The sequence below is a fragment of the Orbicella franksi genome, chromosome 9, assembly GCF_964199315.1.
Source record: "Orbicella franksi chromosome 9, jaOrbFran1.1, whole genome shotgun sequence".
NCBI lineage: Eukaryota > Metazoa > Cnidaria > Anthozoa > Scleractinia > Merulinidae > Orbicella > Orbicella franksi.
This window is the reverse complement of record NC_138153.1, coordinates 23,413,065-23,535,564: the sequence shown is the minus strand read 5'-3', so window position 1 is coordinate 23,535,564 and position 122,500 is coordinate 23,413,065. Positions and strand designations below refer to the sequence as shown.

The following is a 122,500-nucleotide window of genomic DNA, read 5'->3' as shown; positions in this document are numbered from 1 at the left end:
GGATTTGCAGTTAGGGTATGTACAATAGTTGTAGAGGCACACTGTTGTACAACATTGGAACTCTTAGTTGGTTATTTCTGCCATTCGCCGTAAAAGAGATGCTAGAGTTCTCTCATACCGCCAAATGCTGTATAACACAGAAACCATTACGCGTCGGTGGCGTGGGATACCCGCGGTTCTTGTGCGACTTTTCCTTTTAAGTTACATCGATTATACTCTCCAGCACTCCATCTGAGTCAAAACCACCTGTTCTGATGTCGAATATAAGCTATTTGTTTTCGATTTCTATTTCACATTAATCATAGGCTAATTTTCAAGTGGCTGTCTCTAACCGCAGTTTTGTTCAAGTTTTTCCTTTTTCAGTTGAGATTTTTGAGTAATGAACATTCTGAATACACCATTTTGCTAATTTAGTTTTAGTGTTAGTTTACAAAAGCTTTTGCAACACTGTATGTATTTATGGTCATGCAAATAAAGCTAGTTCTTTTTGCTAATGCTAGCTCCAGTCCCTTGTGGGGGCAAAATTTGATCTATTTAATGAATTAATGAGGCCATTTTTGGCCGAGTGATCACTTCTTGCCCCCACAAGGGAATGGAACTAGGAAATATTTGCATTACCACAATGGTCTATTAGAGAGAAATTGGTATATCTGCGAAACGGGACGAGGAGGGACTGGGTAAAACTGTTAACCGGTGTATTATGGGTATCATGCTCCTTATAAAGTTATATTTCATCACGTGGTAAGCCATTCTAGGCCTGCATCAGTTATCATACATACGAGTCTGAAGTTCGTGAAAATTTATCTCTCGTTTTTTTTTTGCAATTTTCGCAAGCATTTTAGCTTTATTTTCTAAGGACGACACCATCTGTAAATTGTCTACCGTAAACAGCTGCTTTTGCTCCTAACATGTTTTCACAAATTGTCTCGTGCCCTGTAGAAATACATGGGCTCTTTTTAAGTTTCCTGTGTACAATCCGGCTTCTAGATTTACAAGGGCTATGTGGATGATCAAAGAAACACAGACGATGCCTGGGTGGAGACAGTGATGTGGCATTTCCATGATGAGACGGGAGAAACCCTCGGTGATTTCGAGTTTGAGGTGGGTTCTGATATCACGCTTTGTCTTGCTACAGATTTCGATGAAGGCTCGCAAATATTTTTAACGTGTAGAGAAAGCGAGGCATTGCCAAAGTCCAAAGGCATCATTAGAGGTCATAAGGAGTGTGGGATTATTATACGTGGATGAAAAGGGCTCATGGAATTGCTACAAAAGCGAGTGTGAAAGGTCTGGCTAATTCTGAGTCCAAAGCGCACTTTATTTCAAACCATCTAGGATAATTTCTCCATGTGTCTGTCTGTCTATTTGAGACCGGCAGTCACAGACTGAGTCCGAAACATTTGCCTCTGTCGTGTGCATCCCAAAAACTACGTACCACCACGAGGGCGGGTGGAGGTTGGGATCGTAGAGGGCGGGGACGAACCGTAATGTTTACCACTTGAGTTGCGTTAATTTTAACGGTCTCATACATCTCATCAAAATATAAAACACGAATACTGAAGGGAAATCCTGTAGTTGAGTGTTTTACCATTGCGGAGTGAGTTTCGAAAATTTTGTTTCAGGGATTCTTTGACCATTCAACCAAAAACAGGAAGCTGGTAAAGCAATGAGATACATGATCCAACATTCATCAACCAAACTTACTTATAAACTGTTTATAACTTTCCTTGCACCCTTAGGTCAATGAGGCTGCGTGCAACGTCAAATGGCAAGAGGTTAGCGGCCAAATCAGTCTTCAAGCCAACCATTCATTTATCTTGCACAAGGTGGCCAAGTCACGAAACGCATACTTTTGAAAAAGCCTAATGTTAGTTCTTCTTTGTCAGAGCAAGAGGCGCACTGGCACTACCCTCCAGGATCCTTTTTACATCAAGTGGGCCAGAGTTTCGTTCAGGAAAATGGCGTTTATTTTCTTTATCTTGACAAATTTCGTTACAGGCTGAACTTCAAGATTCTTATAATTACTGACGGGCTAATTTTTCACATACGACTTGCAAGCAATAATACTTGGACAACTCGTTAATTTAGTTACATCTTAACAACCTAAAGTTGATTCCACATTCCAAAGGTGTGGTTCTAAAGGGAGGTGAAAAAAAAAAGAAAAAGACCAGAATGATTCGCTTTATGATCACAATGATTGCGATTCTTGCTAACTTTACATCAAACTAGTTGTCCTGAAAAAAATGTCTCGTAACACCTTTAAACTTATGTGCATGTCACTAGTATAAACTCGTTCTAATTCTCTTTTTTAATTGTTTTAACGGAGAGTGTTTTATTTTTTGTTTTGTTTTGTTTGTTTGTTTCTTTCGTTGTTGATTAACATATTGGCTGAAATAACGCCAACCTCGTCTGATCACCTGAAGGACATTAGGCGTGTGTGTTGACATAACGAGGCGTGACGTAACATGACATAACTCATATAATATCAGATTTGTTTACATTGATAACTCAACAATTCGATCTGTTTTCAGTGGACGAATAGCCTCTTTGTGGAGTTGCCACTTATTTATGGCGTTTATTTATTTATTCATTTAATAATTTTTGCGCGGGTCGTAACGGAGAAACGTGGATGGTAAAAAACGGACTTGAAATAGTAACAAAAAGAGAGAGAGACCTGCACTTTTCAAGGTGTTTACTTTTTATACTTAGTCACGTGTGCTTTGGAAAACTGAATAGGAGGGTAATGAGACATACCGGCCCATTTCTGGTTAGGTGTTATATTGAAGGGTGATAGCCTCACTTATTTCTACTGAACCGGAACAGGAATCACTAGAATAATCCCAAAAGCGTGTTTAGAGACATTTTCAGGTAGTGGTATTTGACAACCAGAAGGTTGAAACAGCAACGGTGAATGAATTTGTCGTGTTCTATAAAACTGACTCTTTTTCAATAGAAAACATGCCGCTGTCGTCAGCCAAAACTTAGGTTTCATACACTTATTTTGTTGCCTTGTTACCGTTCCCTAAGAAAATTTGTTTGCAGTTTTTTTAAGTGGTCGTCCACGCTTGGACTTTGACAGATATACGCACATATCTCATTTTCTAACTATTTAGAGCTCTAAGAGTTTTCGCCAGCAGTTTTGTTCTGAGATTATTAGTTAGCAGTTTTACATTTAATCTGTGTGACGCGTTGGTTTGCTTTTTGAGTGTGGTGTTTCATTTACTATCTTTCATGCGGCTGGAAAATACCAGCCGTTTGTTTATCTGAATAATCCTGTGTTTGCAAAATAAAGATTTGAATTGAATTTTGCCTTTCTGCGTGCCTGTGTTTGAATCATGACTTGAGGAACGGTTGTCACTCACAATTTGGAAAAAGTTCTCAGGTTCTAATCTAAATGGAAGTAGGCCAGTTTTTAAACGAAAGCAACTACTAGAGCCTCGCCATAAGGTAGCTTTTCCTTTTTCCGTTTTCGTCTAAACTGGTGCACACACATTGAAGCTATAGGCAGACAAGTGTTTTGGTCTGCTCCTAGACTTTTTTCATCGCACTAGGACTTCGAACACGCAGGCGAAATAACTTCTAACCCGTAGAATTTCATTTGGGCGAACGTTAAGGGGCTGGGAGAGCCTTCGGTGTTACACTACAAACATTACGAGAAGTCTCCGGCGGCAGTAGCTTCGGGAGAAGTGTTTTCTGCAATCTTTTAGGGGGACAGTACAGAGACAACATAAGCTTTAAATAAAAGAGAGAAAAAGCTACGGCGATTTTGACTCTGTTTAAGGGCTTTAGCTGCGATGAAAAAAGAATTGGGGGAGGGGGGAAGTCAGAGCAAATAAATTAGGGAGGGGGTAGGGGGGCTTGGGCAATAGAAGGGGGAAAGGAGAGTGTAGCGTCCTAGCTAGGCGTGAGTGATCAGTGACTTTTAAGGTGCACGAGATCTTTTACCCAATCGGCTGCTGCCAAAGACGGAATTAAATGCCAAACACAAACGGATGCTCACTTCTAGTCAAACCTACACTACATCCCTCAAATTGGATCCCAATTGAATATGTCCAGAATCAATCTGATCAAGGATTATTACCTATAGGATTCCTAACACTTGCTATGGGTTGACTCGCGTTCGCCCGGCTCAAACCGGAGGCCACTTCAAGTGATGGGGCTTATTGACCAAAACGTCCGATTCAATGCAAAATTTTCATTACCCCAAGATGAATCAAATTCAAACAGCGGAACACACGAAAAGGCTCTTTTCAAGTACTTTTATTTGCATCAAGGCTAAATGAGCCACTATCTACCACTTTGTGGCAACATAGGAACGCAGCGTTCGTACCGTTTGCTAATTCTAGTCAGGGAAAGGACTGTTAACCTATTATCTAGCAATTCACGTCCTAAGTATTCATTTTGACTGGGTTCCTAGGCAACTGCAGATAGGAAATATCCATTGAAAACGACGGCACCGCAATCAGCCTGAGGGATGACGCTCTATCCTCGGGGACGGTGCCTGCTATTACTACTGCGCATATATTCTGCGCATCTTAGGATTGCCCAAGAAACTCGAGTTCCTATAGGAATCTAGCCTGCGTGGTAGGCTCTTGGAGACCAAGTAAAGGTATTTTTGGGAGGGTTAACTAGGAATATGCAGAAAAAGCACTTCTAAGCAAGTACTACTGGAATCCCCAAAGAAAATTTGGGATAAGTCAGTGCGCATTTAATTAAGATTCAATTCGGGAAAAAAAAGGCCATACCTCGTTCCGTGCGATAAAGCTTTCAGTCTAGAATTATTGTTCCTTAAGAATTACCGGAAGTACATGCGCGGTTACCCCTCAGTGATTCTCTATATTGATTCCCGTAGGACTTTCTAAGATCTGCTTTTCCTGCACAGTCATAAACCGCACTGGCAAAAATGTCTCTGTATTTAAGTTCTTAACTCTCCCCTTCCAGCCTGTTGAAAAACGCGTCAAACGTATGGAAACAATACTTTGAAGCTTCTGATATTTGCAGGATTAAGGTCGCATTGCATATAATTAACCCACCATTTTGATACTGATCATCTTGTATACTCCGTTTATTACGAAAATAATTAGCGGTTGGTACATTATAGGTCGATTTACTTTAATCATTTTGCCGTTTTTTATTTATTTTTATGGTTATCTATAACGCGCAATCGTTCACCATATTTTATAAAGCAATCTTTTAAAGATTGTTTATCAAGAGAGGTCAAGAAATGTTACCAAACTTGCCGGAAAACCCATGCCAGGTCAATGAAATTACACTGAAGTCAGCTTTGTCTTATAAGTACTAGTCTCGTACTGTATGCGGCGGGCACTTAAACATGTATAACAATGTGTTTTATTCAAGATTATGAAAACAAAATACAAGAAAAAGCACATCTTGAAAAGGAAAACTAGAGGTCGACCCTATGCCGTTTCCCTAAATAAAAGTATAAAACAGATATAAACTATGTACAATGAAAATCTATAAAATAGAATATTAAATAGCTATTTACAAAATATGAGTCAGGTCACTGACAAACAATTTTAAATGTATATTTAAGAAGAGCTTAAGCGCACTCTTAGCCTCAACAATAGACCCTGGTAGACTATTCCAGTCCCGCACAATTCAGATAGGAAAAGAATGTTTATATGGATTACACTTTGCTGGCTTAGCATACAGCAAATACAGGTGGTTAGTGCGGGTTGCACTTGGTAAATTTAAAGAGATCGTCAAAGTTTAGTTTGTGTATACCAAAAACGATATTGTAGAATTCAACGTGTTTCGAGTGTAGGCCACATTAGCTTCCTTAAACGATCAGATTCGTATTCCATCTCTCCACGTTTTTGCTCGAGAGCAAGCCGAGAGGCTCTTGGCTGAACTTTTTCAAGGAACTTTTTCCTTCCTGTTTTATTACACTGAACTCAGCCTTGTCTTATAAGTACTAGTCTCGCACTCCATTACGCAAGCACTAAAACATATGTTTCTATTAAATTACTCTGTAGACTCTCTGTAGTCTCACCTGGTGGTACTGTTTAGGCTTTTGTACATTATGCTTATATTTCCCCACTAAAATGCTCCACCTTAATCCTCTATTTTTCCCACCAAAATGCTCGGTCTCTCTCCAAAAAGTCACTAAAATGCTCGGTTAATGCTCATACATAGGGGTTTGTTAATTTTAAAAATTTTAACGTTGCAACACAGCTCAGGATGCTCAAAAAACGTATACGTAGTATAACTCAACGTATAAAATAGTTTTAATAACGATCTATTAATTAATTTGATTTGACTACCACTGACCTCTCCTCGGTCTCCACTCTTCTGTATTAGGGTTGAATTTAGGCTGCCGGGGTTGTAGTTGGGTTGTATTAGGCTGCCGCACACTGGCCAAATTTTTTGTCGTAGAACTGCAGATTTTTTGTCGGGGTCAAATCGGGTTATATTTTATCGGGCCATCAGCTTGTCGCACACTAGCCGATTTTTTGACGCCGCTAACCGTGTTGAGGCTTGGGGCCGAATCTGGCGCCTATTCCACTGACGTGACTCTCACGACATTTCCTAATTGGTTGAGGCGCGCGCGAGCCCGTCTTGGTCCACCGCACACTAGCCGACAAGGCCTGACAAGACGTTGTGAGATCTAGCACTGTCAGATAGCCCCGATCTTGTCGTAGACTTGTCTGAATAGCCGACAAGTGAAGATTTTTTGTCAGCCGACAAAAAAATCGGCTAGTGTGCGGTGGCCTTAAGGCGAGGTTTTACCTGAATTTAACTGAAATTTTAGGAAGTTTAAAGAGGAATTAAAAGAAAAAAAATGTTATGGAGCACCACCAGACAGTTGAACGCCCCCGAAAAACTATTTACCTACAAATATACCTAAAAATCACCAAAAAATTTACAAATCAATTAATTAATTGATAACCTTTATTTACCCTCGGCAGTGTTTAGAGGGTAGTGGGGCAGAGCAAATAACTGAAACAAATAATTCAAATTGAACATAACATTATTAAGAATCCCGACTGGCCGGAGGCAAACCAGTTGGCTATTTACAGGCGTGGCCAAGGATTTGAACTCGGGGCTACCGTGAAACAAATCCAGGTCAGTAGTGGCCAGAGCGGGACTCGAGCCCAGGACCGTTGTATTACGAGTCCGACGCGCTGACCACTCGGCCACGCTGCCCCCAAGCAGCCTAAGACATAGATATGTGAGATGAGCAGAGAGATTCTTGGCTGCTTGAAGCGTAAACGAGATATTTGCATTAAAACCATAATGCCCAGCCAAAATACGGCCTTCATGTAGACTCCCGCCTTAAGTCTTCATTTTCTCGTAAAAAATAATTTTTATTTCTATTTTTTGTAGGTGAAAAAAAAAAATTTTCCGGGAAAATGCCACTAAAATGCTCGATTAATGCTCACTAAAATGCTTGAGAAAAATGCTAGCATAATGTATGCAATGTAATGTAATCACCGGGAAACGGTTGTTTCCCGGTGATTCTGAACAAGATAATACACCTTCCGTACATCATTTAGCGAAATGTTTTGTTTCTTACATTAAATAACGGGTTCAGCTGAAGCATTAACGATTTCGTTCTTTAATGTAAGAATGTAAGATGACGTATTTAAATATAGGTGAATTGCGTTATAACATTTTTGGAGTACATGAAACCCTACAACCAGTCAATGTGACCCTGGAATGTCTTGCTGACACTTGATGCCACGTGCTCTTGCATAACAACATAATTTATGCGTCGTACTCTTCTCGGCATGGTACTCTATTCGGCATTGCATTTTACAGCTCCCCTTACACGATTTTTTTTTCAGCAGTTTTTGCTCTGCAGGAATTTTGCTCACCCCCCCCGCCCCCTTCCCCTTAAAAAAAAAAAAATGGTCCCTCCCTTATGTCTTTTGGACCAGGGGCGGGGCAGAAGACTCCTGAAATTTTCGTATAGGCATCATCCAACAAAAAATGACGTCACATCCGGTTTAAACTGCGCTTCGCGGTTCGCTTCACAAAGCGAGAAAATGGTGTTTCGATTACTCGTGATTTCCCTCTATTTGTAAACCATCAGTTTCGTTTCATTTTATATTGAGTATGGAAGGATGTTGCAGACACATTACTTCGACTTCTGAAGCAAAAATTTCGGGAAAAGAGAAAAGTTTATAATTGTTTTGAAGCAAAATAACGGAGAGCCTTCCGTCATCGTCGGGCGAATTTTACACATTTGCAAAACTGGTGTTGTTCCGACTTTTGGTTCTTGTTGTTCGTGATTTAGTGATAACAATAAGTGCAATAGCCTATAATGTTAACAACAACCTGGATGAAGTATTGCTGGCCATAGTTTGCACTGTGTACTACGGGAACATAATTAACAGAAGCCGTTTAGCTCCGAAAGTCGCTGTCACCAGAGCTTTTGTTGCTCTTGGCTGACGTGTATTGGTAGAAGAGACAAGCTGGATCGCATGCTGAAGGTCAGTATCCCACATTCCTACATCTCTCGTTGAAGGTTGTTGTTTTCAGTAAGATACAGTACATATGTATCGGTAGTTTGGGGTCATCAGTCTCTTTCTCTTTGGTGAGTGCTTTTAAAACGCCCAGTAAAAACTTGATTCACGACATGGAAACTTATGCCTCGCTGGATCGAAATTCGAGCAAGATTTTTAAGTTCTAGTCCTCTTTAAAAGTAATTAAATCAATTATTCAAATCCAAGTCATCAGAGGGAATCTGCCATTGAAGCTGCCCTAAGTTAAGGTCCTGTTTATGGACCTTCCCCTTTGAAAATCGTGGGGGTGTTCTTTGAGGCAACACAGGTCCCATTTGTATGGTCTCGGGTACCCGGGATAACCCTCCCCCTGAGGCAACTTTATCAAGTGCTTGTATGAGAAAATGTAGCCCATGTAGGCCGAGTAAAAGTTGACCCCGCATGATTATTCGTAACTCTTATTGAATAATCAAATGTGCAACTATCCCTCTTTGTTTAAGTTTCCCTCACTCATTTGATCAGAGTGGGTTTTGCTGAGTTAATTTTCTCTTCTTTGATACAAATTGCTGCTTTAAATCTTAAATCTAGGCATTACGTGACACTCGCCATACCGAGAGTTGTTCCAGTTACGCGAGCCAAAGTGTTTATGTATACTCAAAGAAAAGTTGTTGGTTACTTTAGCTGCCAAGGCGAGTCAACTTGCCCACCTGAATTGCCTCACCCCCAAGTCTGGTTCGTCATCCTCGTGTAAACGGTTGGTTGAATTTTGCAAAGAAATAAGTGAAAAGTTAGCTCCGCCAGGGTAACTCGGGGAAAGGGTTGTCTCTGGTACACAAGAGCCATTCTATTTTATTTCCATTTTCCCTCTTCCTCTTCCAACTGATTATGCGAAATATGCTGTCCGAACTCTTTATGGGTACTGGTGTTTGAGAGTCAGTCATCTTTATCACTACTGTGGAATGTACCTCACCATACAGCCACCCCCGTTAACACAGCCACCTAGTTATTATGGCCACTCTATTCTGGCTCAAACAAAAGCTCAGTCGGTCATTTTCTTTTTTATTAATTATACAGTCAGATTTTTGTGACCTGTTGGTGACCAGATTAACAGAATTCTGGCACATTGTAGGAGTAATTTATATACAATTTACAGCAAGCAACAGGCATCATTTTGTTAGTGAAGTCCCATGCATATATGTAACTCTTGATTATTTTGAGATTTTATCTTTATTATGTTATCAAGGCAATTTTGATTCCTACTCCAACGGTAGTGGGGGGGAACTCTCCTCTATGTGCTATATACAGCTGGGCAGCCCCAAAGGGTATGGTTACTCAGCCGTTTTGGTCATAAATACTCTAGGGTAAGGCTTTTGCCCTCTAGTCTTTAATTTGTTATGTTTTTTAGAATAAGCTACCTCAATTTTCATCATTATTGATAAGACCATCAACAAAAGTCCTTCAAAACTTATGTTTAGGGCAACTGTAGCAGTCGCAACAGTCATAAATGGGGTAGGGAAAATCACAGATTATGGTCATGGGATGTACAAAACACATTTTCTAAGATCAGGTGTACAAAAATTATCTGATGTGAAGACTGTGCAATATATCCTGGTCAATTTCAAGTACCAAATTAAAGAAGATCAGCATGTTAGATGGGAGAGGGGAATTTTTCAAAATATCATAAACCAAAAATATATATATTTTCCAAACTCAATCATGTTAGTAGTGTTAGTGTCTATTTATTTATTTATTTATTTATTTATTTATTAATGAATACCTGTGAAGAGATAGTCATACATTCTTGCAAATATTCTGGGAGTCTCCCACATACCATTTAGATCATCCAGTCCCCCAGGAAAGTTGTGAAATTTATTGTCCAAGTAAACTACTGAACCTTGGGTTCCAGTGGGGACAGTGCTATTACGATGCAATTTGCAGATGTGCTACATAATATGAGCTTAACAGTTTTGTTACCATGGCAACAGACTGCATTTCAGACCTTCCCTGATATTCTAGGCTTTTCTGGCCACCTCATGGCCTTGATTAATGTTTTTCAAGCTGAAAATCACTGCATTATTGAAATTGGGTTAGAGGGGACTGGAAAAGATTGAGTTGCCAATTGGGAGATGAATCTAGGTCAGACCAAAATTACTAGAAAAAAAATTATTGATTTATTGGAGGGTTGAAATAGGATCCTGGCTATGGGAGAGTAGGAATTGGGGCTGAGGGGGGTGGGTGGTGGTGTGCTTGTGAATTTAAGAACCTCTCTGAAAGTGAAAACAAACTGTAGGTTTGAAAAGTTTAAAGCAGAGTTAAAAATTATACTTTGATATATCTTGTTTATTAAGGTGGTAATGAGCATAATACCCACTTAGGGTGAGTCATTGAAACAATGACATAATTTATGTTTGTCTTTTCTTAGGTGGTTACCTCCTGGCATATACACCCCACACAGGCATACAATGTTATGATTAGATGATGCAACCTGCTTTCCCATGTTTAACATACACATATGAGTATTGATCAGTGGACCAGTGTACAAGTGTGATTTCTCTACTGATAATGAGAATTATAATAAAGATACAAAGCCACTCTGGTGTGATTTATTTAATTATTCCTTAACGGTAAAGTGAACCAGTTAAACCAAAGGTTGCACTCTGTAAGATCAGGTGTACAAAAATTAAATAGAAAATTTCACTACATCAATTTTATAAATTAAGTATACTTCTTTGCAAAATATAGTTGGTATTTTGTTGTACTGGTAAGAATATAATTTGGAAATTTTTTATGGGAAATGTTTCCATTTAAAAATGTAGCTCAGATGCCACAACTATAGTTCTCCTTTCTGTGGTGTTTTCTTTTGTGGTAAATTGCGAAAACAAATTATGTTGACCTACATGTAAGTTAAGAAAATATACAAGTATTAGCTCTTCTGAAAAAAAAAGTTAATTTGTTGTTGTTTCTTCCAGTTCATTTTTTCCTTGAACATTTTTATTTTCCTAATAAGTAGTTTAGCTAGCCATAAAAATGTTTTGTTGTCTCTGAGACCATTTTCAAGATAAAAAAGTGATTTGTATATAAAATTTGAATTTTTTGGGGGGGGGGGTGGGGGGGGACCTTTTCAAAATTTCCCTACAAAGATCACAAGGTACAAGGGAAGAAGCAAAAATAGAATTTTAAGTGTTAAAACATATGTTTTCATCATCAGTTTGGGCCTCTCTGTGAAGCTGCATAGTATACTTGAGGATCATGTTATACCCATTTTAATTCAGAATACAAATGGAAACTTGCATTGACAATCACTTAATCTCTTGGCACTGTTTTGTTTTTTAATAATTGCCTTTTTTCACAAAACAATAATTTGAACATCTTTGTTCCACAAGCTGGGAGGGGGGGGAGGGGTATTCTACAAAGTTTTAAATGGAAAGGCCTTATCTCAAGGTCCATTACCCCTTACCCTTTTGTATACATTTGTACCATTTTGATAGAAATGGCACCTCTTTTGTCGACCTTACATTGCAAAAGGGTAAATGTACCCCTTTAACAAACCTATTTAAGAATACTGCATCCCTTTTCTATTCCCTTGGAAAGAAGTTAATAAATAATATTATAGAATCTCTTCATTCTGGCTGAGGAGAGTAAATGAGAGCTTTTCAACAACATTTTAGAACCAGAAGAATGGAATCCCTAAATGACAGATTTTCCTACCCTTTCATACACCTCAACTTGTGAAATCCCTATCATTAAGTTTATACCTGAAGCCTGAAAAAGGTACTCATCGTGAGCTGAGCCTCCCCATATAGGTCATTACAGAGAGCCTTCCCACATACACAAGTCAGGAACTCTTGACAAGTACTGTAAGTAGATGCTGGCTTTAAGACTGGTCTGAGCCAGCTTCTTCAGTTTTTTAGCACAAACTTGTTGCTCTCTGTCAATTTCTAGCACAAATCCTTTTCTTTGCTGATCTGGTCCAAGTTCACAGACACTAGCATCACTCTCACGACACTGACTCTATCAGTGTCACTCACAGTCTGATTCTTCCGTTTCACTGCACCATGCTTCATCATCACCCATCATTGTCAGACATGAGTTCATTAGCTCGTAAAATTCACCAGCCTGGCAGTGTCACTGTTGCTATTGCCTGTTCCCAGACTTCCTTTTATGGCTAGGTGTAGGGGCATGAAATTTCACTACTGTTTACGAACAATTTGTTTAGATGGCATATTGACAGTGATGAATTACTGAAAATTGTCAGTATTGCTAGTGTTCTCTCGTTTCCTTAGGGATTGAAATATCTTGATGTAAGATTACAAAGAGAAAGCTCACTGAAATAGAATGCACAATTTTTTAGTAACCTTTCAAAATGGGTTGCCAATATGACAGGGATTAATAGATGAGGAACTTGGTCTGCAAACAGGGCAAATGAGAGGGTTTGAAGAAATTAAAGGTGCTGCTTGACCTCAGTTAGGGGGGGGGGTATTGGAACTTAGCGCTGCTGACGTCGAACACTGTTGAAACGGAAAAATAAATTTGATTATAAATGAGAAAAAACCACGACATGTCCAAATTACTTAATCGCCGTTAAAACTAATCCTCTTGCTTTTTTTTTAAGGGGTTCACGGCCTGCCTGTAACGAAGCGTTTATCAATTAAGGGATTGCTTAGGGAAAACATATCTTGTTTAAGATTCTTAACCAATCGTAACATATTTTATGGCATCAGTTTGAGTCATGAGCAAACACACGAGTTTGTGTTAGTGTCGATCGGCAAGAAAGTTCTGCAAAGCGCGTTATGTGTGTGGGTCTATTCTTGCAGTGATACGATTAACAGCACTCAAGTACTCTCGAGTGTTTGGCAACAGTAAATTTTAAAAAAGGCGCTTCTGTTAATAAGGTTCCCCCATGTCTAGAAACCTGTCATTGTGCATTTTTCTAGTGTAATGCCTACCTAAGAGAATAGGATATTTGAATTGAGTGCAACTTACCTAGAATTCATTATTTCCACACAAACGATGACTCCTGTGGAATTCAGCGAGGAAGAAATGGCGACATTTCGTAAAAAACACGCCTTCAAAACAGCGTGTTTTTGAATAAATAGTTACCCTGTCCTTCAAACAAACTGATATGACGATGAAGAAGACAAAATTTTGTTTATCGTGGCCAAATAAAACGTTAAAAATATCCGGCCGATTGCAAAATATTGCCATTTTACTTACTGAGAGAACGATTATGCCATGTTCAAATTTGATTTTGCCGCTCAGCGCTCTTTTTTACCGGATGTGACGTCATTTTTTGTTGGATGATTCAGATACACAAAAAGTGCCAGGCGTCGAAGAGTGTTCTCCCCCGCCCCTGCTTTTGGACCCAGTTTCCGAACTTCCAGTCACGCTGTAACGCAATCTAACGATTCTAAAAGTTGAGAGGTCGGGCCATGTCAGAAGGAAGCGAAGGAGACAAGATTCTGCGAGATGCAGTACGTCAAAACCTAGACAAATGGCTCCAGAAATTAGATTGTTCTGGGGATGTTGAGAAAAAGCTGGCATTCAAAATGAGGTTTGTCGAGAAACTTCGTGAATCGCCTGTTGCAGTGGAGACTGTAAGAGCGAACGAACAACATTACGAAGTACCCACGGACTTCTTTAGGACGGTAAGCTTTTTTTGGATTTTTATCCTTTAGTTTATGTTTAGGCGTGCTAAGAGGATGTAATCGTTATACACGTGAGGAAGTACAATAGTAGAGAGCGAAAACTGGCTTCAAGGTCGCAGTCGATTGTAACCAATGTCATTCGATTCTAAATGATGCGGCCGAATACCCGGGGGGGGGGGGTGTACTCCCTTCATTGGCCTATATAGGTATGTGCGGCCCCAAACGGTATGGTTTTTCAGCCGTTTTGGTCATAAATAAGGTATTGATTTTAGCTGATTTTGGCCATTTTGGTCATAAATAGGGTATGGTTTTTGCACTCCAGCCTTGATGTGGGTATGTTTTTAAGAAGAAGCCACTTGTTCATCATTATCGAAAAGAAAACCAACAAAAGCCCTTCACAAATTATGTTTAAGGTAATTTAACATTGGTCCGAGCCAGGGTACTAATTATAATGCAGGTCTGAAATAGGGTTTTGATTTAAGGGTCAGGTCATAAATGGGGTTTCGAGTTTTTGGTCAGGTCATAAAGAGGGTAGGGAATATCTTAGACTTTGGTCATAAATGGGGTAAGGGTTTTGGGAAGCAGGCCGCACATCCCCACCCAACTTTTCTGGGAGTACCCCGGGCCGAATATTAGGGACAAATTGCCTTAAAATTCTGTTTATAATTTCCCCTATTTATATAATCTCCTCCACTATTGGGACCATCTACCGTGATGTAAAAAACAAAACTGTTTAGCTAAGCCCTCTTCTACTTTTTCTTTAGACTATGAGTAGTCCCTTTTTTGCTTAGTCCAGCAAGTGAGACCACAAGGAAAAAATGGCTGTGTGAAATCCTGGGGGCGAGACGCGTACAAAAAGGGGCTCCTTTTGCATGCTTCTCACGGTTTTCTTTCTCGTCACGCATGTCGGACTAAGCAAAAGAGGGACTACTTGTAGTCTACTTTTTCTTATTCATCAATGTCATTACTCTCCCAGTGCAGAGTGTGGAACAGTAGTTTTTTCTAAATTTTTCATATGGCTTAGAACCCCCTGTTTATAACTCCTCCCCTCACCTCCCCCCATTTATAAGCCCACCCATAACCCCATATGAAGTTTCATAAGTCCAGGCTTTATGTTCCGAATTTGTGTTATATCTGTCTGAGTATATTTATTTGTTTGAGATGGATAAATTGTCTCCCAATATAAATTCACCATCTGATGATTAATCTCTGGCCTAGATTTAGTGCATGCAATGTTGATTTCCACCAGTAACCTATGTACACTGACCATGAATAAACAAATTAATATATACTTTAATACATGTAGGTGCTTGGAAAGAGACTCAAGTATAGCAGCTGCTACTGGCCACAAAATATCACAACACTGGAGGCAGGTAAGTGAAGTCACTACTGTTTTACTCAAATGTAGAACTTAAGACCTGTAGGGGGAACCTCCATGTGCAAAGGTCAGGGATGCGTGCTGTCTCACTGAGGGGTGTAATCACGCATTGTGGTTTTACTTAGGGTGTTCAGGACTGAACGCCACCTTTTTTAGCTGTTAAGGTATCTTTTAGGGGTACACTGAAAGGAATAAACCCTGTCATGTGATGTTGATTTTAAAGTGGGTCCAAAAAATTCTGGCTAATAAATTATAAATAGACTGCTGGCAGCGCGTTTCTCCTGTTTTCTTTGGTAAACTAGACATAAGCTCACATAGTGCATTCCATCTACAAAGAGAAATGCTCTTGTGGTTCTAGCTACATCAGCTAGAGACAATCATTGTAGAACTATTCAAATCCTTTTCATGACTCAGAACCTGCCTGCCATGTCATGACATCAACTTTGAAGGAGGCACTCTTTCCTACACATTATCTTGATGATCCAGCAATTACATCTTATATGTTACACCGTTCCTGTTGGGAATTACTTAGCGACTTGTAGTAAGACATTGTGCTGAGGATTCATTTGCATTTTTTTAAATATTTTTTCAGTCTTGTAAATGTCCAGCTCATCTTTGATGAGGTAGATAAGTTAATCTTCTAAACAAAACTCATCTTGCTTCTCTTTGATTGATAGCGGAAGACTCCATGCTCAAGCTGGTTTGTCAAAGGGCTCAAGTAAAAGATGGACATTCAATCATGGTATGGACTGTTCTACATGATATATAAACAATAGCCTCCATTTGGCGCGAAAATATGATTGGATATTTGTCCACAGACATTTTCTGCTTCAAGAAGCAAACAGTTTTCCAAGAGTGTAGCTCAAGGAAAACTGTGTGCATCAAGGAACAGATAACGTCCATGGCCAAATATCCAAGCATATTTTTGCACCAAATGGAGGGTTTGTGTTTAGTATCCTTCAAATATTTTTCGCAATACGCAAGGTTTTGAAAACTAGGGAATATCTCTCATTTAGACCTATCGTGCGTGAGTGAAAATATTTGATGGATTATAAAGCGTAATATCAGTCATTGTGTAATGCATCTCATTACATCTCATTGCTCAAATAGGCCAACAATCTATGTACGTTGTATTCATGTTTTTGAGACCAGCTTGTTATAGAGCCTAATGTAAAGCTTGTTTTAGTCCAGTCCCAGAAATGCAAAATCCCGTTTGGGTTCCTATGGATTATTTTGTTTAGAGTCTAGTAACTCTAGAGTGCAAGGAGAATGGTGCAAGGCTCTAATCGGTGGAACATCCTTCCACTGACATATGTCTTAAATGTATTATACAAAATTTATGATCTACAGAGAGCTTTTTACAAGCTGCCAATGTTCTGAACAGAAATTCTTATAATTTTTTGTTGTTACTCAGGACCTGGGATGTGGTTGGGGGAGTCTAGCACTTTGGCTGTGTGAACATTACCCTAACTGTACAGTGACCACGGTATCTAACTCCAACACACAACGTGAGTGGATTGAATCAGAAGCTGGAAAGAAAGGTTTCAGCAGCAGAATGACATGCGTAACATCAGATGCTAATGTATTCAATACTTCCTTGAGATTTGACCGAATCATTTCCATTGAAATGTTTGAGGTAAGGATTATGGGTTGATTAATTCCTATCGTTTAGATCAAACCAGAAAGTATGGAGACAAATATTCTCCAGTTATATGGTGCCAGAGCTAACCCTCTCTTCTTGAGTGACCATATAGACAAGTTAACTTTCACTGTTCCGTTGAAAAAGTCAAAGTGTTGTTTGTAGGTATTTATATGAATCGTGTGCCCAACTCCATGTTTGTTCTGTGTTGTTTGCCTTGAATAGAAGCTTTTTGTTTCATCTGGTTATTTTCTTGCAGCACATGAAGAACTATGAAGAGCTCATGTGTCGCGTGGCCAGTTGGTTGAAACCGTCAGGCTACCTGTTTGTGCAGATTTTATGTCACCGAGAGTTCGCTTATAACTTCAGTACTAAGAAGAGCTCAGACACGGAGTGGATGGCACGGAACTTTTTCAGTGGAGGCACAATGCCCTCTTCTGATCTACTTCTGTATTTTCAGAAGGATTTGTGTATTAAGCAGCACTGGCAGATCAGTGGAAATCATTACGCTCGTACGTTAGAAGCCTGGCTTGTCAAGTTGGACCAGCAAGAAGCCACTGTACGAGATATCTTCCTGCAAACCTATGGCAGCGATCAAGTGGATCAGCAAGTTTTTAACTGGCGCATGTTTTTTATTTACTGTGCTGAAGTGTTTTCCTTTAGGGGTGGTAATGAGTGGATTGTAGCCCAGTATCTTTTCCAAAAAAACCGCATGCCTAGTAGCTTGTAGACAGATGTAAGTGGGACTGGCTTCGGAACGACGGAGATGAATAACGCTAAAAGTTGTTAACGTGCAGTAAACCGAGAGGTTTTCCACAATAAATGTAACGTTACCTTGGTACATTAGGGGTATGCGTCTGTTATGGACATCTTCAGAGTCTCTGCGTGTTTGAATGCGCGGTCTTTTGAATTAATCTCTGTTCAGGGGATGCCTGGGAAGGGAGGGAGCTAGTGCGACATGAGCTCGCCAACGAGTTTTGACGCTCATTGTCACTGCTTCTTTCGGGAATTGTCTAAGCTTACGGGAACGGAACCAATGTTCCTTGGCATAGCGAGTGACAAAAAATTGACATTCTGTGCTTCAAGTTTCATTTAATAACAGTCTCAAATACGTAACATTTCATGCTATTTTTTATGCGTTGATCGCAATAAAATATCGTGAGTTTTTCGAGATGGGCTTTTGGTTCCCCCTATGGCGTTGGCTCGAAGTTGTTTAACCGATGTATTGTAGAAAGTAGCGTGTTTAGATTCCGAGTTTGCCTTATGACCGCCGACCTTAGCAGTTCGCGGAAGAAGGGCTGAAGAGGATTTGTACCGTGTAGTGTGATTCCACAACACTGCTGGTGTCTTCGGCTCCTCAATTGGTTGAAGTTCTTGGAAATTCAGAGACGAATAAACAATCATTTGGTCTTGATTAAATTTCAGTTTTGGTAGTGGTGGAAAGATTCTATGCCTGGTCTTTGGCTTATAAAACTTTCCTAGGACTTTGTCGAGAGATCGGTTTATAGAAGTTCCCCATTCTTTTTCCAAATCTGCGGCGTCGGAGTCTTGTGAGAGCTGTTGAGTTCCTCGCCGAGTCAGGGTCGTAATACGCATTATATGCTTTGCTAATCTAGCGTAACAAGGAAATAGAAGCATTAATAACCTGGCATTGTATAAAACGCGGGTTCAACAAAGAAAAAGCGGGCGTGAACGATGAGAAGCGATCAGGGACACGGGAAAACAGACTGCTTTCCTCTGTGTGACATGCCGTCGTCTACCGTTCGTTTAATCTTTTATATTTTCGATCCTCTCTCAAGTTACCGCGTGAATAGGATATATCGCATGCAAGAAGTTACAGTAAAATTGTCCTGAAAAAGCTTTTTGTTTGGGGAGCTAACTATACAGAAATGGTCGCCTCTGGAAAGCGCTCTCGAATTAATATATCAAACACGAGAGGTAGAGTTTCATCAGGATATCCAACACCGAGAAGAGAGTTGAAAATACGACGCGCAACGGAATATATTTGACGAAATTCGAGGTGTTTTGGGATAGCCGATGAAACACTGTCTCGAGTGTTTGATATATCTTCTCAATCGAAACAAAAAGTAAGGAGTAAACAGAGAAGTAAAATCGTCAAAATCTATGCTAATTAAGACCGGGTATCCAAACCTCCATCACGGTTGTGATTCTCTTAGTTTTAACTGGATTAGGCCCAGCTCAGACGTCGTGCTTCTGCCGTGCCGAACTAAATTCAGGAATTAAGTTCGACAAAAGCACGGCAGAAGCACGGCGTCTGAATCAAACTTTTGAATTAAGTTCGGCAAGCAATTAAGTTCGACAAGCTCTGCCGTGCTACACGTCGTTCTTCTGCCGCGCTAAACAAAATTCATAACTTATATTAATGTATTTTGGCGAGATTGCGTTCCCACTGGGAGTTAAGAAAAGAATTGTTACGAGGCATCAGTAAACCCTGAATTTGGTTCGATTCTGGCACGACGTCTGAATCAGAGTTGTTTCTCAGCCGTGCTACAGTCAAACCTAATTGCACTTTAGTTCGGCACGACAGAAGCACGACGTCTGAACTGGGCCTTAGTTATTAATTAGCTTGAGAAGGAAGTCCAAAAAGACAGCAGATTTGTTTATTTTATGATCCCTGCATTTCTTTGCAGCCCAAACGTCACACCCAATCCACACACCACGGACATAACCTACAGAACAGCAACAGCCATAATGCTTTCCAATACAAACCGATTATTACTTATGAGTGGAAAAAAAACTTATGATGGGTAATCCAAACATACCTCCACTTTGGTCCAGGAGAACTTTGCAAACTTCTCAAAGTTTCAGCTGAAGCGATGCGTTGGATATCAGGCGGAAGTTTTCGCTGTCCTTTGACAATTTTTTCTAAATCCCATAATGTTCGCTGGCCAAACGTACCTGTACGAATAATGCGTCACTGTTAGAGTTGAAATTTGTCAATACAATCTGGGTTCTATCCGGCTGTGATTGGCTGAAATGCTAAGTTTAATCCGATCAGAGTTAAATCTATGGCCCCGTCAGCACTATGCCGGAGAAGTTTGAAAACGCAGCTATATTTCTACGGTTAGGCTTGCCGTCCGCACTTATCCGGAAGGAAAATGGAGCTTAATTTTCGAAAACGCTTTTCAAATCGGAGGAATTTGAAACGCCTGCTTTGCGTTTTAGTGTGGATGAAAAATATTTTGGAAACGGTGGTTTTCGAGAACGATGACGTGTTGATAATCACGTGATTAACCCTCCAGGGTGCAGCCAAGCTTTTCTGAAGCAGGGGATTGTTGCGTTTTCAAGTTTCTCTTTCTTAATATTCTTTTTCATGGAGATCTTTTGATCCTGTAATTTGCGACAATCCAGGTTTCATCAATATATGGGATTATTGATGGCAACTTGCACGCTGGACGATTTTAAAACAGATCATTGCAATACATGTACTATTTTTTAACGCCACATAAAAGGCAATACTCGTGTCGTGCTGTTGCTGCAACAGCTCTGCGTTTAAAGTTGCCAAGGATTAAAAATCGTCGTTGAAGCATCGTTTCGTGAAGTGTCATCTTTAGGAAATGAATTGCAAAGGCTAAGATACGAACCGCAGTTTCGGTTTTACCGCAAAAGCAACACATTGGTTCCTAGAAAAGAAACAAATCGATCACGCTTTTCATTTGTGAAAAGAAAACAAGACAAATAAATTTCTTCCTTCAGGCAACATGGAACCCTCTTCTTTTATAGCGTTAAGGTGGAAAGCCTTGTCGTAAGTATTTAAAAAAAAAAACAGAGTGCTGACGTTCTGTTGGTTGGGCGCGCGGCGTATGTTTTGTTACCTATATATCTCCCTGTCTGCGTCCAAAGTCGCACTGACGCGTCTGTGGAAGCCGTGATGATGAACTGGCGACTATCAACAAAGTCCAGACTGACAATTGGCTTGAGATGAGCTCGAAATGTCAGAACCAGTGGAGGAGGCCTGCTATCGATTGATCCTTTTCTGTGGCTATTTCTCCTGTTCACTGATAATAGTTTCCTTGGCAATGCTGTCGCTACCTTCTGATCGCTTGCGTTTATACAGTAACAAGAGATATCCCAAACCTGACAAACAAAATAAGCAAAATCGGAGAGCTTTTATAACTTAACGTTTGAAGTAAGAAAACACAAGCACTCATTTTAAACTGCAAAGGTGAAGCTGAAGTCATTGCCTTGACAAATCCTGCGGTGTCGCCAGTAACAAGAATGGTATTAGCGTAGTCAGTTGTCATGGAGATCACAGATTCATGGACACCCTGAGCAGCGGGAAAATAACCCAGCAGTCCGCCGCCGTACACGCTCCATGCCCTGACCGAGCCGTCTGAACCTGTTGTCATCAACGTAGCTGTGGATAAGCTGTTTTCACGCCTCTCTAGGAAAAGAACCTGCACGGAGAAAAACATTTACACTAAATACATTCATAAAGCAGAGTCGACGTTCATTTATCAGCTGACTTTATGTTATGAAAACAGAGTGGAGCAAGTGTATAAATGAGTACCGCTGAATTTAATTCTTTGGGGTAACCCTGCCATGGACTTGAATCCCATCCAGTGGGGAGTAGATTTACTCCTAGTCGCTTAACGCTACGGAAAGCGGGAAACGGTCCGGCTGTATGGACCACTGGCCTGACGCAGACTTTCACTACATTTTCATAATAACATATTTGTCAGCTATTTCTGTACCTTGTCCACGGAGGAATCGTGATAACTTTCTTGAAACTCCAGTGGCAAAAAATCTTGATAGAAAAATTTCTTCTTTTGAGATCCTTCCGGGACAAAAACTTCTTTCTGCATCATTGAGTCGCGCTTTGGCCGCCATATTGAAGGTAGAAATGGTGAGCGGCGATGTTTCTTACTTGATCCAACCTCAGAGCTCCTTCGGTTGCCTTCTCGAAATTTATTCTCTGCGTCGATCACTTGAGAAAGTAAGGCATAATAACAAAAATGTATTGGTGAACAATTAAGACAATATAGCGTTTATGTCTTGGGCCTTTTGGCTGATAGTAGCCCTTGGAATTTTAATACATCTAATATTTGTTTTAAGAACATAAAATTTCCACAGGAAATTATCAGCCCATAGGCCCTCTACGGAAACGCTCTATTGTTTATTAGGTGTGAAATGCCACATAATGGCGGGGTTTTCGCATTGGTCAGTTACTCGTTGCCATCTCTCGCTGCGGTTGACAGTGCTTTTAGGCACTAAATTCAGCAGAACATTGTTTGCTCCTTGTATTTTTGCAGTTAACAGTGCTTTTTGGCGCTAATTTCAGTTATACACCGCGGCACGGTGCAGTTTGCATGATCAAAAAATGCCCCGTGCCTCTCGACGGTTGGAGGCGACTTTGTCACGTTGGCGAGGTCGTTAAGCTAGAAATTCAAATCCTGTGGCCAAGATAATCGGTTACGGATCGAAATGGAGCCGAAATGGAAAGCAAGAGCTGGAAAACCAGCGATTCTCGGGCGGTTAAAATAAACTTTGAAACCTTGGGAGAAAGCGAATGGGAAGAAGAGTTATCGACGGCTGCCATGAGGCAATTTTGACGAGATTAGACCATTTTTGTGGAATTTACGGAGCTTTGAGTGCGGGCCTTCAGGCCAGTGGGTCGCTCGCCTTTCGTTTCTCTTTAGGGGAAGCAAACCGCCAGAAAGTAAAACTCGCCTAAATGGCTCTAAACCATCTCCAGGAACCCAGAGACATCAAAACAACGCAATGCAAACATAAGGTAAGCCATTTTATTCAAATTATTTTCTAAACGTAGCATTTAGAGTAATTTTCGAAGCATTCTCATACATTGTCTTCTAAACGGCCACAATTGTCACGCAATCGCCAACAGCATAATGTCACGTATTAATCGCATACAACGTCTGGGTTGCCTGTGGTTTCTCCGATATTTTGGAGGAAGATTTAGAAACATTACTGGATTTCCACAAAGATTAAAAAACAAGAAATTGCGCAAGGTCTAACACGTGGGCAGTGAGAGGTGTGGGGTGCGCGGTGAGGGGTGAGGAGTGAGGGTGAGGGGTAAGGGTTAAGGGATAAGGGGTAAGGGGTGAGGGGTGAGGAATGAGGGGTGAGGGGTGAGTAGTGAGGGGTGAGGGGTGAGGGGTGAGGGGTGAGGGATGAGGGGTGAGGGGTGAGGAGTGAGGGGTGAGGGGTGAGGGGTGATGCTAACCTGAGCGTTATTCAGGCTAACCGGAGAGCTTTTGAGGCTAATCAGAGTGCTTCAGGCTCACCCTCACTTCCATTCCCGTTCTCGACCTGCCTTAGAAACTCGGTCAAGCCTTCAATTATTATAATAGCACTAATCTAATTACAACCATACAATATTACATTAATTAAAAACTATTATTTTTAAAAACTAGCGTTGGATAATGCAATTCGAGAGTTTCATTGGCTCAGCCGTTATGGTATGTGAGTAATTATGCCACGGTCAGCAAGTATGGTAAACGAGCGAATAATTTTTTGGGGCGTTTTTTATTTTAATTTAATTTAATTTTACTTTAATATTCTTTATTTTGGGGGCGTTTTTAATAAAACAATTATTCCGCTTATGGATTGCTGGATATGAGATGATTATCATCTCAAATCCAACGCACGCTCGTGGAATAATTGTTAAAATATACTGTTTTACAAGATTGCCGAGTGAGAACACGCGGTGGATTTACTTGTTGGATTCCCTAAACTCTGTTAAGGGATTTTTACATCAGTGACTGACCAGCGCTGAGTTGTTGTTTTTTTCTCCTTGGTATTCTGTAACGTTTGTTACTAATCTACTGACCTGCATTACTAGTTGACACTTGTCTCTTAATATCTGTTGGAATAACAGATTGAGTGGTCTCTAAACCATAGTCATTAGCATTCAGTTTGCAGTTAACGTGTCCACTCTCAATGTTCCACACTTTGACCACACCATCATAGGCAGAGGTTGCCACTAAGCCAGTAGGGTACATTGCAGCCGATAAAATGTCGTCCTCGTGAAAATTGGACCACACTCGAGGCTCAGCTTCCTCCTCTTCTCTGCAATCTCTGAGCAAGATAAATGAAGTGAACGGCAACAGGTAAATGGCTGCTGCTGTGAGTGACACAACTTGAGTAACTTAGTAACTAGGAAGGAAGGACTGGCAGGGAGAAAGAACGACTACTTTCAGTCCAGTTTTCAGACTAACATCCTCTGAAAGTCTTCAGCTACACTGTTGCCCCTCTGTTCGAGCAGATTCAAAGAAGTAGCACGGCAAGGTAACATTTATCAACTTTGATAAAAGGGTGACGTAGAAGCCTGCGAAGTAACGTGTTGTGCTCTGCGTCGACTGCACTCTGCGCTCAATGCATGACCAGATTTGATCTCAACTTACTTGTAGATGGTAACCTTTCTATTCCATCCAACTGTAATAATCTTCTGTTTAAAACACAGTATACCTGTAATCTGCAAGATTTAACAAGAATATACGCCATAACAATCGCAAGCTGTTATATTACAACTGGGTCTGTGTTCAAATATGTTTTTGTTCAAAAAGCATGCAAGATCGGCCACGCTACCTGGTCAGGAGGCAGCGTGGCCGAGTGGTTTAGGGCGCTGGTGTTGTAATCCAGAGGTCCCGAGTTCAAGGCCACCACCCTGCCACTAGCTGGATTTGTTTCTTGATAGTCCCGAGTTCAAATCCTCCGTCACGCTTTGTAAATAGCCAACCGGTCTGCCTTCTGCCAGTTGGGATTTTTAATTATGTTACGTTTATTTAAATATTTGTTTCCTTTGTTTCAGTGGCATGCCTGTAAACTAGCTAAGCTTAGCGCTTGTATATAGCCAAGCGCATGACCACTTTAAATAAGATTTACATTTACATTACATCAAACAGACCAGGCGAAAGGGTCAGTACAAGGCAGAATTGAGCCTTTTTTTCTAGTTTGTATGTTAAACGATGATAACAGCTGTAACGGCTATCGGTTGCTTTCTGTAATTTTGGTGTTAGATTCTGGGGACGAGAATACGAGAATGCTTCTCCCCCACCTCTCTCCACCCGTCCGCAGAAAAAAAAAACCTGAACGTGAATTTTGTTGTTCCCCAGATTTTGCGTTTAGTTCTTTTTGTAGCCAGCTTTGAACATTAATAGTAAAAATAAATGAAAAGGCTACCCGCAGGGTACTATTTGTGAAAGCTGCAAAGCATTGACGAGGTGGTATTGCTTCGCGCGAATTATAGTGCAGTACACATGCATGGTATACAATAAACGAACATGTAAGTAAATTGTAAGTTCTACAGAGAATCTTAATATACCTCTTGATTATCTACAGCTTGTAATTCGCTCAAACAGCAGCCATTATTAAAATTCCATATCTTGACTGTTCCATCCCGAGCCCCTGTGATGAGTCTCCTCTTGGAAGGGTCAAACCTCATAGCTGTGATTTCAGAGTTATCGTGAGCATTTGAAAACTGAATGATTTTCTCGCCTGTCTGCAGACTCCAAACACAAACCACAGAATCGTGACACGCACTCACAACCTATAAAAAATGAAATAATGAATTAGGTAATGTGAATCTGGCAGCCCTTCATGGAAAAATGGACGCGTGGGCCGGGCGTGCGAAAACTAGCGGAGAGACGCGTGTCCTGATCGCGCCGTTTTTTTTTACTTTACAACCCGACTAAAAAGAATGTTTGCTCGCTTTCTGCAGGAAGACCTAGCAAATCAGCCTGGCTACTATATCAAAAGTTCATCATAAAGTATATTCGTTTTTATCGCGCTCTTTTTTCATCGAAGTCAAAGGAGATTTGGAGCTGTCTAATGGCCTGGTCTCCAATAACAATGCTTTTTTGCCAGTTGACTTGTGCTACATATTCCTTTATTCCCAAAACATCTCACACGCTCTATCATGTCAACATGTTTCGAACACTTTGTCTAACTGATTTCTTTCTCGAATGACTCAAATCTTGTTACAGATATGAAAAAATGTTAGTTTGATGTGCTTCAAATTGTTCGTTGTTGTTGTTTGCAATAATATACCTGGCAGAGTTTTCGTGCGCTCATTGGTCAAGAGTTATATATATGGTGAATGAGAGTGTGGACCATTGGAAAATGTGGCCAAGTTGTTAATTGTTGGTCTACCAGATAAGTCGTCTGTTCTGCTTTTTTTCACTGAGATTAAATTGGGTTCAACATTGTACATCCTGCAGTAGAGTGTAAAGAAACATGTTCAAATAAAAATGGTGTACATCGATAGCAGCCCAACAGTGCAATCAGTGCCCGGGTTCTAAAATTCAGACTCGATGATTCTGACTTGCTCCAGATCTTTTCAACACACTGAATTAACAACCAGAATGATAGAAGGAAAGAATCAGATACGACGAATATATTGCGTCTTCAGCAAATCGATAAAAACATACGTCGATATAGACTTTTTAAACGACCTTTCCAATAATTCTTCCCTGGCCTGTCGGTTTCGGCGCTGGGTCGCTTGCGCTCGCGACTTCATCGCTCAAAGATGCCCTCTCGCTTCACTCGAGGGAGAAGAAAACGTGAAGGATTAAGCAAAGGTCGACCTGGGGCAAGTCTAACGTCGATACTGCATACTAAAACGTGGAATCTTGGGAGAGACTTCCATGTCTAATCAGACAGACACACAAACAAGAGCTATCGTTACATTAATGACGATTAAGTCGTGGAATCCTTTTCATCTAGAAAGACATTTTGAAAATTTCAGTCATGCCTGGTCTTGCTTCGTGTCCAACTTTGAAAGTTACCTTGTTTGGTAAATGCATTTGGTGTTCTGTGCCAAACACGCTAACTGATACCAAAGTCTGCAATTTGCGCCCCTAAGCAAATGATTGCGCATCGTCATCCCTCTTATATGGGAGTCCCTTGGACGTGGAATTTAACATTGTAATTACCTGATCAAAGAGATCGTTGTAAATAGCCGCACATATTGGTTTAAAATGACTTGTAATGTCATGTTCCTCTGAGGGCTCTTCTCTTTTACCCTCGATCACTGACAACTGACAAAGAACAAACACAAGTCAAATATCCTCGCACAATAAAAAAAATTTAACAGCCAAGTGATGTTTTTGCTATATTTCTACTATTAACCTGTTCAGGGGAAGAAAAAGAAACGGCTTGATCTGACACGCCTATACCTAAAAATGTATGTTCCTTATGTAAAAGCTCTCTTGAAAAAAAGTGCAGTGGAGCAGACAACATGAAACCTGCCGGAAATCATAATTTAGATTTCCAGAGCTAAAAACCTACGTTTAAAAAGGACCGGAATTTTACATAGCACTCGTTGGTAAGAATATTAAGATTTGATTGATGGGGACGGACAGATTGAATTGTCACCTGGTTTGTTCCCACAAAAATGCAGTGAGATTTGGAGTTGAAGTAGAGGCTTGAGATCAGGTGGGGGCCTGGTAACAACGAGCGAGCAGGAATGGTTTGAACACAACACAGGTCGCGCATATCCCAAATCTTGATCACCTGCCAGATTCAAATAAGGTGAGATGTAGAATTGTTTTAATATCGATTGTAGGAATGATTATTGGACAGCAATGAAACTAGCACTATGTAAATAAAAAACTTATTATTATTAGATCTTAGTTAAATTAGAGAAGATTTCCAGTCCGTACTGCGCAGTCTCAGCACCCTAATGTTTATAAACATTATAGCGGCTCACTCGATGGAATGCGAATCGATGTTATTCGTTATGAACCACATACCTTATCTTTGAGGCCTTTCAAATTCTTTTTCCAACAGCTTTATTGATTTTTACAGCTGCGAAGTTGTTTCATCAAGTGATATAAGAAAGAACAAAGCACAAGGCTTCTACCGCTTCGCATCCATAATGGCGGTTGTTTTAAAAGTTTGAATTTACATCACGTAAGTAGCTGCGAAATGTCTACATTTTCTGATGTCTGACATGAATCAAAACAAAAAACGCAAACAAACTCTCGAGATTGCGTAGTACTGACTGGAAATCATCTTTAATATGCTTCACTGTTAGTTACTAGACACCCGAAGCATTTTTTTTTACTCCGCGAATACTCTTGAAATGGAGTTGAAAGTGAAGATCTTATGATATCCAACAGAAGCATATCAGGAATTGCTGATCATGAGTGTTGACGAAATGTAAGATTAATGATAAATATGAATAATAATAACCTTATCTTGAGCAGCGCTTATTATTTCTCCCTTGTCACTGTTCACTATAATGTGAGTAACTGCTGAACTATGACCCTTCATCACCTGAAAACGATTAGCATCGAAAATATTAACATGGTTCTTTAAGACATAACAACCTAACGCTTGTGTTGAGCCATTGAAGTCATGTCATGTGCATAACTTGCAGTTCCCAATTGAGTGCAAGCCTGGAATGCGGTGCAAATTCAAGCGCCGCGTGTTTGGATCATTTAACAAAGAATGCTGTAAAATGCTTGTTTTGAAAGGCGTGCTACAAAAGTGAACCAGTCACCATTTTCAATCCTCTTCCATGATCCCCACCATGGAGGGCGTCATTGAGGATACCCGTTTTTAATTTAAACACGATGGAACGGGGTACATGGCAGAAACACCGCACCACAGACTAAATTACTACATCTTAGTTTGTGCGTTAGCCGACCAGCTTCCATATGCGTGTTAGAGACGTCTTGATATGTAATCAAATTCATAAATGCTCTTTGGACTATACGGAAAATTGCACGAGACATATATATACACATGTATAGTTTAAATATACTTCAGACTAGAGGGGTAAAGCTTTATACAGAAATCGAGAAATTGGCAAACAGCAAATGAAACCCAAGAAAGGTGACAAAATACGTTTGGACTGCAAGACCTTTGTAACGTAAAAACCAAACAAATATTTTGAAGCCAAATTTATGAATAACTTAATACCGCCAGCACTGGACAACTCAGGACTTATGCAATTTTCTTTGGCTATCCGAAAAGCGGACGGAAAATTTGAAACAGGTACAGGTACCTAACCAGTAATTTTCGCAGTTTCCTTGAATTTCCTATGAGAGATTTCTCTTTTGCCGCACCCAAATTTGCTATATTAGCCAAAAAGAAGCCTTGCCTACTTGTACTGTCCTGATATCCTGCAGTAGTGTGCCGACGCAGTTCACATTATGCCACTCGAAACCACTGAACTAGGATACAACTCACTCAGTTAAACTGAAACTTACCGATGTGGCTTTAGCTGTAACATAAGGATTCCACATACGTACATAATGATCAAGACCACCAGTTACTAAAAAAAGTCAACACACCATGTTAACACAATTATTACATGTAAAAGTTAACAACTAGTAATCAGTAACCGGTGTACCTTGGAAAGTTCATTGGATTTTGATTATGACGTGAATATGTGAGGAATGAAGATATGATCCAAATTAAAGACCGCTAAGATACATCACTTGTACATGTGCCCATTGACATCAACTGCAGAATGGTCAGAAGAGTTACAATCTCAAGATACCAAGTAGGGTAGCCGCCACTCTGAGAGAGAACGTGATGTAGCGAACCACCTGGACCGTCTGAGAATCAGGCTAGGTAGCCGGCTGATACAACATTTTCGTTTGACAAAAGGATCCCGGACGAATGTTTTTTAATAGATTCAAATTCGGAGTTTCATTCACGTTTTAAAGCGTTGTGCAAATTTTAGTATATTTGCCGGCAATTCGATGTTATTCAGATCGTGGTTTACTCACCTATGACGTTCCATTCCTTACAGTAGTCAAATGATGTGATACCCTTACGGATGCGGAACACGGAGCTCCTGTCAAAGGAGACAGTATTACTTGGAAAGAAATATTGAAAAAGTCAGGTGAAAACGTGTGATGCGAGATATAACGGCATCGGATCTCTACTAATTGGTTCACTCTAAGTAAAAATTAGGAGAATATGAACATAAAAAATTGGGTCGCAAGAAGGTTGATGAAGCAGTTATCTGCTAAAGTGATTGGGGATTTGAACTTACGTCTTTTTCCTGTCTATGTCTCCGAGATACATTGAAGTGTTGCTTGCCGTAGCGCAAGAGATGAAGCATTGTAAGGAAGGGTAATATTTCACTTTACGAATCCAGTCCTCGTGGAGATTCTAAAATACAAGATAACAATAAATTATGCTAATATAATTGATTTTACACCCGGAGGGGGGAGGGGACGTCTTAACGGGTCCCAGAGGGTTTGTGTTGCCTTGTGCTCATCACAGCCTTACCGATTATCAAGTTAGCCTGTGCGATAGGTAAGACACCTTTCAATACTGTAGATGTTATTTAGTGATAGTTAGTGTCTGTAGACTGAGCAACACCACAGGTAGCTTGCCGTCAGCAAATTCTTTTAAATTATCAGCAGGGGAGAGTCTCTTGTTCTGTAAGCTGCAGATTTATCTCACACAGAATTCTAACGAAGACCTATCATGCACAAAGTGGTACGGCAATCAGGTTGCCATCAAAGTTTCCGTAGGTTTGTTATTTCAGAAACAGCACATTTTGTTAAAGATTACAGAAGCGAGTGACAATAGACCCCCAGAGTTTCATCCGTTGGGTTGTACAAACTCCAGGAATATTAAAATATCAGAATGGAATATTATGGGCCTGGAATTCAAAGACGGCTTGAAATTTTAGAAGAAATAATCAACGGATTACGTCGCTCGCTTAAGATTCTCGTTAACACATTATGTTAAGAAGAATATTGAGATTTGTGGCAAAAATTAATAACCTGAGGAGGGCTGTAATTTCAGCTAAGTACTTACGTTAAATTGGAAAAGTTTTATATTAGAATGTTTTCCTTGCTGAAGTTCCGACAGGGAAAATCGTCTAAAGGATACTGAAAACAGAAAAAAAATGGAGTAAGTAAGAACTAAGGTCATAAGTAGTTTCCGTATCAAGTCTTAGTGTCTCCACGCAGAACAATTTGAAAAATTCTTCCAATACCATACGACACTCAGCTTTCTCCAAACCATGGAATTAGAACAAAATCGAAAAATACAACCTTCGCACTTTTTCTAAAGAAACTGAAGATAGTGGGTACAGCTGAGTACTATCTCATGAGGAGCTTAGTTTCGTGCAAACTCTCTACAAACTAACTCGACCCAGATTTGGTTTTCAATGCTAGTCTAGCGTAAACAAAGTGTACCAGATGGAATCTGTTGTCCAAGGTTTAAGTCAAACAGGCATCCTGTGACTGCAGAGAACTTTAAACAAAACACAGAGCCTCCAGCGTCACCACACACCAAAATACCCTCATTTAATTTGGCTGTGCTGTACCTGAAAAATATCGGCAAAATATCATACCTTAGATGAGATTTCGCACGATGGAAGCTATCACATAACATGTGAACAGTATGCCTAACGTTAAGGACATCTGAAACGCTTTTTCCTAAAAAAAAGGCACTCTTTAGACTAACTTTGAATGCTTTATATCTGTAGAAAGGCAAAATGGGTTTAGATTACCACTTTAACATATAAATAAACATAAAACGAATTTCAGGTATTTTAAGACTGATTTTAGTTGTGGTAGTCTTAAAATCAGAAACAAAACACCCTTTTTCAGCTAGAAACCAAACAAGGAGCAGGTAACAAAGCAGAAATTTGCGAGTATTTAAACGTTTCAACATTGCTAACTCCAACGAGAAAATTTTAGTTTTCGCTGCTTAGAACTTGTCACTGTGACGGACGCCATTTTGTTCCTGATACAGCTTCTTACCAGTAATCCATGGTGAGTACACAGTAATCCAGACTACAGATCACAAACTGCTTATCAAAACTGTTGGCAGAACAGTCATAGAATGCTAAAGAGGAAAAAAAAAAGTACAAATGCCGTTGCTATAATACGATGTATTGCATTGTAAAAGTACACAACTTGTAAGAAATATATATAGCGTTTAAATTTTCCACTTTATTTTCCAAATGAGAGCTTTCGGCAGATAGTAATGGAAGCAACTGCATGCACCTATTTCTTGCAGGCAACCGTTGTAGATAGCGTCTTTTCTTATTTAGCTTTACCCGAGTCCGAAAGCCTAAAAGAATCTACTGCGAGTGGTAAGCATTCAAGTAATCAAATTACATCCACTTAAGAATTAAGAATTTCCTTAAAATAATAAAACTCTTGCTAGAGAAAATAACTGGTACCGTAAGTGTGGTGTTACAGACCTATCTCTCGGTCAGCAGTTGACAGGGCAAGCCTCTTGGCGTTTGGTAACACCACACAGTCTGTAATCCACACATTCTTACTGGCTTTACCCTCATGCCCTAACTGAAAAATAAAAGGGATGCCATCAACATTCTGACCTGTTCAGTAACGTCAATAGCATGTATATATTCTTTAGCTGTCAAAAAGAAAGCAGTAATCATATAAGCGCTGGCGTGTCCTCCCTTAAATGGGTGGAGATCGTGATGTTTTCAAATACGTCGCTAATTCTTTTAAAGCTCAAGGTTTCTCTTGAACAGGGTAAAAATTCCCGCTCATATCTGCTCACTTACTGACAGAGTTCTTTGAGGGTGCATCAGGTCCATGCTCCAGAAGTGCACAGTTCCTTCCTTGCTGACAGACACATATCTTCCTCCATTGCTGTCAGTCGGATCATCGGTGCCATGCGACAGTTTAGGAAGATAAGTTATCCGAGTGATGTTGTCGCGATGGCAACTAAAATCCAAACCAAACACAATCTAACTGTTCAGTACCAACTACTGTAACTTTGAGTTTAAAATTTGTCATACGTTCTATACGAGCCAGTCAAATGCATAGCAAAAATGCGATTTTTTTCGACAAATCAGAATCAAACTCAAGACTAACTGTTCCTCGGCTGATGCAGCTTTTCCCACCCTTGACACAGGTCGCTTTTCAAACTTTTCAGTTTGATTGGTTCAATGGTTCATTAATAGTGTTTGTTGTTATTTATGCTTTGGGTTTGGTTTTTTTGGCAGCCATTACGGAAATCAGGGGTGGATCCAGCAATTTGTGTGACTAGTTTCTACCAAAATAAATTTTTACCATAAGATTTAAAATCGAAGGGCGTAGCCCCGAGCTTGCTAGGGGGGTCCAGGGGCATTCTCCCCTGGAAAAGTTTTGAAACTTGGATGCTCTGTAATGCAATCTAGTGCATATTTGGAAGTATATTTAAGATCAAAACAAGTGTGAAAATAAAGGAATAAAGGAAATGTGCAAGTCTAAAGCTACAGTGCTATTTCTCGTTCTGTCTGGTAGGACATTTCATAATAAAGAAGAACAGGAGCCATAATCGTGGACGTCCCCGATTATGGCTCCTGAGAAGAGCTAATACTTCTCCATCACTAAAAAAATTGCCTACACTTTATACCTGAGGCAATTTTCCGCTTAGGTTAAACCGGCCGCTTAACAATAAAGTCTAAGTGAAAACGTGTCGTGCCAATTAGGGTTGAAAAACAATTTTCTTTGCAGACCTCCCTGGTATTTATTTGTAAGACAATGGAGTGTTGATTGTCCAAACTTTGGTCAAACCACCGACGCCCTCGTGTTCTTGTTTCACCATACTTAAGATTTAAAAATGAGCGGAATTCTAAATGGATTTGTAATGGTGCAGGAAGCTTTAACTCGCTCATGTGCTGGGATCCTTTGTGTCGGCAGGAGGACGCCGCCACAAGTGGCAAAGTTGACCGAAACAGGAGACCGCGCATAAAAACCGTCTAGCACCAAGGCTTAGTCCGGAGTCTATATTTTTGAAGCGAAGGAGAGGTGCCTTATTTTTTACTCATATGTTATAATAAGTACCTAGGGATTTCCTTAGCTGGATGCGGAAATTCCATCTGTAGGAATAAAAGTGACAGATTACCTAGTTAATTAGTTGTCTAAGACATAACTCTCCTAATTTTAATCGGTGGAAAAACTCTCGATGCATTCAATAAAAACAAGAAGCTCACAGAGTTTATGCCCGGGCCTGGTGAAACACTTGTAACATTTGTACAACTCGGCGAGGAAAGCGGAAAAAACAACAACAATGCTCTGAATAATTTGGCTGCCTTCATATAGTTTGTTAAAACAATAAGGGCGCAAAATTCGTCTGCCGATCTATTCTTTAAAAATGCCACCGCTTTAATTTGGTTTTGCGTCTGAGATAGTCACTTGCAGAAGCTAAGTCAAGTGGGGGAACTACTGATTCGTCAATTAACCGGGATCATCTCACCTCTCTGTCTTCACTTGTCATGACATCCTTTAGTTGAGTCTCCAGCAACATGTAGGAACAGAACTCCTCCTAAATTGACAACAAAAGATGCTCGTGAAGTGGTTTGATTCATAACATAATGCTTTACAAACACAAATGTTTTCTTACCCAGTCTACCGTTCCATCGCAATTCGCGTCAACTTTCATAAATATGATGGCAAGTTGATTATTATCAGGCTACGAAAAGAAAAAAGTTCCAAGTTGTAAAATGGTTATGGTTATGAAAAACATGACAAGCGCGGAGCAAAAAGAGAAAGAAGAAGAATTAAGACGCCGGCAGAAGGAGAAGGAGAAATCGCTACCTGGACAGATCTTTCAAAACCTTAACAACAAAAACAACAACAACAACAACCTGAGCAATTCCACTAGGTACCACTTCACGTATTGACAACAGCACATACAAGAAGATAGAATACTATTACACAATTTGTGGCTTACCACTTCACCTTTACCAGCCATGGTTTTGATCATTGCCTGACGGAACTCGTCCATATCCAGTCCTCCTCCGCCATCTTCATCTGCTTCCTACAAATCGGTAATGTCAAGTAGCCTCAGACAAGTTTTGATACCATTCATCTTTCTGATTTGGTATTGTTTCCTTAAGTGACCAGCAATACGTGGGATTCACATTTTAAGATGCCCGAAACGAATTCCGGGAGAAAATGGAAAGGTCCTGAAACTTAGCCTGCGAAAACAGCCGTCCTTCTTCGCTCCCTGCCCGAGTGGCCGGGAGCGAAGAAGGATGGCTATTTTCGCAGGCTCCTGAGACTATGCAGAATAAAAACAGGAAAGAAACAAACCTCGAATATGTGCTGCAGCATTTCCAAATTTTCGTTATTCATCTGGTCTTCTAGCCTAACCATGGTCTGTTTAGGTGGTTCATCTCCTGTCTGTTAAATTAACAAGATCTTCTGCTTTAATTAATGGAGGTTACGTTCAGTGTAAAATATGAACAATGCTTGTATATGTTTACGGCGCTAATCCAAGAACAGTCTTGCCCTGCTTTCGTGTCAGTACCATTAACTCGATATTCTCTATCCCGCTAAAACCTTGAGTAGTGAGTCTGATTTGGCTGTATTGGTAAAAAAAAAAAATACATTGCCGGTGCTAAAGCAACCGTATTTGGGAGTCAATTGTTTGAGTACCCAAAAGCTTAACTTCACATAGAAGGATATCTCAATGCAAAATTCAGAAGCTCAACGATTCGTAAAATGGAACAATTTTCAGTGCTAGATCAACGCCTCTTTCAGTTTTTACAAAGCCGTAAGAAAATTCGGCAGTGAACTATCAAGACTTGCAAAATCAGAACTTAATTTAATTCACGGCTTTTTGAATAAGCCTAAATGGAAGGGCATGCATTGAAGATGGCTGAAAAATTGCCAGTTAGTTTAAAAACTAAAACTAAAACTGTCAGTTAAAAACTCAAAACTTTCTGTCGTACCGTAAAAGGAAATTACCTACTCTAAATGACTTATATAGGCCGGGTATTCTGTGTTTCGGATATGCCATAGTTCGTTTATGTTCCAGGTAAGATGCCTACTTGTTGCACTAGGGATCATTTGCTTGGAACAGGAAAGTTCTACCTTGCTAGTGGTCCTCGAAACTTTTAATCCATTTTGCTCGGCTGCCGTGTTGGGCCACTCTTCACTCTCCGAACCAGTACTAGAGCTGTCTTGCTCGTCGTCTTCCGAAAATTCTTCTTCTACTTCTTCTTCAACAGGCGTGAAAGGGTCTCTGTCATTGCCTTGCTCTTCCTCCATTTTGGATCAGTTCACTGCGTTCAGCGCTTGACTTCCACTGATGTCACAAGAGAAGAAAAACGCAAGTTTTTTTGCAGTTGAGCGCGCGCTGGAAGGCGCGGGTGAAAGCATATATAAAATCAGGCCTAAGCTCCGATTATGAATCCTGGTAAAATACTAAAAGTTATTTTACTCCATGCATTTAATAACTTTCTTTTAGGGTCTTCAGCTGTGAAAAAATTCCCTTTCTTAAATTAATTTAAAAAATGGAAATAATATTCTGACGGGATGCGGGATTAGAGTGAGAAATGGAGGCGGGATTCAGGATGACAGAAATTTTAATGGAGGGACGCAGGATAGCAAAAACTTTGGCAGCGGTGTGAGTTGCCCTTTTGACAAGCGGAAAGCGGGATAGTTTTAAAATTGACGGCGGAATTCGGGATTAAAAACAGAAAATCGCAGGTTACGGACATTTAGCGGAGAGTTGGAACTCGAACCAGGCGGGATTGGGATAAACACTCTGAATGGGGCGGGATGGCGATTAGTGGCAAAACGCGGGATCGAGAATGCCTATTAGACCTTCTATTCGGGCAGGAAGTAGCATTTATGTGTTTCATTGTGAATGACGTCGCTGAAAATTCTCTCCGTATCCATGTCTCCTTTTTAAACTTTATTGTTTGCAGTGTGATCAAATGGCTTTTGGTAAAGGTCAACTAGTGATATTTTCGTGAAAGAAACCAACGTAGACCCTATTTATATGGTCTCGGGTACTGAGACAACCCTCCCCGTTAGGCAATTTTATCGAGCGTTTATAGGTGAAAACGCTGCCCTGTAGGCCGAGTCAAAGTTGACCCTACATGATTATTCATAGCCCTTATTGAATAATCAAATGTGCAAATATCCCTCTTTCTTTGAGCTTCGCTCGATCGTCATTCGATCACAGTGGATTTTTCCGAGTTAATCTTTGATATAAATTCATGCTTTAAATCCTTAAACCTTTGAATACCAAACTTTCGCCAAAAAATACCGTTTTTAACCGTTTAGTCAGGTTTTTTGGCTGGCATGACGCTAAATAAGCTTGTACGGCCCCGCAAATGATCCCGGGACCGGAACTGATTCCACCACAAAAAGTTAGGAATGGCGTGGACTCCATGAAAAGTCCATGGATGGATGCATATTTTCTTAATCATCCTAGGTGAAGAAAAGACAAGTACCTCAGGCATAAAAGCAGCGATAAAAAACGTTTCTCATACTGCGCAAAATACTAAATTGACATGTGTCGACTGCATAAAATTTTTCGTTTAGGAAACGCACTGCAAAAAGAAACATGAATCTTCGAAGATGCCTGTGCCATCTAATTAACCGCTTAGAACTTTTCCCTGTACACTTCTTATACTTGCGTCCTAGATAGCCACGGGCTCCCACGGAAGTCTCTAAGATTCCTTCGTGCTAGTTACCGTAGTAAAAATGTTGTCAATCCACTTGGGAATTCTCAGTTGGCCCCACATTTGAGGATATAGTGAACGTCCTGTGTTATCATACATGTCAGGCCCGGACCCAATAAAGTCATTCAGGGAAGGATTCAACTAAACTACAAACTTCAAACACAGGATTTTGTAACGTTGGATATCATTTTTAAAGTTGTGAAATTTGCATTCAAATCGTTCATACTGCACATTTTCTTGCGTTTCATATAGCAACCGCTGTATCAAAATATTGTATTATTAATGTGAAACTCAGAAAGCTTCAGAAAACCGTAAATACCAGAAATATTTAAGGATTATTATTGTGTAGCAGGGAAAAAGCCAATTACGCGTGAGAAAACTAAACCGCAAACACCAGCGGTAGTAGGCCACGTTCGATATATCAATGTCCTAACAAGGCTCCGAGGCTTTCAGGACAAACCTCTATGTTTGGTGGTGTTTTCTTTGTATCCAAGTCTCTTTTGGGAATTGAAAGACAAGGGAAACTTTAAAATTTTGCAATTTTGACCCGAAAGCCACGGATCAATGTTAGAATATTGATATATCGAACGTGCCCTATTGGTTGTGGTTTTGAGGTTTTCTCGCGTGTCCTGAACTTTATAGTGATTGGTTCAGTGCCAAATTAACCTTTTGGAATCAAATCCAAATGTTCACGGTTTTCTGAGTTTCACAGTCACAAAAAAAGCGATTGTGTAAAATTAAAATCCACTGTCCAAATTCTTGAGTCCTCACATTTCCAAATTTTATGGCGAGGCGACCATTTCCGGTTCGGGATCATTTATGGTACAATCTGGGGATCCTTTCCGGTCCTGGGATCATTTGCGGTACAATTTGGGGATCATTTGAGGTACGGGGATCATTTGCGGGGCCGTACAAGCCTAAGTTTTGCCAAGAAAGCTTTTTTTTTACCAAAAGGAGAAATTTTTCGAGGATTAGGTACAAAATTGAGCAATATTTCAATTCCGGGCATGCGCATAAGCCAAAATTTGGACTTTTCTTTTCTTTTTTTTTTGGCATTAACCATTCTCAATTTTGTTTGTTGCCCCTTTCCTTTCTTTTTTTCTCGGCCCTTTTACTCTGGCCACCTTTTGCGTTGCATGTTCTTTCTGGCTATCGTGAAAAGTTGGATGGCAATTACGGGCGAAGCCTAGAAATGGACCTTGATCAATCATAGGCGTAGTGGATCATTTTACCACCGTTTTTGCACCAAAACTGATAACGTTGTTTTCCCATTTGCGACGTGGGAATGTCGTCAATATCTAAACCTGACTATTGCACGGAAAGGACTAGCCTAGTACTACTATCTGCTTATCAAGAATATCTGATGACATTTAAATTGATGACGTCACAAGTGGTACAACGAGCACGACCATTAATTACGCATATATGCGTAATTGGGGCTAAAAGGGTTAATCTAGGCACTGCATGACACTCGCCACCCTAAGAGTTGTCCCTGTTAGCCGAGCCAAAGTGTTTAGATGAAGAAAAGTTGTCTCGCCTGCCAGGGTTACCCCACCTGCCGAGGAGAGACAACTCGTCCACCCAAGTTGTCTCGACCCCTTAGAGTGCTTTCCATTATGCCAAAGATTCCGGAAATTTCGGTCTGAAGTGAAAAGGAGAGGTCCATTTCGGTATATACCGGGATATTCGGGACCATCTCTGGAGGTGGTCCATTTTGACCGGTCGGATCGGTCCGACCGAAATTTGCCGTTCCATTTTGACAAGCCGGTTCATTGCCCTACTTCTCTTTACGTATGTAGGGACTCAGAAAGGAATAAAAAATGGTAAGAGCCATTCCTCTTGATTGGTCCGGTTTGATCGGAAAATGTCGTTCCATTTTCCTCGGGTATTCCCACCGGTCTGGCTCACCGGTCTCCGACCAGTGCCTTTCCTGGTGCCAAGGCCCCGTCGGCTAGAAGAGACAGGTGGCTCTCGGGAAGAGAATGAAATGGTGGGCTGAAGAAGTAATGAACATTATATCCCTCGGAGGACCTTTGAAGTGATTCTGGTACTTGCGATTGAACGTCAACCATTAGTTTATCGGGTAGCAAGGACTTGCTAAAATATTTAACACCCAATTGATATACAATAACTTACCGCAGCTGAAATACAGCATGTACGGTCATATTCCTCCAAACGCCTTGCAACCTCCGCCGCCGATGGTAAGTGAAATTATACCATTAACGGTTGATTAATTAATCAGTTATTGCTAGCCCTGAAAGGGAACGATAAACTTATTATTAAGTCCGTATAAAAGGAGGAAAGACTATTGCCATTCTACGTTCAGTTTGTCGCGCTCAAACGAGTCAGGTAGCAAAGTTATGCCCTAAGTTGGACTACAGGTTTGAGCATTATAATGCAACACGTTTGTTCCATATTTCATTTCAGGGAAATGAACAGGTTGTATTTTTTACACCTGGGCTAGCACCTGCCCAAAATGTTTATGCAGCACAGAGTCCAATGGCTCCCTCACCAATGCAGTTTTCAACTCAGAGTGCACCGCAGGTCACTGGCATGTCTGTAAGTATTAATAAAAAATCCTAAACAATTGGAAATACTTGTTGTTTCGAAAAAAGAAAATGATATTTTTGCCTCATAACTGAGACGCTGCATAACTATGCCTTTTGAGATTGGTTAAAAGCTTTGGAAACAATGGGGTATTCAACATTTGATGCTCCAAAAAGTAGGATTTCTACATTTCGTACCTACCCTGGAGATAAAGATTCCCTCCCTTCTTTTTCTCACCAACGAGAAAGAGTAGGAAATCTCTGTCTCACAGGGTATTTGGTACATGCCTTGATGAAAAAAATATGTTCTTTTGGAGGAAAAATAGCAGACATTTTGATGGCAGCAAGATTGTATGAAGTTTGTCCATTTCTAACACAGCCCCAGGGGATGGTGCTTGAGATTTCAAGTGACAGGGATGATCAACTGGGGACAAAAATCTAAACCCAAAAAGCATAGGGTTTCTATAGGAAACCAAACAAAACATTCCTAGACCAGACATTAACCCCAAGAAAATCCCATGCCGAAATAGATGCATTGCAGTGCGACACCATTGTGAAATATTAAAACAACCATAAAACAAGTTTGGTTGTACTTTATTGCAGAACTACATGGCTGGGGCACTGCCACAAATCTTCAAATTGTATTGAATACACCAAACAGTTCCTACTTAAATCAAGGTATACTCCCAAATAATACTTGTCAAATTTTCCTGCCCGAAAAAACCTTTTGATCATCCCAGTCTCTTGAAATCTGGAGCAACCCCCTGGGAAAACAGCACTCCCTATATGGACTAAATTATTACAGAAGTGACCTGTTAAAATTTCCATTAATTGGTTTAGTGAGTAGGGGGTTGTAGCCAGCATAAGACAAACTGACTTAACTTGCCTCAGTCGTTTTAGACATTTTTGTTGGTTTTCTTGTTGAAGAGAGAAAGTAGAACATTGCTAAATACCTAGGAAGAGAATTTAATCATGGACATTGCCTCAATAATAATATTATTTGGGACTACAGCACTGGAGTACTTAGTTTGGTCGTTGACTTTCTTGCTGGAACCTTTGACCTCTTTTTTATATTTATGAAGATACGACAAGGGTTAAAAGGATTATGCTTGCAAAACTGAGCATTATAATTTTTGGGTGTCAACCTGGAAATGGAGAATTATGCTAAAATTAGTGCACCCCTGACTGAGTTCCAGCTGGGCCTACTGAATATGCATGGGCCTTGAGAGGCTGGTACAGTGAGGTGACCAGGCCTAAACTATATACAGCTGTACTGGAAACAAGTCTAGATTATAAACAGAGTTTCTAGTTTGCCCGATGCTGCTGATGTGAAGCATAATTTCTGCTCAAAATTATGCTGGCATGATAGGTCTAACCCTAGATATGAATTCTCTCACATCATTAAACTACTAGTTTGTTTTTTTGATTAAGTAGAATGTTTTTGTTCTAACGCACAAAGAGACTAGTCTTTGACTATTTTTTACTGTCAATGACAGCACTGCAGATATAGTTCCTCCTTATAAACACTTGATCTGTCACTGATTCAAAATACAGTCGTTATTAGTCCCAAAGCACATGATCAATGCTCACATTTACAGGATCCTCTCTTTTCCTGCAAATACAAAGGGAAGGGCAGTTTTTTTTTTGTATTTTATTAGGGAAGGGCAGTTTCCTGTAGTCAGCGTTCTGGACTCTGAATTGAGTTGAATGCCTCTTAGTTCCCTAGTTCAGATCAATGTTAAATTGCTGCAAACATAATTTGTGAAGGGCCTTTGTTCATGGTCTTATCAATAATGATGAAAAAGTAGCTTCTTCTTAAAAACATACCCATATCAAGGCTGGAGTGCAAAAACCATACCCTATTTATGACCAGAGAGGCCAAAATTGATACTCTATTTCTGACCAAAATGACTGAAGAACCATACCCTTTGGGGTACCTATATAGCCTAAACCAACATAATATATACCTATATATAAGGGAGTAGTAGCAGTTTAAGTGTACTTGTTTTAGGGTTGACCTTTCATGTATCTTTCTACAAGGGTAAAGGATTGTCACAGCATAACACAAAGTTTCTCTCTTCAGCCACCAGCTGCATATGGGTGTGGACCAGTTATAGGACTTCAAGTACCTATGTGGGCACATGTTGCACAGACACCACCCCCAGTCATGGGTAGTATGATGCCAAGCTATGCAACACAGCCATTACAGTACCAACCGTGCTTCATACCTCCATTACATCATTCTAACCAGGGGATGTACTTTAACAGTCAAGTGCAGTCTTACAGTGTAGTACCACAACAGTACATCCCTATGGCTAACCAAGGGTACAGACAGCATTTCATGATGAGACAACCATCAAATGTACCTTACATAATGCATCATGATTATGTGCCTGTTGCTAACTCTGGATTTTCGCACACTATGGGAGGTGCACCATCTCTCCAGCCTCAGTTTGTACCAAATGACTTCTACACAAGAGAGGCTGTGTATGAAATGCCCTCTGTCCAACATGCTCAATATGTACCTCAGCAACCCAGGCCAATTCAACAAATGTCCACATTTGGTCAAAGAAGAGTAGGGCTCAGTTTTAATCAGCAGCCACTAATTGCTAGGGAGGAAAGAGAGGTAGCAAAAATCTTTCCAAATTTGGAGGATCAGGGTGGAATAGATGTTGCTCATTCATTAGAGGAAGAACAATCTAGTGAGTTACAAACAGCGGTGGATTGCCCAAGGAGTAGCACTGATACAGTATCTACCATGCATGAACAAGCTCCAACTCCTCTAGATCAGCAGTTGTCAGATGATGTAGAACCAGTTCAAGCTGATGTTTTACACTCACCAAGTGAAACAACTTTGGTAGGAAGTCCTTTATCATCAGATGGTGTACAAACAGTGTGTAACAGCCCATTTGGCTCAGACCATTCAGACACTGAGGAAGATGAGTTGACAGCCACAGAAGATGATCAGATTCCAACTAAGGACACAAGTGATGAAGTAACAATTCCCCAGTCCTCAGAGCCATGCTACCTTGATAATGTTGAAAGGTTGGAACCAGAACAGCCATATGACAATGTTACACTCAAACTGCCCGGTCAGGAAGAACAGTACAACTCCTATGGTAAAGCCAAACCTTCATTGAAAGAAGAGCTGTGTAGTGTTCAAAATGTTGCCGTTAACTCATCTGCCTTGGTAGCTGAAGTCACACGACAGCATTCTTCTAGTAATGACTCTGCTGAAGCTTGTATTACAAGTGAAAGTAACACCAGTTCTAATCAAAACCAAGACCGTCACCACCAACAGTCAATAAGGTCCCTCATTGATACACCAGTCTATAACACTGCTCACAGTAGAGTCCTCAGTCAACTCACACAGCCAAATAATTCAATGGTGCGACCACACAAAGGAGTCATGCAGCGTCCATTAACAACCCATTTTAGGCAGCTGTTTGAAAAGATAGACAAACGAACTTGAAAACATATGTACATCATATAACACAAGGCGATGTTGTGCCATATTCATATCTATACTGTTTTACCAGATATAATGTTTGTCTGGTTTGTGAAGGTATTTCGACCCTTAACTTATAGTTTGCATAAGGGTTGGCACAATCAGATTGATTCTCTTTTAAATTAATATTTAAATTAATCAATTCAATGCATTTTGTCCCCCTGTTTACTGTGAAATAATCTGCTCCAGCAGACCCTAGATTTAATTACATCCTGGCTATAGCCTTGTGCTATGCATGCACAAGTGATTGTTTTGTATTATACAGTCAAGTTCTCAATTTGAGGATTTTAACTAACTTTGCTAGCCTGCAGCTAAATGCTCAGGCTAAAAAAGCCAAAACTGTTGTTGCTCTTGCTGCAAAACAACGGTGTAAGTAAAGCCTTTCTTTGGCTCTTGGAACAAACTGAGATTATAACAATGGCATAATATTAAAAAATTGATAACATTAGGCCTTTCCACAAATATCCAGGTATTTTTAGGGATATTAGAAGTTTCTGAGATATTTAGAGAATATTAAGATATTTAGAAAATTTAGGGATATTTAGAAGTATTCATAGCTTGTTTTGGCCTAGCCATGAGTTTTCCTCGATATTCCCTTGAAACAATACTCAGTCTTATGCCAGAAACAATCCAGTTCAGTGATTTTCCACTCAAAAATGTATTCCAGCGCTGAAAGAGCAATTTTAGAAAATGGTGGATGCTGGTGACATCAAATCGCCTCAATCTTCTTCCTCAATGCCCACTACTGTGAGGCAATTTTCAAAATTCAAAATTGGTGTATTGTTGCCACAAAAATGAGAGATATTTAAAGGACTTTTGAGATATTTAGAACATTTTTTGTGATATTTAGGCAATTTTTTGAGAATTTCAGGTAAGATATTTATGCGATTTTATGTGATATTTGTGGAAAGGCCTACATAAGATACATGTGCACTGCTGTCATCCGTTCCCTAAACAAGGAGGCAAGTCTATATGTGGGTCCCTATCTTATTGATATGAAACAAAATGTTGGCAATCAAAGTAGTCCAGTACCACAACCAATGCAAAACAAGCCCAGCGTGGGTACTCCTCACAGTTTTTGGTTGTGCAGCACATGTCATTCTTTGATTACAGATCAAAAAATGGAAGTTTTCCACATGCTATTTTGATTCCCAGATCTCTAAAATTACCTTGTGTTTGAGGGGCATGGCATGCATTTCATGATTACACTCCAAAGAGGTAGTTTATTGAGTCTTTATTGAGCAGTGAGAACACAAGCCACTACGGGGGTTAAGGGGCATGCCCTCCCAGGAATTTTAATTTTTAGGGGCTTGGAAAAGCCACATTTTCCATGGGACAGTTTCAAAAGTCACAACTTTATAAATAGAGTTAAGAATTTGACCACTTTGGTTTGAAATAGGCCATTAGGAATTTGAAGCTTTTCTTAAATGTTGTGCAATAGCAAGCCTTTCCAGGTCAGTTGAGGTCATGTATCAGGGACACAGGTGTAGCAACAATGCACACCCTTAAGCACATAATTTTGTTTGTGTTAGGTTTAAATATATCTTAGTATAACTGTTTGTACTACCCATGTTACACCTCATTAGAAACTTCTCAAATGTTCTGCTAGGAAAATGTTTACTGCTTTTAGCGACTTGGATCCTTAGATTTTCATAATTGATTTGTGTGTATCCTTAATGCCACTGTAAATATTATCATTCAATGCTGGCACTCATATTCAACACAGAACTATGGGGCAAACCTTCACATCGAAGCAAATGAACTATTTATCACCTCATCTTCAACAAACTTATGACACAATATCATCTGCAGAAGCAAGAAACTGGTCTTTTTACAATGGTCATTGATTTTTAAGCTCAATGCCTGAACCATTTTTACTGCAGGAAGGAACAAAATTTAATGAAATGTTTTATTCCAGGTAGAAGGTATTTCATGTTTATCTTTAAGGAATTGCTTAGTTTAAAATGAATGCGTAGTTTTAACATTGTGTCCTGATTCAGAGTCAGACAGTTGAAAATCATTGCAGTATAATGTATGTCTAGATGTTGTTCCAGTTTGTTTCTAATATTTAGTTAAAATGAGAACACATGTAACGAGAAAAAGAAAATATTTATTAAAAAGTTTATTGTTCATATCATGGATTAAGTCAGTATAGATAGAGAATAGAAAGTGAAACAAACAAAAAGTATATGAATGAATGTGAGCACAACTTAATTGATGTGTTTCCTTCATTCATTTCATCACTGGAGAAAGGAAAGTAATTATATCTTTTTTTGGACTGTGGTTAAAAGTAGTTTTCTTGTGTGAACTAAATTCTTCCTATCAAATCCCTTCAAACTATTTAAACCAAAACATTTGTGAAGCACCCGTGATATTAAACCCCTCATACCCCCAAAAAGGTGTTAACGAAATAAAAAAGTCAAATTAAAAGAAAAACGGTTTTTTGAACAATACAAAGCAAGGCCTTATTATCTGAAAAGTCGAGAGAGCGCTTGTGAACTAGATTTAATGCCAAGCTCTCAACCCAACTTCTCAAGCTCATTAATAATCCATCAAGTTTAAACCAAGGAAATCATGACCGTGACGTGTTTGGATATCTGATCTTAATTAGCAAAGATTTTTATGATTTTATTTCTCCGTTTTATCCTTAGTTTTAGTTTTGATTGAGAAGATATATCAAATACTCAAGACAGTGTTTGACCACATTTCCAAACACCTCGATGTTCGTTAAAAATACTCCGCTACACATCACATTTTCAACTCTCTTCTAGGCGTTTGGAAATGTGGTCAAACACTGTCTTTTGTGTTTGATATATTACTTCCCATATGAATTCACAAATCAGTGGTCACAGACTTGTTCAATTATTATTCACTGAGTACAAGGTAACAACCACAGCTTGTACAATCAATGTTTATTCAGCTCACATACATTTAAACTATTAAAAAGTAAAGTACAACACTATTAAGGTGAGTTACAGATATACAAAATGTTGAATATTGTACCAGCAAAATTAAGTATTCACTGACTGTCTTTCAGTAATGACTGCTTAGATTGTTCATACTGCAGTCTCGAGAAACATATTTCTTTTAGTTAAATGCCACTAAAGGTAGGCTAACTTTAGTACCATCCAAATTGTTATGGCCAATTCCACTGATCTGCTGGTGGAGGATTTTGCAGGGGTTCCCATGGTTGCCACTCTTGCATTTTCTTGGCTAAAGAGAACTCATCTTCAGCCTTCAAATGGAAGAAAAGTCTGATTATTATTATGTGGAACAAAGTCCTGAAATGTACAGCTTGGAAAAAAGTAACCACCAAGTAAGGTTAGAGGAAGTAACTACATGTATAGTAATTTTATTATTATAACCATCATCAGAAATAATGTGATTTTGAGAGTCGGAGAGGTCAGCACAAAATATCGAATTTTTAAACATATACATGTAAGATCAGTCCTCAGACTTTCATTGAATTTCAATTCATTTTGTTGGAATTGCATTGCTCATCAGTTTAACAGTTATAATAATAATAATAATAATAATAATAATAATAATAATAATAATATTAAATAATTATATTTTAATATTATTTGTCACCTGTTTAATAACTTCTTCAATTTGTCCAGCTCCAAGTTTCTTCTCCAGTGTTGGTATGTCATTCTCCTTAACAAAATCCATACAATTTTTTTATTTCTAAAGGCCACTAAATGATACTTAGTTCAAACTAAGGCAGTGAGAGGGGTGGGGGGAGGAGGGGTCATTTCTGAGCTGGTTTTTTCAGGGTCCTACTGTACACATGCCAAGATTTCAATACACCTTTTTTTTGTCATATTGGCAACCTGTCAATCTACATTGCATTACACCACAAACAAATTTAACAAAATCCCATACTATTGAAGATAATACTGAATAACATAACTGTGCAACTAAATGACCAATTCACCTCTTTGAGAGAGAATTATGGCCTCAGTGGACTTCAATCAGCAGCAAAAGACGTTTTGCATTTGCTCCATAGTCACAACAGCCCATTGTTTGGATTAGGAGCATTTGAAATTGTGACAGGATTCTAACCAACCAGCAGTCTAAACTGACCGTACCTGCTCTACAAGACTTAGTCTTTGTTTGGTGATCTGTTCTGTATGTACTCTGTACTGAGCACTTTTTGGCATGCTTCCCAACACCTGTAGTGTCTCTTTATATAGTTTTGTAAGGGCCTGTCAAGAAAGAAAGTAAAATCATAATGTGTTCCTTGCGCACTCAATTGCTTAATTTCATCAACAATTATTGCAGACAATTGTCAGCAACTGGTTTGGCATCAGGAGCTCTCTATACTGTAGCAGACCACATCTAAACAGATTACTGGCCCTTCAGGCCAGTGCTTGTCTTCAGATTCAATGAAATGAAGCAACTAATAGTATTTCTATGTCCCCTTGGAATGGAATGCTAGTCCATCTCGGGGTTATCTGCAGCCCCAGGGTGGGGACTCCTATATAAAAGAACAGGGGTGCTCGTTGTACCCATCAGGGGTTAAGAAATTTCAAAATTTCTGACGACCACCCCTGTCCTTTTTATACGCCTCCCCCAGCCCCCAACATTAGCTTTGCTGATACCCATATATACACCTGGGTGGAGCAAGGCACTTTGAAAGTAAAGTCTCTTGCTCAAGAACACAATCACCCCAAAAAGGACTTGATTGCAGAACGCTCTGCCAAAGTCCAGCGCACTACCCATTACACACTGTGTTTCCCACCATCTAAACAAAAGTTTTTCAAAATGAAAACTATCAGGAATCATTCAAGATGGCTTTTAGTTCAGATTAATGATTAACCTCAACTGTGGGTGGACGTGAGGAAAGCAACACCAAAACTTATCTTACCTCTCTTGGCGCTTTGGAAACTGCCAAACCAACCAATGCCGTTGACTACAAATTAAATCAAAGGTCATTACAGTCATGTTTTCAAATGGGGGCAAGCTGGGGGGGGGGGGGAGGGGGGGTACTTTAGGAATTTCTGGGTGGGGATGTGCCACTGGGACCCTGGAACCCTTAGCCTATACTAGAGCTAGTCCAGCTGCATTTTGCTACCCTATACTAGAGTAACCAGTATTAAAACCACCGATTGCTGTCTGAATCCCGATTTTTGGCAGTCAATGATATACAGTAGTGTTTTATGATAGTCATCTATAGACGATGTTGAGGCTGAGTTAAATAAATAAATAAATTTAAACTTGCTGATTTAATTTTTTTATATTTTGAGTGGCAATGCCTGGTTTCCTTAGTTTTGATAAAATCTTCAACCAACTGGTCAGTTTCGTGAAAAATGATACCTTATTTTAGACCCAAATGCTCTGATTTATATACCCTATCCTAGAGTAAACTGCTTGAAAACCATACCCTTCACAGCGGCACATACCTGTATAGCCCATATATGGCAGCCCCCCCCCCCCCCTCTGGGGGGGCAACTACACAACACAGGGCCGCTTTTGCACATCAACTTATTGGATGAAGGAACGAGGAATAATCTATATGCGCGTTAAGTCTTACGTCTATGTATTTAGTAGCTCTTTTGGCTCGGCAGCGCTTACAAAGGAGCAAACGAGCCGGTTAGTCCGGTGGATGGTTAAATTAAAGCGGCCCTGTATTCTGGTGTACGAAGTTTAGCCGATTTCTCACTTCAATAACTTTAGCCTCTAAAGAAGACTTGCATATCCATTTATTTACATGCATGCCACTCCATAATTATGCAGTCTCATGCTGGAAAGAAATCCAGTTTTACATGTTGAAAGCTAAATCGTTTCTGTTTAGAAGATCACTTACCTTTTTCACGTAAGTGGACGCCATTTTGTTTTGGATCGTCGCAGCCGGGAAAAGGCTTCTGGGAAATATTGCGTCACCTGTGCATCCCGGGATAGGGTGAGTCTTTCGCTTCCATGTGGAAGTACCTTTCGGGAACTTTTTTGTTGAAACCTCGTCGATTTATCAGCCCTAAATTATCATCGTTTCGATTTTTTTGCTCTTTTGGACACGACGACTCGTTCTCTATGGCCGCTGGAGCTGCTGAGAACCACGATTTTCCTAAAGAGGAAGAGAATATATTGAAACTTTGGGAAGAGTTGGACGCTTTCCAGTCGTGTTTGCGCCAGTCAACGGACAAACCAAGGTTTGAAAAATTCATTTTCACTTTTTTTCAAAAGGCCTGAACTCTCTTTTGGAAAATTCTGCCAAATATGTTTCATCAACATTTAAGTTTATATTAATTGGTGACAATTTTTGCCGACCCTTGTTGACTTGGAAAAGAGAGGGGACTGGGACTTGCAAAAATAAATTGGAAAATTCTGGTTGGACTGTTAAAGGATAAGCTAGTTACCAAAATAGAGGTACATGTAATTTAAAGATTTCATGTGAATTTTCTTTGTATACACATGAGCCTTTAGGCTAGTGTGTAAACCAAGAAAATACAAGTGACTAGTAGGATATTCCATGGTATATACCACAAGAGAGCACTGCATATCTATTTTATACCATGCCATAGAAAATACAGTGGCCAACACAATTGATGAGACATATGCACGGTGCATGATGGGAAGGTTGGAAATACTGTTGAATATACAATGGTTTTCCTGTATTCTGATATTTGGCTATATTTTCTATGGCATGGTATAAATCCTGACACTCATTGTTAACTGGAAACAATTCAGCAGACTATTATTATTTTGTATGGTAGGTGGATTAATTAGGGATTATTATATTTATGATTTAGCTTTACTGTGATAACAATCCAACAATCCAGAGGTCATAAATACTACGTGTGAATTTATGTCCAGATTGATACATCAAAAATGCACCAGTAACAGAGTCTGTTACTAGGCGGTTTCAGAAAATATCCATACCCATACCACGAGTGTTATCTCGGAATTCTGAAGGTGGGGGTAGGGGAGGCGGGGACGGGGGCATAGACTGGAATATTTTCAGGGTCACAGGGGATTTATCAGACTGGTATTCTGGTATTTTGAAAATCATAACAGTGTGTTACTCATAAAACAGTGCACATTCTAGTCATGAATATATATTCATATATCGAGTTTTGTTAATGTGGATCAGAAATTCTTCTGACTTTTGTTTTTTGGTCCTCGTGATGCTCAATAATTTCAGGATGTAAAGAGATCATTCAGGGGCATTTGTCATTTTTCTACTATGATTTTTGCAGAGTGTAATAACCTGTGTTTTGGGTAATAATTTACTTAGGTACAGTTTCTATGATGGACCTCCATTTGCCACTGGCTTGCCTCATTATGGACACATTCTTGCTGGTACTATAAAGGTATGTTCAGCTTTTCACTTACTCATTTAGTGTACAAACAGTACTAAAAGGCACCTTCTCTACCAGAGGCCTTTCCTTTTAGAAATGGTAACTCATGTAAATGGTTGCATATTTAATGATTGCAGGGGTTTTCATCAAAACTTTTTTTGTCTCTTACATGTATCTGGAGAATTGTTAAGGAAAAAAAATACCGATATGGATAAAATTCACAATGTATAATCTTTGATGAAGTACAGAGCAATGATTTGTGGGAGAGCAACGGTCCCTGGTCTCCTGTCCCTATTCCTAGCGGGAGAATCTTGGTTTTGACTACTGGCACTTCTAAGTTGTGTTACTCTTATGACAAATTACCAGGATGTAGTGGCTGTTGTTATTGTTTTGTTGTAACAATAACTGAAAAACGTCCATGTTAAAGATGCACCTTTGCTAAAGATTTGGGTTCAAAGTTGGTGTTGGAGGTTATCTATGGCATGATGTAATAAATAAAACTTTAAAGTCAATTGTTAAAGTGCAGTTAATGGAGCGTGACGCTATTTACGTACAGTCACTAGCTTACTATTAAACGTAACGCAATAGAACTGTTACGTGTTAGAATATTATAGAAGTCTTTGTTGTCTAGTTTAAACAATATTCACAATAGCCTTTCACGCATGCATGTTGCAACAACATCCGGGTTAACTATATCATGCATTTTGTATGGCTAGTCTTTTAAATAGCCCTATTCTTGTTTCGTTCAAGGCCACATGGGCTCTGTACTTTTCATGGTACACAATTTTATATTGGTTTAAACCCAGACATCAGTCTACCTATAAAAGAGTCTTAGCTTGGACTTTAGCATCATTCACTCGTTATATCACTGCTGTAACTTTTAGTTAGCTCTTGAAATTGTAACTCCCACCCTTCCCTCCCTTTGGAGGTTTATTGTTGTTGTTCATTAATATAAATAATAAACTGGGGTTCACCTCTCGTGACACGCTATCAGTTAAGTCTTGCAGCGACTTCCCCAAGCTTTGTTTTCGTTAATTTAGTGGCGCTATTCAACGCTCTTTTATACCTCTTCTCGTCTGATCCAGCACATGCTGGCGGAGTTGGCTCGTAGTGTTGGGGAGATAAGTAAGGCTTGAGAACTGTCTTCACTTTAGCATGATGCTGACCGGAGGTCAGCTCGTAGTGCCGTTTAGAGTTACGCTTCTAGGACGCGCAAGCTTTTGGCCTCACCAACTTGTCCGATCCAGTGCAGAATTAACCACTGGGGAGATAAGTTTGGCATTTGGTCACGCAATGGAAGTTCATCTGTCACGCGGATTGCGGAGCAGTGTTCCCCCCTTTACACCATAGAATGCATGTTTATTGCTTGTGTTTATCAGGGTATTTAAAGCATTACTCCCTAGGAACTGCAACATTAACATGTAATAAGCTGAAAGTGCCACAGTACTGAGCATTTTAAAAGGATCCTTGTCTGTTTCCAACTGGTACATGTTTTTATCATCAGTACTTGAACTTGTAAATGGTATTTAGGTTTCAAACTTGCAGGTGTAGCTTATCTACAGTTATGGCTCACTTGTGGGTTTTACGGTAATTTCTCCAGATTCAAAAGTCATCCATCAGTTTAATTGTTATTAAAAATGCCAAGATTTCTAGTTTGTGCCAGCTGGTTGTATATGTTTGTCCAGTATGGTAATTGTGGCTTTTACATGTATACGTTCACAGGACACAGTCACCAGATTTGCGCATCAGTCTGGTTATCATGTTGAGAGGCGTTTTGGATGGGACTGTCATGGTCTTCCAGTGGTATGATTCAATAATTTATTGTACAAAAATATATTTTATATCTATATAAAACACAAGAATTAAATAGTGTTGTCTTGCCAAAACATTATGGTATATAATAAGAAACAAGATAAATAAAAATAAAAATAAAAATAGGACAAATCCAATTCAGTGGCACGGAATTTCCAAGGTCTCACAAATTCTCCTTCTGAAGTTGGATTTGAACTTCCAGCCCCACATGAGGATGTTTTGGCACCTGACGTGGTCCAGCCATTAGCTCACAGGACAAATAGATTCCTGTCACATTCACTTACATGTACATGTAAGAAAGATGCTCTGACAGCATTGAAAGCTTTTGATCGCTAAAACATTGACTCTGCTTCAGTGTCTCATTTCTTATTATGTCTACTTCAGAAGTTTTTGTAAGTCTGCTACATAGTTGGTAATCAATATTTTTACTCAACTAGAGGAATACTGTTGGTAACTTAAATTAATAAAAATTATGTACACGTAGGTAATGGCAAAACAAGCACACAATACATACATGTACTACAGATTCGTTTTTGTATTCTAAAATATATTGTAGCATATACATACATGTAAATGTATACAATATATTTTGCCTTCTAGGAATATGAAATTGACCAGAAGTTGGGTATCAAGGTAAGATTAGTGTACATGTAGCTTTCTTTTAATCACCACTGAACAAGAAAATTGTTAAAGGTCATAAAATGAATGTTAATTGAACGTTTGTCAAAGATTACTTGTGAATCATTTCCCTGTGAAGGAGAGATCCCTTCTCATTCTGCTCATTGAGAAATGGCAACTCCTCTTGACCTCTATCTGCAGTTAAAGACAAATAAATTATTACCCTATTGGTTCTTGACAAGTTTCAACTGGTTTAATTAATGCATGAGAGATAAGATTCAAAGCACTATCAATTGATAGGGCTGCTGAAAATATCTGCTGCCCTTTGATGGGTTACAAAATTGCAGTTGGCCCCTTTTACAGTGACATGGGTTGACCGTTCGTTTGGTCAATGTAATTAACTGTATCCATGGCAGTCTTTGATCTCTTGATCTTTGCAAAGTTCCAATAACTATTGCTGTATATCAATTACCTTTACAAGCTACTCAATGTCAAACAAAACAGCTTGATGCGAGTGTTGACTGACAGGTTAAAAAAAGGTTTTGATTATTTTGAAATCAAACAGTTTGTTTGAATACGACAGCCATTCAATGAGATGGCTTGAAAAGCCATTTTTAAAAATATTTAGTGGAAGTTTTGTGGTCCAGCTTTATAATTGACATCACTTTTCAGAGCCTCTCAAAATTCTCAAATTGGTGAAATGTGTAAAGTAGAACTACTGGTTGGGAACAGAAATGACTGTTATTGTGGAGTATAAGTGGGAGTAACCAAAGTCCTGTTTTTTCAGAAACAGACTACTGCCATTACCTGAATTGAGGACAGTGCTTGTCATCTCTTGGCACAATAAGTTTTCCTAATTTTCTAAGACAAAATTGCAAATGAATGAACTGATCTTATTCTGATTACAGACAATGGATATATTTAGGCACTAAATTTGAGGTTTATTTTCTTACAATATAAAGTTGTTGTGCTTCATTTGAAGAGTCCAGATGATGTTATGAAAATGGGAATAGCTAACTACAACCAAGAGTGTCGGCAGATTGTGATGCGCTATTCTAATGAATGGGAGGTGAGTTTCCAGATAAATTGTCCAAGAAACACTCAGTGATCATAGTCTGGAAATTAAAAAAAGAAGTATTTGCATAATTTTTTTCATTTAAATGTATGAAATAATATTTACTGGATAGTAATATCATTTGATAGATAAATATAATAGATGCTTTCAATGTGTATGGTTGCTACCTGTAAGGCCTGGTATTTATGAAAGCAAATCATCGACGTCATGTAAGCAAGTGGAATAGTACCAGTTTGGGGGGAGGGGGTGACTCCCCAATGAAAAAGTCGGGAATGCTCATTGTATTGCTTAGGGGCAGGCTTTTAGCCAGATGGGTGTCCAGGCAGCCTGTGGATGGCCACTTTTTAAACAAAATTGTTTCATTTTTCAGATGTTGCCTTATAAATTGTTCATTTTAGCAGGCCCTGTAGTGCATTTTGGATGCCCACTTTTCAAATCCTGGCTTAAAACTTGCTTAGGGGTATAAATCATAGACAAGAATCTTGGTCTCACTTATGGTGTTCATGACAGAACAGCACTATTTTTAGCTGTCAAAGTATCTTTTAGAGTGCACTTGAAAAAATAATAGTGAAAAAAACACCTCTTATTTCCCTCCACTGGGGGCAGTTATAATTATGCTATAGCGGGTATAGTGAACTTTATTAACATATCCAAGTCTCCCATGATTTCATCCTCAAATGGGCTTATCTTGGTTTGGTTTGCAGAATTAAAATGTGATTTGGGTAAAAAAGCAGGCTGGGCGGTAATAGTGTTGTGGATGATTTCTCTATTCAAATTAACAGACCATGTCAACAAACTGGTCAAAGGCTGCATAGTAGCTTGGACTTGAATAGGTTGCATGTGCTGTAGCTTCTTCAAGATGATAGATATATTAATAAGGGTTTTAAAAGGAACTGGACTGTTAGTTTTATGATATAGTAAATGGTATATCAATTGATTACTTGTAAATCAATTAAAGATGGGGGTGTTGTTGGGTTGATGTTTGCTGACCACTTACCCTGTAATCTTTCAGTTTATTGTCAAGAGGATGGGACGATGGATTGATTTTGACAATGACTATAAGACACTTTATCCCTGGTTTATGGAGTCTGTTTGGTATGTTAGATTAATACAGTAATCCTTCATCTAAGACATGTATGTCGCAAAAAGGAATTATAATTCAATGTTTAAATAATGTCTCCAAAACACTTTGTTTTGAACAGGTGGACATTCAAACAACTGTTTGAGAAAGGGATGGTCTATAGAGGATTCAAGGTACATCCAGGGTTATCATTAATTTTTTAGTCACCTGTAGCCTTATTCTCCACACCCATAGCAAATTTGTTACTTTGTGGGTGAATTCTCTAAACAACAGGGAATTTCACCCATAGCATCAAGGGAAAATCAAGCATACTCAGCCGTAACAGGTGTTACCGCTTACGGCCCTTAATGACAGCCCTGACATCTATGACTGAACCAGCTCTTTTGTGAATTTATTATTTATTTCAGAGTTTTTTTTAGAAAACTGAACTAAGAGAGGATTAACATTGACTAGAGTTTAAGGTTACTGTAGACCTTCAAGGGCCTATTTTGTCCAAAATTATTTTTTACACCAAATTCAAGACTTTTACTTTATTTGAATTTTCCAAACAAAATTATTTCAAAAACTTTATCATTTATCTGCTGATTCAGTTTAGATGCTGAATGTTTCACGGCAGACGATGTAAGATATGAAGATGTACTGTAAATGTAAACATTGCACATTCATTCCCGGGAAGTGTTACTGAAGCCCGCTGGGAAGTTTAAAGCTGCATTTCATTGGTTGGCGGCATGGCCACGTTGACAACTGCTTCAGTGAGGTGCGAAAACTGTGAATTTCTTTCGAGGCCAAGAACTTAATGTTGATTTTTGCGTGAATTACCTCTATTCAAATGAATTAATAGGGTATGTAGATTTATCGCATTTCAACGAAATTTGGCCAAACTGTTCGTCAGATGTTAGCGCACCAAAGGGTGTGAAGCTTTTGTGAAAATTAAAATATTTGTCTTGTGACGTCCCATCGAGTAACAGCAGTCAGGAAGTTTTCTATTGTCCAACTTTGAAAGAGATTTTCTAAGCAGCCAATAGAAATATCAAAAAAGCCTCACACCCTTTGTTAGCCCATCAACTCCTGATTGATACTGTCCAGTCAGTTTGGATGTCCGCGGTAACACAAAGGCTGGTAATTCAGTTTAGCAAGTATGGTCATTTTTGCATTTTTGGGCTTGCGCGTGTCTACTAAAACAAAAATAGCAAAATATTTTGTTATTTTCGGATTCTACAGTTTATTAGCTTCACATTGATATATAGTTTGCCATGGTTTTCTTTAAAGCAGCGCGTAAAGAAAGCATTTTCTGGAAGGCACCCCTGAAGGTCTACAGTAACCTTAACTATATTCATTGTAAGAGGTCACTGTAAGAGGTCAGATGAGGTTTAATCCTCGACTCTCTATTCTCTCTATGCTCTGCCCATAACCCCCGGAGTGACTCAGACATTCCATGCACTACTTCTTCAAGATCAATGCATCCAACAACGGTGCTCATGAGCAATTCAGTACAATATCTATCAATTACTTTCATGAAAACCCACAGCATGTACCTTAGAATAACAATACAGTTTGAAAGTGGGTATCAAAATACGATTGGCTTCTTATGCATAAAGGCTGTTTATGGATACATTCTGTAGCAGAAAAAGTATTAAAATGTGAATCAGGTGAATCACCGGCAAGAAAGCCAGCAAGCCAGAAATAAAATACTATTTAATAAAGAATTATTGTAATTAACATCCAATTCGTCACCTTGCTTTAATGAAACTGGCACACTTGGTCTTTGCCCTGGGCTATATTTTTGCTGTACCAAATATATCAGATTCAATGAAACACATGTACTGTAGCTAAGGTCTGCTGGCTGCAAAGGTTTGTTTATGTGGTCCAACAAATGGCTCTATTAAAATCTAGGTCCTCCAAATGGCAAAGTACACCTAATTCTGTCATTTGGAATTGCCTGAGGAATAATAAGTAAGCTTATGTCCTGTTTTATCTTGCTTGTCAGAGTGGATGGCTTGAGTCGTTAAATTTGAGAATTTCTGGCAATAAGTCTTCTCTTCAAGACCTGGTCTCTTTGTTATATGTTTCTGCGTGAAGTATTCTGATTGGCTTGTCACAACCCGCCTCGCTAAAATTTCTCTACCTCCAGTTCTAGAAGGTTTTGGAATCTGTTGGACTTTCATTGCAGCTTGCAAGATCCTCAATGCAATTTGTGATATTTGGCCTCTTTTCTGGATATCTTGAATCCGTTTTAATTAACACCTTCAGCAGCAGTGTTGATTTCTAACCTTGACCATGTCTTTCCTTTCTTGCCTAATTTTCTGGTCTAGAATACAACACACTCATACAAAACCTTCTACCAGTCTGTACAACAATGTAATTCTTGTCCCAGTCATGTGGCGAGTCTCTGCTGATGTAATCGATTTTTAGCAATTGTGTTCAATGCTAATCTGATGTGTATAGGGAGTCTGGGCCAGAATTTTTGTGACTTTTTCTTTAACCTTTTTGTCTTATTTGATCCTTCAACTTTTTGTGATTTACTCAAAATAAAAATAATTTCAATGCTTTTTCCAGCTCAGTTACATTGAAGAATCAGTCCATTAGACTGTGCTTGAACACATTTCAAAGCATTAAGAAGAGTGTTCAATGCATAGTGGAGTATTTCTTATGAACTTCAAGGTGTTTAGAAATGTGGTCAAACACTGTCTTGAGTGTTCAATATATCTTCTTAATCAAAACTAAAGCAAAGGGGAAAATGGAGAAATATAATTGCAAATACACGATTGTATCTTTGCTAATTACTGTAATATCAGATATCCAAGCACCATGATCATAAAACTTTATGATTTCTTTTGTTTAACCTCGGTGAATTATTAATGGCTTTGAGAAGTACCTGGTATCAACTTGAGGCAGTAAGAATGTGTATTAGTTAAGGTTTGTTAGGTGCAGCCAAAGGACAGAATGTGATCAGTTGAAAATGTGCTTGGTTGGGGGTGAAGTATGAAACCATAAAAAGGAGGTTGATGGGGAAAAACACATTATAATTTTGCAAGCTCAGAGAGGTGGGAGGGGATCATGATGTCTGAAGTGGGGCTTGGATTATAATCTTGCAGCTATTTTATAAGTGAAGAAATAAATGTAACTTATAATTTATAACTTCAGGTTATGCCATATTCAACAAGATGTAGTACTCCTTTGTCAAACTTTGAATCAAACCAGAACTACAAAGAAACTATGGATCCATCTGGTAAATGACCATCAGCCCTTACTGCAGACACACTTTTAGCTATAGTGCTGGTAGAATGTCAGATAGGCATAACTTTTTACTTGCACCTGGGAATGTCAGGCATTGTTAGAGATTACTTTATGTGGAATTCTTTGCCCTTTTTTGGCTCTCTTCAGTGTCTGGGAGAGGTACTCCAAGAAAAATTGGGTGGAGGTGTGTGGCCTGCTTCCCAAAACCCTTACCCTATTTAAAACCAAAATCTGAGATTTTCCCTACCCTTTTTAAGACCTCACCAAAAATGTGATACCCTACTACAGACCTGGTCCTTTAATCAATACCCTAGCTTCTCCAGACCTGCCTTATAATAAGTTCCCTCGTTCAGACCAAGGCGAAAGGCACTGTTCATGTGCTTTTACTGGGCCAGCAGAGTAACCTCTTCTAAAAAACATACCCAGTTCAAGACTAGAGTGCAAAAAACATACCCTATTTGAGTCCAAAATGGCTAAAAATGATACCCCATTTCTGACCAAAACTGCTAAACAACCATTATGCCCTTGGGGCCGCACATACCTACATACAGCCCATATGAGGGCTGCCTGGGCTTCAATGGTGGCTCTCTCTCCCCAGCCCTGAATGATGCACTTCAATTTGCTGATTAATGAGCTAATTCTTAAACATTGGCTGTTTTGTTGTAGTAATTGTGAACTTTCCTTTGGATGAGGATCCTAATGTTAGCATGATTGCCTGGACAACAACACCTTGGACACTTCCCAGTAACCTTGCTCTTGTTGTAAACCCTGAGATGGATTATGTCAAAGTGAAAGGTATTTGCCTACATATACATGCTGGCAAGCATGTGATGCTATCACAGTAAAAAAAAAAATTGCACATACCTCGTATTTGTTTATATTAATATTAAATAATCATCATATCCCAGATTCTTTACTTTATTTATTGCATAGTTATTATGTTTACTTTTGATGGCATGTCAGTGAAGATGTGCAACGTCCACCACAACAAGGTGACAAGCGTACGACAAAGGATTGTACAGTGTAGCTTTAAGAAAAACACCAATTACCAAAGAGAAGAAAATTACTTGTTGTTGTGGTTATCAAAATGTAAAATAATATTAAATTTCTTTGGTACATACATACATACATTTTATTGGTTTTGTGATTACATTCTGCAACAAGAAACCAGTTCTGTGTTTCTATGGAGATCAATGACATGTCACAAACCCCCTTACAAGGTGTTTTTCTTTTAGAAATTTTAATATGTTATCACATTTAGCATCAGCAGCTTTGGTTAAGAGTTTTTCTTTATTTAAGCCTCTTTCTGTCATGTGCTAAGCAACAAAATTAACTTGCAAAATGGTTACACTCACCAAATTTTGGAAATATCTAGTGTTCTCTAGTATAAGTGATTGAGATATTTTGCATGCAAAGATGTTCTCTGTGATCAATTTTTACAGACAATACCTCGGACAAAGTTTATATCATGATGGAAGCTAGACTGGAAGCTCTGTTTAAAAAGCCAGAAGAGTACACAATTTTAGAAAGGTTTGTAGTTTTCAGGATAGAGTTTCTCTAACATGATTTTTGTTCTTTGAGTAAGGATGTTTTACATGTAACATAGTTTTATGGTGTTCTCCAAATCATATACAGGTAGCATACCTTGCTACACTCTGTCTCATCATTAATTCAGATTTAGTACAATGTAAGTTTAGCTGTGGTAATTGGAGAAGAATGTACAGATTAATGCTTGAAGAAGTTATATTCTACAAATCGAGACAATTTTTTAAAGTAATTAACCATGGTAGTCAAGTATTGATATGCTATTATTATACATCATACAACCATAATTTGCTAGAACCCATGCTGTAAACTTTGTTTTGTAAGGTATTGTTTTCTGCAAAATGTTTCATCAGATTTAAAGGAGCTTCACTGGAAGGAAAAACTTACACACCCCTTTTCACATACTTTCAGGATGTAAGTGTAAAACTATGCCATTCATTCTATAGTTAACCTACATGGCTCTTCTAACATGGAAGGATGATATGACCAGCAGGTCTGCAAGAAATCTATTATTAGCATATAACACATTAATTAACTTTTGAATAAGGAATCTAGGCGTGAATTCTTTGTCCTGTGTGACCACAGGGTTAGTTTGATCTACTTAAGCTAGTAGGTGGCAGGAGAGGTATATGTTTGGTGCAATTTAACAAGTGAAAGGATTTCCAAATACCAACAGTAGCAGTAACAGTAACGTTTTATTGATATATAATAAGTTTACAAGCTTTAGTAGCTTGCAGCTAGCAAAACAATTCTGAGTGAACTACTGGTACTTTAAGAGTATTATATAGCTTAATTAAATGAAAGAATTTGAGAGAAAAAAAGAAATTTGAGAAATTTGAATGAGTAAATAAACAAAATTAAACTAAAATATACATAACACATAATGTAAAAATTAGTAGTGAAACAAGGTTGACATAATACAGTACAGTGAGTTGACAATAATAATCGAGAAGGAAATGGGAAAAGAGGACATTATACTAATATACTTATTAAAGAGCGAGTACTAATAAAGAGCAAGTACTAATTAAAGAATTGATTAAAGAGCGAGTACTAATTAAAGATTGAGAGATACTTAGAGATTTCCATATAGTGCATTTCAACATTTATCTCCTCATTTGCAAGAATTATTTGAAAGAATACTCTACTCAATTCTCAGTTGAAGTTTGTCTTCCTTAACTCACTCATTTCTGTGGAGATACTGTTCCATATCTTTACACCAATGCTAGCAAGGGAGAATAACTGATGATTTATTCTTGATTGTTTCACATGATAATTACGAGCTGCTAAGAATCTTGTGCCATACTTGTACCAATCTTGTTCTCATTTTTTAGAGCATGATTTCATTACTGCCTCTTTTTGTATCTCATGTAACTCCGACATTGTAGTTTCCATTTGGTGCCAGTTTTTGTAGGTTTTAAAAATGTACACATCATATTCTGTCCATTTGTTGTTTTAGTTGAAGGCTGGTGGAGCTTTCAGAGTATTAGTTGATGGTTATGTGACAGGTGAAAGTGGTACTGGGGTGGTCCATTCTGCTCCAGCCTTTGGTGAGGTTAGTTTTAATTTTTTTTATAGAATTTTAAAAAGTTAATGTCTCTACGTGTATATTGAAGTTATTAACTTTTACTTTTAAGTTAATAACTTCAATATACCAAATATATTAAAAAATTAGCCAGGACTGTTGAGTGTTGTAATTGCATTAGTTGATAGCAATTACAATGGCCAATCACAACACGTAGAAACAAAAATTAATGACAAAGCAATTAGAACTGTTTGCAAATGACAAGAAGCTAAGTGTGAGCAACTAGAAGTTCTGGTTAGTTGAGTGTATGGCACAATTGTAAAAAAAGGTAAACCAGTTGCAGTGCGCATTAAAACAAAATCAAAGCCATTGTGGATTGCTTTTGACATTCAATTCAAAACTACTCTGGTAATTTATAGCAGTTTGTTGTGCTCAATTGTTTTCACTGTGCTGTCCTTTGGCATACCATGCCATACTGTATTATCGTCATCTTTACATTGTATGGACTACTTTGCGTTCAGCTCTGAGATATCAATGTTCCAGTATAAACCTTGATGAAGTTACTCTACTTTTAAATATATAATGTAACGCTATGTCAGAGTCTCAGATACAGTGTACAGTGAACATTTTGGAGACTTCACTGGATGTTCCTTTTAGCCAATTTACCTGTACATGTGCTCAATACGAAACACTGGATATGATGGTTGCTCCAAAGCGTGGAAGTCTGTGCACTATGTCCTTTGGAATTGTCACCTTATAAATTCCCGAGTTTGAGTATTGTTCTGGGTTTAGAAACGTAATGATAATCACTCTACAGCTGTAATTAGCATCGTTTTGTCTTAGGATGATTACCGAGTGTGTTTAGCCAATGGAATTCTACAAAAAGGAGGAAAACTACCTTGTCCTGTTGATGCCAGTGGAATGTTCACTAGTGATGTGCCAGATTTCAAGGGACAACACGTCAAGGTAACTGTGCTAGCAAACAAGCCAGTAAACTCTTCATTATCTGCAGCAGTGAGTGGTCTGAACGCTATGGTGCTTGCTATGTCCTATGCATTAAAATTTGCATTGAGTTTGTTTGTGTGAGTGACACTCCAACATTTTCTTTGACGTTGATATTGTGGTAAATTTAACGAATCGAATGTGGTTTAGCGTGGTCTGTACTCTTTTTCACCACAATTGCTACTGATCTCGCAATCTGATTGGCTAATTTGCCATTGTCGATAAGAGTCTAGACAACACTGCTCGCGTCAGTGTGTCACCCAGTGCCTTTTTCAGCTCGTGCTCTGAAAAAAAAAACATTTTCTTTGACGTCGATATTGTGGTAAAACAATTTTTTACCGCTATGATGACGCGTATCGTTGTCTATAAGAGTACAGACCACGCTTAACCACATTCGATTCGTTATGTATCCCAGCCCACTTGTTCAACAGACTTTCTCTTGTCAGGTTTTGTATACAAATGCGTGAATTAACATGTTTGTTGGCTGTTACTGCAGGATGCAGATAAGAATATCATGAAATGGCTCAAGCAGGAGCAGAGATTAGTACACCAAAGCACTCACAAACATAGCTATCCTTTCTGCTGGAGGTAAATAACTTGATATGCTGCTGATCTTAGATGTAAATGTACGAAACCTAAATGCTCTGATAAGCCCCCAGGTGCTTTCTTTTAAAGTACATTTGACAAAGGGTCGAAAGGGATTGGGCTTGTTTCAAAGAATGATTCATCAGCTTGCGCACAAATGTATGAGACTGATGTTTGTTTCCGAATGAACATAAGAGAATTCTTAACTTAAAAGGACTGAAAAACTTATGAAGAATATGCACTGTGATGAAAAGGCTTCAGCCGCTTCGGGGGCTGAAATGATTCCACTTAATAAAGCTATCTATCGATTAACTGTTTGATAATTCCCAGGTTTTTGCATTTTCTCTTCCAGAGCAACATTATACACATGTACATGTAATTCAGGCTGTAATTAACATGAATGCCATGTTTGTGATATCATAGGTCAGACACACCATTGATTTACAAAGCTGTTCCCGGTTGGTTCATTCGTGTTGAATCTATTGTTGACAAACTTTTAACCAACAACAAGAAGTCATACTGGTAAGGCGTGCAGAAACATGTCTGTTGGTAACATAGTTTGAACCCAGGAGTATCTGTGTAGTAGTTTGTACTTTGATCGTCTGGGTGAGAATAGTTCTGAAAAGAACTGTTGTTGGTGACGGACGTTAAGTGAACCTGAGTGGAAGTCATCTTCAGCTACATCGGGGAGACTGGCAGAAACCTTAACACGAGACTGGCTGAACACAACGACGAGAAATGGTGATGCCAACAATCACATTGCTGAACATCATCAACAGAAAAACCACTGGCTCCTATGACTCTGAAAAACTGGTACACTGACCGGCTCAGAACAAATGTCTCTTTAAAACAGATGTCAACAACTACCGGCAACTTACAAACGACTTATTCACGACGTAAAAAAAAAAGTGAAAAACTTTACTCAAGTCTTACAGCCAATATCATCATGTTTATACTGACCAATTGATCAGTGCCCACAGACCAGACTTATAACATGTGACTCCAAAGATAACGTCCACTCAGGTTATCGAAACGTCAGTCACCAACAGCAGTTCTTTTCAGAACTACCCTCACACTTTACGAACTAATGTCTATCGGTGCATACTTATTTGACCTCATTATTAACCATTGCATATACATCCATAACATGCAGCGGAACTAATCAATGCAAGACATGTTGTTGAAACTCTTGTTCACATTAGCAAGCTTTCTGTTTTACTTACAAACCTATGAATGGTGCTGTAAAAGACCAAAACGATAAATAAATAAAATGGTGATAACCATAGAAAAAAAAAAAAACTTAACAAAATGCAAGTTCAAGGTTTGTACCCAAAACGAACCCTGTCCAGGTGAAAACAACGGTAAACGTCCTAAGAATCGGCTGTTGGATTAAAAAGAAACACAGTTGTTCTGAAGCTCTGAGACTTACATGTAGCTATTTTTGGCAGTTGTAAGTTATGCTCTGTGAATTGTCTTAGATAATGGTATAGGAGATGAAGAGCTACAAGTGTTAGTTGACAAGCTGACAAGGAGGGTTTTTTCCTTGTGATTTGAATTGTTAAAGTTACAGTAATAGTCAGACCACTTGGTTTTATGTTGGAAAAATATGACATGTGAAACAAAGGAACATACTTTATATAATAATTAAATGAATGCGCGCGCTCTGATTGGTCGATCAGCTATGGTTTATTGTGCCAGTAAACTCATGGAAATTTCGCGTGTCTTCTGAATTATTATATAAAAGCAATATACTTGGGATGTTGGAAGAACACTCAATAGACTTGGGATGTTGGAATAACACTCGAAGAATTCCTAAATCACTCGCCTGCGACTCGTGATTTACGAATTTTTCTCGTGTTCTTCCAACATCCCGCGTGGTTTATCAGCCTATAAACCATAAAAACTTGTAGTCTAGTGCTTAAGTAAACTGCTGCTTATAAGCCCTGAGCTTAAACAACTACGTAAGGGCTTTTAGATGAGTTTATAAACTTAGGGGCTTATATCCGAGGGAGCTCATAACCGGAATAAAAAATATCGTTTTGAAAAGAGCTACATGTTGACCGAAATAGGTTTTTCATTTACCGCTAATTAAGCTTTAAAACATCATAATAAAACGAATTCAAACAAGGCAAGCTAGAGGGAGGCTTATATCCGGGGGAGCTTATAACCGGATGTATTTTTTGGTTTACAGGTAGATACAGCTGGAGGGGCTTATAAGCAGCAGTTAACGGTATATGTATTGTAACTCTCGGCTCACTGCATTGTTGAAACAAGTCTTGCATTGTCTTAATAGGGTTCCAGAATTTGTACAAGAAAAACGTTTCCACAACTGGCTTGAAAATGCACACGATTGGAATGTGTCAAGGAACCGTTACTGGGGTACACCAATTCCACTGTGGGTCAGTGATGATTTTGAAGAGGTATGCCTGGTTAAAAACGTGGTTAAAAATACATTTGTATATTTTATTTAAGAATCTTGCAATGTTATATACTTGTTAAGAACCACGATGTAGCTCCAGTAGTCGAAGAATAATGTTATTGTTGTTGAGCAAAGGATGGCAGAGAAAATGTACAGATATTTTTAGCACACACGCAAAGCCATTGTACTACCAGTAAAAACGTTTGCTTTGCTTCAGTTGATATAGTGTGATAAAAGTAAGCCTTGCAGGGCCCAAAGCAGTATGACGTACGGTGATTAAACAGCTGTCTGGGCTTGAGAGCGAGTTGTAAATCAGTCCTTGCAGGCTTCTGACCACTGGTTTAACAAACTTTTCACTAACAGGTTGTGTGTGTTGGATCAATGGACGAATTAGAGCAGTTATCAGGAGTCAGAGTTACGGATCTTCACAGAGAGAGGTGTGGAATAACTAATGACCATCAGTATTAGATTTTTAGTGATTAATATACCAAAACAATTCTTATGAAATGTCAAAAATTAGCTTTAACTTTGCCTCAAGGGCAACAAGGTAAACTGCACTTTCTATTTAATGATGATTTTATTGAATTGTAAAGTGATGTTTACTCATTATTTTCATGTTTAGTCTAGTTTACTAACTTGAGAAAATGTTTCCACCAATGTAGACAATGAATTATGCTACACATGGAGTAAGCTATAATACGTACAATACATCTTCGCAAATGTTAGTAGAAATCTAGTTTATTCTTCTGTTACTTAAGTGATGTTCTTTACTTGTATGGCAGTGTGGACCACATAACAATCCCATCTAAAACAAACAGGGGAGTTCTTAAAAGAGTGTCTGAGGTGTTTGACTGCTGGTTTGAAAGTGGAAGGTAAGTACCTTGGAATCAATAGGTTATCCAGACTGTTAGCCGGCATTGCGAACAAAGAGACAAAGAGTTTCTCACCTACTGGTCGCACAAAAATCGGGGCGAGAGCACAAAATCAACGGGAACGCTTGCTATGCAGGCTACCAGACTGTTTTCTGTAAAGGTTTTGCACAAACCACAATTTATTTCCTCCAAATTCACATTATTTTGCGATGATTACTTCTGTGTTCTCATCTATTGTTCTTCACAAAAAAAATCTCTTAGTCAGTCCACTGGCTTTGCATGATCAAGTACTAGCTCACAGTGAACTAGGTGATTTATGCAAGAGGTCGCCTCGTTACTCCTTGTACACCACTTGGTCTAATTACTGTTACTTATAGCTTTATTGTAAACACTGCTCACCAGACAGGATGCAATCACACGACACCCCCCTGCATGAACAAACTTTGTGTACTTGTACCTGTTAATAGAGAGTTTTTTCTTTAATTTTTGCAGTATGCCCTACGCGCAAGCTCACTACCCTTTTGAAAATAAAAACGAATTTGAAGCGTCATTTCCGGCTGATTTCATTGCTGAAGGAATTGACCAGACAAGAGGATGGTAAGTGGTTCCGTTTTTGTCGTTTTTGTTAGCACATAACCAAGTGCTTCTTTTCTTTCCTTTCTCCTGAGTTTATGTTCTATTTTCCAGGTTTTACACCCTGCTGGTGATTTCAACAGCTTTGTTTGATAAACCGCCTTTCAAGAATCTTATTGTCAATGGACTGGTCCTTGCTGCGTGAGTTGATTTATTCTTCAGTTACAGTGATAGATACTTTTCTCTGGTTTCTAGATAAGTAGCTTTTCCTTTTACCTGTCCAAAGCGTTTTGCATTCATTGGACGTGGCTATGTAAGATTTGTACATGTTTGCTTGTATTTGCATGGTTATAGGGATGGAGCAAAGATGAGTAAGAGAAAAAAGAACTATCCTGATCCAATGGAGATTGTTAACAAGTATGGAGCTGATGCCTTGAGGTGAGTACGTCAACTTAAGGGAGCTGCCATACAATCCTTCCCCTCTCCCATCCCCCTCTTTCTTTTTTTTGGTTCTCGCCCCATTTTCCGCGCAGACAAAACACCGAAAATCCCGTTCCTCGGTCTTTCTTTGCTTCCAAACCCCACGGAAACGCTTGCTACGCAGGTTACCGCAAATAAAAAGTTTAATCTGTTGTGTTTATAACAGTTAAAACCGTGTTTTACTGGTCATTAACAAAACACACAAGCAATAAAATCCGGGTCATTTTTTTTTAAATAACCCTAAAATACATGGATTTCACTCCTCTATATGCTAAGTACTGTTGTACTTAAGGGAAGGAAACCTTGAATTCGGTTGTCATAGGCAGTTTTTTGTCCATTGTAGTCTTGACGACTAACTAGGCAGAGAAATGCATGACTTTCTGACTGAACTGTGTCATCAAACAAAAACATATTGTAAATCAGGAAAACACGATATGTTTAAACTGGAAGTGTAATAAGTAATTGCTGTTTTACCAGGTTGTACTTGATCAACTCTCCTGTAGTCAGGGCTGAAACGCTCAAATTTCAAGAGAAAGGAGTGAAAGATATCATTAAGGATGTGTTTCTGCCGTGGTACAATGCTCACAGATTCCTTTTACAGAACATTCAACAGATGGAGAGGGTAAGCCAGCATCTTTTATTTTTCTTCTTGATAGCTTCAGGTCTGGTATCACGACATTTTCTGTCATCGTGTTGCGCAACAATGTTGTATTGCAAGTCACAAATTGTTATTGTATGTATTACCATAGTGCTTTGTTAGTTTTCGCAAGGTCTCAACTTAGTTTCTCCCCATTTTCCTCGTGACAACTCCGTTTTCGTTAGATGTTATCGCTGAAACAAAGTACACGTACGTGAAATCCTACCAGCTACACTGGCTATACCGTGGAATTCTTTCTTGAATAATGTTTTAATCATTAAATAATGAGATGATGAATTCCTAGACCTTCCCAGCGTGTGTCAAATACTCAGTGGTGTTGTTTCTTTTCAATAAGTTTTCTTGTGAATACATTGTAGAAACTTTTAACCTTGTCATGATTTAAACGTACAAGGTTAATGGAGAATTGTAAGACAATAAACCCCTTTGTAATCTGACGCAGTACGCTAAGGTCGCAGACTGGGATGAATCTTATGATCTTTCACGACGTATTCCAATTTCTTTGTAAAATAGGAAGGACAGAAGTTTATTCATGATGAAGCAGTTTTGTTGAACTTGGAGAACACACTTGATCGCTGGATTCTCTCCTTTACTCAGAGTTTGGTGTTGTTTGTTCATCAAGAAATGGCTGGTAAGTGTGAGCCATTGCTGCACTTGTAAAACATGCTTGGTGTCTCAAGAACACCATATAACAAAAGGAAGCTAAATATCTCCTTTCAGCAGTCACAGAACACTCGCTTGTGTCTTGTGCTTACCTTTCATGTTAGATAACAGTTCTTGTAGTGTTGTCATACAGTCATTGTTTACGCTTCTTCATTTGTTAGTCATTTTATCATCAGCCCAAGTCAATGGTTGAAGTGATGTTCATGTCCTTTCTTAGCTTATCATCTGTACACGGTTGTTCCTCGTCTTGTCAAGTTCATTGACTATCTGACCAATGTGTATGTACGAATGAATAGGAAGCGGCTCAGGGTAAGCATTTTCTGTATCTATTTATATCTTGTTTTCTTATGGAATATTTTGGTTTTGGTAAATTTTAAAGTTTGTTTAGTGTAAGGGATGCTTGAGACCATAACATACCTTGGCAGACTGCGTAAGAGAAAATCTTTTATATTACAACAACAAAACTCATAGCCTGTCTTAAATTTGGTGTGCAGTTGAACAAACTCTCTTCCCCTCCCTTTGGTTTAACTGTCAAATGAGAAAAATTTTTCACCGTGAATGACATCAAGAAATCTGCGCCGTGTACTGGGCTTCCTTGCCTTATGGATTGATATTTTGTAAATATAGTTGTAATATGGCAAAAATAATAATAAACTAAACTAAACAGACTAGAATGAATGTTGATTCTCATGTGGTATGTTGCTTTACTCTCCAGGGAGACTGTGGAGACAAAGATCGCGAGGAAGCGCTTCAGACGCTGTTCAGTGTTATCTTCTCTATGATACGATTATTGGTATGATATCTCGGTATTATTATATTGCTCCTCTAAGTAAAACAAACACGACATGGATTGCACATGTTTTGCCAACACATTGGATTGAGGCAAGCATAGTAAACAATAATTATTGCCATACATCACGAAATAGAGGTGCACCTGCTTTATACATACTTGTTCTACGTCAGGTGATCTGGTGCAAGCGTTTCGTTCGTTACGTTACGTTCGTTATGTTACGTTCGGCTGTGATAACTACTCCCAGTGGGTGGAGTTTTAATAAAGAAAACGTAAGGTAAAGTTGCCTCCTACCCAGGCGGAGTAGCAATCCTCGTAGGTGCGTCTACGCTTTGTAAGATAGTATGGCCTTACATCACGAACAACCGCAACAAGCAACAGCTGGTCCTAGAACTGTGTGATTTCCGGCATCTTCCTTGACTTGACTTTTGTTGTTTTTCGTTTGTAGGCGTCATTCACTCCATTTCTGACAGAGCACACTTACCAGTCCTTACGGCCTTACATACCAGAAAGTATGAAGTCTGGAGAAACAGAGAGTATTCATTACCTGATGATCCCACAGGCCAGGTATTTACGGCTGTGTTATTGCTGTTACTTGTAATATTCTCTGTAGTTTCACCTTGATGAGGGCCGCGTCTGAAGTCAGCATGTGACTGTTATGATTAACAAATGCAGTGAAGATGAATTGCAGTTAATGAGTTTGAATTACCACACCCAGGGGAAGACATCTTGAATTTATGCCGGGCCATATATACCTCCACTGTGCAGCTACAGTAACTTCTTTAATGCTTTATGACAACCCGGCTACTTAATATTAGGATGCAGAAATGTCTGTATATTGCACACAATTACATGGTTCACTTGTTTGACCTTTCTGCCTTGTTTCTGTTATTCCTGGGTTTGATTCTTATATTAGACATACATTTATGACAAACAGCCACGTTCTGTAATAGTTTTTTTTTTTTTTTTGTCTTTTCCTTTAAATCGCTAACTTAATTTTTTGTATGTGTTAAGGGAAAATCTGATTCACAAAGAGATCGAGAGGAGAGTAGCTCTGATGCAAACTGTAATTGAACTTGGGCGAGTTGTGAGAGATAGAAAAACTCTGCCATTGAAGGTGGGAATCACCTTAAATATAAGCGTCTGTTTGAAACTTTGAAACTTGTGAACTAAACGATTTTGTCTGTAATGGAATAACTTTAAATGAAGAGCATGTTAGGATCTATGCACAAAGTTACGTTATGAGTATGTCAGCGGACAAGTCAAACACGTACAATCCACGACAAAAGTCCTTGGCACACCAGGGATCAGATGGCACGAAAATGCGTTGACAAGGTATTTTGGGGACAGTGCCTAATGACATCATTAGCGGAACCCCTTCCCCCCATCCCCGACAATATTGTAAACGGGCAATGACGACTTCATCACGATAAACAACATTGAATTGGGGGGAAGGGGACGAACTGATAAATTTCCCTGACAGATATTGCAAGAGTGGGAAGGTGTGCCAAGACTTTTGTCGCAGATTGTAGGTAATTATGAATGTGAAGTCAGAAAGAGTAAATTAACAGCCGTGACGAGTGTGCGAACCTGATGCTTCGAACTCTTTCCCTTCGTCAGAGGAAAATGTTCTGACGAAAGGAGAATGCTGGAAACGTCAGCTTCGCAAACTCGTTATGGCAGTTAATTTCCTTTATTAACTTCAAGCGGCTTTATAGCTTAGGAATACGATATATGCACCTTACCGTAAGCAGTCCATGATCTAATGTGTGCTTGCTTGGTAGCCGATTGCTAAATTTTCAAAACAGTGAGAAATAGATTGGAGTGGAGTCATGCTAACTGTCTGAAGAAAACTGGTGTTTTCAGTGTTTAGGAGGTAATACAGTGGAACCCTGCTTTACGGTCATCTGGTTAATACGGTCACTTTTTCTTGTCCCGGCGAAACGCCCATACGTTTTCTTATAAGAAAACCCCGTTAATGCGGCCACTCCATTAACACGGCCGACGGCCACAATCCTTAATCCCCACCTGTATAATTCTTTTTAAAAATAATTTTACCCCGTTTATATGGCCACTCAAAGGGTTGTTGATATCAGTTATATGCACTGATTAAAGTTTCAGTTTTCTTTAAATTATATCTGCATTTCGTATGTTTAATGAAAAACGGTTGTGATGTTGGTTAAGATGTCATTCAATTTATACCATGGAAATTTAACCCAGCCCGTTGATACGGCCACCCCGTTAATACGGCCAAATTTTCATGGCCCGTTGGTGACCGTATTAACGGGGTTCCACTGGAGAAGCAGTCCCTCTTAATTTTATGTTGATACTTGATTTGGTTTATTACTTTTTAGTTTTACTCGGCTTTCTATCTAGGAACATTATCAAGCAACTAACCCTAAACTTTACTAAAGTAGTGTTAGTTGTGTTCACTCACTACCATTCCCTCTCTAACGTCATATTTTCCCCCCAGTATCCCCTCCCTGAGCTGGTTGTTATTCACCAGCAGCAACAGAGCCTGGATGATGTGCAATCTCTTGAAACCTACATCAAGCAGGTACAGACTGAATTACGGACGCTTTGGTTTTTACTACGTTTACTTCAGATGTAGAAAAGATTGTTTTAATTTGCTTTTTGTTATGAATCTCAGTCAATCAAGGTGAAAAAGTTAAGGTAATTCCTCTGAAATAAACGTGACAATAGATTTTTGTTCAAACTTTGTCCACTGAATATTTGTCATATGATAACTTCAATTTTGAAATAAAAAAAGGGGGGTGCCCATGCTCATTAAGGAGCAATGAGGCATTGAAAATGCCCCATTTTGGCATTATTTAATGCTTATCATAAGAACGCATTCCCAGTAATTGTAACATCTTTGTGAGCCCGGACTCATAAGAACACGCATTAAACTACAGTAAATACAATGTGTCGGACACAAATAAACGTTTTAAGTTTGATTCAGACGGAAAGCTAAATCCTTGATTAAAAATTTGAACCAAATTTCTTGACGTGGTTACCGACTGCAAGATAGAAAAGACCACAGTGTATCTGCTATTTTTCTTATTTATTCAATTTTCAGCAATAGAAATTGAATCAGTCTTTTCTCACGCAAAGCTTATGATTAGTTGATTACAATGACTAGAAAAAATATTGGGGTGCCCGTGCTCGTTGGTGAGCTAGAGCCATTTTTCAACTGACAGAGCTCAATATCAAGGCAAATCCGTCATGTTTTCAATGTGCGCGTGCACGAGCCCGCGCTAATGACGCCATAAATTATGCGCAGTAAGGATGCGCAATGCAAATGTGAGGAATGACCTTAAACTCTTCTTGATAAAGATAAAATGTTTATTATGTCACAAACGTGGGACGAAGAAATACTTGAGTCTCGTTCGGTCTTCGAACCCCGCACATCACAGATACTGGTTAGGCGTGTAATCACTCAGTTACAGCGACACTCATGCTGAGCCAGGCTATATACTAGGTTCATATGTGACACGTGTCTTCCATGTGTCAAGTAGACCTCTTTGCCATGAGAGAGTTTTGATTTATCCTCAGGAACTGAATGTGAGAAAGATCACTGTGTCTTCAGACAAACACAAGTTTGGCGTACAACTAAGGGCGGAACCTGACAATCAGACCTTAGGACGAAGGCTGAAGGGTGCTTTCAAACAAGTCTCACAAGCAATTAAAGGTATCCTGTATCAAACCATGAGGTTGATTCAGTCAGAGGAATACTTGGTTGGTTTTGTTCATATAATTTCATATTTTAGTAATTGTTTTGTGTAGTTCTTTGACTGACAGTTTGTGGATTTTGACAGATCTTTCAGACAAGGAAGTACAAGATTTCCAGGAGAAAGGAGAGTTGATAGTAGCCGGGCATTTGTTATCTGGAACAGATTTGAAGGTGAAAAGATAACTGAACAGAAGTCAACAGATGTCTGAATTAAATCATTTGGCCAGATGTTTTTTTTATTTGTTGGGTGCATTGACTTTATTAAAAACACTGACAGTCGATGTATGTGACGTTCCACTTTGTTAGGTGAAGTATTCCTTTGATCAGAATGGTTCCACTCCATCTGCGTATGAAGCACACTCTGATGGCCAGGTCAGTCACTTGTTGGAAATTCTGATTACTATTCCTTTCATGTCGAGATATATCAGAGGGAAGTGATCTAGAGATTTGGTTAAGTTCTTCTGTATATTCACGATATCCGTTTGTGATTGAATCACGCAATTACGTTCCCCGCGGTAGTTTGCGTGACAAGCGTGACTGCTTCCCAAAGTGCTAACTAACCAAGGTTAGTACCACCCAACTAGTGGACTAATGCAAATCATGCATTTTAATTGGCTACGCTACTAGAGGACTATTAGTAATAGTCCTCGAGTAGCGAAATTGGCGCAATCGAGCGTGACGCTTTCTTTCGTTTTATTCCCAAATAAATATTTCTTCAAGTTGCATTTGCTAACTTTATTATTGCCTTTTCTATCCGACTGGTTGAGTGATACTAAAACAATTAGACCCTTCGCCCTCAAGGGCTACGGGTCTAATTGTTACGCACTCTGCCACGCACTCTGTTCAATTTAGAGCGGTGTATGAAACATTTTAGGGGGAAATGAAAATGGTCTTTTTCGTCAATGAACTTTCCCGAGATTTCCATGGGATTACTTCGAATAACATATTGAAGACCATATTTAGACATAGTTTAACCAGTGCATGAAACGCTTTGACTTCGTCTGTGCAACGTAGTATTATTGCATCACTTAGCTTCACTGAAGCAATTCTGAAGCCTGTCAGGGCTACGATAATGAATGCTCGGGGGTGAAAGATCTGCCGAGGCACCTGAACTAAACAACCACAGGTGATAATCTATGCAGGGATTAGCGTCAGTCTGAGTGATGTTCATTTCTCTCCCAAGGTGCTTATTCTGTTAGATGTCACTCCGGATCAGTCGTTGTTATCTGAGGGTGTGGCACGAGAAGTAGTGAATCGTATTCAGAAATTACGAAAAAAGGTAACATAGAACAAAACTACGTTTCCAGCACAGCACAGCACGCCACAGGACAGGTACCAGTTTGCGGCAGCGTCAAACTGGTTTCCTTTTATGTGCAATGAAGGTCACATAGGTGTTGTTTACAACATCATTTGTAGTTCCTAGCGATCAAAACTACAAAGCGTACGCAGTTCCATCAATGTTAATATTTTCCGCAAATCGTACTTTGAAGCCAAACTTCAGGGAATTTTATAGATAAATTGAGATTTACTGTGTAAATCACCACAATTGCGTTTACAGTGATCTCTATTGTGTAAACTCGAAACTAGTTTTAGACCTTGTTTTATAATTATCCCTTAAAATCAGCCATTTGCGTGTGCTAACTAGTCCTGCAAAATTTTTCAGATAAGAATAGATGAACGTAGAGGTGAAACAGATTTTCATCTAATGGCCTCGCTCGAAGATTTCTCTTGAAACAGAGGCAGAAGGAAATTTGGAAATAGCCCAGTTACTGTAAAGATAAGCTGTACTGATAATTATTTTCCCTTAGTTGGTTACTTTGCATATCGATTTGTGGCTACGGAGTTCTGTAGTGTTCAAGGAAAACTGAAACGAATAAACTCAAGTTTCTTTTAACATTTTTGGAAGTTCAGTTCGCTGCTAACAGCAACTGTTTCAACAGGCGCAACTTCAGCCGTGTGATGACATCACCATTGTGTTTGACGTCACGCAAGATGAACAAGACTTAAATGACGTTATCAACACGCACAAAGAATACATCGAAGATAGTGTCAAACAGCCACTCGTGCCCAACTCCCACTCGCCTAACCTTCCTTTGATAATCAGCGAGAAAACAGAGGTACGTTGCATGGTTTTTGAATTTGAAGCATACGGTTTGAGGAGAATTTCCTTCTTTTTAGGTCAGCTGTGCGAAAAATCGTTGAAACAGTATCAAAGAGGTCTAGGGTTTCTCTGCATCTTTCTGGGTTGCTTCACATTGCACGGATGACTGTACTTTCACTGTAGCAGTGGCTCATTATAACAAGCATTTTTTTGGCCTACTGAAACGTTGAAGTAACACTTGTAACTCATCCACCTTCCTTCCTCGTGATTGAAACTCGCTAATATTTGATATGGTTCACTGTGTCGGGTTAGTAGAATGTCACAGTTATCTTGATGAATATTTCCGAGGATTTTTTTTATCAATTGTAGGTGAAAGGCAGCATGCTTGATCTGAAGCTGCTACGAGGCCACCAGAAAGAAGACAACAAGATAACAGCAGCAGGAGGAGAACCAGTGTGTAGGTTTGTCAATGTTCAGCTGTGTGGAGCTGCAGACCTCAAGGGAACTGTTCTTCTTGAAAATCCTCACGGGACTTCAGTTATTACACTTGATCAACTTAAGCGACAGGTACGTACTTCGTGTTCCATTCTGAGAAGTTCAGTTATAAAACTATTTCAAGCTATTTTTTATATGTGCCTAGAATTTACGCGAATAATCAGTCCCGTTAGTCAAAATAACGAAATTCTCCATCAGTACACATCAATGAAATGAAAATTGATTAATTTCAATTCACAGTAATTTCGGTTGACACATTTGTATTTAAAAAAGCTTAAAAACATGCAGGAATGGTTTTTTTTTTTTTTTTAAATCTTAAGTTTTCGGAGTAAAAAAAGACATTTGACAAGTCCTCCCTTCATTATTCTGGACGTCGCGAAATCTAAGAGGCGACAATATATCCGAATCTAGTAATTGTGATATTGTATAATGTTGCCAAGAAAATCTTGATGAATGCATCGTACCTCCTGCTACTTGAAAAAGAATTGCCCGTACCGTTCATTGCGGCTTAGTTCCTCGGTTTGAAACTTGCCTTCTCCAACTTGACGTTCTCTTTGCACTCACTGTTGGTGCGCGCTTTAGTGCTGCTTTATCTTACTACTAAGTTTACATATTTTGTGTGTGTTTGACACAGGTAGCCATGATGTTTGATCAACGGGAGAGCGTGTTAAAACTGTCTGTGTCAGCAACTTGTGACTCAGGTCAGCCTAGCATTAAGTCCAACTTTATACAAACTTTCTTGACGCTTATCCTTCTTGATCCCCTCTCAATTTTGTCTACGTACCATTCTTTCTATCCATGGAGACTGTTAGTTATTGAACTGACAAACTGACACGTCTTTCTTTTCTTTTCTTTCTTTCAGTTCTCACCGCCCAAGACTTGTCCAAATTACACGGCTGTCAGTTGTACGCTTTCGTTAAGAGCTAACGTCTCAAAACCTGTTGGCAATGTGGCTGCTTAATTAATTAAAAGCCGTTGTGCATCTAGGCGGCAACCACACTACGCCAGAGAAATTTGAAAACCCAGCTTTATTTCTACGGTTAGGTCTACCGTTCACACTAATCCGTCACGAAAACGGAGATTTTCGAACACGCTCTTCAAACCGGAGGAATTTGAAAACGCTGGGTTTTCGTTTTCGTGTGGACGGGAAACATTTTGATAACGGAGCTTTTCGAAAACGAAGACGTCACGTTAATCACGTGATTTCCCGACCGTGTTCTCCTCAAACAAATCCAAAATGACTGGCGATTGTTGCGCCTTTTTAAATTCCTCTGGCGTAGTGTGGACGGAAAACATTTGATGCGTTTTCAGTTTGAAACCTCCGTTTTCAAATGCCCCCGGCGTAGTGTGGACGAAGCCTAAGTAGTACCTCAACACAAGCTATCGGATTCTGCACTAGTTTACCTAACAATTATTTCGACGTAGCAGGATGTGGGCGTCTCAGTTTAACTGACTATAAACATCTTTGTGAAGCTCCGTCAGTTGGCCTACTAAGTTATGATGACCTATTTATGCCGTTCACTTCACGGAATAATTTTTGTTACTGACGAAGCATGCAGGTCGTGTTCAGCAGGGCTCATATCTTTTGGTACTTTTACTCGGGGACCTTCACAGGGTTTGGCCACAACAAATTGTAATAAACAGCTAAACAAGCTGTTCGATCCACCATCTTTTTCTCGGGTGACCATAGATAACGATATACTTGTGAATGAGAGTAGCTATTTGCTTCAAACTTGATTAAAATTAGTCCCAAATGCATTGATAGTGAACGAATTTTGAATGTTGTGCGAGGGTAAACAGACATTGCAGTTCAAACGTGTTGAACTTTGAATTTTCGTAGCCTACGTTTATTTCAGAAAAAGTCTCATTTAAGTTTCACTGTACGACGCACTTCTATGTTTTGGATAGAGTACAACTTGTGTTCTTCGTTTTCAATTAGAAAATGAGACCCCGTTCACACGTGTATGTTTACGCAATACACGTTCTCTTACGAGGATAAATTGATAAACGGAGAACTATTTCCGTTTACTTATTCTCATATAAACAAACACTGACGTCTAGCCATGCTAAGCCACGTAATTTACACGTGATCATGACTGGCGTCGTAGTTTGCCATGAACGATCGCCTGACTGGTGTGGACGGGAATACTTAATTACGCTTACGCAATCAAAACGTCTCGATCAACGTCCAAAATGACTACATGATGAGAAAAACGATAATACTTTACTACTATGATTGTTTTATATTCTACATCTTTATTTCTCCTTCGAAGATCTGTGTAATTTTGGCTTTTAATGTTTCCATAAAAAAGACTAATTTTTAAAAAACGTGCTCAAGTTGTTTAAACAAACAGATATACCAGGGACATCGCGACTTCTGTGAAAATTGCAATGATGAACAGTATACAATCACTGAGAGGTACAACATTGCTTTTCATTTCTTTGTTCCTCACTCGGGTACAAGGCAGCATTTTTCTCCACTCAATTAATCTTGATCCTTTTTTTCCTCAGTAACAAATCACAATATTTGTTATGTTGAATTTAGCTTGCAGTTCATCTTCTGTCACAAAGGGACAGAATCTTTTCTCCTCTCACTTTATCTTTATCTTCTTCCTGTCTTCTTTCCACTAAATGACGCTTGATGTTTATTTTCAGGTACAAATTGATAATCTTTCCTTTTCTGTGCTGAATTTAGCTTCACTGTGATCACCACACGGCGCATGACAAGTTAAGCACATCATTCCAGTGTTTCTTCATCGCTCAGCTCCCAAACCTAAACCAAAGTGAATGTTTGATAAAAGGTTTAATTCTGTGCAGTTGAACTGTGCTTCAATCTGTTAAAATGATCACATAAGTTCCTACATCACTTAATTGCAAAATTTGGGAAATTCCAGCAAATCTGTACGTTATTACGTGTACCAACAGCAAGCAGTCATGACGCGGTCTCCTCTTCCACACGAGGCCTGGCCTGCGAGCAGGCTCACCTTTGAGTCACACGTGCGAATGGCGAAGCGACGGGAAGGAGTCTGGTGAAGAGGCGCCACGGAAAAGCTTTCTCGTCTCGCGGCTACGCCGCGCGCGCTTGTGCTCCAACGAGAGCCTACTTGCAGGCTACACAAGGCCCTGCATTGTACGCTTCAGTATAAGCACTTCCAATAAAGAATTATCTATAATATTTTAAAAAATTGGATCATTGGATAATGCAATTCAAAAGTTTCAATTAGCTTAGCCATCGTGACGTTTGAATCATTACCACGCTCTACAAATATGCTAAGCGTGCGCATAATTTTTTGGGCTATTTTATTTTATTTTAATTTTCTGAACTTTGGGGCCGTTTTTAACCCGGAAATTGCGTAAGCAATCTATAAGGTTTTAGTGGTGGTGCAGATTATGCAAATGATATGCAAATGATGTCCTTCCATCATCTGTAAACTTTTTGGAGTAATTCCGCTGACCAGTAGATAAAGTTTCTGAAATCACTGTATTTGTCAATATTGCAGGCACATGTATCGTTTTACAATACTAGGTCTAGTTGCGATTGTTGCACTAAAAATGGAAACTTACTTTGTTTGCTCTCTGGGTATAGTTCATTTAACATTTCTATCACAAGTCTAATCTTAAATTAACAGTTAACTCTAAATAAGACCAAATGTTGGCTTTTGCAATACGCATTGGGAAAATATTAGATGACAGGAGTGAAGTTACTGCAAGCTGCTACTGTAAATTTTCGTTCCGAAGTTTGAAGTTTAGTAAAGATTGACAAGAGGCAATCTTCTCTACATATCGACGGTACTTCTACTGGAGGGTTGAGCTTCCGAAATTAAACTTCGGAAATCAAAGCGAACAGTTTCGTTGAGGACACCGTAGCATTTGCCGACAAATTCTCCAATAAAGAACACCGCGGTCTTGCGAACCTCTAAAAGGCTCATGATTACGTCAGATTACAAGTTTCCACGGCGAGAAAATCCTGCTCAGTCTTGAGGACAAACTCGCATAAGTCGCATTGGAAGACGAATCCCGCATAGCGGGAGCGATCGAGGACATCTAGATAGAACTTCACGAACTGAAATGCAATCCGAGCATTAAAATTTTGCCCACAGACAAAAATTTTTGGGCTTGTTCAAGCTGACACACTTAACACTTGAATGGGCTGATGAGCTATCTTATCACAAAGTCACACAACAGCTCTCACGAAAAGCTTTATATGTCTATTTATAGTAGATTTAATCATCGCAACCCGATTACATGTATACAGTTTGATTTTGAGGTCATTTGAATCAACAAAAAATTAAATCGATCAGTTCGCACTACAATTGTACGGCGAATTTAACTTGAAAAAATGTTCAAATAGGACTCCTCTGTTCCCTGTGTACTAGCCACACTAACGTTGGTATCCGAGAAGTTAGCAGTTTAAGAGACTAGATGTCGCATATTTGTTAGTAATTCGCATATTTGCGCGAAAAGGCCTAGGTACGAATAAGCGCTACAGTGTTACACGGGACTTGTAGGTAGCGGTTTTTCCTGTAAGGTTGCGTAAGAACAGGAGACAAAGGTAAACTATTCATTCATTTCATTCCTTTATTTACTCTCTTCCTACTCAGCAAAATTGTGTGCTCCCTGTGATTTTACTAACCTCGCTAACTCTTGTGTCCTGTAAAAGCTGTGTTAGGCCTGTTAAATCTTCTAAGTAGCTTGGAACATTAAAAACCTTCATGAGAAATGAAAATCCTTCTTCTTGATAGCTGGACAAAACCTGACAAAAAAAAAAAAAAAAAAGGTCACGTGAACACTCACGTGAAACAGTCCAACTAAACTTGCCTGCTCAAAGAAGTCGTGTTTTAAAGACTATAATGGTAATATAAGGGACGGTCGTGTCAATATTGATGCCATTGTAGCAAAACGATGAAGCCGAGTCATGTTCAGTTCAAGTTGCTTCAGACACTGAGGGGGATGCGATGATGGGAAGAAGAGAAAGAAGCGATACATGACCCCTTCACTCCCTCCCTCCCTCCCTCCCCTTCTGCTCCTCAAGTCAGTCTGAAAGCAAGAGCACTGAAGGTAAAGTTAGTCCTACCTACCTTAGAAGAACATGCAATACACTTGTCAAAGGCCAGACTTGCAGGAAGAACTAAATGGTATCTTGAAAGAAATCCCCGAATCTGGAAAAAAATGAATAGTGATTTTGTTCAACTTTTAAAAAAGCACTAAATAATCGACAAATCAAGTATAGAGAGGCTCATGAGGTCCCGTGCATGCCCGCCAAACATAATACAGCAATAGTAACCCGAGTAAAATCCTTAAAGAAAGACAAACACTTTATAATAAATAGTATAGCGATGTAAAAACATGACGTTTCGGCGACATGTCGCCATGATCAAATGCAAATTATTGCAAGACTGATAACGTTATATAGAAGTGAATGTGTGAAACCACATAAGAATAAAAATAGGTGTGGAAGCGAGGTAAAGTTCAATGCAGTTTCGCTCGACCAGGCTACCGCACCTCGCGTTTAACAAAAGTAAGAAAGGTGGGATATGAAAAGTGAATGCTGACGAATGAATCGTCAGTCAGGAGTAGGATAAAACTGATGCATAGTTAACCTGATGAGGTACAAGCCCAAGATGGCACTCGAGATCAGCTGTTAGATGCGCGTCTTTAGCGCTGGTATCAGCTGCAGCTTCAATACTGAAAATAACAAAAAACTCATTGTCTTAGTGAGATGGCCAACAACGCAAGGCTGTGTCTATCGGCTGAACACCAAGTCAGTAGAAACCAAGAATAATCTTACCTAAAAAATCCCAGTATAAAGACCTATGGTTACATCTATAATTGTAGACAATGGCATGGTTTCATGGGACGATACCGCACCGCACCGCACCGCACCGCACCGCACCGCACCGCACCGCACCGCACCGCACCGCACCGCACCGCACCGCACCGCACCGCACCGCACCGCACCGCACCGCACCGCACCGCACCGCACCGCACCGCACCATACCATTGCCTATGCTAAGCACAGTGGACACCTATTTTAGCTGACTATACATCCAGCCTATATATTCATTCTGAGAGCGCGATCTTGTATATTCATTCTGACCGCGCGATCCGGAGACGAGCGCACTAACCATGAGGACACCGCGGAGGGGTGTTGAATCACAGAAACATGGTATCTCGAGTCTACAGACTGTATTTATTTAAGAAATGACACTTTCACGTAAATTATTCACTACATTTTGCATGGCGTTTGGCGCTGTGTAGACACAGCGTACCCCACGCCTCTAAACTTACCCTAAAGGATGTTGAGTGAGAGAAACCAGCAGTTCTACGGACAGGGCACTGGCTATATATGACATACCAGGTCTGGATACTGTACACTGCTGGTCCAGGGTGCGATCACGAGTAGACTGCAAGTTATACACAAACCCATATCAATTGTTTACAACACCACTGCTAAAATACTGGTGATGATGCCAAATATGGAATTTTCAAGACTTAGCGGTTTGTCATATCGCGACTGTCTCTTACCACATAGTTATGCGTTGTGCCCAGAACATTTGTTTCAGAATGAAATCCCCGACTTCTATATTATTGCCTTAAAAACGTTACGATATGGCAGGTGGCTCTAAAACATTTCTTTTCAGTAGAGGCTGGTTCTTTAGCTTGTGCAAGTTGCCATTAAACCATGCACAAGATTTGCTTTCAAAGCACACCATGCATTCAACACCCGGCTATCTCTCACGAGCCACACAGCCAATGACAGAACATAGGAGAAAATAGCATCCACAACAAACTCTATTTTACTACTGCAGAATATTTCTCCAACTGACGGGAGGTGTGAGTCAGTGACAACGAAGTTTGTGTAAGAAGCTGAAGAGCTATTTCGTTAGAAACGAGCTGAAGAGAGAGCTATAAGAGAGACAGTATACCACGACAGCATTGTATTGGAAAAGGTTTCTGATTTGTGACTATAAACTTAGGTTTTTAGTAACGATTCCTAACCGTTTCCAGGACTTGTATTTTGATGGCTTAGATAGATAGATAGATAGATAGATAGATAACTTTACTTCAACTCGGGTTGATGAGGCTGATTAGGCCTCTAGCAAGATTATGCTAATTTACCGAGAAAAATAACTTTAAACGAAAGAAAATTGAAATTAAAAAATTACAAGATATAAATATATAATAGCTAAGACTAGTTAACATATGTAAATTTACAATAGATCTAACCGCACTCTTAAAATCTTTAAGTGTCTTCATACAGCGTAGTGTATCCGGAAGTGAATTCCAAGCTTTTGAAGCAGTGTAGGCCACGGACTTAGTCCCATGACGGGTGGTGTTAACTTTAGGGATGACAAGCTTGTTGGTGCCCCTTAGATTCTTAATGTTCTCATGAATAGTAAACAAGTCACTTAAATATGTAGGAAGAAGGTTGTTGACAGCTTTAAAAGCTAAGATTAACATATCTTGTATACGTCGATCAGCTAGAGTGTAGCCAGTTCTTTCAGTTAATTTCCCAGCATTTGTAGGTGATCGCCCACTATAAATGTACCTTAGAGCTCTCTCATTTAGTTTATCGAGCTTTTGACAGTCAGATTTCAGACAATTGTGCCAGACGGTGGAGCAGTACGTAAAATAGGACATGATGAATGAATTATACAGGCATAATTTTGTTAAAGAAGCCGAGAGTATCGTTTTAAACCTACATAAAACATCCAGTTGCTTTCCTACTTTCTTGGTGATCTTAGTTACATGTTTGTCAAAGAGTAGAGAGTTATCAATAATAACACCCAAAAGCTCAAGGTGATCAACACATGGAATTTGAATATCACTGATGGTGAATTTCAAATTAAGAGAGTGTTTGTTCGCTAGGACTAGGGCTTTACATTTAGTGGGATTGAGTTCAAGCTTATTGTCATCAAACCACTTACACGCAACAGCGAGCTCGTCATTAATCACAGACTTCACAACTTGCGGCTTAGTAGATCTTTTTAGTTTAGGCGGTTTGTTGCCACATTTCAGACAATGTGATGATACTCTTGAGAATTCTTGCTTTCCAATTTTTTTAACAGTCGGGTGTTTATGAATGAATAATTTTAAGATGGATAAAAAAACAATTTTTCCATAAGGTCGTAATACTAGCAATAATGATAAATATTGCATAAAACGTACAACAGTTTTTAAAGACATGTTTCGGCATGCTTATGCCATCTTCAGTTTAATAGAGTGACTAATGATACGTGACACAAGTTATATACTACAAAATATGAATAAATTATTTACAATATGCATTACAAAACAGTGGAAACGGAAATTACAGAGTTAAAAAGGTGTTGAAGTGATGTAACTGTTTGTTAAGGTCAGGTTTGTTCTTACTAATATAAAAGGCTTCTTTAAGTTTAAGATCAATAGAGCTATTCGCTGAGTCTAAGATGCGAAAACAAGAAGGTGTGTACATGCCCCTGCATGAAGAAAATTGAGAAAGATGTTTAAAAAAGCCGCAACGTTAAACGGATCTTAATATCAAATTAGTTTTTACTTCTTTCAAAATCAAGAATATGTTCAGTTTTAAAGATCGTACTCCTGATGCTCTAAAATCCATGGTAGTTTATCAATTTACTTGTGCGGGATGTAATTCCTGTTATATTGGTGAAACCAGTCGCCATTTTTCTACCAGGATTAAAGAACATACAGTAAGCGATAAAAACTCGCATATTTTTAAACATCTTTCTCAATTTTCTTCATGCAGGGGCATGTACACACCTTCTTGTTTTCGCATCTTAGACTCAGCGAATAGCTCTATTGATCTTAAACTTAAAGAAGCCTTTTATATTAGTAAGAACAAACCTGACCTTAACAAACAGTTACATCACTTCAACACCTTTTTAACTCTGTAATTTCCGTTTCCACTGTTTTGTAATGCATATTGTAAATAATTTATTCATATTTTGTAGTACATAACTTGTGTCACGTATCATTAGTCACTCTATTAAACTGAAGATGGCATAAGCATGCCGAAACATGTCTTTAAAAACTGTTGTACGTTTTATGCAATAAAAAAACAATTCTCTAGAGGTCACGTGGTCTGTAATGGGAGAACAAATCGCCCAAGCTAAAAAGGTCTGCACTACCACTCCTTAAAAGCTCGTTCTTGAGTTAAACGCACCAAAAAGTAAATGATAACCTGTTATGTCGGGAAAACAATAACTTAATCACTGATGGTCGGGCATTCGTTGGATACCATTATTGTAACACCAAGTGGCAAACAGTGGTAGTATTGATACATCAATGTGTAAGAACTGCAAAGGGTTGGAAACCATTACCAGACATATAAGAGATTAGGTCACACTAAGTTTGTAAAATGCTAGTTTCACTTCATGCTTGAAGGTTTCACGTTACCTGTACTACAAATAATTAACAATTATTGGACAACGTTGAGCAAAATCTCGTGATTTGTCTGTGGCAAGCAGATCAATTTTTTGCCGAAGCCGAAGGCGCAAAATCACGATATTTTGCGATAACCGAGTTCATTAATTGTTTTATCATTCGATCACCATGTTTGCTGGTAAATAATTCTCTGAAAGCTCAGGAAAGCGATCTGTCATTTTTCACACAAGAGCGTGGTTACAATTACACATGAGCAGAATATTACTAGCTACAACGCACATTCAGACGGTATTACGCATGAGCAGACCATTATTTGTGGGCAGTTATTTACAGGTCACGTGGTGGACTCTCGGCCTATGAAAAGAAAGGGAGACAATGCATCAAATGATAATTAAGTTTGGCGACTTACATCTCCAGGTGCAACCACATCATTACAGAAATAACAACCCAAAGAGGTTCCTGGGATGGACTCGAGCCTGGCCGCTCCTTGACACTCGGCCGCATGCGTAGTGTCTCTGGCACCGTGTCGCATCACAAGGAATGTATCAAAACCAAGAGCTGCTGTAATGACACACTAAACAACAACAAAACATGTCACATGTCAAACATTGGAACCTAACTATACCATAAAAGTAACACGAAGGAAGACAGCATCATGACCGTCTATCAGCTCCTCAAGTTTACTGACATCCTTTAAATAAATAAACGAACAAAGTTCTTACTGCGGAAAAGAACAATAATATCTAGCTTCGTAGGATTCTGCTACCAAGATACTGTAACGCAATTCGGAACATTTCAAAAGAAATTTCAGTTCTCTAACACTTAAATCATCAACATTTCTCTGCGTGTTACCGAGTGTCGAGTTCAACCCATTCTCGCCATTCCCCTGTATTGCCGACAGATTCCTGATCATCATGTGGATCTGAATCCCAGAAGAGATTGTCAGACCCCTACTGTTAAGCAAGATCAAATCTATCCTCAGTGACTGCACTGCATACAAAACTAAGATATTCAGGGAAGGTTTTAAAACTGTGCAGTTTTCTAATTAAGGCCTTCGTGTTATAACAACGGTCAGGTCAAAAACTGCTGCGCAGTTGTCATATAGTTGTTCTTGCCTTCCTTTTCAGGGCACCCAAAACTGTTGGTAACCAGCGACTCTCTCGTGTGTCCATAAGAAGGAAGACAGCATCATGACCGTCTATCAGCTCCTCAAGTTTACTGACATCCTTTTGAACTTTTTCTATTTCCTCTGTAAGAAATTAACACATTAATAGCGATGAGAAAACACTAACCGTTATGAGCCAAAGTATCACGCAAACGCAGGAAAGCATTATAAAGAGGCTTCATAAAATAACAAAATGTTCGGTACCTGGAGATTGCGCGACAGAATGTCCTGGCATGGGAATTGACAGCTGGCACGACGACGCATTCTAAGAGCAAATAAAGACAATATAAGGCATCTTACTTAACATACCAACTGCACGGGTGATGGTCACGTTTTTGGAGGAGTGAGGCAGGGGGAGGAGGTAAGTGGTGTATGTGCCCCATTTCAAAGCGTCGGTTGCGCCAATCAGTCATTTCCAAGGTGCCTTACAAGTGCAAAACTGTTCATTTGAAAACGTGACTGATCTGCATGAACACATTTTCATACAAAGACTCGAGACAAAACGCAAAGCCAAAAGGAAACTAGCCTATATCACTCAGAAACTCTGCATCATCTTATGTTTGAACCCTCTACATTGCATTCATTCACGTTTCCATTCACGTTATTTGATGGCAATGCACTGATTTCAAATATAATTGGTTTGTGCAGTCAAACGTTAACACAGGCCATTGAAATAAAGCACAAAAAGATGGAAAAGAAAAGAAGATCATAGCTTGTGAATTAGCCTTATCTTACCACACCAGGAAATATTCTTTTCAGGGCAGAAGCTGCCGTGTCAGCCTTGGGTTTTCCTCCATTTTGACAGTCTTCAAACTCGAACAGGGTTTGACGCACAGGGTTGGAAAATGAAATATTACCATAGTCAACAAAGGTAATGGTGCGAACACCCCAGCCCTTAAAAGACAAGAAAACAAAAAGTACAATTATTACGCTGGACACTAAATATGGTTGTGACACAGGTGGCTGAAGTCTTTGCTTTGATACCAATGGTAAACATGCATATTAAGAAATCTCTATTTAAACCTCACACCTAATGCTTGTTCATTACATTGTAGTGACTGAGCATTCGAAAGGATAAAGAAAATTTTTATCAACTGGTTATCCCTTTCAATGATTGTAACATAACTTTTAATAATGATTTCTGATAGTTTCATTATAATTCACAAACATACCATGAGGCATCTTGCCACATTACAACCAAGAGTTCCAGCACCAAGCAGGAGGCACTTGGTTTGTGAAATTTTGTCAAGTTCCAGTGATGGTAACAGTCTCCATTGCATTAGCTTCAAGTTAAGGTCCACAGATGAAGATGCAAGCCTATGGTTGAATTGCAAATTAGATATTTTGTCAAAAGAAGTCGGATTTCCATAGCATGATGCGGCAGGAAGAATAGCTACTCCCCTTGGGTGGGATGCTAGTCCATGTACTCCTCAGGGTGGAGAGAGTCAGGCACTGCGTGAGAGTGTTTTACCCAAGAATGTAACACTGTGACCCAGCTGGCAGGCCGGCTCAAACCTACACCACTTGATCCAGGGTCCAATGTGTTAACATTAAGGCCATTCTACCTTACCATCAAACAATAGAATTTAAAACACAGTATGGGTATGAAATTCCATCTATCAATGACAACACTAACCATTCCCAGTTAGTTGCAATTGAACTTTAAAACAAACAGTCCATTACTGCCTTCCACACAGCTCTCTGCACAGCTGCGATAAATACATTCACTGATAAATATTTGATCACCATAAACGGCAGATAACGTCCTGCTTTAAACTTGGTCCTGGAACAAGCCAAGGGAAACCTGACAAATACCCACACACAGACAGTTTGATGTCTGATGGTGAGATGTAAAGAAATCTTAATATTACCTTTTAGGATCCATAGTAGCACTTAGATCCACCATCCTTGGTGCAAGCTTTTGACTTTTATTTTTCTCCCAACCAACACATTTAGGACCTTCTGCTAAAAGAGTATTCGACATGTATTCAGCAAATTATCAGAGATCATATATTTCAGTTCTATTCAAATGGAAAATTTTAATATTCAAGGTGATGGAAGTAGTGAAAAAGTATCATGCTTGGCCAAGGAAGCACAGGTATAACAAGTCCTGTCTCAATTGTTTGTGGATAGTGACCAATTCTGTGCTGTTCATATGTTTCTCTAAATGAAGTTGAATGCAATTTAACAGAGTTAACAACAAAGAGCGCCTGCATTTCCGTCGTAGTCAGCGGTGTTTTTGATATGTACATGCACCAGGATTCCATGTGCTCTTGGACTGAGACGTGTTGGTAGCCTTCACAGTGATGGTGTTTAGAGTAAGTGTTGCTTCGCACAGAAGCACGTCTTCAAGCATTCCCCCTCCCCTCCCTCCCTCTTTCCACTGTTAATTCAGTGTGATGGGTGCCTGTCTCCCCTTCTGCATGGGGGCTCATGGTTCGGTTTCCAGGATTTGCCAGCCAATGGGAGCAGTCTGCACCTGGGAGATGGCTGCCAACAGTGGAAGCTCCTGGATGCCTCTGGCTCTCAATGTTCATTTAGCAATGCAGTTGATAATTACCTTTTTCTGAAAAAGATGGCAGTTTGATATTCAACACCAAGCTATGAGAAGTTTCTCTTTTTCCAGATCTCACTTGATCTCTCCAGCATAAAACCTTAACATTTGTCATGGTAGAACCCCTGAAGCAAATAGAGCGAGAAAAACAGGAGATGACACTAATAAAAATGGAGACATGTATCACATATTAGTGCTAAATTACCAGGCTAAATATATCATTCCACACATGATAGTAACAAAGTAGATCATAGAAAAGTTGATACCATCTTAGTAAAAATAACTAATAACATATATAGGAAAAATGGCAAGGGGCAATTTTCCCTGTGTACAGATATGATTGCTGATGCAGGTAAAAGCATCTACATTAGATTAATAAACTTATTTGGAAATAAGAATGTTTAGAACTGAAATAAAAGCATATTCAAATGTGATTAAAAGATGATACAGAGATTCTACTGGGTGGGTCTGATCTGGCATAGGTGAAGGGTCTATTAATAAATGTCTTAGGACAAGAATATTGGTAGCACCCTGAATGGCCTAAAATGGCTCACAATAGCAATTGTGAGCCTACATGTCTGGTATTCTATTGTTAGTGACTGATACATGTAAGGTGCACACACAGCACCAAAACTAGACAAGCTGGAAAAAAGACCATTACCACTTAACAATCAATTAACCTGCCGGAAAAAAAACCCATCACTTTCCATCAAAGCCTCAATTAGCAATAATAAGAATACCAAGGATAATTATAATCATATTTTTAGTGAATATACCACTTTGATAAAAAATAGACTGGTTTAATGAAAAAAATCCAAAATCAGTGAGACACAGTTAATGTAAACACCGCACTAACCAATGATATGCCAACAGGGCAATGAAGTTTCTAAGAGGCCAGCCTGGATTTTGAGCCATAGTGCATGGATCAGCAAAACCTACCATAAACTGTACAACAAATAAAATTGAAGACAATATGTGGAATTCAACTTCTCAATAAAACTACAAAGCTTCCCAATACCCCTCAAAAAAACTTGATCATAATTGATAATGACCATTTCTAATCCATCAACAATTTCAGCATTTCAGTAGCCTGTGTAGCAAGCATTTCCATGGAGTTGGGGAGCACCCTTTTTTGCATGGTAATTCTTTGCTCCTGAACCCCAAGGAAATGCTTGCTATGCAGGCTAGCATTTCAGCGGCCAATTACAAGTCACAGCTGTGTGATTTTGTACTGACATGACATTTAATATCATATTTAAATATTTAATTCAACTCGGTATTGCTGTGTAATGGTATTTGGAAATTTTTTTTGAAATATTGTGGTATTTGCCAATTTTTTTTGCTGTATCGCAGCATTCAGAACCTCCCAATGTCCCCCTCACAAAGCTATGCCAAAAACCTCAACTTACGTCCTTTGTAAAATAGGCAAAGTTTTACAAAAATCTCAGTGCAGGTTCTATTTCAGTGAAATGACCTTAAAACTGTTTTCGCAAAACAAGGGAGGATAAAAAATAAGGCTTGAAATATTCTCAGCTATTGGGTCTTTTCTAGTTATGTAATGTAATGTGTCATGTGACCTGTCAGAAACCTCATTGATGCTTTTAAAATACAATATTTATGATAGTAAAACCTAACTGCTTCCTGAAACTTGATTTCAGACTGTCATATTTGCTGTCAAAATAGTTATAAAAACTAGAATGATTTGCCCACGCAAGTTTTCAGAATCAAAATTTGTTTCTCACCTCTGAATCATCCACACTAAAAAATGTCTTCCATTCATTAACATGACCCAAAGTGACTGTACTACCAGAGATCTTGATGAGAAAAAATCCAGGTCCTAATCACAACAAGTAATGAACCTTCCCTGAGTTCTGGACATACAGTTACAGATCAAACAGTAGTATAATAAAATTATTAAATTATCAAAATTATTTTGTTAAAACTACTTAATATGATAGCATATTGTATCAGCTGTAAAAAATGTTATTACTCACCTAGGCCATTAATGCTGAGAGAATCATATGATGACTGGAGACTAGCAATCTAGATTGTGATAACAACAGTTTATTAAATTAACATAAACTTTTATTTGTACATGTACACCTCTGTAGATGGAAATATTGTAAAATTTACTGTAAACAAGTCAATGTTTTGGTTGCTAGATAAAATGTGCACTCTCTGAAACTGACAATAGAAACAGAGCACCCAGAGAGGATGACGTCTTTGTACATGTAACAGTATTTAATTACTTAATCAGTTGAATGGAAAGCCAGAAAGAAATTATAAGCTACATGTAGAAGTAACACGGGATCGGCTATTTACTGAGTTAAAAGTTGAGTTAAGTTTGAGTTGAGTTTGAGTTGAGTTTGAGTTAAGTTTGAGTTAAGTTTGAGTTACTGTTTTTTAACACTTTTGACTAAAAACGTACTAAAGAAAAGTTTCACATCCCTCTTTCCTGAAAATAATTAGGCATTGACATTTCTCCAATATGCCTCAGTGCTTATAATCTATGTGCATCGACATTGTGCAAGCACTCACACGTTTCGTTTGAAACCAGGCAGTTTCCAGACAGAGACATTTGTATATCAGTGGATGCTCTATATATACCGGCTAATGAAACAGCTGGTGGGAAGAGCTTTGATGTGGAATTGAACATACCTTTCGATTTTGTGCAAGAAAAAGGTGTATCAACACACAACCAAAACAAAGTAATTTGATTGTGCCTAAAATAACTGTCTGCAGTCTGCATTTTGTACCTAGCCTGCATTTTGTACTCGGTCTGCAGTCTGCAGTCTGCATTTTGTACTGACCGGTGAAATTACCTGCTTATTTTCCATAAAAGGTGATCAGGATTGCTCATTTAACACTTGTTTTAGTGAGAAATATAGAAAATGGTATCTCAAACTTAACTCAAAATTAACTCAAACTCAACTCAGACTCAAGTTAAACTCAACTCAACTCAACTCCTAACTCGGTAGTTATCTTATTTCAAGTAACACAGTATATAAATTAAATGCTATCCATGAATGAGCCAAAATTCTTTTTCCTTGCATGCACAGTTAAAAACAAACATTAACTTCATTTCATGTGTATTTTGACGGGCATGTTTCAAACACAAAATGGCAAAATGAAAAAACGGCACTACAAGAAAGAGACACCGTGGGATATGGTGTCTGTATTAAGGGTTAACTCACAAAATTACTGAGAGCTAACCATTGCTGATTCAGTGATATTTTAGCCTAACTGAGTGCTGTTCAGGCTAACTGGACCAGAGTGCTATTTAGGCTAACTGTAGTGCAGTGCCATCTCGTTATTTCACCATTTTTTGCTTAAACACACCCTATTCTAACCTGCATAGGCGTAAAATAATCACGAAGTGAAATAGGAGAAGACACACTGACAGCACTGGTCTCAGGACACAAAGCAGGAAAGGCAAACCAGTAATAGAACTTGTACTTCTTCAGGTCCTGAAGACAAGCATTAATACACAACAAAATTAATTGTCTCACTTGTTTCATAGAAAAGCTATATTTGTCCATACTTAGAAGCTTGATTGAACATATTATAAAACTGTAGCATATATTACTGCACCTTTCAACAACATTCAGACTCTAAAATCCAAAGTTCAACTGACAAATGTGTTTTTCGCTACCGTCAATCAAATGTTTGGTGGCTCCTCCCAGGTTCCAGCTACTGCTGAGCATGTGGTAATCAAATCATTGAGCACAGTTCAGACAACAAAACAGTGCTCGGCAATAGTTGGAAGCTAGGAGGAGCAGCCGAACATTTCATTGATGGTAGCGAAAAACACATTTGTCAGTTGAGCTTTGAATTTCAGAGTCTGCATGTTATTGAAAGGTGCAATAAAAGAAAAGTGCTGTTTGGTATAACTGTTTCGTACTTTTGTTCTGAATAATGGAAGGACTTATGTCAGAACTAACTTCTCAAATGTGCATTAGCCCAGTTTAGATTCTGTTTTTATAATCATCTCCTCCTACTCTTTGATGGTCCAGGCACATCAGCCTTTGGCTGCCTAATAATGATATGGTTGCAAATATTATAACTGAATGTATGAATCATGCAATTCATGGCCTGTGTTGCCAAATAAAGGATTGATTGATTGACCGACCGACCGACTGATTGATTGATTGATTGATTGATTGATTGATTGATTGATTGATTGATTGATTGATTGACATGAATAAGCTAAAAACTGATTTGTAACCAGGTGGTTCCATGATAAATATAAAAATGTTACACTGGTTGAGAAAAGCTACATGTATTAAAAAATCTTTAAAACCCAACAATCAGCTATTAGCATAAGCCTTCTTCAAGGGTAATTTAAAAGATAATGAAGTGACAAGTTTATTTTACGATCATGTGGTTGCTAATAAAAACCAAGCATGTTAGGCAATTAGTTCTTATCCAACAGAATCAAGGTTCTGCATTCTTGGGGCAGGAACATGCCGTCATCGCGGTTGAGCACATATTAATTTCCCAAGCCTCTAAGAGGCATCGCTTTCGCCAACTTGTGCTGGTATGTAATATTGTGGACAATTCCCACAAGATAGCATGACCAGATTGTAAACAATGTTCAGCAAGTGCGGATTTCTTGGGATGTTTTTGTACAATGCTTTTTGGTGTTCTCTGAGCGGAGTATTGAATTTCCGTTTGGTCTCCCTGATGTACATGTACATGTAGTGTTTATCGCAATCTTTGCATGGAATGGAATAGATAAATAAACTTGTTACTTCTTTATATTTTTTATTACCCCTGAAGAAGGCTTACGTTAATAGCTGAAACATTGGGTTTTAAAGAGTTTTTAATAGCTTTTCTCAACCAGTGTAACATTTTTATATTTACGACAAATAAGCTAGTCTAGTGGTTCAGGGAGGGGGACAACCAATATACTTATCAGTTGACATGTACATGTGGCAGGCCTCTGAAAATGAACCATTGTCTGGATAGCAGGCCAGGATTTGATGAAAAGATTGGCAGCAGACTTGTATCCAAAATTGATGTTCTCATGCATTTTGAGTTTCTCCAGGTTGGCCCATTGTCACAATAACTCAGGGGGGATTGGAAGCTCTCACATCATACAACTAAAACGCAAGTGTCACTCACAGCAAAGGTGATAAGCACAAACTGACCAAGCACTGATGGGTCCTCTATAGCTTTCCCTGATTTTATAGAATCCCATATCTACAAAAGAAAGTAAGTCAGAGAGTTATTATTAACTATTTACAGTTCAAACCTAAGAGCATCCAATCAGTGTGCTTGTCTTGTGTAAATTTGCCTGTGTTTGACACTGATATTTTAACAAGATAATTTGGTTTTATCAACTGAGTTGATAATGTGAATTGGGCACCATAAAGAGATTTGAAAGCTGACATTTCGAACGTTAGCCCTTCGCTGGAGCGAATCCGGATTCACTCCAATGAAGGGCTAACGCTCGAAACGTCAGCTATTGAATCTCTTTACAGTGGCCAATTCACATTATCAACCCAGTTGATAAAACCAAATTATCTTGTTATACTCCCCACCAACACAGCACCACAGTTTCTTTAGAAAGTTACCCCCTCTATTCATTTGATATTTTAACTTCCTGAGACAAATAAAATGTTGTTTACAAGTCAGTCAGTGGTGTTGACTCTAGTATTACAAACTTGATTGGTCAGTTTTGCCATGTTGTTGTTACTTGTTTAATGTTGTTCCCAAGCAGAGTAAAGGAGTTGGCCTGGGTACTCAGATGTGATTCATTTGCTATCAGTTCTGTCAAGTAATCAGCTTACATGTAGGAGAACATAACAGGATACCCAGTGTTTAAAATGTACATAATATATCAGACACAAGAGACAGTGTTTCATCAGAATATCCAAACACCGGGAAGAGAGTTGAAAGTAATGACATGCAGCAGAGCATTTTTGACAACATTTGAGGTGTTGGGATTAGTTGGTGAAACACTGTCTCAAGTGTTTGAAATATCTTCTCAATCAAAACAAAACTTAGGAGTAAAATGAGCAGTAAAATCATCAAATTCTATGCTAATTAAGACCAAGTATCCAAACCTCCTTCAATTAATGAGTTTGAGAAGTATCATTTCAAGTAGTGTTTTGTTTCTTTGTGGTTTGGGAAGGTGTTTTCAATGGCGTGACAAACAAGGTGTGGATCACTTGACCATCACTTGTAATCACTGCATGTCCCTTTTAGGTGGCAGAATACTGTGTATACTGTCAGTATGTAAGACTTTACCGAGACAGGAAGTGTGGAAGGTCTGCAGCTCCTTCAGATCATGCACAGTCATTCTCCAAACATCTAGTTAGTTGTAATCATAAAATAATATTACATTGAGCAGTGACTATGTACTAATCAACTTCCAAGTCGATTAGTACATAGTTAGTTAATCAGTCGACGAGAGAGTAGTCTCCAGAAATGTAATGACTGTCTATCCCTGTCTGTGACTAGTCCTTGATAAACTTTTCATTACAATATTATGTAAAAAATATATAATATGAGCTTTTGCCTCTTTGACTGCAACCTTTTATGAATGATAGCCATGACACATTTGTCTTCCTATTCTCATTACCACACTACCTGTTGTCCAACTGACTGAATGAGCTCCATTTTATTGTAAGTTCTAAAAGCTTCAACAGTGTTTGTGTTGATCAAAACCCCTTGCATGGGAAATGTTCTTTGTGGTACTGGCTTTTCACTGCAAAAAAAGTACAATGTATTACATTTAAATTTAGTGAAAATCAGGCAAGAAAACACAAGTGAGTTTGTCCAATACCCAGTTTGCAGTTGAATGAAGAGCTATTTAATGATGTTCGTTGATGTTACAAAAACTGTTTGTTTGTGTACACAAGAACAGAAAACTTAAACTGGCAAGTGGCATAAATGAACATATCTCAATAAAGTTTGGGACACACAAGCAAACCTCAAAACTACAAAATAATTACCATCGCTGTTTGCAGTTTATTTTTCTTGCACCTATTTGGCTTTTTCCTAGCTATATAATAACATTCAATAAATATTTCTGGTGTTCACGGTTTTCTGAGTTTCACAGTAATAAAAATATGTGATAAAAAATATCTGATAATTAATATATTACAAGAAAATCATAATCAAAATTTTAATACATGGGATTGAATAAATATTTCTCTTTGAGGGTAGATTTTAAATTTCCTTGTATATTTGACAGTCAATCAATCAATCAATCAATCAATAAACTTTATTTAAGTGTCTAAAACTTCTGGTCAGCCTGGAGGACGACTAATCGGGAGCACTCCCAATAAAATTACTAATAAATTAAGTTAAGTTAAGTTAAAAGTTCCCTATGACTTCTTACGGTATATATACGTATCTAAAATTCCATTTATATTTTAAAATACAGACTAAAATATAATAATTTCTACCTAATAACTATATACAAACTTCAAATATGTCTAAAATTCTAATGGCATTTTAAACACACTTCACACAATTTCCTGTGCAGACATATAACATTTGTTATCATGCTTTGCATACACTCCCAGATTAAGAGTGCAAGGGATAGTGCCAAGAGGTACTTGAGAGTGAAAGGAGAGGAGGCTTTGTGAAGGGAACCACAACTGCAGACCAAGCACAAGATTTTGTGACAAGCTTAATGACTGGATGGTAAACATAGATCACCGTTAAGCAGAGATGACAGCTACTCCTCATGTAATTTATACTTACACTTTTTATACTTACTTTTTATACGCACTTTTTATACTTACTTAATTTATACTTATGCTTCATGTAATTTACACTTACACTGAAAAAGCATTGTAATCCAGGTTAAAACGACATAGAAGACCAGCAGGATCACCTAAAGTAAACGTATAATTTTTGTTTAACAAGAAAATTGAAAACTAAAACGTAAAGATGCAAAAGTGGATCAATCTTAACATTTGCACATGGCGTGGAGTATGTAGTAATAAAACATGTTCTATTTTATCCCAAATTTAGACGTCTTTAAAAAATTAAATGACAAATAATAGAACTAATGGCTACCATATTTCAATAAGTCAAAACTCAAATGGCTCCAAGGCTTAGGGGAATAAAATAAAACAAATCATATGGGATGAATAGTGTCTTCAATTTTTTCCCCTAAGCATCAGAGCTAAGTTAGAAATTCTGCATTTTGAAATTCAACTGTTGGCAAACAAAAACTGTTTGTTTAAGTATCATTTGTTTTGATTGGCAAAGGGTAGGTGATGTGAGGGCAGACTTAAAGCTTGGGATGTTTCAGACCCTCTGTAAGATGCCGTAAGAACAATAAGCATTGTAATCCAGGTTAAAACGGGGTATCTCTCTTTGGATGTAATAATGCATCAAAGTACATGTAAACAGTGCTATTTTTCCCAAAAATCTCAAAAAACATGTGGATTCTAAAACAAAAAATTATCAGAACCAGGAATATAATTTGTATTTTTATGTGAAACATGATTTAGCCTTTGCATTTTTAAATGAAACCTGATTGCTTGCTAATTTCTGTAAATGTGAAGCTGTTTTTCAAATTTTTCGTGATGCGTGAAACTGTTTACAGAAGAGGTATAGGGGACCCTCTCTCCAAACCACTCTTGGCTATCTCCACTTGCCTGTTTTTTTCCTTTCCCTATAAGTTGGCAGAGATCATGTACACCAATTGAGAAGATGTCTACGCCACCTTTGCCATGCTTTAATATACAGGCAATAGTTGTATCAAAGCTTTACCCCTGCAAATCCTCTTCTGTGCGACAACTTTTTTATGTCTGTGAAATAACTTGGCTTTTGAATTCAGTAAGGTCTTAATGATGACCTCTATTCAGTGGTACACGAACTTTTTCTTCGTGTAGTCTCTCATTGCTAACACAACAGTCTTCTCAAGCAGCATAACTCTATAGTCTCTTATCATTTCAGCTGTTTGGGATAACAATCTTTCAGACCTTTCATATGATACCTGAATTCGGATAAATGGACAAAAATAACGCTGAAGCTCATAGTCCTTGTGTAAAGTTCAAATATTTCCAATCACCTTATTCCTATTGTGTCATAATTGTTTGGACCAATGGTACCATGAAGATTCACGAAGATCAAAGACATCAGAGGTCAAAAAAAGGACGAAAAAGACCAGAAAATGGTGTAACATCTGCCAAGATTTTTTGATCTTTTTTAATACGCTATTAACTATTTACTTGGAATGGGATGTATCCTTCTAGTTCAAAGAACGTTCACTTATCACAGAAATCTAATTGGTAAGTTACGTATCGCGTGCTTGTAAAATAGGAAATCACGCATCATGTTATGATGTCCTGTCCCCCGTCACGCAGCTAATTTGGTTCTAATCACGTGTCATGCTGCTAATTTTGGCGCTATCACCCGTCACGTAAAAACCCTTTGCCACCCTCTTCTCTTGGAGTGTTTATGGGCATCAAACAAGCCTTTCATATCTAACCAATTAACCAGTTTTATTATATCTGCTGTAAATGAGAGGAGATGTTTGCCTGCAGAATATTAGGCTTAAATTACCAAATCTCTTACTAACACAAAACATGGTGGCCAACTGTAACCACGAAGCAACCACAAGGATTGCAGGCTTATATAATAAAGTTAAATCACACTACATGTACGATACAATGAATTATAATGTAACGCAACACTCGCAGTGTTCAAGTCACGCAACTCTTGCAGTGTTCAAGTGTCTAGAGGGCCTTTAAGAGGGCCATTTACAATGTCATTTACACCACAATATCTAGTCACATTACATTTACATAATTTTCTGTAAAATTCTGCTTGTCAGAGCCAAGAAAGTGTTACTTTAACAAATGGTTACTGTCCAACAGTGCTTAACTAAACCAATTTTAAACCTAATATTCACAGAACATCTTATAGAAACAATTATATTACAGCATTTAAATTAACTATTTGAATAAAAGCTTAGCAACCTAGAAATACGAAAACAAAGTAAGGATAAAACGAAAAGGAAGAAAACAGATCACAAGTTTTTCACATTAAAGGTTACAGTGTATAATATTTATTTACAAAAGACAATTGACATCATGTTGATTAGGAAAAGATCTCATTTGCATTTAAGCTTATTTTGAACGCACTATGAGTAAGCTTACATAAGCTCAATAAGTTTACATAATATCTAAAATTACTGAAAAAGGAAATGAAATGAAAACGAAAGTCTTGTATATTTTAAGAATACTTACTGTTTACGTAATATCCCTGTAGAGGTTTGGGTTTATCGTCTAACTGATATATTTCAAGTTTATTTTGAGTGAGTCTATGCCAAAACGCGGCGTCAACAGCACTAGAATACGGTGCAAACTGCACTGCACTCTCCACAACAGCCGCCATATTTGTGTCACACACTACGGTATGTAACGGCCCTGAATAGTGACCAGTAGGTAGTCAGGGTTGGGTGTGATTCCTATGCGAAAAAAAGAAAGAAACTCGTATTTCTTGAATGGCTGTCAGTGTTAGAATTTTGTCTGTTTTTAGTACTGCATTCACAGCGTTCCCTTTCGACCTCATAAAAAAGTTCCCTTCATGGTCGAACTGGAAGCGGATATTGCAAACGTCGACTCATAAAATAACCTTCTCAAAGAGTAACGCAAGGGTCATTGTGGGTGAAAGAACAGAACGTCAGCTATTTTCGACCTTTGCAATGAAAATGTCTCAATTTCTTACATTTTAGTCGATAAACTTCGAAGAGTTAGCCACTATGCGTCAGTTTCTCGTTTTTCAGAGTGATTAGGATATAATCGATCACGGAATACCTATTTCCGCCTCCTGCTTCAATACAGGAACACGTGCAGTTTTTACTCCTTAGACGATGTCACGCACCCACAACCAATCAGATCGACCGTCAGATGACAAGGTTTGGTCACGGGGTCTTCGTCATGACTAATTCTTTTCATTCCTGAACACAAATCGCATGTTTGTTTCTATTTATGACATGGTGCAGTCTGAAACAAGCTTCTAGGGGCAGGGACTTCACCACAATTCCCTCTGTCTGAGGGAAAAACAATTATGGTAAGCTCTCGTTGTTGAGAAGTTCATTTCTTATTGCGCTGTCGACAGTTAAGGTTAAAGTTTGTTCAATCCGTCAGATAATGGAGACTCCACTGGATGTCCTGTCACGAGCAGCGTCCCTAGTACAGCCAGACACCAGAGAAAGTAAGTTGCAATAAAGGTTTTACTGTTGTTTTAATTTACCCCGATTGAAATGCATTTAGAGGTTTTATGGAGCTTATATTTAGTTCGCCGCACGTTAATACGTAAAGGTATGCTTAGCTCTTAAATATGCGAACATGCCAGTTTCTCCATGTATATTTTCGTTCTGTTCGACTCCCCACGACATCGTTAAACCACTAAAACCTAGCAGTTCGAATTTTTCACTCATCTCTCAAACTCCCGACGATTTAGCGATTTGAACTTGAGTTCCTAAGCAGTATACAACCATCATAGTTATGCTATGCTTGGTATGGGAAAAAATTGCTCGTTATGCTAATAAACAAAGAATTCATATTTGACATCGGTGCATAAGCCTATGTTATATTCCGCTCGTAGGCAGCCCACCTAAAACCAATATACTCTTTTTATTTACAATAATTTTCTTAGGTAAATCAATGAGTTGTTTTCTTTGGACCGTTCGACCACTCTTTGACGTGATATTCAAGCATTAATTTATCAACCATTGTGAATCAGCGTGCACGTTGCTTGCATCACTAACATTCCATGAAAATTTTTAGACTATTATAATTCTCCGGTTACTAAACGATTCTTACCGTAATCTTTAGTCGCTCTCTGTCAAAGAAAGCAACGTTTATGAAAGAAAAATATCTCAGTTCTTCCCCTATTTGTTCTTGATGGTGCGAAGTTTCACCGTGGAGAACAAACAAGGTTAGAACTATTAGTGGGGATTCAAAAGAAATGTTGGTTTGATTTTCGTGTTTTGATACCGGAATGTGAACTAACATGTATCTCAAATCGTTTGGTTTAGAATCGGAGACAGAAGCAGGCGAGGAATCACCTAAGGTAATGCCATCAGCTGAAAACCGGAGAAAGCGAAATCTTGAAAGAAGAGACATCGCACAAGCGTTGAATTTTGATGATAATCGTTTAGAAAAACTCTCATCGGTGAAGACAGCTGGAACTCAAACGTAAGTGTACTCTCAATAAAGTAGTGATGACGGTTTAGTGCATTTTGACATATACTGTACAGGTCATAACTTTTACAGAGAAACAAGAACGTTAAGCTACAGAACGAGATCTATTATTCCTTGGAAAAGTTGATTTCTGAGCTCAAAATAAACACGAAAACATGTCTCTACACGTGAAGCAGATCTGCAAAACAGCCTCTCTTAGCGGTCCCTGGATATCGGTTTTCATGACATAATTTTTTACACCACTCTAGCTTACGTTTTTTGCGGTTTCTGTTCTATTTATGGCTGCTGTATGTAAACTAGTCAAAAAATTCAGCTCCACGACATTCTTCAAATTTTTATGCAGGCAACAATAATTATTATTAATATAACTTAACAACTAATGTTCGTTAGGTTGATGCAAGGCAACTATATGACAGACTTCAAAGGGTCTGATCTTTTTACTGAGGGCGTTAACTACGTTCTGACAGTTATTTAATCACACGCACTGGTTGAGTTTTGTAAGCTGATTGCTCATCATTCACATGTACACCTTTGGCAAGAAGAAAACCTCAAGCTCAAAGTGAAGCTTGATCAATGGTAGAACAATTATACAGAGAAAATAGAGACTGGTCAGGGCTGTGGATCCATTTAAGATATGTTTTAGAAAATAATCCAAAGCAAATACGTGTGCTGATTTGTTTAAAACCATGTTTCTATTAAACAGTTAGATTATGAGCTGGAGATTTCCTATTGCATGGTGGTTGACGAGGATGCAGCCTGAGTCAACTATCATGCATAGAAATAGAGAGTGAATAATCTAATTGTTTTAGTATAAATTTACTGGTCGTTCAGAACTTTATCTAAAGCCTCTTCACGGACACTTCGAAAACGTCAAGAAGTGGCCATCATTTTGTTAACAAGCGCACATTGCTACGCTATTCATTACATGTATCTATCACAGAATAGGCAGTAAGTAGCGTAGCCAATCAGAGAACGGCATTCGTGATAGAACGCTAGTAGATTTATTCTCGGTTTTCACCAGTCATGTGATCAAAACTAAAAATCGTAACCATTCAATAAATAAATTCAAGAATCTGGAATATGATAGATGATTGCTATATAAACAACCTCGCCAAGAATCAGGTTTCTGCTGTTTTTCATTCGCCCGTTATTCGCAGAAGCGTGTCATCCAAATTTACAGAGCTTTGTATGGAGACGCCATGTTTGTGCCCTTCGGAGGGGCACAAACATGGCGACCATAAAATAACAAAAACATCCGTCATTGAGTTTTGCTATTGAAACGAAAATTTTTACTCTAGTGCTCCGACACATTGAAATAAATGCTTCTTCTAGTGCAAGCACCGTTTATTTAACAAAAACTAAAGCGATAACTCGTCTTTTGACCTGCGCGACAGTCTTTTCTGGCCGCCATTTTCATGTCACGCAACGCAAAAGCTTGGAGTGCTCTGGTACAAAAAGAAGAACTCTGTCGAGCTAAAACATTGTCAAACGTCACGTTCCTACAGGGTCTTTTATCTGATGAAACTAAAACCTCAGAAGGAAGGATAATTTCTAATTTTGGAATGTGACTACGTCACATGAAAACCAAGAATACTAACACTCAACAGAAACACAAAACTAGCATGAGCAGATGAAGTAATGATGGCATGTACAAAGAGAATTTACATTTTGATGATCAAAGTAAACAAGTTGTTTTCCTTTTTTTGTCACAGTATTTTCTAAAAGTAATAGAAAACATGTTCTCCGTGTTTCTATCGAGTTATAGAGACACTGGTGAAAGTTTGAGAGAACTGGAAAAAGCTGTGGAAACACTCATCTGTTGGCTTGTGTTCCCACAGCATTTCTCGTTCTCCTAAACTTTCACTCCTGTTTCTATTAAACAATTAGATTATTCGCTCTCAATTTCTATCATGTATAGAAATCAAGAGTGAATAGTCTAATTGGTTTAGTATAAATCTACTAGTCATTCAAAACTTTATCTAAATACTCTTCACAGACACCTCAAAAATGCCAAGAAGCAGTCATCATTCTGTTAACAAGCGCACACTGCTAGTGAGTAGCATAACCAATCAGAGAACAGCATTCGTGATAGAATGCTAGTAGATTTATACTGAAACTCGATAGAAACATGGTACATGTTTTCAATTTTTTAAACATTCCATTGCATGGGGCACAAAACAGAGAGTAAAATTAATAGTAATTACTAAAACAACAAAACACTTTTTTTCTCCCTAAAACATCAAAAATTTGCTTTAATTTTCACTTGACATGTGTTTTTTTATTTACTTATTCTTCTGATAGCTTATGAACTTGTATAGTGAGGAACACATTTGCAATGTATGAGCAACATGTTTCTGAATCAAAAAATCACAAATGATAGACCCTTATCTTTATATAATGGCTATCATTTTAGAAATATTCGTTGATACAGTCGAAGCCCTATTAAGTGGCCACCTATTAAACAGCCACCCCAATTAGGCAGCTAGTAATCAAAGTCTCAATGAGGACTTTTCTATTGTTTCAACTTCTATTAAGTGGCCAGCCCCTTTTAAATGGCCAGCCCCTTTTAAATGGCCACTATCCATTTCCCCAGGGGTGGCCATTTAATAGGGCTTGAACTGTACACATTTGAATTAGCCTCACTAAACTCATTTGAGAGGACAATTTCTTTTCTAATTATCAACTCAAAAACAAAGTTAGTCAGGCTAGGTTAAATACTTACAAAATAATTTATATTGCATGAAAAGGGTCTATTAAAGCAACGTAAACACTGAAGAGCTAGTTTGTTTGGACAGTTTTAAAGACTAATAGTGTGGCTACTCCAACCAAGATCACCCAATGAAATTCTTTATAAATTGAACAGTAGCGTTTGAATATTAAAACAATAGAAATGGTTGCCAATCAATTGTTGCTGACAGTGCACAGCCATGGCTTCCTCAGATTGATATTTATTTTTCAGAAAACTATTGTTTTCATTCATTAAAATTGCACGGAATTTTGTGGGAGTAGTCACACTGCAACAGAGGTGATTGTAAAACAATATACATGTACCATTATCACTTATTATGCTTGATAGGTTTGAGTGAACTAGGAATAAAAAGTAATACAAACAAACAGCTTTCAAAACATAATTTCGTCAGTGCATGCAATATTATTAATGATTACCCTATGAAACCACCTTCAACTGAACTCTCACTTACAAGAGTCTCATGTAGGTTACTTATTCCCTGAATGTAACTTTTATAAGCATCACAACTATGTGAGAAGTGTACAACAGCCAGTTCAGGAAATTGATACTAAACTTATGTTGGTGTTGCAGGTCCCCTTTGCAGACTGTAAACCCTGTATCTGCAGCAAAGTCAAGAATTGATTCTGGGCCACCTCCTCTGATTTCAATTGTTCCAAAATCAGAAGATAATGGATATATGCATTCTCACTTACCTCCACACTCTCGACCATCTGTAATCACATCCACTAACATCATGCGAAGGCCAGTTGGTTTTATGGGACCATCACACCTGTATGGCCCTGCAGAAATGTTTTGTTATCCAGGCCCTCACAGACGTGAAATTGTTGAGTCAGGAATCATTGATCCTTTTGTAGAAGAACACTTTCGTAGAAGTCTTGGTGAGGACTATAAGTGTGTGAGCCCAACATCAATGTCTACAGCAGGTTCAGTTGATGATCACTTTGCAAAGGCTCTTGGCGACACGTGGCAAAAGCTAAAGAAATCTGAAGTATCCACTCAATCATCAAATCCACCTCAGCTGCAGTCAATTATCTCACCTGCAAACTGAGTATTGGTTTTGTCTTCCCTAAATACTCTTCAGATTACTGAAAAACAGACCCTGCAAGGTGTGCACTGTTTTCAGTGTCCTGCAGTTGGTTGAGTCCCCTGTCAAATGTTCATGAGTGGCAGTGGAAGATAAACCCTTAGAAAATTCAGCTATGTGTAAATGAGAAAGCTATAAATCACTGCAAAGTTGAGTTTATTTAGAGTGTAGAGAACCTGCAATGCTTGAACTTTTCAGTTCAAAAGATCATTTCAGGTATATTTTGACTTGCTTTCTGTTGAATGTGCCTTGAGTTACATACTAAGTTGAATTCTACACAAATCATCAAGCTTTACCCTTCCTCAACGTTATCAGTTGTATGGTAAGGCCATTCTGCAGGGTTACCATCTGTTTTAAAAAAAGGGAATCTGTTTGCATAGTTATTTTTTATACATGGAGAAAAAGAAAATTGAAAAGAGTTAATTAATATGTACAATAAACAAATTCAGCCACTTAGTTATTAATGATTTTTCAGTTTTCTTTATTTTTAAGCAACTGTTAAATGTAAGGTTCATTTTGTCAGTTATAAATGAGGGGTAGTTATGGTTCATCGTACATTTTTTTTTATTATTAGTACCAAAAAACTTGAGCAGATTCCTTACATTGAATTTAGTAAACTAGACAGGTTTTACAAAGTAAAACTATTCGTGACATTTGACACCAATCAGATTTCAACAAGCTACTTCCAACAATATGTTGATTTTCACAAAAGAAGTTTGGATACAGTGTGATCATTATTTTTCAGTGATTTTTAGACCAATATTATTGTTACATGTAAGATCTACATGTATTTGGGAAAGACAAGATTAAACAAATTAGGGAAACTAGACTTTTTCTTTCAAGAACACTGCCATGATTGCTTTTAGTTTTGCATAAGAACCATTTTAGCTATTAAACTAGCTCTAAAACACAGGAGTCTGCAACTGACTGACCTGACTCAATCAGTATCCTCAAGGCTATGTCCAGTCAGTACCGGTACAAAAATGGTCTGGTCCAGCTATGTGTCCTTCATATGAGGCAGATTCAGTGCCAGTTTCATACATGATCAACACAAGCAAATCCTTTGCTAAGAAGTCTCTGACCACATTAGTTTGGAGACTAGTCCCTGGGAACATAGCCAATGGGCTTTAAGGTCTTATAGGGTTGGTCCAGTTTGAGTCACATTTTTGGCCTGGATCATTTGGAACCGACTCTGTGAGAGCATAGCCTAGCAAAGTTAAAAATTATCTTGTGGATTGCATTAGGTAGGCACAGGTATTTTCGTAGGCTTTTTGAATTTCTGTCAACTTGTTACTCCGCTTGTAACATTGTATTTGGTCAGGTTACCATTTGTGTGGCAGATCAGATCTGTTCACATTGTTGACTTGTACCCTGATGACTCTTGGTGCAAGTCAATTGATATGGTGTTGGAGCAAGTAGAGCGACAAGTTGTTAATTATAGAGCTCGTAAGATAATTGTAACATAGTGTGGACACAGGTGTCGAGAGCTATTTAATATATTGTGTAGTAATTAATGTAAATATCTTTACGGTTGCTAAGAAGTTTATTAAACCTTGGTTTAATCGTCTCTGGTAGTTGTTATTTTGTAGTGTTTGATGTAAAGGTAATTAAGGTGCTTTGGATCTCATATCTTTTAAGTGTGGAGTTCTTTTGAACGAAGCATGATACATACGGGCTGGCTGATGAGACTGTCGACTGGAACAGGGGCATGTTCCTAGTGCGTCCACCTTGAACAAACTCCACGTTTGGAAATTTTACTGTGAACCTCTTTATTCATAGACTGTGCCACAAGTCGACCCCATGACTTTCAGGGTAGCATAGCTAAGCGAGCGAAGCGAGCTGCGGGGTTTTAGGTCGCGAAGCGGCTGAACGAGCGACGAAGTCGAGAGAGGTCGATCTTCCTCTGGCGGGTAATGAATAAACAAGACGAAGAACTTTTCTGAAAGTCTACTTTATTCACTGCTTGAGCATTGAATCCTAAAACGGTATTGCAAAGGAGAGAGTCTTCAGTTCCATGTCTCCATTTATATTGTGCATGCCTTCGCGGCTTGAAGTTCCATGTGAAAACTAGAAAGTTTGCGTATCGTTCGTAGGAAACCTATTGATGTCACCTTGACTGTACTTGATGGATGAATCCCTCTGCAGATTACATATAGATGTAGAAATACTTTTGTTGATCTATGTTTCTCGATCCATTCCATCTACTTTCACTAATAGCCTATGTCTGATCTCGCCCCCGCCACTACCTGGAAGCCGGTGTAAACTTTTGAGACTTGGGCTTACTGGCTCTTTCCCATTGGTGTAAGTGTTTCTTTTTATGGGGTCAAGCAAGGGCTACGTGATAAGCAAAGCACTAAACACCAACCTTGAGGGTTAAGGGCCGTCCTTCGCCAATCTTTGTAGTTAACTGTCCAGCTATCAGTAAACTTAATTTGTGTATGCATATCGTATATTTGCTCTCGTTTTATCCGTGACCAGAGTGGATTCATCGGTGCCTTTGATGCACCATGATCCGAGTGATCTTGAATCACTGAGCTGGATCCAGATCATCCCAATGGAACGCACTCTAAGCGAAGAAGGCTCAAACATTGGTACGCATAAAGGGAGCAGCCAAATTCCTTCTACTAATTACAGTCATGCAGAGAGGCATGCCAGCCGGCAGTTATAGCTTGCTCCAAGACATTCAAGATTAGTTCTGTGTGCGAGTCCTTGATCTGTCCAAAGCGAGCCGAGTGAGTTGCTCAGAATTAATTTTCCCCAAGTCGTGTTAATTTACCGTTACCAAGTTCTGTTTCAGATTTTCCCGTTCCGAAGAGAGAGAAGTCCAGCGTCAGAGATGTCAAATGCTGAAGTCAGGAACATGCATGTGTAAACAGGATGACAACATGGCTAAATTGGCAAGAAGGATATATACCAGATGGGAAAAGGAAGCGGGGTAGACCCAAAAGGGGGTGGTACTCGAAACCCGGCTCAAAAGGAGGGCCAAAAGGCCGCACTAACTGGAGGAATAGCAATACTATGGAGGCCTTGTCGCATTGGCCGACAAGATCAGAAGATGGTGATCATGATGATGGTCGGGGGCCTCCGAGCTCGTTTAGGAGGAAACGAACATTTATTTTGGGTATAGTGAAACCTGTATTAAGCGGGCCCCATATTTAGCGGACACCCTCTGTTAGGTAGACACCAGCTTGAATCCCAAATTTTTCTTCCTACATTTATTGTAAAATAAACCTGCATTCAGCGGACACCTCTATAATGCGGACACCAATATTAAGCCATTTTGTGACATAAAACCTGGAATAAGCGGACACTTCAAGGGCTTTTTACTTCTGAAAGCTCAGCTCGGACTCTATCTGAACATTGTTCAGCGAAGTCGTTTTAACGCTAAGTAATACTGGTCAGCGGATAGCTTGTCTTGGCATTAACCATAACTTGTGGTGCTGATGGATGCCCAAAATCAAAGGTGTGTAGCTATGGTAATGGTGCTATTCTCTTATTTTTTTGAAGGCCTTTTGTATTGGCGCAATGTATATATTTAGCCAAGCGTAAAAGCGGAGTTCCTGGGCCGCGTTGTTCAAAACCTGAATAAACTAACCCAGGATAAAGGGTTTTTTTTAACTTGGCGGTGAGGTTTTCTGTTTATATTGTTTGTACGTCTGAGTTTCAATTATCTCAAACTACACAAAACATAAGCAGTGGAAAACATATTTATTCAAGAAAAATTATTTACACTTTGGCAATTGGTAAACTTTTAATCCTGGTTTAGCATAAGGCGGGGGTTAACATGAAGGCCATATTTTGGCTGAGTGTTATGGTTTGAATGCAAATATCTCGTTCACGTTTCAAACAGTGAAAAATCTCTCTGCTCATTTCACATAGCTACGTTTTGGGCTGTTTTGTAAATTTTTTGGTGATTTTTGGGCATAGTTGGGGATAAATAGTTTTTCTCAAAGGATTAGTAAAATTTATGGAATACGAAATTTTGAAGATTTGATGTTATTTTAAAATTAGAATTTGAATTTAGAAATTGGTAGACGTACACCAAACAGTTGCCCACCAACCCGGGGTGCCCTTTTGGGGGCAATCAACTGTCTTGTGGTGTTCCAAACTCCTTTTTATCCTTTTAATCCCTCTTTAAACTTTCTAAAATTTCACTTAAATTCATGTGTACCCCTGCCTTAACCGGCTCAGTTCCGAACAACTCAGCCCTTGTTACAGTAATTTAACCTGGTTTAAGCCTGCGATCCAATCGAAAAGCCGGTACTTCGTCAGTGGTTAACTTCACAAAACACGTTACCTCAATGAGCTCAAAACTTGAGCCCGCAATGCGCTCAAGCGATACTGGTCAGTGGATACTTTGTTTTGACAGGTGTCAATTGACCACTCAAAGATGTACGCTGTAAACCAAGGTCGCATGTTCTATTAGCTGGAGTATGGGCGCCATGTTGTGCGACGTCGTCGTCGTCGTCGTCGTCGTCGTGCGTACGCGCCCACGAATAATATTGCTAGCCATTTTTACCACGAGAAAAGCAATTCACGGGTTCCTATGAGTCTAGGACGTATAGGGCTCCGTTTGGCGGCCTTTGGGGCCGCCGGAGCACGTACAGACAGTCACGTGACAACCAAAATTATTTAGAGCGATCGGTTACCAAATATATTCTAAGGTGTCGGGCTCCGTTCGCGCCGCTCGCCTTCAGCGCGCAGGAACTCCGCTATTATACAAATGAACATAAAATGTGGTTAAATTAACATCATATCAGTATGAAAATAATTAAAATATTATAACAGTAAACTCCATATATGCAAACCTAGCAAATGTGTAATAATTTTTGCAACCTGGGGTCGAGGGTTTACAGTGACAAAAAAGAACCATAAGCGCTTGCGCTTCACACTCTTGTCCCAGGCTATCGCTCTTATTTGAAGTAAGCTAAGTTGGTGTACTGGAAGCTAGAGTTTGCCGCCATGTTTGAAAACAGGCAAAAACAAAAATATGGCAGAACTGTCCAACGAAGAGTTCAGAAAGAGTCTTTTTACAACTTTTCGGAGTCGTGGCGTGTTAGAGGCTCTGAAGGTGAGCTCTTCAGTATTAAAGTGATTTATCCTAGGTTATTATCACTGATGTCCAATACTCCATGTACGAAATAAAATATTTTTTGTAGTAAGTACGTTTCCCAGTTTCATTTTTTTGCCCGGCAGTAGTACTAGTGTAAGGGGGCGAATCGATTTCAGTGCAGTGCTTTAATCTTTATTATTGATTAACATCAATTTTCATCGATTACTGGTTTCATTATTAGGTCGGGTTAAGCGGATAATTTAGTTGTATAGGGTAAAGTTGCTGTGTGCCCAACAACAGAGTACGATGACTAAATTTTATTTGGAAAACATTATAATATATACTGTATTTAAAATTCAACTGCTGGTAAGTACAGACAGATGGATAGGTTAAATTAAAAATTGTGATTTGTTTCCTTAGTCTCAGCTTAGAAATCGTCTCATAACAGAACTCCAGGAGACTGCTGGCAGGGATGGATTGACAGCATCGTCTGACCCCTCAGGAGTTTCAGAGAATTTATGTGAACTTGCGGCAAACAGCCTTGTTGCTGACCATTTAAAGAGGTTTAAATATGATTATTCCTTATCAGTTTTTCTACCAGAGAGTGGTTTGGATCAAAACAAGGTAAAATTAACATTTAGGCATTTAAGTAACGCATAGAAGATTTGTACCTGAAAAACATTATGTACAGGTCATGAATAATATGTTGAGCATTTACTTTCCTCTATCTGCTATTTTGGGGGAAGGGAGGGAGGGGACAGGAACCCAGGAGAATAGGGGGTGGGAGGCAGGAGAGGAAAGGGTGGGAAGCAGGAGTTCTAAGAAGGTGGGAATCATTTATTTAACGTTAAAATACTTTCAAAAATAAGAACCCAAAATGTTATTTGACTTTCATTTAGCCTATTTTGAGTGTTCTGGGCCAATGGAAAAATGGAAAAACTTCCAGTAAAATTGGAAACCCTTTTACAGTGGTTATGTCATAGGTCATGAAATGTTGTTTCTTAACCTTTTAAAAGACATGAGTGAGAGGGGCAACGCTGAAAACAAAGGCATGCAGAGAGCCATTTGACAGTAGCCCTTTGCACATTCATTTCTTATTGGAAACAGAAAAAATGTGTTTTTGATACAGCAAATGTTTGATGAAAAATAGTTTGTCCTTGGTTTTTGAATTCTATCATGTCAGTTTCAGGCTGAAACACCAGCAAGTGGTGCATGAGTGGAAAACCATGCCTTCCACTGTTATGTTTGTCCCAGAAACAAAACAAACTTAGAGAGAAACTGAGCGGCTTTACAAACAGGTTTTTTCTCCTTACCTACAAATACCTGTTTTATAACCCAAGAGGAAGTGACACTTGAAGTAGTTACAGCACAGGCAGACCACTCTAAGTGTTCCTGTTTATATGAAACAAACAGAATTTATCAACAACCGTCACTATTCAGATGAGATTTTCAGTGTTTTGGTATTGATTCCAGTTTGAAGTGGAGGAAGTTGCGGCTGGCGGTGGCCAAGTTGCAAGCCTTGTCTTCCTCTCTTGTCTTACTGGTCTGCGGCCAAAGCTAATTTCGTAAAAAGACGTTTCAGACGGCCCAGGAAGGTGAAAAAACACCACAAGAGGCGATTAATGTTTCATTTAACTTTATCTGGATATTCAGACCGAGATGTAATTTAGATATGCAATTTTCAGAGCTTTATTCATAACCCTCATAGATTCTGTTCATTTCATACACAAACGCATAGAGTGGTTCACCTGTGGTTACCGCAACACATAAATTGTTTTAAGCTGAAGTAACCAACCATTGCCTCTGACTTAAATGTTGTTTCAGTTACTCACTGTGAAAGATGTTCTCCTATTACTCAAGATTCCTCCAGATTCTCTAGTCTACAAACATATGGTATGCTTAAAAATGTTCTTTTGAAAAAACACTTCCATTATATGTTATAGAGTAAAGTAAGTTTCTTGTCCAAACTAAAAAGGCTAGTAGAGCTTCTTGTGACAGACATAACTGTTAAACAGCTTTATTACATCATACAAGCTCTCTGAACAGAACATCTTGAAAGGTAGTCCAAAAGTTCCAACCGAAATATCTGAATGGAAAATGTGCTCACCATTTGCAATTCTTCACCAATTCCAGTTGCCATCTTGGAATTATGATCTGGTTGAACTCATCGTAGGCTCTCTTGGTAAATTGGGCTTATCCAGAATTTACCACCAGGGACTTTTGCTTACCATTTGCAAAAACCATTGATAAACCAGTTTCTCGACGTGAGCGGTAAGCAGCCCTGGTCACCAGAGTGATTTCTGCATCTCAACTCTGAGGACAAGAACCATCATCATTCATGAAATGTCCACACCATAGTTAATAAGGTACACCAGACCAGTTAAAACAACCTGATTACAGCAGTGGCCTTTTGTGATCATGTTAAAAAGACAGTCCTAAAGTTTGCAGTTGAAGCAAGAAAGAATTTCCTTGTATGAGCTACTTAGTTTCTCTACCAGCTGTTCAAGAAAGTACTCCATCTGTCCAGACTAGCGACAAGATAACTAGCAATATGTGACACTAACAATAACATGATTCCTCAAGTTGCTATGTTTCCATGTACAGTCCAAGAATGGAAAACTGTCAACCACCCAAGAATCTCAATATGTGTGGCTAAGAAATAGAGAGTCAAGGAACTGCCTACCTCCCAGATAGGAAGGACTGTGTTACAAATATCATTAGTGTCTTGAGATTACCTAGATCTGCATTCTGTTGAAGCCAGAGAATGGGAGAGAGTGGGAGGCAGAGTTGAAATGTTCTGCCACGGGAAACTACATCATGACATCATGATCTGTGCCTTGAAACAATGCGCTGGTCTGGCAGCAACATCAGCTGCATGCAGCATGAAATGAACTAATCTTCAAGCTGTGTATGCTTAGACCAAATGGACTGAACATTAACTTTAATTTCTTGTGACTGTGTTTCTAGTGTGTATTACACATACATGTGCTATAACTATGGTTTTCATATATGTTGCAGCATGCCTTTAATTTGCTTAGTCTGTACTTTGTGCACATGCTCTTTTCACATACTGAAGAAGGGCTAGACCCGAAACCTTCGTTCATTCTACTATTTGACATTTTGGAAGGGTTTTTTCAACCTTATATTTAGTTTATCATCATAGTTGCATGCATCATATGAGTTGTTTGCTCATTTGCATCGGAAGAATCCGCCAGAAGATGGTCCCTCTATCAGATTAGAGAGTGTAGAAAGGACTCTGTCATTCAACAGCAATATTTGGCCTAGATGTTACTGGCTCATGGTTCCCAAAGTGAAAGGAAGTTCCAAGTCAGCTACACAAAACGCCTATGTATGAAGATACCTACTTACTCCATTGGAGTTGTTATACAGTATTAACAGCAACAATATGCATTGAGACTTATTGTAAATTTATACTGAAACAGTTAGACTACTCACACTCGTTTTGCACCAGTGGTAGTCAACCCAGCTGAACCTCATTGACTATCTGCTCTTGTAATCCATCAAATATTTTCGCTCACGTGCGGTTGGTCTTTGTTCGAGATCCCAAACTTTCACTTGAGTAGTATATAATTGTACTGTAACTGCAGTGTAAGTACCGTAAAGTAAGGAATATGTATAAATGGGGTATTTCATCTTAATGTACATGTAAGTATTGCATTGTAAGTAGTGTTTGTAAATAGTTTTGTCTGTGTGTGTGTGGAACTAAATAAAAATGACAAAAGAAGAACAAAGATAATGAAAACAAACCAACTTTGACTTGTGTTTTTGTAACTTGACAGACACATAATAATGCTTTGCACATTCAATGTATTTTTCAAATAAAATGTTAATTTATATATCAAGTCTCTGTTATTTGAAAAAAAATTCTCATTTCAGGATTCAAGTATGGCTTTTTTTTCCTTTTCAGGAAACGCTGCTGGACAGGAACAGGTCATCAAAGGGTAAACATCTGAAAAACAGTTCATTTCTGTGAAGTTGTTATCAGTGATAATCAACAATTAGATTATGAGCACAAAATTTCTGCGAGGGTGTTGTAAAAGATCCGAGTTGCTCTGCGAGTCAATAGAGTTGCCAAACCCATGTTCTATTGTACCAGTAAACATGTAGTTCCTGATGAGCCAGCACTATGCAAGAACTCAAGCTCAGAACACTAGTAAGAACATAACAAACAGTTTCAGCTTCCACGGGTTGAGATATGAATTAACACAAATATCTTTTCTTTCAACATCTACGTGATAATTTGCAAGAAAAAACAGAAGGAGAATTCCAATAAAATGCTTAATTTTTATTTTCCGTCAATGACAAAAATTTTATGCCAATTTTACAGTCAGATAAAACTCTTGAAACCTTGAAACTAAACCCATGAGATTATTTACCCTCAATTCCTATGAGGTTATATAGTTGACTCGGCCTTCAACCTCATCAGCTATTTATAATAATAGATTACGCTTTCCATGGCTTCACCCGTGCAGTAAACATGCAAGGTATTGGGAGAATTTAGCTTTTAAATCACCAGCCATTTGGGTGAGAGATTTACATGCTTTTGGAGTGTTCTCCAAACATCCTCGTTGAATGGGTATATTTTGTCTATATTATTTGATATACCGGTATGTCAACAGTGTGCTTCTTAGTTCCTTTCAATTTCTGATTTCTTTCCACTTAAAAGCCTGAAATGTTTTTCCAGCCAAATTTGCTAGCAAAAGCCTGGAACCTTCCAGACTAGTCAAAACTGCATTTTCACTAGACTGTTAGTCTCAAGCCCTGGTCATCACTATTAATTTTTCATCTTATGTTTATACAATCATGTTAATGCAGATTCAGTGCTGCTTTTTAAGTAGTCCTGACCTTAAGTTCACTTACAATACATCTTGATCAATTGACAGGTTATTGCAAGTTGATTAATAATAATATTTAATATGATCATTAATCACTACCAGCAAAAGAACAAACCCATTGAACTTTTACACCATCCCTAACTCTAAGGTTAAAATAGCAGTAACCCTCTACTTGAGGTTGTTTTTGTCACATTCTGTAATTAGGTAAATAATTGAAATTTACCTCATATAAATTTTTTAATTAATCTACTCATTATTAAGGTTGGTTATCAGTAGTGCTAATGTAAGCATTAGCATAAGCCAACATACGCAGATGCTGTAAGATGTTGATCACATTAAGTACCCTTTGTTAGGAACATTTCCTAGCAAAAGGTACTACTTGGCAGTGCTCTGCTGCATCTCCATATGTTGTTTATGCATAATGTGCGAATGAAAACCACCCTTTACAGCAGTCCAGATGACATCTTACTTTGAATGATGGTCTCATTTTATAAATTCTCATACAGGTTTGCTGATAGAGTTATTAAGTCATTTGGCTTTGTCTCATAACTGTGATAAGTCTTCCAAGGGAGTTCAAGCATCTTTACAACAACTTTCTTCAGTAGGTAAGTAACTGAGTTTGCTAGCATTATTATAATGATAAGCACGGGCAACAAGTGGAAATCTCTGTCTAGAAGTTCTGGATGTGCTCTCCCTGGCATAAAGGTTGGAGTGTTCTACCCATCTCTTCATTTGTTTTTCCTGAATGATTTTGCCCGATTTTGTCTTAAGTGGAGCTGTTTTGCTTTGCTTGGGACCAATTAATTGCTTTTTTGATGCCCTGATACATCCTCTGATATTTCCAGTGTAAGCACCGCTTGAATTCTGGTGCACACTGGTCCATCCAGAACTTGTTTGCACAAGTTCTGGCTTCCTGCTTGACTCTGCTTTGAGCAGTGCAAAGGGCTTTTAGGGTTACTGGTGATGGGGACTGGACCTCGTGTATTCCTGAAGAGCAGACTTTTTGGACCCTATGAGTGGCTTCAGTCTTGTAAAGGTAGCATCAAACCAGTCGTCGCTCTTGCCCTTCTTTTTTCCAAAAGCTGATTCTGCAGACGTGTGGGTGACAGTCTTCAGGTGTTGCTAGAAGCTGTTTGGCTTTTACATCCTTTCTTTCCAATAACTAATGTTGTTACTGAGAAGAGTTTGTGTAACATATTTTCTTCACCCTCCAAAGAAGACCAAATTGCAATACTATTCAACAATTAGACCAGTTAGGTCAATAGCTCATGAGGCAAAGCTGAATGGGCCAATGCATTAGGGTCTAATAGTTTTAGTATCACCCAACTAGTTGAACAGAAAAGGCAATAGTAAAGTTAACAAATGCAAGTTGAAGAAATATTTATTTGGAAATAAAATGAAGGAAAGCGTCACACTCAATTGCACCAATTTCGCTACTCAAGGACTATTACTAATAGTCCTCTAGGAGCATAGCCAATTAAAATGCAGGATTTGCATTAGTCCAGTAGTGGGGAGTTACTAAATAACCTTATTCCATCCATTTCTTCTATGCAGTATTTTATATCATCCAGTGAGAGTTTTACTATTATCTCTGGAATTGTCCTTGCTACTCTTTATGTGGAAGGAACTTTAAGCCCCTTGTTTGCTTTTCCAGAGGATAAACTTCAAAGTGTTGAAAAGCAATACCTTAAGGATCTGCAGAAAGAAAATCAGAAGTGGAGTTCACAGACAGAAAAACATTTATTGGAATTACACAAACAGTGGGAACAAAAACGGAAGAAATTGCTTAATGAGGAGGTAACAAATAAACAGCAAAATCAATGACATTATACTCTAAGTTCTAATAGTTAAAATTGTCATTCTGAAGTGCTTTCATTTTTCCTTAACCAGTACTCTTGTAGGGTATGGTCATAGTTTCAAGAACAAGGCGTGTAATGTATCAAAAATGTATCAGAGCATTAAGCAAAATGCAACTATGTAATTCTGTCTTATCCAAATCTTTACATTGTTCTGATGGTATTTCCATAGTAACTGGTCAGGAGTGTCCTGGCGCAGTGCTTTATTGCTTGATTACTATCCTGCATGCACTACTTTGTCTTGCCCAAAAATGAAACACAAGAGAGTCAATTAGAGTCAAATTTGAACACCCTTCTTTGTAGTACATGGATTTCATTTTTTTGGATTTTGTTTTTTAAAATGCCATTTAGTTTTTCTTTGATAACATCACTGGTTAAAAGTGGGTCATACCTTTTGTGCATGAGTTTGTACTGACATGTGTTTGTTATAGCTTGAATACTTAAAGATGACAGAAATAGCTCAAGTGAAGCTTGAAGAGAAAGAAAAATATCAAAGAGAAGTCCAAAACATTAGGAAACAGGTATGTGTCACATATATGATGGTCTCATATTATTCAATAATATTAGCTTCTCTAATTATGAAAAATAACCATTTTCTTCTTGGTCTTACAATGCCCTGTAACATAATCAGGCTAATGGCAATTCAAAACCCTGAAAGAGAAAGCAATTTGACATTGTGTGAATGGTAATGAACTCTAATGGGAGGATAATACATACTGATGTGAGCTGAAGAAAATTGCAAGTTCTTGGGTATAAAGCAAGAAATAGTTTGCAGTGACATGATGACATTTTTACTTTGGGGTTATTTGTGTGTATGCTATGGCCTGGAGCCAAATATTGTCCCACCCAGGCCTCCTACTAAGCTAATAAGATCGTACTGCTTAATATATTGTCAGTTAAAATTAACGGTAGCTTGTTCACTGTAAAATGTTTTCAACCTTGCTTTTAACTTTAGTACCGCAAAACACCTCAGTAGTTTAAACACACAAATATTGTTACCCTTTCCAGTTTGAGCGAGAATTTGCAGTCAAGGCTGAGAAATTGAAGGCCAGTGAGAAAGAAAAATTACAGCTATTAGGAACTCAAAAAGAGGTGTGTTGTCCTGTTTGTTATGCTTGGTTGCTTTAATATATGTTATCTGTTGAAAAGGACATACAGGTTTACATTGTGGCAGCATTTTACTGACGATATTGTTACTAGTTTAATGGTGTACCATGATCACCTTTTCATATCGACGCGATCAACACCTGTGTCAACTGTGACTAAAAGTTTGTTTCTGTCCTGTTTGTATGAAGAACATTACCGATCAAGGGTCTCTTAACTTCACATAAATATTCTCTTAATGAGTGTACTTTACTTGTCATTTGTATCAGCTTCAAGAAGAGGAAGCCTATGTGCAGCGACAGAAACTCCTGGAGGATATGTTATCTCTCAAAGAACGTGAATCACAATTTGATTTGAACCACCAAATGAAAACAAAGTAAGTAGTATTTGGATCCTGAGCTCTATCCGAAATCATTTTATTTTATCTGTTCAGAAAGACAAGATTCAATATCAATTTACATTTATGCAATACCATCTCCTGCTCTTTTGTTATTTCTCTGCTTTTTCCAAATGTTGTGACATTATTAAGTCATATTTTACATGTATTTTGCTGTGAGTGTGAACCCATTTGACGAGATCTTAGTCCAGATTCTTTTGTCTTTGGGTCTCCTGTAGCAAACTTATTCATAGTCTTACTCGCTGTTTTGACAGTCGCTCGGAGAGCTTGAAAAACGCGTGACCGTTTTGCAGTCTAGTCATTACATAATCCAAGTCGTATTCCATGATTCTATGACTGTGTTCTTTATAAGACCTACAAGCTGGTTATTAGCAAACGGTCGTAAGAATCATTGCTCGTGATATCTACTCTTCACGTAATTCTTTGATTTGCTTCCCACTAGGAGCTTGAAGCTTGAGGAAGAAAGGATCACTGTTTTGTCACAGGAACTAAAAATAAAGAAATCTCTTTTAGAAGATGCAGAGGCTAATTATCAAAGGAGACTCGATGAGGAAGTACAAAGGTGCAAGTAAAAATTAGTGTCACAGGTTTTTGAACTCATAACGTCAAATAATAAAAAGTCAAATTATTCTCGCATTTTGATTGGTTTTTATTTATAATCAACTGGAGGACAGACGTATAGATGACGTCATTAACATTTTTGTTTCTTTGTTTATAAAACAAGAAGATTCCATGTTGCCGTCAAAATGTGGTAAGAACATCAGTGTCACACTCGACTATCGCCTCGTGTGCCACTTTTTTTGTTCTTACCACATTTTGACGTCAACTGTGATCAATTACTGAACAGACGCACGGCAACATGGGATCTATTTGTTAAATACACTTTGGAAAAAGCAATATGTAAATGGATGTCATTCACTGCTGCAGAATAGGACAAACTAATGTTGAAGGTAATTACCAAGTTAAAAGAATAAAATGCACAATCCGGTTTCTGGTTACGTGACGGGCGCTTCCTCCTATAGATATTTCTAGTATTATTATTCTATTATGATTATTTTATCAATGCCTGATGCTGGTTTCTTGTATTTGCAGACACAAACTGAAATGTGAAGAAGAACTTCATGAAAAGAGACGACATTTAGAGCTCAAAGAGAAACAGCTACAGGGTTAGTTTATGAAATAAATAACATAGGTTGCTAACTTTCATGCGGTAATACTCATTGATAATTTTATAGTCATATTCTTGCCCTTTATGAGAAACGTCTGTTTTAAGGCAAGTGCGAGATTCAGTGAAAAAAGTTCAAAGCCTGAAAGGCTTTAAATATCGTATTTCATTGCTTACAAACTGGAAAAAACCACACTTCCCAACCAAACAATACAATAATTACACTAATTGTAGTTAAATGTCGAATCTTGTCACAAATAGTCGAACTTATCATAAATTTGTCTGACTGCAAGAAGACTGTGCAAGGACTGTTGTTCTGTTTGTCCTTTTCCAGGGGATGCGGATAGCTTTGAAAGAAAGCAAGGTATTTATATGAATGCTTCTAACGAGCTGCAAAGAACCAAAGACAAGTTACAACAGTTACAGGTGTGTTCTACGTGGACAAAGAAAACTTAATGTACTCCCGATTTGCTAGAATACAAAACTAACAGACATTGCATAACCTCTGTCAAAACTGTTCATTAACAAAGTAACATAAATATATGTTATTTGCCGGCCGGTAGGTCCGTATTGGGAAAAACTTTGCCGAGGCCTTGAATGCTGCATGTTTTGGTCAGTCTTTTAAAAGGTCAATTTGACGAACAAAACTTCACAGCAATTACGACAATCAAAAACAAACAAACATACAAAGAAACAAAAACAGGACTAAATAAACGTGGCCATCTTAAATTTGGCTTCTGGGAATACAAATTTCTGAATTTTTCAGGTTGTTTTAAGGACAGCTACAGTACTGACCCTATTTTTATTTACACTTAACAACTAGACTCAGCTTGAAAGCAACAAGTCCCATCTCACATCAGCTCTTCAGCAGAAGGAAACTGCAAACAAAAGACTAAAAGAGGTAGGTGAACAATATCTACATTCCTTCTTTTAACCTCATAATTACCTTCAACATACGTTTGTCATATTCTGTGGCAGTGAAGGACAGCCATTTACATATTGCTTTTTTCAAAGTGTATTTAACAAGTAGATCCCAGCATCTGATTCTGATTTTCGCGTCTACTTTAAAGTGATCCATTGTATTACAAATAACAAGAATTTAACAAGCAAGGTTCGGAGAATGGGCGACAACAGAGCTCTACCGAGTAAGAAAACTACATCATATTTTTGTAAGCACGTTTGCTTTTGTCTAGACACAGAATGACGCAAATCTGAAGGAATTGAACAAATAACGTACCCTTACAACGATGTAGTTTGACTGCGACTGAAATGTGGTTAAAACCACAATTTAAGGTTATTCCTTAGAATTGCACTGCGCATCCCTACTGCGCACGATTTTCGCGTCATTGGCGCGCGCTCGCGAGCGCGTGCACATACACAATACATACAAAATGGTGGCTCTTGGCTTGCGAGAGACAAATCATCGTTGTTTTCTCGAAAACGAGTACCGGGACCTATTGATTTTTTTTGTTGAGTTTGAGCGCAGAGATCACCTTCTTTCTATACAGTGAATATGGAGCAATTTCTATCGTAGAGTAAAAAGTTATCACGGAAAATGAGAGCATAGCTAGCACTCGTGAAAGATAATATGTTGCCCTAGAACACTGCGTGCTTGGAACATATCGTATCGCTGTCAACTAAATGAGTACCCTTATCATGAAACGTACATCAAATTGCTCCATAACATTTATGCAATACATCCATTGTTGTATTTCTCGCTTAACGTTCTCTCTATCTTTCTGCTCTCTTAATACGTAAGGTGAATGGTTTAAATCAGAAGAAGAGCGCGCTATGCAGAATTTCCTTATATGGGCAAAAATTAGAAGAGTGATTTTCATTGGTCGGGAATAATCGGCAGCATAATTTAAAACAGATAAGGGAAGTTAAACGCTACTAGGTGAGGTGCTTCTGTTCAAATATAAACGTTTCTGAAAGCGGATAATTTCAGGAATTATGGAGTTAATTGATGGTGCTCCTGCTCCTAAACGAATATGGGGACCCCCCTTTTTTTATTTCAAATTTTAAGTTCTCTTGATGTAAGTAGCCAACAGGCAAAGTTTGAAAGAAAATCTATTGTGAGTTTTATTTCGATGGAATTACCTTAAGGACGTTCGCGTTAATTGTTTCTGCGCATCCTTACTGCGCACGCAAATTCACACGCCACGTCATGTATGAGAGCGCGCGCTAAGTAATAAAATAAGCAGTGATAGGGCAGATGGCCATTGCTATAGCTTTGCCTGGATTTAACGATCTTGGACGTTCGGTGACCCGTATTTTTTTTCCAGAAACATATTTTATTCACAATCATCTCCACGTCGTCCAAAAATGGACAAAAAAATCAATGTGGGAAGTTAAAAAAAATTCAAGATTTCTGTCCACGGGACATCGAATCCTGCCATCTTGCGGCTGCAAGGCGCGTGAAACTATGGTCGCTAAATGCGAACTTGTGCTTTAAGGAACCTCACCAGTTGACTAAATTCACTTAATAGGTCTACTTAAACAATATTTAGTAGAGAACATTTCGCTTCAAAGATCTAATTGCAATATTTTGGGGCTTGCAGACACTGTGGCCTTATTCGCTAACGAAGCCCGATTTTTCAGATTTAGGTTGTTCTTCCGGGCATGTTCTCTCCAAAACGAAGCCGGTGACCCCCCATTTTTTTTTTTTACATTTCTGACATAACTAACTCAACATCTTGCAGTGGTAAAAGTTGGAAAATTTTCGCGCGAACGTCCTTAAAAAATCAACTTTCTTTATTCTTGATGTAGGAATAAGGCGTTTCAGCATAACGTATCGTTTCCTTCAGGTGTAC

At 38.6% G+C, this 122,500-nt stretch overlaps 9 protein-coding genes across 12 annotated transcripts in view; 6 read left to right on the top strand and 3 right to left on the bottom strand.

Moving 5' to 3' along the window:
• Window positions 1–2,064, top strand: part of LOC145497885 (transient receptor potential cation channel subfamily M member-like 2) — a 50,659-nt gene extending 48,595 nt beyond the window's left edge. Inside the window, exons 32-33 of the mRNA XM_081477753.1 lie at window positions 988–1,101; window positions 1,740–2,064. Of these exons, the coding sequence (XP_081333879.1) occupies window positions 988–1,101; window positions 1,740–1,856 (231 nt within the window). The 3' untranslated portion in view covers window positions 1,857–2,064. The remainder of the gene's footprint in view (window positions 1–987; window positions 1,102–1,739) is intronic.
• An 11,833-nt stretch (window positions 2,065–13,897) lies between these two features.
• On the top strand, window positions 13,898–18,241 carry LOC145496989 (uncharacterized). Its single transcript, XM_081476756.1, has 5 exons — window positions 13,898–14,113; window positions 15,420–15,486; window positions 16,169–16,233; window positions 16,906–17,127; window positions 17,390–18,241. Exons 1-5 carry the CDS (start codon window positions 13,898–13,900, stop codon window positions 17,858–17,860), a joined length of 1,041 nt encoding a protein of 346 aa, XP_081332882.1. The 3' UTR covers window positions 17,861–18,241.
• A 6-nt stretch (window positions 18,242–18,247) lies between these two features.
• LOC145496987 (cilia- and flagella-associated protein 337-like) lies at window positions 18,248–36,968 on the bottom strand. Its single transcript, XM_081476755.1, has 25 exons — window positions 35,928–36,968; window positions 35,145–35,234; window positions 34,783–34,869; window positions 34,453–34,521; window positions 34,306–34,374; window positions 33,894–33,928; window positions 32,627–32,789; window positions 32,297–32,399; window positions 31,851–31,935; window positions 31,281–31,411; window positions 30,898–30,971; window positions 30,122–30,240; window positions 29,853–29,920; window positions 29,328–29,392; window positions 28,306–28,389; window positions 27,487–27,624; window positions 27,045–27,149; window positions 25,436–25,660; window positions 24,516–24,586; window positions 23,942–24,189; window positions 21,846–22,078; window positions 21,336–21,548; window positions 20,967–21,228; window positions 19,914–20,049; window positions 18,248–18,742 (listed from the first exon to the last, which is right to left on the bottom strand). Exons 1-25 carry the CDS (start codon window positions 36,102–36,104, stop codon window positions 18,256–18,258), a joined length of 3,537 nt encoding a protein of 1,178 aa, XP_081332881.1. The 5' UTR covers window positions 36,105–36,968; the 3' UTR covers window positions 18,248–18,255.
• A 5,055-nt stretch (window positions 36,969–42,023) lies between these two features.
• LOC145498305 (uncharacterized) lies at window positions 42,024–43,792 on the top strand. The gene has a single exon (XM_081478214.1). It carries the CDS (start codon window positions 42,098–42,100, stop codon window positions 43,544–43,546), a length of 1,449 nt encoding a protein of 482 aa, XP_081334340.1. The 5' UTR covers window positions 42,024–42,097; the 3' UTR covers window positions 43,547–43,792.
• Window positions 43,793–46,481: 2,689 nt separating this feature from the next.
• Window positions 46,482–49,426, bottom strand: LOC145498017 (NADH dehydrogenase [ubiquinone] 1 alpha subcomplex subunit 5-like). Its single transcript, XM_081477892.1, has 5 exons — window positions 49,392–49,426; window positions 48,453–48,497; window positions 47,674–47,790; window positions 47,174–47,239; window positions 46,482–46,817 (listed from the first exon to the last, which is right to left on the bottom strand). The coding sequence occupies exons 1-5, from the start codon at window positions 49,413–49,415 to the stop codon at window positions 46,719–46,721; spliced, it is 351 nt and encodes a 116-aa protein (XP_081334018.1). The 5' UTR covers window positions 49,416–49,426; the 3' UTR covers window positions 46,482–46,718.
• An 11-nt stretch (window positions 49,427–49,437) lies between these two features.
• LOC145497892 (isoleucine--tRNA ligase, cytoplasmic-like) lies at window positions 49,438–77,895 on the top strand. 2 transcript variants are annotated; one of them, XM_081477764.1, is made up of 36 exons: window positions 49,438–49,734; window positions 50,820–50,895; window positions 52,606–52,686; window positions 53,296–53,328; window positions 54,296–54,382; window positions 55,401–55,483; window positions 55,591–55,642; window positions 58,614–58,698; window positions 59,373–59,501; window positions 60,149–60,236; window positions 60,605–60,665; window positions 61,708–61,803; window positions 62,617–62,739; window positions 63,272–63,363; window positions 63,784–63,882; window positions 65,654–65,780; window positions 66,143–66,216; window positions 66,562–66,651; window positions 67,144–67,248; window positions 67,339–67,425; window positions 67,579–67,662; window positions 68,182–68,326; window positions 68,873–68,990; window positions 69,240–69,331; window positions 69,738–69,815; window positions 70,261–70,379; window positions 70,827–70,929; window positions 72,286–72,369; window positions 73,368–73,503; window positions 73,631–73,716; window positions 73,852–73,917; window positions 74,729–74,824; window positions 75,486–75,662; window positions 76,016–76,213; window positions 76,776–76,842; window positions 77,004–77,895. In XM_081477764.1, exons 1-36 carry the CDS (start codon window positions 49,505–49,507, stop codon window positions 77,066–77,068), a joined length of 3,612 nt encoding a protein of 1,203 aa, XP_081333890.1. In that variant the 5' UTR covers window positions 49,438–49,504; the 3' UTR covers window positions 77,069–77,895. The 2 variants fall into 2 exon arrangements, with proteins under 2 accessions (XP_081333890.1, XP_081333889.1); XM_081477763.1 differs by having other exon boundaries at window positions 76,776–77,895.
• Window positions 77,896–78,343: 448 nt separating this feature from the next.
• LOC145497917 (ubiquitin-like modifier-activating enzyme ATG7) lies at window positions 78,344–99,843 on the bottom strand. Of its 2 annotated transcripts, none has more exons than XM_081477793.1 (20): window positions 99,462–99,843; window positions 97,039–97,093; window positions 95,839–95,956; window positions 94,369–94,446; window positions 92,595–92,711; window positions 91,239–91,287; window positions 90,987–91,081; window positions 90,101–90,189; window positions 89,251–89,369; window positions 88,562–88,652; window positions 87,863–88,007; window positions 87,426–87,584; window positions 86,895–86,955; window positions 86,641–86,774; window positions 85,935–86,099; window positions 82,430–82,545; window positions 81,742–81,826; window positions 81,220–81,300; window positions 80,775–80,894; window positions 78,344–78,914 (listed from the first exon to the last, which is right to left on the bottom strand). In XM_081477793.1, the coding sequence occupies exons 1-20, from the start codon at window positions 99,607–99,609 to the stop codon at window positions 78,879–78,881; spliced, it is 2,061 nt and encodes a 686-aa protein (XP_081333919.1). In that variant the 5' UTR covers window positions 99,610–99,843; the 3' UTR covers window positions 78,344–78,878. The 2 variants fall into 2 exon arrangements, with proteins under 2 accessions (XP_081333919.1, XP_081333918.1); XM_081477792.1 differs by having other exon boundaries at window positions 88,562–88,655; window positions 99,462–99,842.
• A 337-nt stretch (window positions 99,844–100,180) lies between these two features.
• On the top strand, window positions 100,181–106,855 carry LOC145497992 (transcription cofactor vestigial-like protein 4). The gene is made up of 4 exons (XM_081477863.1): window positions 100,181–100,287; window positions 100,365–100,431; window positions 101,258–101,417; window positions 104,743–106,855. The coding sequence occupies exons 1-4, from the start codon at window positions 100,285–100,287 to the stop codon at window positions 105,218–105,220; spliced, it is 708 nt and encodes a 235-aa protein (XP_081333989.1). The 5' UTR covers window positions 100,181–100,284; the 3' UTR covers window positions 105,221–106,855.
• A 3,326-nt stretch (window positions 106,856–110,181) lies between these two features.
• The window catches only part of LOC145496811 (centriole and centriolar satellite protein OFD1-like), a 19,492-nt gene continuing 7,173 nt past the window's right edge, over window positions 110,182–122,500 (top strand). Inside the window, exons 1-13 of one of the 2 annotated variants that reach the window (XM_081476561.1) lie at window positions 110,182–110,327; window positions 110,730–110,933; window positions 112,134–112,202; window positions 114,238–114,271; window positions 115,672–115,770; window positions 116,820–116,962; window positions 117,453–117,542; window positions 118,030–118,113; window positions 118,395–118,501; window positions 118,965–119,084; window positions 119,615–119,688; window positions 120,022–120,113; window positions 120,517–120,588. In XM_081476561.1, coding sequence (XP_081332687.1) covers window positions 110,247–110,327; window positions 110,730–110,933; window positions 112,134–112,202; window positions 114,238–114,271; window positions 115,672–115,770; window positions 116,820–116,962; window positions 117,453–117,542; window positions 118,030–118,113; window positions 118,395–118,501; window positions 118,965–119,084; window positions 119,615–119,688; window positions 120,022–120,113; window positions 120,517–120,588 — 1,269 coding nt within the window. In that variant the 5' untranslated portion in view covers window positions 110,182–110,246. Of the gene's footprint in view, window positions 110,328–110,729; window positions 110,934–112,133; window positions 112,203–114,237; window positions 114,272–115,671; window positions 115,771–116,819; window positions 116,963–117,452; window positions 117,543–118,029; window positions 118,114–118,394; window positions 118,502–118,964; window positions 119,085–119,614; window positions 119,689–120,021; window positions 120,114–120,510; window positions 120,589–122,500 lie in introns of both variants that reach the window. The other variant, XM_081476560.1, reaches the window with a different exon arrangement.

Excerpts from the sequence above, each read along its gene's own strand:
- LOC145497892 (XM_081477763.1), top strand. The coding sequence starts at position 49,505 with ATGTGGAAGTACCTTTCGGGAACTTTTTTGTTGAAACCTCGTCGATTT. Across the intron at positions 59,502-60,148 it reads GGATTATGTCAAAGTGAAAG|ACAATACCTCGGACAAAGTT; the intron begins GTATTTGCCTAC and ends CAATTTTTACAG. Across the intron at positions 70,930-72,285 it reads GAAAAACTCTGCCATTGAAG|TATCCCCTCCCTGAGCTGGT; the intron begins GTGGGAATCACC and ends TTTTCCCCCCAG.
- LOC145498305 (XM_081478214.1), top strand. The coding sequence starts at position 42,098 with ATGTATCTTTCTACAAGGGTAAAGGATTGTCACAGCATAACACAAAGT.
- LOC145498017 (XM_081477892.1), bottom strand. The coding sequence starts at position 49,415 with ATGGCGTCCACTTACGTGAAAAAG. Across the intron at positions 47,791-48,452 it reads TTTCCAAAGCGCCAAGAGAG|GCCCTTACAAAACTATATAA; the intron begins GTAAGATAAGTT and ends CTTTCTTGACAG. Across the intron at positions 47,240-47,673 it reads GACTAAGTCTTGTAGAGCAG|GAGAATGACATACCAACACT; the intron begins GTACGGTCAGTT and ends GATTTTGTTAAG.
- LOC145496987 (XM_081476755.1), bottom strand. The coding sequence starts at position 36,104 with ATGGAGGAAGAGCAAGGCAATGACAGAGACCCTTTCACGCCTGTTGAA. Across the intron at positions 28,390-29,327 it reads TTACAGCTAAAGCCACATCG|GTGATGAAGGGTCATAGTTC; the intron begins GTAAGTTTCAGT and ends AATCGTTTTCAG. Across the intron at positions 24,190-24,515 it reads AGAAAGGTTACCATCTACAA|AGATTGCAGAGAAGAGGAGG; the intron begins GTAAGTTGAGAT and ends TATCTTGCTCAG.
- LOC145497992 (XM_081477863.1), top strand. Across the intron at positions 100,432-101,257 it reads ACAGCCAGACACCAGAGAAA|AATCGGAGACAGAAGCAGGC; the intron begins GTAAGTTGCAAT and ends CGTTTGGTTTAG. Across the intron at positions 101,418-104,742 it reads AAGACAGCTGGAACTCAAAC|GTCCCCTTTGCAGACTGTAA; the intron begins GTAAGTGTACTC and ends TTGGTGTTGCAG.
- LOC145496989 (XM_081476756.1), top strand. The coding sequence starts at position 13,898 with ATGTCAGAAGGAAGCGAAGGAGACAAGATTCTGCGAGATGCAGTACGT. Across the intron at positions 15,487-16,168 it reads TATCACAACACTGGAGGCAG|CGGAAGACTCCATGCTCAAG; the intron begins GTAAGTGAAGTC and ends TTTGATTGATAG. Across the intron at positions 16,234-16,905 it reads AAGATGGACATTCAATCATG|GACCTGGGATGTGGTTGGGG; the intron begins GTATGGACTGTT and ends GTTGTTACTCAG.
- LOC145497917 (XM_081477792.1), bottom strand. The coding sequence starts at position 99,609 with ATGGCGGCTGTTGTGGAGAGTGCAGTGCAGTTTGCACCGTATTCTAGT. Across the intron at positions 97,094-99,461 it reads ACAGGGATATTACGTAAACA|GTGATCCTGCTGGTCTTCTA; the intron begins GTAAGTATTCTT and ends CGTTTACTTTAG. Across the intron at positions 88,656-89,250 it reads GCCATCTTTTTCAGAAAAAG|CAGAAGGTCCTAAATGTGTT; the intron begins GTAATTATCAAC and ends ATACTCTTTTAG.